The sequence below is a fragment of the Ixodes scapularis genome, unplaced genomic scaffold (assembly GCF_016920785.2).
Source record: "Ixodes scapularis isolate PalLabHiFi unplaced genomic scaffold, ASM1692078v2 ptg000720l_1___fragment_2___debris__unscaffolded, whole genome shotgun sequence".
Taxonomy (NCBI): Eukaryota; Metazoa; Arthropoda; class Arachnida; order Ixodida; family Ixodidae; genus Ixodes; species Ixodes scapularis.
In genome coordinates, this window is record NW_024610027.1 from 1 (window position 1) to 124,999 (window position 124,999).

The following is a 124,999-nucleotide window of genomic DNA, read 5'->3' on the forward strand; positions in this document are numbered from 1 at the left end:
GAAAGAATCAGTATGAATCTGGTATTCAGATACATTGTCATATAGAACCAATACTAGAACTTGTGCATCCTACGAAGCATGCAACTTATATTTTAATCCGCCTTAGTATCGATTGGCTTCAAATACATGAGCCCTTGTTCTGCAGGGGCACACGGATATACCTGTGACCGGGCTATGCTTATCAGTTAGAATAAGTAATATGAACCAAAAGATGTGAATGTTCAGCATTCTAATAATGGGTGTATCTCAAAATGTCCCATTCGCATTTGAACCTTGCACATTTCGTCCTATTCTCCTTTGGTCCTTCTCGTTTGAACCTTCTCATAAGATCCGAATCGTGTTTTTCGCAACTGGGCCCATTCTCATTTTGCCCGTTCGCCCTACGACCGAATGGCATTACTTCGGCATGCTTCTAACGTTGTTATGCCTTCGCGGTTTTGTTGATGAGCCTTACCTTGCTTGGGCCCCCAACATACCATTAGGTATATGTTATGTGTAGAGGTGCGCACTGAGAATCGTACAATGACGCGTCCTTCCCTTCCTCTAAGGAAACGAAAAAAAAGCGATGAACATTTAATTTGGAAACTTTGTTTGAACAGAAATAGCATACATATTAGCAGTGGTTCTCAACCATTGATGTTTCGCGGACCCCTTGTAGAAAGGCGGAGATGATGGAGGAACCCGCTCGGGGTGAGGGGAATAGAAAGGTATAAGCTATCATGATAATGATTTAATAAATGGATATAACTAATTGCTAGTGTGAAGTAGACTTATCTCATTGACACACGCACGAGAGTACTCACCCAAAAATTGGAACGTTTCTTAACGACGTGAAGAAAGACAACTAATATTGTCGTGCTTGACTGATAAGACATGGCTTCGCGGACCCCTAAGATGCCTTCGCGACCCCCATTTGAGAAACACTGCAATATAGAAGTGGTGGCATTGTCCCAGGTCGAGAGACCCCAAAAAACGTGACATTTCGGAATATGATCTGGCTGCGATAAATATTTGGTCTGTTTTATTGTCAGGTAGTAGCTTTTCACGACGATCTCGACGCACTGCTAAAATTTTTGGCAGAGAGAGTATGCCTGTAGCGTGGCACACACACACACGCACGCACAAAATATATCAATGTACTTATTAATATAACCCCCCCCCCCCCCCCCAAAAAAAAAAAAAAACGATTTTCGTATAGAACGAGTCAAGTGCGACGGGTCAAAGCGAGATATTCTTGAGAATGGCTGTTTTGAAAAGGGCCAGGTGAAAAGGGCGAAACGAGAACGGACTCAAATGAGGAGGGTTGAAATGCGAAGGACGAAACGGGAAAGGACCAAATGCGCCAGGTCCAAGAGAGAAGATCTTTTTGAGAATGGTTGTTTTGAGAAGGGCGAAACGAGAACGGGCTCAAATGATAACCTCCCTTTAATAATAACCAGAATATTCTGCTTAAGCACTTCAGGCAAGTTTTTTTGTAATATTGCATTTACTGGTACTGTGAATTCCTTTTTTTAACCGAAGTATCGTTGGGTACAACTTTACTAGACAGGCGAGCTGGTTAATATGACATTCTACAAACCGAGATGGAGGCTTCGAAGACATACGTTTCAATTGAGACGGATGTGTTCGTCCTTCTTTGTAGCCTCCGTCTCGGGTTGTAGAATGTTTTAGCGTTGTGTTCTGACACAAGATCCGAAATGTGTCCAGTTATTACTGAGAACTGATGCCAGTAAGCTGAATCGTTTTTTTTTGTGTGTTTTTTTTTTTTGTGTACAATTACAATTCGTCTTGATGCAAGGATCCGACTTGGAGGCTCATGGTGTGTGCACGGACTGTCCAAAATAAGGGCGTGTCTCGGCTTGAAAGTACACTATAGACGAGGTTTAGAATTTGTCCAGATTGGATTACTAACCGATGGAGAAGTTAAAGAAGGAGCCAGGAACTCCTTAGCTTCTGTTATACATCCTCCTCTAAGAAATCCCACCCATTATTTATGTTATCTTTTTTTTTCAGGCGACTTGTGGCAATGAACCCGCAGGAGGGGTCCCGGCAGTCGTCATGAAAAGTTGCTCTGGTGCATCTGAAGGCGCAGGGAGCCCTCCAAGAGTTCTCGAAGTTCCAAAAGAAGTGGAAAGAAAATTCGGTGCTTGTTTAGATTAATCTTTCTTTTCTATTGTTAATATTACAATTTGTTGTATAGGCCAAGATGGTTCTTTTCGAGATGTAGCATGTCAGCATAATTTTTGGTCAGATTTTTTTAGGAGACTGCTCACTTTGATATTTTTTTTTTATGGCTGAGCTGCCCCCCAGAATATTTGCGGCATGAACTGTGTTCTTTTTTATTGTGTATCTGCTCTAGTCATTTAAAAGAAAAATAAATGTAAATATTTTTGAAGCAGCAAACTGTTCAGTCTTCTTTGCAATGGGTCCGTTGCTATGGGTTGGAACCAAAAGGACCAAGCGTGAACTTAGTTTGATAACGATTTTTTTACAAATGTTTATCTGCCTCTGTCCCCGTCACTACATGTACAATGCTCTATAACTTGACATAGCATGTGAACACTTTCTCATGGCATTCCTGGCTGTTCTATTGAGTATATATGTCACAGATTCATTGTTCTGTTTTCAGGATAGTGCTCACATTAGATACGACAGTTCAAATTTTCCATACATAAAAGTTTGGGGAACATTTGCGCATTGCAGGTAATTTTATGTTGCAAAGACGTGCATCAAGTTGCGCCTGCAAACTGCCAGGACATCCCTGTTTTGCATGTCGCATATCAACTTTTTCAAGGAGGAGCTTGGCATGTGACATACAAAGCCCGGATGTACTCATGAATAGCGGCAGTAACATAAAATGGGGCGAGTACTATCACAAACAAGACTGAACTTTTTCCGTACGTACAAGAAATGTAACCTGTGTCGTTTTGGACGCATTGGAACATGTAATGTACTTCGTAAAAATGGTACATGTTCTGGCATGGCTTGCAACAGAACATGTGCTGCTGTGTGCCACGATGGTACATTTCCTGTAGCATACAGTACTTGTCTTGTGATGATGGTGTATGGAACTTGTTGTGGCTGCCCATACAGCAACAACATGTCCCGTACTAAAGAAGTATGGAACATGTTCTGTAGTCCGGTAATACAGTACATGTTGTGGCAACAAGGTTAGCATGTATGTGTCCCATATTTTGATAGGAGTTTTTCTAACAGTGTACCTCCAGAAGGAGATTGCTTCTCCTTACAACGTGAGTACATCAAACTCTTCTTTTCAGGACTCTGATGAAATTCTGGCTGAAGTGAGTCAAGACTTGTGTGCTGCTAGTACGTCAATAACTCCATCGAAACCACGAACAACCATAAAAAAAGGCGCAAGCGTATTTGAAGAAAAAAGAAGCTCAAGTGGTTCCTTTGATTAGAAGAAAGCTGTCAAGCGTTTATGGCGTGAAAACCGGCGAATTCAGTTGTGAGCACTGGTTTGACGCGTTCCGCGATGCGCTGAAGGCATGCAGTTCCCCCCAGGAACGCAAGCGATTGTACACGCTTCTGCCACCAAGCATCGCGAAAAAAGAAATATTGTGTCTGATGCCGGAAGCGACTGCCTACATGATTAATCAAACAAGAAAACTGAAGCGTATGGGCAACCCCTGGTTCCTACATGGCGGAAAAGGCGAATGCCCAACAGGGGCGGATCCAGAACTCCGTTTTTTTTTTGTTTGGGGGAGGGAGGGCGGAAAATTTGTAAGGATACTATTCTCCCATTCTTTCTTGTGCACCGGCGGGTCAACCCTTGTCAAATTGCCCTACTAGAAGGGGGAAGGGGGGGGTGGTCGACTTCGTTTCGGGGGGGACCCCCCCCCCCCCCCCCCTGTCGCCCCACCCCCCTTGGATACGCCCCGGTGCCGAGGACGTGAGGGTTGCACTTGAGTACTAAGGAAGCGAGGACCGTTCAAAGCCCCAACAAAAAGGGCGGCATCAAAGCCATGATCAACGACAACATGACCAAAGTCGTAAAAAAGGTTTATGACTCGCTCTATTAAAGGGGCACTGACACCCCAAAGGTCGTATTTTTTTTTATTGTCTAAAACGATGCAAATTGCAGTCATAGACAGGCAAAAAAAAAAAAAAAGAAACGCATCGCGAAAAAACATTTTCTTGCGCGCGCGCGCCTTTTTATTTTTGGCGTTTGATTCTCTCGCCTCTTGCCTCCTCGCTTCTTTTGATTCGTGACGTCAAGAATCATGAAATTTAGAAGCTTTGTAGGCGACATTTCTATACCATTTAATAACAGCAATCGTAAAACATGTTTCTTAACGCAATTGCGAACGCACTACGGCCCTTCTTTTTGAAATACCAAAAATCGGAGTCCGTTGTGGTGCCGTCTCCTGGATTTGTATCCTCCCACGGAAAACAGGCGACACCGCTCAAAAACCGGTCCGCCGGCGCTTGCTCCTTTCCTCCTCGCTTTAGGTCGCCATGGAAAGAGCAGGGAGTCGTGAAAGAAAGTGAACTCTCAGGACTCCGCAATATTTGACGTCAACGCACCGGCGCGGATCGCGCGGGAACTTCTAATTTGGCATGTGCAAATTGTTTTTTTACTTCACAAATACTGAATTCTCAAATTTCGAATTTCGAGGGTAATGCCCTGGCATCGTTTTCAATAGTTTCGGATAATAAAAAAAAACAACATATTTTTGATGTGTCAGTGCCCCTTTAAGGAAGCTTACCAGCTGTTTAGGAAGGACCATCCCCATCGAGAACTTGTAATCTCCAAAGTTTATTCCCTATTGCGACAATTTTCAGTTGATTTTAACGCCAATAACAAATGGCTCAAAGAAGACAATTACCGAAGACGACCTCAAGCGCACCTACCTCTGCAGCGCTCCACAGAACGATTGCTTTCTGCGCCGCTGCGAAAAGTGCCCAAAAATGCAGAGCATCTCACTGCTGTCGCTCCATCTCGACGAAGACGAAGAGATCTGTTTCGCGTTATGCGACGCCTGCAAACCCGTCAAAAAGGTTATGGACACTTTGGCCTTCCTGCGGGAACTGGAGTCACGGAGCGAAAAGTATGTGACTAAAGAAGTAATCTTGAGCTTTCCACTTTAAGTGCAAAATTTTTCTATTGAAAATTGGATAAGTCTTATGTCGCCTGCCATGCGGGCGCAAATCGTTGTCATACCATATTTAAAAATAAAAAATAGAGAAGCATATAATATTTTATTTGGTTCTAGCAGAATTTTAACTGTACATACTGTAATTGAACGGATCATATTGGTAATCAAACTGCTGAAATGGAAACAATCAAGGCGTCGCACTTCTCGAGGTACGTTCGAAGCGCGATATTTAGAAGAGCAACAGAGGTTCGCCCAATTTGCGGAAGTGGCCGATTGGCATCTGTCTCAAATCACAACAGCCCAAAATAGAGCTCAATCAATCAACAAACTAGTGTTTACTGCAGATTTAAGGAATTACCACTGGACTACGCGCTGGCATATTTCAATATTAATAATAATAATAATAATAATAAGTCTTCTTGCTGGCCTAGTTCAATAGAAAGCTAAAACACAGTTGCTTGCGCGAGCGCAGACACACACATACACGAGCGCACGCACGCATGCACACGCGCAAACGCACGCACGCAAAAACGCAGAAGCACGTACACACAAGCACGCGGACGCATCCACACGCGCACACGAACCCGGGAGCATGCATGCACACACACGCTCGGAAACGAGTAAGACGAACGAAACGTTGGTTGAGATAGTTTCGGTTTCGATTTTGACACTTTAAAAGAAAACCTGAAGTTTATATAAAACGTAAGATAGACTAAATCCTTGTTAATTTTTACAACATTATTATAGTGACATTAATATTAGTAATATAATATTATTTTGCTTGGTTTCGTTAAAAAAAAATCTTTTGAAGATTGCGGAAGACCATTGCTATCGCAATCAGCTTCCGCTTGGCCGTTTGGCAGTCGTTGGTGTTCCAGAGCTTCGAAAATCGCTTCCTTTATTACGTTTAAGCCGTTTTAGCAGGTATTTTAGATATCTTCCTTACGAATACCCTGTTCAAGAATGCCCAGCGATGACTGAGAGCTGGGAGACGCTGCGTCTTACCAACGCCCGTAAGTTGCGGACGCTGCTGCAAGCGCCGGTGAGTAACTTTCTTTTGTTTCTGCGAAGTTCGCTGCTGTTCTAAACTTTGTCGTGTACCATGTGCTTTTTAAGCTATGTTGATTCTAACAATGCTTCTGGCCGATGTTATTTCGTTATTTGAAAAGATCGTACCTTCCTTAAAACCTATGGCTCGCTCCGCAGAGCGAGACAGAAACCTGCACAGACTGGAACCACCTCCCCGCCTCCATCGCTTCAATCACTGACACCGACCGTTTCAAAAGTGCCGTTTGCAACCATTTTTTGTAATCCCTCTGCTGTGTTTATGTTCATGTTGTATTTTTTTTTTCTTTTTTGCTTCACCACTCCTCTCTGTAATGCTTCGGCCTTGAGAGTAAATAAATGAAATGAAATGAATTCGCGTGCGGCGGAACTGAGCCTGTTCTTGGCGCCGTCCGACGACGTTCGTCCGACGACGCTTTTGCGAAGCGTTCAAGTGCAGTCTGACGGCAGTTTAAGCAATCACAGGTCATGTTAGTTCTGACGGGTGGTCCCAATAGGGGTGTCAAGAGCGTTCCTCCATTTAGGGAGGACTATACTGACCCTTTTTTCTAAGAAAAAAGGGTCAGTATAGAGGAAACTGATTCCGGAGCGGATCTGGGATACGTTTTTAGCTACTTTCCTGCGCTTCGGCACGCCCAGATGTCTCGTTAGCGATAATGCTAGTTACTTACTAGCCCAGTGTTCGTAGTCTCCTGTTCGGCGCTCAATATAAAGCACAAGAAGATGACACCATATAATCATGAAGCCAATATCACTGAAGGAGTGAATCAGATCATAAAACGCATGATGATTGCACTAACGGACACACACAGGGACTGGGACGAGCACATTGTCGAGATGGGCTTTGCCAATAGGACGACCGTGAACAGATCAACTGGATTTACACCAGCATTTTTGAACTTGGGTATCGAGCTACCGTCTCCACTGGAGAACGGATTAGGAATCTGCAGCGGAGAATCGGGACGTTCCCTATCTAAGGATGTGACGCTAGGGAAAGCCTCGATGTCGCCGGGATCGAGCGGGCGGCTCAGTGCGATACAAGTCATCGTCCCCAGGAACGCAACATCGAGGACTATTAATAGTCCTCGACGTTGCGTTGAGTGGCTTAAAGGATTGGAAAAGGCTCGGCACTGACGAAATGATTAGATGATTCTGCTGAAGACAATAGTGTCTGCTGTATCAATGGTTCGCGAATGCTTGGAGTTGCAGATTGCGGTGTAGATGCAAAGTCAGAGGAATCCCAATTTCGACTTTTTTTTTTTTTTTTTGAGAAGCAGGTAAGCATCATACTTGACTGTCGCTTCAGGCAGGTTTAGCTGCCTGAAGCGACCCTGGACTTTCGGATTTCCACAGCAGCAGCAATCACGCTCGGAAAAACAGTTGCAGCGAGTGAACGGCATCGGTGCACAACGAAGTTCAGTGCTTCGATGGGTCTGAACGAACGACACAGAGACAAAGCGAAAATAAAGAAAGAGAGCGAGAAAGAAAGACAGATAAAAAGGGATACGGAGCGGGAGGCAGAGAACGAGATAGCGATAAGAACGAATACAGAGATGGAGAGAGAAAAGTAAACAATAACTATGATGGCAGTAAATCTGGGCTTGTTGACAGGGGTCCATCAAAATCTCAGCGAATCCAGAGCCTGCCATCGTCACGCCCCAAGACTACCCTCTTCCTGTTCTAGCCAGTCATAGTCGGTTTAACTTCAATAGGTTACGGGGCTCACCTACTTCTACTTTTCCCTTTTGGGGGTGAGATACAGTGAGGGTATTTTCTTGCGCACTAAATCACTTGGACAGCGCAATACGATTGTTTCCGCCAAATGTGTAGCAAAAATCAAAGTGGGCGGTGACATCCGCGTCTTCGTACGGTGCAACTGTATAAAGTGCGAATCGCTGCGAACTTAATGCACACGAATAAATCGCTTAGTTACGGTTTACAAAAAAAAGGAATAACGTAATATTGTACGAAGTTGCTTCGATCGTCCAGGTATACTGCTGGACGGTCGGCGTGGATATAGTAATTTTGCATTGACAGGGCGTGCATTATTTAGCCTTAAGATATACTTATCGTTAGTGATACAAACACTAACAATCCTAAACAGTGTCGTTTCAAAATCAATTAATTGTGTTCTACTTGCAATTTAGTATTATATCATATAAATTAAAACCAGCAAAACAAATGCCAAAAAACAATACAGTGTAATCCACTTATAACGATACCAGATATAACGATATATCGCTTATAGCGATCAAATTTTTTAGATTTGATCGCTATTTTTTTAGATTTGATTTGATCCAGATATAACGATAATCGGCTATAACGATTGGATTTTGCGGTTTTCTCAATATCGTTATAAGTGGACTGCTCGTTTCGGACATTTCGTCGAACGCCGTTTCATCGAACGCCGTTTCATCGAAGCCGTTTCATCGAACACCGTTTCATCGAACGCCGTTTCATCGAACACCGTTTCATCGAAGCCGTTTCATCGAACGCCTTTTCATCGAACGCCGTTACAGCCTGTAATATATTTGTATTTATTTTAATTTTTATACACAATGTCAACTAATTCTCCCTTTTTTTAAATCACAGGGTGTAGTGACGAGGTAAGTTCCATCGTGAACATATCCTGCTTCGAGAAGAAAGCCTCCATGAAACAATGACCCCTCTCCATGTCACATGAAACAATTAAAAATAAGACAAAAAACCAACCAACAGAAGGCACGATGTGCTTTCTGGGAAGCGGGAAGTGTTTTATTGTCTGACAGCGTGTACGTGTAACCTTGGGTTATGTGAGGATCCGAAAGGGTTCTGTCTTCTTGGGTGACAAAGTACACCCAGGGCTTTACTATTGTCTGGTGCGGGTTGGCCTTCCTAAGAGAGCGTCCTGAAGATCATTCAGAGGTAAAAGGGTCGGTGATAAAGTTTACAGTGAAGGGGAGGTGGTTCCAGTCCAGATGTAGCCCAAAACCATGTTGGCCGACACTTTGTGCAGCTTTTCTCCTGTGTAGTTTGAAAACTAAAAAAAAAAAAAAAAGCAGAAACGTTTAATCTGAGCAAAAAGCCGATAATCAGAGTATCGTTATATTTTATTTCGTGTGCTCTCCTGGCAGAGTATCGTTATATTATAAGTGTGCTGCCCTGCTTTTCGCGAATAAACCTTCAACTAAGCGTAAGTGTGCAAACGAGCTGGTGTGAATTGCACATTACTGAAACCCCCTGACAGCCGCTAAAAAAAAAAAATAAAAGAAAAAACGACACAGACATTCAAAAGTGTTTTAAGCGTCGGTCCTTTACCTCCAGTGTCATGTTTTCTGTGATGTACATGAGTAAAACTTTTCAGTAAGTCGCATACCCATTTGTTTTTATACCAATGGTTTTTATTTCTAGTAATTTGGCGCCACCCTAAAAATAGTTTCACAAGTCTACCTTAGTCTTAACAAATGTAGGGTAAAACATCTATAAAGCACTGTTATGCCCCAAAACTCGATACAGAGAAATTCGATGAAACGGCCCTTAGCGATTCGATGAAACGGCGTTCGATGAAATGGCGTTCGATGAAATGTCCATTCATTCGATGAAACGGCGTTCGATGAAACGGCGTTCGATGAAATGTCCGCTACCCGTGGACTGCACTGTACTCAACAATTGCATTTCAGAGCAAAAAAAAAAAAAGTGCTGTTACATAAAAGTTATTGATATCGGGTAGCTCAAAGGAAAACAATTGTGAAATTGCATTACTTTCTAAAAGTAATCTAAATTGCAATTAATTACTTTTTGTCATGTAGTTGTTCTAATTGTAATTATCTTATTATTTCGGACAAAGGTATAGTTTTTTTTTAGACCACAGGTCTGGGAAGCTGGAGCTAAAGGCAGCAAACGTTGTAAAATTAAATTACATTTACGAAGTAATTGACCAAAGTGTGCTGCTTGGCAGATTATACAACCTTTCTTCGGCATATATACACGATTTTGAACAGTTGAAATGCCTGTTAGAGGAGCTCAATTACCAGTTTGAGCAGTTAGCTACCAGTTTGAACAGTTCCACCACAATTCGAACCGCTGCTATAAAAAAACAGTTGCCATTCAAAAACAGTCAAAGCAGGTATTGTCAAGTCTTTAATCACAAATGCAATAGACAGATCATGTACTCATTTCTTGGCTGAATCAGTGAAAAGGCAGTGGAGAAGGCTAAACAGTGCTGGTTATCAGGATGAATTCGTAGGGAAGCAGTTATCCGTAAAATTCGCAGACAAATGTAGAGGAGAACCAAGGCAAAGGCCAAAACATAGAACTACTGTAATTCCGTACTATCACAAAATTTCTCACAACTTGAAGGCTTGTGCAAAAAAGTTCGATGTTGATCTGGTTTTTAGTTCCGACCATAAGTTGAGTAAGCTCACGCCCTTCCACAAGAGTGTAAGGGAATGCACAAAAATGCATCGAGAAAAGTCTATTCCGTGTGATAATGGAGTGGTATACGAAATTCCCCTGGAATGTGGTTTTAAGTATGTGGGTCAAACGTCGAGGTGTATAAATGATAGATTGACTGAACACAAAAGAAATGTCAAAAACAACGCGACTGATTCGGAAATAGCGAAACATGTTCAAGAATGTAATAATTGTATACCACGCTGGTCCGAAACAGAAATAATACACAGGGAACTAAACGACATCAAAAGGGTTGTAAAGGAAACAATAAGAATGAAATCAATGGGCAACTGCATTAGTCAAGTGTCGTTACAGCTTAGCAGCAGTGCAAAAACCTTCTTGCGGATTTGAGAGTTTTGTTAAGTGGTTGTTGTTGGTGAAAGGGTGTAAGTGGTTTCCTCCTTTGTGTCTTCGGTTTGGATCAGGTGGTTTGGTATCTTTTGTTGCCGGGTTGTTTCGGGATTGTGGGCCGGGGAGGAGAGGAGGAGGGTGTGCTATGTACGCGAAGGTCGATCGTCTTCCGGGAGAGAGGAGCTAGGTTGTGTTGGTGAGGGGGCTTTGTAGGATTGTCAAGGACGTTTGATTATTGTGGTGGAAAGAGATGAGTTCTTTGTTATCTTTTGGCTTTGGAGGTCGCGAAGGTTCTGTGGTGAAGATTGTGGAGTGTATATAAGAGGGTGACCGAATAAACTTGTCTTTAGCTGTGTTAGAGACGTATCCTCGACTGTTCCTTTTTTCTTCTACTTTGAAACTTCCTCTTTTCCTGCCTCAGTCTCAGGCTAACATCAGAATGGACAATTCGAAGCTCTGCTTCAAATTTGAAGAACAGTTTGATTATCAGTGTAACCAGTTAAGTCACTATTTGAATAGCTTGAATACCAGTAAGACCAGTTCTGCTACCACTTTCACCTGTCTAGCAATCAGTTTAGCCTGGTTGGCAAGTTCAGCTGTCTGTTTCCCAAGTTTGGCTGCCTGTTTTGCAAGTTTTGCTTTCTATTGTTCGGCTTCCTGTTTTGCAAGTTTTGCTTCCTGTTTGGCAAGTTCGGCAGCCTGTTTGGCAAGTTCTGCTTCCTGTTTGGCAAGTTTTGTTTCCTGTTTAGCAAGTTCGGTTGCCTGTTTGACAAGTTTGGCTGCCTGTTTGGCAAGTTAGTCTACCTGTTCGGCAAGTTCGGCTGCCTGTTTGGCAGGTTAAGGTGCCAGTTTGGCTCGTTAATGTTCCAATACGGCCAGTCTGTTTTCCTATATCGCCAGTTTAGTGTTCGACTTCCATTTCCCAGTTCAAATTCGGGTATGCCGGGTTCAAAATCATACTGCTTTTTTCAATAGGGTAGACACGCCGATTTTCCGTTTCAGGAGTAAAAGGAAAGCAACAGGCACCGTAGAACGAACACAGGACAAAACATCTTTGCAATTAGCAGCTGAAGAATTATTCCGCATACGCTGGAGCGGAGGCCTGGGTGAAGAGAGAGGGGAACGTGGTGCGGGAGCCAGAGAAGATGGAAAGGAGAAGGAAATGAACCGAGCGTGCTCAATCTGCACCAGCTAGCCTGCACCCTCACCATTGCTTCATTACGATTGCCGTTTTTTCGGGTGGCCCTGTCCAAAGGTCTCCCTTTCAGCGGACATTGCCAGTATCTCCGTCGCAGGATAGACTGACAAGCTCCGAATTATAAGCGGACGGGTCTTCAAAATCCCCGGATTGTACGACTTCTAAAGAGCACATGTCGGTTCGCGAGCATGCAGTGTGGACGTACTTGGCACTGACACACCATTTATTTCAGTTAAGGCAATTCCTCGCTCGGCCTCGTTTCCTACATTATCGGTGTCTTTTAAACGGCGACATAGCTTTAAGACGAGCGGCTCTCCGCCAAATTACTTTTGCGATCTGCGCAGCCTCCGAGAGTTTTCACTGTCCCTTCAATGGATTTCTGCAACCAGCGTCGTCTTTAGTTTTTGGCAATAGACCTTTTTCCAGTAAGCGTCTGCGCACGCGCACACCCTTTTCCCTTGACTTTGACCGCCTTTTCGCCATTCTTGGGGGGCACTGTTTTCTTGCGACACTAATCTGTTCCTATGGGAGAAGGCGAGTCCGGTTGCCCTCCATTTTTAGTAGGCGGTGAAACCGTCATGAGGCGCTCCTTACTGGAAAAAGGTCCATTATATACGTGTTTGACTGTCGAACAGAGCATTCCTGCCTGTCTACCTCGTATGCCTCTGTGTTTTTTTTTCTTCTTCTTATTGCCTGCCACGTCTGAGGAAGGGCGAATTGCAGAATGAAGACGTCTCCCGACTAGAAATGAGAACGAAAGTCAGAGGTGTTTTTTTATTAGAAGATATTAAAAACGTGGAACTCCAAGATTAAGATATTCAATCTGAACAATGTTTTTTAATTATCAAATAAAAAAATGACTGCCACCTTCTCCGCACTCCCATCTTTGTTCCTAGAGTCCCTAAAAAAACTAAATGTGCAAAAAAAAGAAAAAAAAAAGCTTCATTTGTTTTATATTAGCAGGTCTCAATTTATGGGAAATAATTATTTATCCATCAGATTAGGGGTCATTAAACCGCGGCCCTTGGGCCAGATCCCGCCCGTGGAGGCTTAGCGACCGGCCTGCAGTTGCCCGCGGTCGTTCCAGGGATGCCCGGAGCTCTAATTTGGACATTCGGCGAGAAAGTTGGTGGGATCTCCGACCACTGCGATTGGCCAGCGTCAATGTCAACCGCGGCGCTGACCAATCGCGGCGGTGAATTTCCCGCCGTATAATTTTCCGAACCAAAAGTACTTGAGGGATATTTGCACATTGGCGCCACCAAGTTTCAACTCACGCGAGAAAGAGAAAATAGCGTACATTTACGCAGTTTTTCGCTTACCAACAAAAGGAGAAGGAGGTGAATCTGAAAATTATGCGCCATGTTAGCCGTTCTATAAATTGTGCGCTTCACAGGCGCCTGCTTCCCTGTCGACACATGCTTCGCTCTCAATTCCATTTACGACGGAAAAAAAACAAAAGCAACAGCATGACATCGACGATGAAATATATCAGCAAACACGCACAAAAAAAAAAAAAAAAATGAGGCGTCAAAGAATTGCAATTGATAAAGGAAGGTTCGAGCGCCATTGCAACACACAAGGTTCGAGCGCCATTGCCACACGATGAAGTTAAACGTCCCTGGACGGGCACAATTGGATTCTCTGTTCGATTGTGAATTGAACTAGTTTGACAATTATACCGATTCGACCCCGCTGGAAAGAGGCCAACACAATGAGATTCGAGAGCGTCCTTAGAAGGAGCATTGCTGTGATACGGTGTACACGCGATTACAACAAACTCCAAACGTGCAATTCGAGATCGCTGGTACGCAACACAATCACAAGTGAGGCTGTCAGAAACACTCAACGTCCCGCGAACAACAAGCGATGAAGCGTCGTCGGTGTCGCTCTGCCGCTGTACCGCCGCGCTCGCAGCTTGTTGTATTTTTGTGTTTGTTTTCGTTGTGTTTCCAATGCTGCTTTCCCGCCAAAGTGGGTTAGGGCGCCAGGACCTCGTCAAGGGCAGCTTTTTGTCCTGACGTACTCCCTTTTTGTACCAACCAAAATGGGAAATAGAAATGATATTATTATTATTATTATTATTATTATTATTATACCACTGCGCGATTCCCGCGTTTAGAACTTTCAAACTAACACGGCAACTACTCGTTAAAGGTGACAAAAGGCAAGATTATAGCGTGTTCTCAGGGCATTCACGTGTTTCCTGTCCCTTTTATGGCCCTATAAAGGCTACAACGGACAATACTGTGGGATTTCGTTAGAACTATTTTCTTAGTCGTAGGAAAGATGCTGTCAGTAGGCTTCTTCTTTTTCGTTGTTCCTTCATTTTCTCCCCTCCACGCCGATCTTCGCTGGCCGCCAGTATTTTCGTATGTTTGTTGTTTGTTAAATGTACATTTAAACTGCCGTGTGGAGGGAGTAAATGGTCCCGTGAATTGTTATCGTACACAAATTATCAATGCCTAACATTCCTGAAACTATATTTCACTTGTTGAAAAATTACTTCCAACCAGTGAAACGCGTTGATAAAAATCTCGCGTTTTCGTGTTGTCACCTTTGTGCCTGCTACTCGAGTGGAAATTTTAGCCCACCCCTGCGCTTTACATGTGCATTAAATCGTCTTAAAATGAACTGATTCAGCGGTTTTCGATGACAGTCAGCAAGTTTTTAATTGAAACCATGTTTTTCTGGCTAATTAAAAAGCCAATTACTAAATTGTAGTTTATTAATTACATAACTGGTACGGTTTTTTTTTTGCTATCTCTGACGTCCACTGTGGCAGAGAGTTTGTTCCGTTTCTTTCTTTCTTTTCTTTTTCTTTTTTTTTTACAACCACTTTGGTGGTAGAAAATTTTTCAAAGTCTCCGCTGAAACATCCCGTATACACAAAGTTAAAAGGATACTTCAACGAAACTTTAAATATACAAGTCGTGTCCACAAGTAGGCTGAATAGGATCAACAATATCAGTAAATGACAATCGCACGTTTTTATCTTGATCCTGATGGCTGTAGTTTTCATTAGAAACGGCCCATTCTGGCAAGCGCTCGGAGAGCAGCCAGCGGAGACCCCGTGACATCCGCCGCAATTGTGACGTAGTTTGTCTCGGAGCGAGCAAAGCTGCGGCGAGGCTGAGGTCGAGAGAATGTCCTAGCCGTTTCAGCCGCCGAAGCAGCCGAAGCACGCCAGCGATTGGGCCATTGCGACTTACCCCAAAGCTGCTTTTGTGCGAAGTTCGAGTGACGGGTTAACCTTCTACAATCTTCTAGAGGGACAATATGGACGCCTGCGACACACAAAGGAGAGTCTCGGAAAGAGGAAAATTCCTCCTTCCCCTCTTCTCTCGTGGTGGACGAAGGCGAGACAGTTATCGTCACTGCCTGTGGAGGTTCCTAGACGGGCATTCAAACGAGGCGTTAGCGACATCTACCAGGTGTACTTTGCTAATCATTTCAAATTCCTTTTTGTGTCTTTTTTTACATGACATTGTTCTATCTGATGTGATACTGCTCCCTTGACCATGAATAGACCAAGAATTAAGCTCCGAAATTTGGTTTTAGTATCTCTTTACGTTCCGCGCTTAGTTTCGTGTCGAAACGTTGTTTGCTAATTGTAGCCCCACGTAAGGCGGATCTATTAAGCGGAATTCGGCGTTATTCGAAGATCTCAGATATGACCTTGGAAGGGGTTTTGTGTTTTACATTTTATGAAAAAAAAAAAAAAAAAAAACGATTTTGCGGTCATTTTTAAAATAAGAGGTGCCAATGTCTCCGGAAAGACCGGTACGACATAATACTGTTCTATACAGGTTCATACGGGCCACCCGTATAACCCTACGGGTCACGGCCGCCCCCATACGTATACACGAACTCATCTCTGTGACGTCACGGCGCGGTGGTGGCGCGTCGGTCGCACTTCCGGTCTGGGGCTGTGGGCAGAAGTCCCCATGCCAGACGTGTATTCCTGCGTTGTTTTGAAAGGAACCAGACAAAAACCTGCCCTCTCGTCAAAACGCCGCGACTGGGGCCGTACCAAAAATGTCGAGAAAGGTTTGAAGGTCAGTTTTCACGTGCTCGGTTCGTCCAAGAATATGGATATGTGCCGTGAAAAGAAAAAAGCAGACGCCACCGGACAACGATTGCTTGGGCGGGAAGCACTTTGGGCTGAATTCACGGATACTTGTGGTCATCAGATTTATTTGTTTTGTTCCAACATGAATGCCAGAAAACTCAAGTTGTGCGGACCACCTGTCTACGTTCAGTGCGTCTTCAAGTTCAAACGGCCGCCTGACCGTTCGAATTGTCGTCTGCTCTTTCAAACGTTTCTGCTTGTCGTCTGCTCTCTTAGACGACGCCGGTCCGTAGACCAAATGTTGGCCCGGTACTTGCGATAAGAAGTGAGTGCAGGCCTCAAAAGACTTAAATTTGAAGGTTGGTTAGCAGGCTCGATGTAAACAGAAGATACAAGGAGATGTTGGTCATTGTTACCAGTGACCAACACCGACTTGTTATGCCTAATTCAGTTGGTCCGATTCTGCTTGCGATTTTCAGTATCGTCGTCGACCATCTCAGCTACGGTTCACACTTTTGCAGCCCGAGCGGCGTCGCGACTGAAAATTCCGAGCGAAATCTCATCGTGCGAATCAGGTTTTAGCGTACAATCTGCGGCGTCCACGCGGAATGAATCGCCACATGTCACATTATTCACGCGAAGTTTTGCGGTGTAACGAGCCTCGGTAATTTTGCTGACGCCGCTCAAGATATTAGACATCGCCAGGAAGACGTAGAACCAACAATTCGAACGCGAAAAAGGGCAGGGGGACTCACACCGACGCCGACAACATCGCATTTCAATGGTTTATTTATGGGCCACGGCGAGATTCTTGCCCACACCCCCATCGCGCATGCGCGGCGCCGGTGGCGTCCGCTAGGGGCGCTCCGGGCGCTCCGGTTTGTTTGTAAACATGAGTTGGTGTATAAGGAGTTCAGGTACTGGGTAACGGGTCACCCGGTATTGGACACTGGCCGCTGACATGGGTGTACCGGAGGCTTGTAAATACTGAGATTAGTAACTCGTGTTGGGGCACACGGTTCCAGTATAATGAACAATGCAGCTGCTCCGTTCCGTGAAACCGTAGGTAAAATTTAACGCGTTTTAGCGAATCGTTAAACTCGAGCAACCGTTTAAACGATGATGATGATTTCGTTTGACGGCAGCGCCATCTTGTACTAAACATCTGAAACGTTCTGCAGCGTGAAAATCTGTGGCTCGCGTTTCTCGATACACACTGCTGTAAACAAGACGACCGAGGTAACATTTACGGGTCGGAATTTCTAGAGCTCTGAAGCTAGATAGAATAAAGTGTGTCCGAACGACCACAAAAGTAAGTGATGTGTCTCTATCCCCTATCGTTCACGTCGTTCACGTCGTGCGCCGTAGAACCAAATACTTTTGTCTACTCGCGGTCGCCACGGAGGATCGTTAACCCGGGCCACGAAAATTTAATCACACTGTAGTTTACAGGATTCACGATCGCTTGCCATAACTCTTCGAAATGATTGGGTTCGACTTCTCAGACGAAGCTAAAAGTTGCAGGACGGCAAATCGCCTCCCGCTGTGCTAAGCCTAACATTAAGCTGAGATGACGGAGTCAACCGCCATCTTGCATTTTCCTCGTGAACGGTGTTGGCTGCGTTACGGCGACTACTCCAGCGGCCGGAGTGGGAGAAACGAACGAGAAGCGCATCCCGAAGCCCCCAATAACTGCAGCGTGCATGCGCCTGGCAACCCTATAGGCCTGCGGCAGTTAGCCACCCAACACGGGGGCAGCAGCAGGCCTAGCTGGTGATGCAGCACCCGAGGCTCCGGCACTGTTGCTGGCTCCCGGGAGTGGCGAGGCGGGGCCATCTAAGCAGGCGTAATTCATCGGTGCTTTAGGTGTCTGTGTGTGTGTGTGGGGGGGGGGGGGGGGTAGGGAGGGGAAGGGAGAAAGGTGTGGGAGGGGACTGAAAGCACAAGAGGACTGGTACAGTTCTTGGAAATGTTCGCTGGCAGTCGTGTACAAAGTGGAAAACGTGTTTGAGGGGTCCTGTTCCCCACCACTTTTACAGTGGTGGGTCGTAGTTTCACTATTATGACTTCTTGTGCATTGACCATGGAGGAGGGGGGAGGAATGCCTATGCTGTAGAAATTCAGTGGATTATAAAAACCCACGTAGCCAATCAAGTAACGCCCGGAGTGCAGCGTCACGGCTTCATCGTCTTTCTTTGAGCATGTCCCTCGTGGCTTATCTAAATGGGCGCAGAATGTGCAGCATGACAATGCGCCTTTTAATGCGTGAGCATTAGAAACTCGTTTCGACGAAAACCCGCCGGTGTTTCTCAGTGTCAAGGGGTCAGCGCCACCAATGACATTGCGAGGAGAGAGAAGGTGTCGTGTTTAGAGATTGGATGACATAGCAGGGCGGGGCTACGGGCGCAGCGCGTAGGTGCACCGAGGCGGGAAAAGAGGCTGAAGGTCACGCGCGTGATGGCGTCATCACTTCGGACCAATAGGAGCGTCGCATAGCTGGCGCGGAGCCAGAGAGCGCCAGCTATGCGACGTCGAGCGCACCGGCACCGAGCTTAGGACGCCCGACGCATCCGCCATCTGTCGGCGGCAGATTTAACTAGGCGAGCCCCGTCATAACGTCGTCTGCGAATACCGCGGCAGATAGCCCGAAGCAGGTTTTTCTTTTCTGAAGAAGGCAAGCTGACCCGTTGACATTTTCCCCCGGTGCTTGCACCACGTGGTTGCACCTCTGTAGTGAACCGCAAAGGGATACGTTGAGAAACTGATTTTTCGGTGGCCGTCTATAAAGTGCCTCAGAACCGTTAGTTTACATGCTGCAGAAATTTGCATTCGCGCTACGCGTGTTGCTTAAATACTGCTTTGTCATTTACCCTTGCTTCGTACTTCAATGGCCGCAAGAACAGTTTTATGAACGCGTTGCAGCGGTGGGATCTCTGGCGCGGTGTTCAAGCCAGCGTCCGTCATTTGTCAGAACGGACGTTCCCAGCGGAAGGGGCGCGCGTCCGGTTGCAATGGGAAGGCACCCTTTTTTACAGCGACAGCTGCTATGGGCTCTTCCCACCCCTGGAAATGACGTCCGTGGTTTTTGTAGCTGTAATTGTTGAGGTTGTAGTTGTTAAAGTAAGGTTTAGGGCGCTCCTCGTCGATATTCCCAACTTCTCGAAGAAGATCGCCCGCCGCTCTCGGGATTCGACCCCTTGTCCGCTGGGTCTGATGCGAGCGCGTTACCAGAGAGATACGCCACAACTTTGACAATCAGCTTTATTCTAAGGTATTTGTGGAACGAACACCTGCGTATGTGCCTCGTGTAGCGCCCGCTAGATGGCCACAGTTGCCCCGACTTCGCGATAGAAAGTTCTTAGTCATTCTGAATTAAGCATAAATTTAATCCCGGTCAAGTGTTGAAATTAAAAAAGCTTCGGCTAGCCGCCGCCGGATTAAACGTTTCGGCCTTATTTATCTACCAACTACGACCTAGAAGACGGACGTGCGCATTAAGCCATCGATAGTGGATCACCGACATTGTCGAACTGACTATTTTTTTTTTCGGTTCGGTTCGGATTTGGCTTTCGGTTGAGTTCCAGGGTGCCAAAATAAGGATTCAAACCGGTTCAAATTTGTTTGAACCGCGAAATTGATAATATATCTTCTGTGTTCTTTGGGCTTTATAAACTATATCCGCCATGAAGCGAGTAACCATACTGTATAGTTTTTTTTATATACAGGATGTCACAAAAGAATGTTTACACGGTCTTTTTAACCGCAAAAATAAACTAGGCATCGCCGAACACTGATTCTCCGCCCAAAGGTAGCGCTTAAGGTCACAACCAGATGCCAAAGTTTCAACCCGATCCGATAACTTAATCAAAAGTTATAAGTGCTTTTCTGAAAATTTCAATGGGAAAATGGAGCCCATTTTTGCCCGTTTTCGGTTTCTGGTGCCCCATGTGTTCGAAAACTCCGTCGGCCGCCATTTTTCCATTGAAATATTCACGAAATCGTTTATAACTTTTGATTAAGTTATCAGGTCGGGCTGAAACTTCGCATCTGGTTGTGACCTTTAGCGCTACCTTTGGGCGGAGAATGAGCGTTCGGCGATGCCTAGTTTATATTTGCGGTAAAAAAGACCGGGTACATTTTCTTTTGTGGCACCCTGTTGTTTGTACAATGTACTTTTATTCTCAGATACCACAAAAAAAAATGCGAAATTTATTTCTAGATTAAACAGTAAAATAATATTTACATTAGCATACCAAACGCCGTGTTTATATCCATTTAACTCAACATCCATTTGTTCACCTCACTCAAATATATCTAACCTGAATCGGAAGGCTGTCATAATGTGTGGTAGGTCGCCCAAAACGCCCGTGATAGGCACAACGTTGCGTCGCAGTATTAAAAGTTATATCCTAGTTGTGCTCTTGAACTAATTAATTAATTACGGTGCATAAAATTATAAATTAGCCACCTCGTCGCCATATATATATCGTAAGATATAGTTTACGAAATACGTCTTACAATATATATAATAACGACGCATCTAAGCTAAAATCAGTAATATATTCAAAGTGTCCCAAAATTTTCAGGACAAGCCCTTTCAGTGTACCTTTTTGGAAACACTGGGCCGCAATCCCAACGCTTGTTTTCCTACCCAGAATTATTTACACTAAGCACAATGATGTAAGCGAAGAATCATGCAGAAAAGACTTATCAAAATTGTTCACTCTATTTTTTACGCAGCTTCTTATTCATATCGCAAGAAAAAGGTGCAGTGTGAACCAGCCTTAAGGCTGATTGATACTTCACCTTTTCCATGCGTTTTCTTATGTTACGTGCAAGTCAGCGAAACATTCGTGTCTGGAATGTCGCGTGCCAGGTTTTTTCTTCCAAGTGGTAGCCACACTTAACATGAAGCACATATGTTCCGGTGACTTGTATGTAAGATTTTGTAACATAACGCAACGTAACGTAAGAAAACAGGGCAGTGTGAATGGGGCCTTTAATGCTTTTCATGCCGATTAAACTTTTTTGACCGGTTAATCAGATAAAATTTTCATTAAATTTTTCATTAAAATTTAAAATTTACACCTAAGCATTTCTTCTGAGTTGTGAATGCGAAAGTATGCAAGCCGCTCGTCCGCTCCCTTTTTCGTCTGCTGTGTACTTTTCGTCGCCGGTCGGCGCGTGCGCTTCCCTGGTGACCTTGGACGCTCCGCGCTGAAGACACACAGCGCCATGGGGTGAGCGGTCGTGGGAACGGACCAGCGCAGCGGCCAATGGGAGCTCCGTCGACGCGCGCCAGCCAATGGAACCGAAGAAAACTAGGTGCCATTTTCGTGCTTCTAACTTTTTTTTTTCTTTATTTGTTTTGCGGATATTTTCCGCATGGGGGGCAGAGATAAAGGCACAAGTGCCTGACGGAGCCTCTACCCCCCAACAGTTCAGCCGTGGCAAAAAAGATAAGGGTGTCACATGCTACAACATTGCAACTAAGCAGAAAATACACATGCACTCTGGAAGCCGCAATCACAGGATCGCACAAGCCAAGCAAAGCGCGCACCGTCAACGACAACATAACAAGGCAACAAAGCAGAGTGAAGATTAGAATATACGCAGGCAATCAGTTGAAATAGTAAAACCGCTTGCGTGACACATCACATTATGAACATATTAAAGTTGGACATCAGCAAAGTAATGCATGCTGTACGCAGAAAAAAACGACAAAATAAAATAAAATAAAACAACAACAAAGAAATGTACACTCAAGTAGGTCACTAATATAAAAAATTTGACCAAAAGAAAATAGTGGTCTAAATTCATACACAGAGAGATCACGAATAAGGTAAGTTCAGAAACTAGAAATGGAAAAAGAAAACTTCACAATGAAAATGTAATAGCACCACCAACCAGAAGCGTTCTGCATTTACTTTTGAATTTATAGAAAGTTGTGTTATAGTTTATGTTCAATTCTGTATTGTTAAGAATTTTAATGATTTGAAAAGTTAAAGTTTGTCGGCCGTAATTTGTTCTTATGGTGGGTATTTTTATCTTTGGATCTCGAAGCATATATGCGCTCACGCTGTTTGTTGGGGTGGTGTGCAGTTTGTTCTTATGTATCCATTGTAACAGTTTAAAGTAGTAAACCTGGTCAGCCTTCAGCATATTATATTTTACAAAAAGTGGCTGTGTGCTTAAGTTTCTTTTATCACCTCTATAGTTTTCACATACACGTAGTATTCTCTTTTGTAATATAATTATTTTATTGTAGTTCGTAGCTGTTGTTGTTCCCCAGACCAATATACCGTAACTAATTTTAGAGTAAAATAAGGAATAGTATAACATTTGTTTTAACCAGGTAGGTACTAAGTTTTGAATTTTATATAAGCTGCCGGTAACTCGAGATAATTCAGTTTTAAGTTTATTGACATGAGTATTCCACGATAGGTCCTCGGAAAACCATACACCTAAAAATTTTTGATCTCTTATTTGCTCTAATAAAGTGTCTTCAAACGTAATATTGATAGAGCTGCAATCTCGTTTATTTACTGGTTTAAAAATTACATACTTAGTTTTACTTGTATTTAAACTTAAACAATTGCTTTGTAGCCAGTTTGAGAGGTTCACGAGATAGGCATTTGCAGAAGTTTCTAAACACTCTTTTGTAAAGCCAGAGAAAAATACATTTGTATCGTCTGCATACATTATTAACTGAGGAGAGCCTGGTATATTTGTTATATCATTAATATATACAAGGAACAACAGAGGCCCTAGGATAGAACCCTGAGGAACGCCGTTTTGTATTTTCAATTTATTAGATGATTGATTATTAACATAAACGTATTGACAGCGATTTGTAAGATAGGATTTGATTAGTTTTAATGCGACACCTCGAACTCCGCAAGTTTCAAGCTTTCCTAGTAGAATATTGTGTTGCACAGTGTCAAAAGCTTTTCGTAAGTCTAGGAATAGGCCAAGTGTATACAACTTATTCTCAATATTTCAACAATTTTGTCTTTTATTTCAATCAGTGCTAGTTCCGCAGACTTCCCCTTCTGAAATCCATATTGAGCCTGGGTTATTGTTTTATCCTTCTGAAAAAAACTGGTTAGCCTATCATTAATAACTCTCTCAAAGATCTTCGAAAAAACTGGTAGAACTGAAATTGGTCTATAATTATTTATGGTGGTCACTCCTCCTCCCTTGTACACGGGAATAACTTTGGCTATTTTTAACTCATCGGGAAATTCGCCACACGCAAGTGTGATATTTATTAGATGGGATAATATTGGGCTAACAATCCTCACGGTGTGCTTGATTGGTAAGATTTTTATTTTGTCATCCCCAGCGGCAACATCATTTTCTAAACTATTTATGATTCTATCGATTTCCAACGGCGTCGTTGGAAAAAACATGATTGATTCCAGTTGATTTTTTCCGGGCGCGCATTTCTCCCAATCTGCATTTTCCCCTGTATACCTTCCTATGTTAACGAAGTGCCGATTCATTTCATCTGCTAGTTCTTTCCCGGTGACGTTTACATTATCTATCATGATTTCTTTCACACTAGAATGGGCTTGCTTGCGATTCGTTAAGTTGTTTATCATGTCCCATACTTTCTTATGATCATTGTGAATATGCAGAAATTTATTTTGATGGTAATCACATTTCGCCTTTTTTAGGTCGGAGTTTAGTTTGTTTCTGTATTTTTTTAAATTGTGCCAACATGTGGGGATCACGACACTGAATAAAAGCATGATATATTTTATTTTTTTCTTTTATCCTTTTATATAGGTCGCCCGTTATCCATGGTTTTCTCATTTTTCTACGTCCTGTTTTACTTCGCCGTAAAGGAAAAGCTGCATCATAGCACTGTTTAAATTTAGACAAGAAGCTTTTATAGGCATCTAAAGCGTTATGCTCTTCGTAAATGTCATTCCAGTTTTCTTGCTCTATAAGTGTGCCAAAATGACTTAGCGTTTCTTCATTTATGGTCCGATGCCAAAAGATTTCTGTACAGTTGTTTCTTTCCTTATCTAAAGACGATCCTAAGCAGAAGATAGGCAAATGGTCACTAATATCGTACAAAAGTGCACCTGCCGTAGTCTGACCGTTATCAACGTTCGTAATACAGACGTCAAGAGACGTTGCAGTGTCAGCGGTCACCCTGGTTGGTAGTGTTATTACATTGCTACAGGCATACTGATGAGTGACATCGCGGAATTCTCTCGCATGCAGATCGTCAGAAATTGTATCTATGTTTATATCTCCGAGAATAAAAAATGACGTTGTTACAGTTCCAAGATAACATAGTGCACTATCAAGAAAAGCCATAAATTCAAACATATTGCCGGAAGGCGGTCTGTACAAAACAGCTACTACTACGTTCGATATGTTAACAAATAAACTTTCAACATTTTCGTCTATTCTGGTTAAATCATCAATTATTTGGTACTGGAAGTGGTTTTTCAAATAAAGGGCTATGCCGCCACCTCTCTTTTTTTCTCTGCATAGACTTTCACACGAGTACCCCTGAAGTTGTGGTAGTATGTCTTCTTTTGTCAACCATGTTTCCGTGAGTGCTATAGCATCAAATTCCAAACTTAGAGAGTGTAATAATAGTTCAAGGTCTTCTACTTTATTTTTAACACTCCTCGTTTTAAAATGTATAGTCGAGAACTGTCCCTTGCTGTTTTTATACTTGTTATTGAATGCTTGACAATCATAATAATAACAATCAGGTCGCATATCGTCATCCATTTTCAGTTTCGTATGCACTCCGAACGTGCTACCATTTTTTTTAATTCGTTATTTTGTCGACATCGGACATGTTAGTGATTCGAAGAATGGTTGCGTGCTCGTCCTTTCGCGCAAAGATCTTCCCACCCGCAGACCAGACTGATGACGTCAGCTCGCTCCATGAGATAGTTAATGCTCTCGCGTTAAACTTGAACGCTTTTACGACGCAGGCGTTGACGAGTACACCTGTGTGAAGGCAAACCGTAGAAGGAATTTTGACCTAAAGTAAATTGTAGGCGCGAGATTGTAAGTCCAAAGAAGTGGAGAAGGTATCCAAGTTACTTCAACACCGTGCGAGTGTCCGTTTAGCGCAGCTGAGATTGCTTTGAACCATCAAAGAAGTTCCCTATTGCCGGAGGATGACAACGAGCCTCTGCCTCTGTGGCTGATTTAATAATTTGTGAGTCTGGGTGCCTTTCGACTGTTCTCATCCACACATCAAGATTGATTTAAAATCCGGAATTGTTCTGCGCCGTTTATTTCATATTCAGCAGAGCAAACCATTTATTTTGACTTCGTTTTCTTTAAATATTATGCAGGGAAATGCATGACACCGATTTATCAATTAATTAATCGATTAAAGGGTTGCGATTAGTCGGTCTAAAGTTTTAATCGACGCCCAGCTCTACGTTTTAGACGTTTTAATTTAACGTCCTCTTTTTGACCAATCGTTTGGATTAGTCGCGTGTATTCGTCCATAACAACGCCCCTAGCAACGGTTGTTCATTCATTCAATGTTTTATTCAGACAACATACATCAGACAGTTGTCTAGGGGGCCGTCGCAAAAGGCAACTAAATGCCTGACGAGGCGTCGACCCCCTCCCTTCCCCCCTCCCCCCCCCCCCCCCCCCCCCCCGCACATCACTCAGCGTGGCACACACGCAGGCAGAATAATAAAAACTTGCAAAACGTAAACAACCATATGAAAACCATACGCACAGCAGTGCACACGGGAGAAATGACGTCGCACTCACGTGGTCAAGTAAAGCAGACAGCAACCAGTCAAAACTTGACCTCCGGTAATGAATTCCTAGGGGGAAAAGCGGGTGCATTTCTTCTCTGCGCTTCAGTATAAGAGGCATATTACAAGATATTATAACGTAGTAAATAGCTTGGAACATTTCTCAGCCATGTAAATGAAAATGTTGTTCGGTAAAAGTGTTTTGTTTTTTTGAAATTCATTGAATTAACCACAGTGCTAAAACAGCTTCGTACACGTGCATTTATGTGCACTGTCGGGCACTATTAGCGCGAACATTGCGTCGGCGCTTTTCTGCACGGGGAATTTACGTGCAGAACGAACCCAGGCCATCTGAAGAACCGAGAGACGGCAAGAACTGCGCAGCAAGACTGTATCAGTAACTTCCTGTGCATGTAATGTCATCATAAAATGAAGGCGAAGTATTGTAGTCCAATTAGCAAGCAATAAATAAGTCTTGCTTTACGCTTTCTGTTCATGCATATGTGCGAAGATGCTTGTTCTGCTTCCAACACATCAAACGCACGCTCTAAATCTTTGAAAATTGCTAGAAGCCAGAGCACAGGTGCCCGATAAAAGCTGCCTGACATAGGAAATACTAAAAAGAAACACCTTTTATAGCCCATGCATTTTTTTAGGGGTATTTAACCGTTTGTAAGATTGCACGACGGGGTAACATGCATGTAGTGTCAGGATTAGCATAGCAATTATACAGCGTGTTTCACAAAAAGTGGACAAATTCGAAATTGCGAAAACTACGCGTCGCAATAAAAAAAAAAAAAAAAGGCTGGTGTCATTTTGGTCCTGGGCTAGGGACCCATTTAGAAACATTATGAAAGTTTGGGATAGTGTAGATGGTACTTATTTTTGCGTAATTTTTTAATATTGTGTTTAAGGGCGTGGTTTCGATTAGAAAATTACTCGGCATCATCAAGAAACACTAACTCAACAACGTGCAGAGCGATAGAAGGCACTTCTATCGTTTTGCAATTTGTTGATTCGGTATTTTTCGATGATGCTGAGCAATTTTTCTAATTGAAAGCATGCCCTTAAACATAATATTAAAAAAAGTTAATTACGCAAAAATATCTACCAAATACATAATCCCAAATTTTAATAATTTCCCTAAATAGGCCCGTGGCCCAGGACAAAAACGAAACAAGACTTTTTTTCGTTGCAATGAGTAGTTTGTTTTCGCAACATCAAATTTTCCCACCTTTCGTGAAACACCCTGTATAAGCATCACCGGAATGCTGGCTAATCTCGAACACACTATACATTTGCTTTGATTGTTATTTTGCTAAAAATAATCGGTAATTTTTACACAGCTGGTATTGAAAACAAAGTTTTAGGCCTCAAATATAGCGCAGTTTAAAATCATTTACTGAGGAATAAAAAATCTGTAGCAAAAGCAAATACACTTTTACAATGTTAGCGAATGTACAGGTCCCGTCAAAGTAAAACGGAGCGCCGGATCGGCGACCGAAGTGCATCGCCGCGCTATCTAGCAGCGCCGGCTGGAACTGATAGGCTACATCTGCGCATGCGAGCATGCCTTCCGCTGGGGCCTCCGTTTTCTTCTTCCCACCCACACGTTATCGGTGGTTCGAGCGGCGCAACGATCTTCCTAAAATCGACGCCTGATAGCACAAGGAGCGGTGCTCATCGACAACACTCGCCCTTCTCTCCCACTTGCCTTCAGCGTTATCGCACCGCATGAGCCCGAGCCGAACACCTAGCGGTGTTTATCGGAACTGCGTTTGGCAGCTCGAGACGCCGATAATGCGAGGATCAAACAAGAAAGGCGGAGGCCACCGCGAACGGCACGCGCGCATGCGCAGACGGCACCTATAGCCGGCGCTGCTAGATAGCGCGGCGGTGCAGTTCGGTTGCCGGTCCGGCGCTCCGTTTTACTTTGACGGGACCTGTACATGCTGTTCGGTACGACCAAAATTAACAAAAAGTAACTCATGTTCTTTCCCGGCGAAGAGACAAAATGCACGCTTCTTTTCCCATAAGAATGCACAGGGGCATCGCAGAAGGAGACTGATTGCTCTCTGCTTGAATTTATATCCCGGAAGTCGCATAGACACTAGCTCCAGTTGAACCTCTGAAGTAGAGAACATTAGAATAACTCTATGGCCACAAAAAAGAACAGCATTTGGCCAGAGACAAAGAATCGTAGTGCTCTCGTTCTCCAGGGCTGAAGTGAGAAACTCCAGGGCTGAAATGAGAGGCCGAGATTGGTGTGTATTTAATGAGCGGAATACGGACTTTGCAATAATTTTTTTTAAAGCCCACACCACACACCAGCGCACAGCAGCAGCGCTGCGCGTTTATTATTTTGCGATTACACGGTAGAATCGCGATATTCCGGGGGAGATCGAGATATTTTCGTGATTGTTGTGCTAAGATAACGAAATAAAATGAACACGTTGCACATTCTGGCGATATTAAAATCGGTGCACCGCCTCTTTAAGGAGCGCCGCAGATGCTACGAGCTCTTCGGGGCAACCCAGAAGCGGCAAGGGTGCATCGTCATGACAACAGGGAATTGCAGTAGACCGTTCCCGCAGCCCGCTAAGCACCCGGATAGCGCTCCGTAATCCGCCACAAGACCTTGAACTATGCAGACAAGGCTGGCGGCGCGCATGCGCAGCTGCGGCGTTTTCATCGGGGATAACGTAGCGGAGGAGAAAAACGATCTACTACAACTCCCTATTCATCATCTTTACAGAAGCGTTGGAAGTGTTCGGGAGATTGGAGGTAAGGGGAGAGACAGGAGGGGGAGGGGTTTCTCTCGCCTTGCCCCCGCATTACGCATTGTTTAATCTAAATATCTGAAATGCCTGGGGGACGACCCTCCCATCCCCCCCCCCCTTCCCCATCTTGCTCCCTCCCTACCCCCCCCCCCCCCCTCCCCCCGGCCCGGCCCTATATGTTCCCACGTTGCTGAGTGCGTGTGTGCTCTCATCAGCTAAAGCAATCGGTCACGATGAATGCTTGTTCGTTTTATATGTCTGGGTGTGTATACCACTATGTGGTTTAGCCTTGACTGCACTCCTACGTATGGTGAAATGGAGCATAGCCGGTCGCGAAACCGTCGCCCGATTAAAAGGCCTCCATTGTAGGATCCATCTAAGCTTTCCCCAAGCGCAGTTTGTGTGCCGATTGCTTTGTGCCGTGTTTTCGTAGTAAGATTACACTCTACTGGAACCTGTTGCTGAAGGCCAAGACCTACTAATTTGGTAGATTGACCAACTCGATAAGCAAAGATGAAATTGTGTACGGAATTACAAACGAAACGCTACAGCAAAAGCTGCAACGAGAACAGGTATAAGATTGTGGGATAGTGTTCGCGTTATGGAGGACGAAAAGTCAATAGGGAGTTTTCGTAGACCGCGCTGCCCCCTCCGCTAAGCGTTCCGCAACGAAGAAGTTGCTACTGCGCCTGCGTGCCGATAGCCTTGACTGTGGAGTTCCCGCTATCGTAGCGGGTTGCGGAGGGCCTTGCGCGACGGCGAAAACGATCTACGAAAACTTCCTAACACTTTCGACTCCTTTGCGTAAAGCAAACGGTTCTCTTTATTTGTCTTTCAAAGAGACGGCCGTCCTTGAATGGGACCATCCCCGAGGGGCAGCTTGTTCCCGGAACGGGCCGCTGTCGCCTCCGCCTCGCTGTCTCCTTCCCGGCGACCTTCCAAAGGCGCCGCTCTCGGCTCGGGCTACGTTTCCATGGATGCGACCATGGCGCATCGAATCGAGATGTGACCAGTCACGCGCCCGCGATCCTCCTTTCCCTTCCTCGTCTACCCAATCATAGGCGGTTAATCTCGATTCGATTCGCTACGATCGCATCCATGTAAACTCAGCCTCGCACGCGCTCATGTCGTTCGCTGCTCGGAGCTTACCTGCCGCTTGTCGCCCGCTGGACAGTCGCCGTGTCCGGGTGGTAGCGGATACCACCACAATTTCATATATCATTGTGCGATAAAGCTACGAACGGTTTCATTACATATTTTTCATTAGATAGTTGATCACCGACAGTGTGCTTACTGTCCTTTAAGTAGTCTTGTATTTGTCGTTTTTTTTATAAGTGATGGACTGGGTCTGCCGGACTTCAGATTCGGCAAAGCTGGGCACATGGCGAACTTTCGAAGGAAAGTTCGGCAAAGATTCGTCAAAAATTCGGCAGACGTCTGCGAACGCGCGAGAACGCGACGGGGCCATGGATTGCAAATGGATTCCGTGCGGTCGTGCGGTTGCCATCGTACAGTGTATACTACCAGTGGTTACTGCGAGGTGCGCAGTAGGCGATATGATAACTGTGAGTTTGTCAGCCTTTGTGAGTGGGGTTCTCTTCGATGTTTTCTGCCTCAAGCACAGAAGATCAACCAGGAACTGACGCAGTTCACTGCGCAAGTGACAAATGATGCGCTACAATCTGGATAATGTGCCCTTCATTTTATCTTACCAGTGATGGAACGATGTACTGACATCATTGACTGATAAGTGCCTTAAAGCACTCCTCGCAATAATAGCAATCCTGTTTTGGGGTCACGAGTAGTTCGGGCCAAAACAAATTTATATTGCGTTTTAATTCGCATTTTTTCGCGGTTTTCATCTATCCGCAGAAAACCAAACACGGAACTATCATGCTCGACGTTGCGCATCCGACATTCCTAACTCTTCCCATCTTTCTAAACGTCCGTGTGTGTCCTAACATCACAAACCGGCATAAGTTAAAAACTGAGCGTTTCGAATATGGGACGCACACTTTCATGCAAAGCTGGCGTCAAGTAATTCAAATCAAGAAACATGCCTATGTACAATATTATTGTTATCTTTTCCGGTGAAGGCTCAGCAGCCGTGGCCTACATTTTCGTGCCCCAAACGGTGACTTGCAGAGGAAGTAAGAGCACGGTGTCACTGCCTTTAGTTTAACAATGTACACACTTGCAGGCTTGCGTTGATGAAGCCTCAAAACCGAAACTCGCGTATTGTGACTGCACTCGCTACGCTACTACCCAAACTCGTCGTCACACCACTTCTGCAAAACATGACTGTAAAATGACCAGTAGACATACAAAAATGTCACCAACAATATCGTGTTGTAGAATACCACCTTATCCCTACTGAATAAGTTATATGAGTCTGTCTCAGAACTGATATGAAATTTCTAAAAACTGATATGCGACATATGAAACTGATATGAAATATCCAAAGACTGATATACGACATAGAAAACTGATATGAAATACCCAAAAACTGATATTAGAACTGATATGCTTATATAAGTTCTCATGTGAAAACGTGTCCAATAAACATATCAGAAAAATATTCATAGAATCATTTTCAGTGTAGGACGCGCCGCGCGGGGAAGCAAACACGTGACGTGGAACCGCAGTGGCGCGGCTTGTTTTATTGGCTTTTGAAATAATTACGGCATCAGCGTTTAATATTTACTACGAGATTCATCCCCTGAGCCGTTCAAAATACTCTCAGGGCTATGACATTACTGAAAACAGCTCAACATGCTGGGAATAATATTTATTGCTTAGGTGGTCACCGAAACAATCCGTACCTTCAAAATGACCAGTATAAAATGCGGAAACGCAAAGCTCGGAAGTAGTTATCGGGTGTGCTGTTGTATTCAAGTTTGTTGTGCCGTGTATATGTATGTGCTCAATGAATATGTCCAGCTGATGCTAGTGGTATGCTTAATGTATTTACATGTGTGTATAATAAAGTTGCCCGAAGTAATGGTGGCGTGAGCAAATAAAAATATTTTTGTAGCATATGAATCGGGCGGTACCTAGCGCCGCCTACCCTAGCTGAAACTTATATGCGACATATGAAACTGATATGAAATACCCAATAAGTTCTAATATGAAAAATGTGTCCAATAAACGCATCAAAAATAAATTCATATAATTTTTTCAGTAGGGATTTAGTAATAACTGGTGTCAGTATGCATTTAGAAATAAATCTAAAAATTTTTTTCGTTCGAATAAAAAATGATATATCAACTTTTAAGTCCGGCAGCAATATATTTTTGCCAAATCTTTGCCGGATCTTCAGAAAAATTCGGCAAAACTTTGCCTTTGCGATATCCCAAGATTCAGCGCCGAATTTTTTATCCGACAAAAGTTCGGCCCAATTACTACTTTTTATATTGATCGAGCAACGAATCTTCTAAGCCCCTTCACTTCTGTCGGAACTAGAGAACAGACAGTCAAATAACGGTAATATTGCTAGATTTACTGCATAGATTCGGGGTCCCATTTTTTATACAGACTCTCGCATCATTTGTCTGCAGGTTCTCTACTATTTTAATCACTTCGCCCTCACTCATATAACAAATTGAATCAATTGTTCTTTAATTGAATGTTTTTTCTTGTTTTATTATTTCCTCTGCCCTACACCAAAGGCTTTTCGTCGATTACATACTGCGCGTATTCGGCTGCGAAAAGGCGCTTTTGTTACATGAATCGTAACTTCTAGCTGTATTTCCATTAAAATGTTAACCCTAATGTTTTTGTATATTAAGGGAAGGTTAACTGTTGATATCAAAAACACTATCTAGGTGCCGCAAGCCGCCGCCCGATTTAAGGGGTCTAGCCGTATGTATCCATACGTGTCTCTACTTGGATATGTGGTAGCTCTCCCACGACATACATGTCCCAGATTTAATATTTTGCTCCACGATTCAGTTATGCATGTCGAAGACCACATGTTAGCAGTTGCTCTGCATAGCCCGTGCAGCCCCTCAATACATGGCTCGCATGACGATACATCAAAGACCATGTTGCTGAGCGCGTACCTTCTGCAACACACGTTTCGCACCACCTAAATTCATTTTTAACGAGGAAAGTTATTTGGCTACGTGTTCGGTATTTCGTGAAGCCCAGGTAAAAGCGTGGCCTCGAGGCTCGAGTTTGACACTGATTGGCTGACTGGTGGGAGAGGAGGAGTCCTGCTCGACGCTGATTGGTTCATCTGGCTAGATGGGTAGGCAAGGAGGACCGCGTAGGCGAGAAGGAGCTCTACCATTTGTGCGCACTGAAGGAGAGACGCTCGAGAGTATGGAACGCTTTGGACGATCGCCCCGTTTATCAGCCAAATTAGCGGTAGTGTCGCTTCATTCTAGGAGCAACTATAAAGTGTACACATGGTACGGGTTGAGCTAGCTGACGAAGATGCCCTGAACGTAGGCGCCTGGCGTCTGGAAACTCAAAGTATCGCTAAACGTTTCTGATGTTAGAACGTTTCACGTAGGTGACACAATCGCATGGCCATTTGCTATAAATTTTCGAGGCATGAGAAAGTAGGAATGACGACCAGCACGGCGCCGCAACGTCACGTGCGAACCGTGTACAGGAAAGACTCCAGACGCCGTTATAGGGGCAACTTGCTGCTGGTGAAGGCTTCGTGAAATACACTTGCTCTCCAGTATTCTATGTAATGAAAGGTATTGGCCGTCATACTGCATTAATGAGGATTTTCATCTGAAGCGGAGACACCAGACATCATATTAGGGCAATCCTCCCGTGTTTAAAGGCTCGTTCATACACTTGCGATTGTTTATGACCGAGTGCGGTACGACCTGGTGCGATATCGTACGACAAGATAAGGCACTGGCGCCATCAATCGGTTATCCGTGGAACAATTGCGATTTCCGTTTTTTTTTTTTAATTTTTGTCGCGCATCAATATTTTAATATTGGCTTGAAAATGTCTGGCAATGTCATAAACAACCGATTTTTACAGATCGCATGCACGTCAGATCCCGGGGTTACCTCATAGATGGTGCTAACGTTCCGGTGTGTTCCCTCGTCATTATCTGTTACAAGGTGTCGTAATGCACTCGATCGTAAGCAGTCGCATGTGTGTGAACCAGTCTTAGGTTTAAGTATCAATTAAACAAACGGAAGATTGCGCTCCACTTCTGCCTGCTGCAAGTTAAAGACCTCAGGTCTTGAGTCGTATCACTTTCTCCAGACGACCCCTCTGCATCAAAACATACTTACATGTTTTTTAAGGTACGCTTTCTTCTATTTATGTAAACGCTCATGTTAGGAAATGTCAGCTAGCCTTTTACCACTGCGTGATGCTATTGAAATACACGGTTTGTCAGTCGTTGCTGCTTTCCCCTGACATCCTATCTACAACAAAGTCACCAAACGTTATTTAAAGTAAACTATCCTGCTATATATTTCAAATATCCACATAATAAACATCAAATAGGGCTTCAGTACTGTGTGGTTCACATTCAAGATGCAGCGTCGGTCAGATCGCCGCTTTACTGGGATAAACAACTCCGAATGCCGCCCTACAAACAAGTCTGTTGTACGACACCTGTGGAATTTTTCTCGAGGCTCATCTGGCATAGAACACGACTACCATATTGGTGCACAATAAATTAATCTTGAGTTGAATCTTAGTAGGTGTCAGGAGTGTCAGGCAAGCCTGTTGTAACCGAACATTTGATTTTTATTCCCAATTTCTTTGTTTTTCAGATAAATTTCAGAAACCAGAAAATCACGGAGTAGAGTTACTGAACAGTTCTGCTTGGATTTAGTTTTGCACTAATATACATCAGGCATCAAAAAATTTATTTTGCCATTTCACCCGTGCAAAATCCATAATCGGCATCCCTAATCTTCATCTCCACACTTTCGTAGACGTATTCGTAGGATCTCAGATCGTGTTGTTTGTACCAGGTAATAGCAAAGCCCCTCGTACGAGGTGGAACTTTTCTTACTTTACGCCCATTAAGATTTGATTGCATGCAGCTATAAATTGGGAACCACCAGCCACCACTTATCGGTGATCGGGCGCAAAGGTCCTGGTGATAGTCTCCCCTGGCGATTACAAACCCGCCTCCGTTGTGGTGCTTCAGCGCATCGTAATCTGAACCTGCGGGAAAATAGTGTGGGTGAATTAATGGCGCTGACCACTCTCAGCAATATTTTAAAGATTGTTAAAGCTTAGGTTTTACACAATTTTTTTTAAAGAAAGCTGTGAAAGCTGCACTACTCCGTTTTCTACAGGTGAGTTAAACGGCCAGGGTGACACATAAAGTTGGCTAATTGTCGCGATAAATCGGGCAGTTAAATCATATTTGTTCCTTTTCTTTTTAATTAGTAAAAATATACATTTTATTTCAATCAGTAACTCGCTGAGTGTCATAAAAAGCCACCAAATCAGTAGATTTTATAAATAATTTAAGCGCGTGGGAATCGGTGGGAATCGGTGGGAATCGGTGGGATGCGCTAAAGTTACCACTCGTGCAAACAGGGGCAAGGCTGGGTGGTCCGAAAACCCGGATGAAAAACGTTTACATATGCCATTACTATGTTTCTAATTGGAAACAGGTTTATTTTCATTAAATAAAAGTCAGTCAACACATTTTAGTTCACTTTCACATCGCTATCTGATGATGATGTCAATAAAACGGATTGTTTGATTGATTGATTGATTATCGTAACAGTTTCACATATACTACTGGTATATATCCTTATTCTAGGAAAATGCGAAACAAAATTGCATCGAGAGTTGGAACAGTCTAGCTCTGCGGCCCAAGTTCCGGTGTTCGACAGTGTTTTCACGTGTGCAGATCTTTTCATCTCATCGTGTGCAAGAAGAAAATTAGTGTGTGCTGAAGGATCTCGGGACGCTCTAAATCGAGAATACATAGCGTATAGACCAACTCAAGTCTCTGACGTCACGCCACTGCGGTGGCGCTGCCGTCGGCACTGCGCATGCGCAGACGCTTCCCATCACCCGAATCTGGTTTCTGCGCACGCGCAATGCCCACACCCGGTGCGGGCCAACGCGCGCTTGTGAATAAACAATGTGTTGGTCGACAAAACGGTAAACGACAGCTTTGGACTTTGAATATATTAACTGGTGCCGCTCTTGTACGCTCCCTCGTTTACAGCCCTTAGAGCGAAAATATGAGGTGGCATATAGCGCTTCTGACCTTTGTGCTGTCTTTCTGGAGGCGGAAACTTTTTATCCGTTTCTGAACATACATTGACCATTTTCAATGCATTCCTCCTAAAACCTGGCAGTAATATCCGGCCGCTAAGCTGGTGACTTCGGACAAGCACGGAGCCCACTTCATGCAGCGGGAGAGTCTGTTCCTTTACCCAAACATGAAGGCAGCTGATCCGTGTTCTTAAAGTCAGGGACAAACCGAAACCGTAACCCAAACCGAAAACCGCCTAGATTAGAATTTTTTTGGTAATCGTAACCGTAACTGTAATCGTAATGTCTCAACCGGTGACCGATGTCTCAACCGGCGACCGACCTTCAACATTTTATTTTTCAACAATAATATAGCGGAACATGGACGATGATCCCCCAGATGCCATCGGCATTTGCAGACGGGTCACCGTCTCCACTTTGCTTACTTCCTCCGCGAAAGCAGCTGGAGAAGGGGTGGAGAAGCGATAACGAAAGCGTCGGCGCGCGGAGGAGGCGGCGAGTTCGTGTTCCGGACGGTGCGTCGGCGGAGATGGCGCCGCTGTGGACGGAAGCACCGGCGGCATGCTTCCTTTGCTAGGCTTCATTTCAGCTGAACCTGGCAAACGCTCGATTCTACAGGGCTGGTGGGTCGATAAGAGAGCCGGAACGAGGCACGTGACAGCGCATCACGGAATCAGGATCCGCTGATAAATTTCACAATTGCTGGATCGCGCTTCCCCGTTCCGAAAATGCAGGCACCGGACGGCCATCTTGCATGTACCAAAGTCGTCCTTTTCGAGCGGTGCAGAGCCTGGGCAGCAGCGTGCTAAAGACACCTCTTCTGCTCCTTCGCTGTCATTCACCAAATAAATTGTTTAGAACGTTTTTCCCGTCGCCATTAGCCTACAGCTATTAAGAAGAAATAAAAAAAGGCTCATTGACAACTCATCGGCAAACGCAGAGAGGTGACAAGTCCCTAGGGAGCCCTCGCAATGTGAATTGAACTAAACGAAGTTTCATTAAACGAAAGCCCTGGCTCCTCGTTTCAATATCTCGGGTTGCATTTAAACACGTACTAATAACGGGGCCTCTCTCCCCAACTCTCCTATATTGAGCCCTCGGTTGCACCTTCTCTAGCCCCCCACTGCCCCCCTTTCCTCTTTCCTTTAATCCTGCGTTGTGGCAAGCGTGGTTCATACTAGAGTTATTAAAGTTCAAACCATCGATCCAAACAAAGCCTGTACAGTACTTGTCGTCACACGCTAATGTAAGGTTGTTCTCTCCAGAGTTTATTTTTAACCTCATAAACAGCGTCTTCCAAGAGTTTTAGCAACCACCGACTAACGCAGCGCTGCAGGCGACGCAAGAGGGATGGCGAAAGCACCGGTATTTACCATTAGGGCTCGAGTAACCGCCGATGGTCAGCTCGTAGTACTCCTCCTTGGAACCGACTTGAAAGGTTGTATACTGCACGATAATTTTTTCTTTCGTGTATCTTGTCATTTCGATCCTGAGAACTTGTTTGCCATTTGGATGGGTAGTGAGTGCATGGATATTGTCGTTACCTTTAATAGAAGGAGCGAAATGCGTTTAGGAATAGTGCACACTAGGAATAGAAATGCGTTAGGAATAGAGCACGATAGAATACTTTAAATAACATTGTGGGATTGAAGCGTCCCACAACGAAGAAGCAAGTGAGGTCGTTTTTGGGATGACTGGTTATTACCGGCAGTTCTTTTCGAATTATGCAGAAAAGGCTTTGCTTCTGATCGAGCTGACTAGGAAGAAATAGCCCAAGAAGGTCTGTTGCACTGCACACAAAGATGCTTTCCAGGTGTTAAAGCGAGCACTTTTAGCTGGGTTAATTTTTAAAGGGGTCACGAAACATTACCAGGTTTGAATGTTCATGACTTGGCCCAAGTATACTCGCACAAACCGCCTCGAATTCAGCAGCTTTGTCGCGGTGAAATTGCAAGGACAAAAGGGGACTATTTCTTTCAGTCTCGCCTTCGGAAATCTTACCCGCCTGGCGACAGTCGAGCGCGGCTCATGGGTTGGACACGAGAACTGCGTGAGGACTCGACTTCAGCTCGGAACAATTAATACCTAGGCGGACATTCATGTAGTGGCTCGTGTCCAACAACTACGTTGGTCAGAATAACCGAACTCTAACAATGCCCGGAGCTCAGCGCGCGTTCTCTACTTTGCCAACCCTAGTGCCACTACATGAACTACGCTTCAGAGTAACGATACTTGGCCATATTGTGACTTCAAATCATGGTTGCCAGTTATCAGAAGCTTTATCTGAAATCACAGGAAACGCTTTTTCGTTCTCCACAAATATTTAAACAGTTTTCGGCAAAGCATAGCAATATTACATGAGCTTCCGAACACCTAATCCAATGCTGAGGAGGTCGCACTTTTGAATCACGACGATCGGCAGTTGCGTCTGCTCTGCACAAGCACGAAAATGGTGGCGCCCACAACGATGTCGGGGAACGGAGTGCCGATACTGTAAGCGGAGCTCATTTAGTGACTCTAGCCAACCCCAGCGCATGGCTACGATTAAAGTTGCCGGTATGTTGAATAGGCACCACGCCGCAGCCGCTTGTCCTGGCTCCGAGTTTAGGCCGTGGACGATACTCATATTTCTCGAATATTTTTGGCGGCTGCCATTGCCAAGAAAGAAAAAGTAACGAAAGCTTATGCAGTTAGTAATGTTAGGGAGTGACTCTAAGCAGTATTTAGCGAAAATAGAAAACTCGTGTGATGGCTCCTTTAAAGGACCATTTAATGAATTTTGGGCTGGGATAAAAACATTCAGATTGGAATCTTGCTAAACGCATGTTGTTTAGTGGGCAAAAAATAAAAAGAGCTTAGAAAGCCAAAAGTCTGATTTTCAGTACAAAAAAAAAAAAAAAAAGAAAAGCGGCCTATTTTGTATTTTCTTTCCTTCGAAAGCTTTCCGCCTTTTCACTTTGATACATCCGCAGTACTGAAAGTACGTCAGACTGTCCCAGCTCAAGCATTGTACACGAGCATTGCGTCACTCGGATGTATGCGATCCTCAACAATCAATCCGTCAACGAATATTTGAATTCGCGTTCGTGGCCAATGAGTGCCGTGACGGCACGAATCATCGCTTACGAATTTCAAGTTCCATGGAGGTGCTTACCGAGGACGGTTTAAGCTTGGAGTTAGAGCCACTAAATCAGTTACTGGTATAACGAAAGTTCCACTAGCACACGTAACTGTCATTAAACCAACAATCGCTGGCGCCTCCCAGCTGTCATTGAGCTCAACGAGGTTGTCCGGTGTTAAGCGGGTTTCACATGCAGCGATTCCGCGGCCGAAATCGCTGCCGCTAGCTGCGCGGCGGCACGGATCGCGAGGTTTCATTTCGCACGAGCGTTTTCTGCCGTTGCGATGGCCAATGTTGCTTGTACCAAGCAGATGCGCACAGTCGGTTACAGCGGATTCTAACAACAATTTTGATGGCTTAGTTTTTAGCTTCCCCTTTAATTTCACCGTAATAAAACAAAACAAAAAAGCATTTAACATCCTAAATAAACCTTGGTTTTATCCGTTTATGTTTTTCTACTGTTTTTTTTTTTTTCAAACTTTGTTGTTGCGGAGGATGAAATCTCGAATCATCCTCGGCAGCGTCACGGACGTCACAGGCAGCGCCTTCCACGGATGTGAGGACTCCAACTCATGCATATGGCCGACCCGAACTTTCTTGACGGCGTTGGAGCAGTTGGTATTTCTGAAATGGGGGTATGTGCTCACAATCCTGAGGTCTGTCTACGGAGACTGGAGGAGTACCCCTGGTCCCATTGTTCTTTAATTTTTTGAGCTACGCGTTTCAAAGAACCCGACGCTTCGACACTCTACGGATAAGCAGTTCATTGAACTGGGCGCGATACATTTTGTCCTACTTTGTGTGACGATCTGTGTTGGAAAAGACACGTCAATGTCGCTCAGTTCTTCCACTTCTTTTTCTGTTTTTCTCACTAGTGCTCGCAAAAGCCGCTTCCGAATTGCTCTCTTGCGGCGCTACAGTTGGTAGTCAGTCGAGGAAAGTAAAACAAAGCCGCATAATTCATTGAGAAAACAAATTCCGAGGAAGAAGACAGCAGTCCCCCTCCTCCATAATCTCCTGAACAGTTCCGACGCGACTGCTGAAGCAAAAAACGTCGACCCGCCGGAATAAAGAAACCGCGAACCAGTCGCTTGCGTACTTTCTCTGCTTGTCGTCTGCTTCAAGAACGTGAAAACGCCGCCGTCCTATGCGCCAGCTTTCCCGAAATGTTTCTCCTGCTGTCACGTGATTTCCCATCACTCTGTGAGTGGCCAGCGCGGAAGCTGCCGCTCTGCCGCGGCGAAAAAGTTTCCAACCTGGTGGAACCGTCGTGACGGCAGAAATCGCGCCGCTCTGTAGGGCCAAAATTGCTGCATGGGCCTGGTCGCAGATTTGGAGCGCGAGGATCTGGTAGCACAGAGCATTTCTCGGGGAGTCTGGTGTTCAGAGCACAGCTTTTGCAGCGGCGAGGACCCGAAACAGGGTTTTCAAACCCGACGAGAAACGAAACGGTAGCCCGAGGAACGCGAGAAGCACGAGCGGACATTCCATCGCTCGGGACAAGTGTGTTTCGGCGTCTCGCCGCAGCGGGGCGCCCGTAACATGGCTGTTGTCTGCCGCTCTACCTTTTCACTTTCGGCGGCCGCGTCAACGTCACGTGACGATCTGCCAGGCTTTGTCAGTATAGAGGAGGCTATGACAGAGGATATATCCAAGTGGCCGTACTGATTTTCGAAAAGGGCCTATATTGTTTGTATTGATATTTGGGATGGAATGCTCGTCAAATGAAATTATTTGTCAGCGCTTGTTTTCATTGGCGAGTACCATATCCAATCATAAATCACGTAATTAAGCACTTTAAGGCTACATCACAAGTCGTTTCAGACAGCTAACATTATTTTTATTTATTGGTTTTATCTTACGCCTTAACTAAAATTAAATATTGCCTTTGCTGCTGCTTTCTGTTTAGCGGAAAAAAACGTTTTCTGACTGAACCTATTTCTGTCGGTGAGATATGTATCCTTACCGACAGATCTGACTTGACGGACGTTGCATGTTAACCAATTCGCGTTACGTCACCACATGACGTGGCGCCACGGTGGTACCTGACAACTTGTCACCAGAACCTAGTTTCCGTTCACTGTGTTTGGCGGAATTCTAGGAATTTTTTTTATCAGTTTATGGTTGCCACGTCAAAATGGCACATGCACAGAGGCTAATATTTCGTACTTACCTATCCAATATGATAAACTCTTTAAATTTCGAAATCCATCATCGTAGTCTTTTCGGGATCTCTCAAATTCGGTGCCCTCACCTTCGGTTTTAGATCGACGTTGAATCACCTGGAAGTCGATTGAAGAGTCAGCGCGAATTGAAGCTTGCTTCCGGATTCTTTAATTATGCTTCCCCAGAATGTAATCTTGAGATTAACGCCTCAAAGTGCCCGCTTTTCTCGTATGCGGTTTGGGGAAGCACGCAGACACGCTGAAGCCGTCTGGCAAAAACGGTCTTGGAGTCCAGGGAGCCCATCTTGACGCATGCATACGTTCCCGAGCGCCATAGCGCGAGACAATAAACACCGCTGGTCGAAGCAACTCAAGATTCATGTAAGGACAGAACGAGCGGGTTGGTATAAAATAATTAAACTTGAAGAAGAAAACGAGAAGGCACGTTCTCGTTTTCTTCCTCAAGTTTAATTATCAAGATTCATGATTCGGCCCATGCGCTTCTGACTAAATTCAATTATTCTAAGCGCCTTTGCTTTATTGTATTTTTGTTTCTTTGACTAATTCCGTGCCCGCGGGTGTTCTTATCTCGTTACCCCCCATACACACACCCACACACGCCCTAAAAGAAAAGGCTCGAGGTACACCTTAGCGCTTCTTATGAGTTTTGAATGCGAAAGCACGCACGAAGCTCTTCGCTTCCTTCTTTCGTCTGCGGCGTGCGGCGCGCTGACCATGGGCATGGGACGGTGGAGCCGCTGCCTCGCTAGGGTGCCTGCATGTCTGTCTGTTTCAGGGTGAAGGCATCCATTAGAGAGTTTTAGTAATACGTATAGGAGCAAACGCAGACACCATACGTTAAAGGGGCCCTCCAACAGTATTTGAGCGTCGACTTTTTTTTGCGGTTTCTACACGCTAGTGGTCCCGGAAACCCAGTGGACAACGAAAGAGTTGGAAATATTAGCGCATCATATTTTAATTTGACAACTCGGAAACACCTCCTCCGACGGTGGCGCCGCGAGGTGCCGAATGCGCGCGCATAACGGCGCTCCCTTTCACTATACGTCACATTCTTTGGGTTTCGTGATTGGCGAGAGTCGTCCAAGGAATTTTGAAGCGAAATAAAGTATATCACACGTTAACCGTCATTATTTCTCTAACAAGTCATTTTTATAGAGCTAATAAAGTTGCAAAGTAAAGTTCAAAAAGGGCGAAAACGACGCCTTGTCGCTCATGCCCGCCTCCCAGTAGCGTCCACGCGTACCATCGCGAGCAGACGACAAGTGATCTGTGCAGACAACGTGCATCGTATTTTCACTTGGGCGCCCCCGGTCCCGGTCAACTAAAAGCAGTAAGGAGAGCCAGGGGAATCCTTATTTTCTTTTAGTGCTGTGACATGTGACAGACTTTTCACTGTTCGAGTGAAGTGCGGCGACGGGACCGGTGCACAACGGGACCGCTCACCAGTTTCTCCCCCCTACTCTCCGAGGTGGCTCCGGTGGCGGAGTTGCGGGAGACGAGTGTTCCGCGGCTGTCGAAGCGGATTGAGGCAGAGACGCGGCGCTTGCGTGGAGTGTCCTCGTACGGCGCGACGCCCAGATCCGCACTCAAAATCTGATAAGCCCGGTAAATTCATCGATGATGGCAACCCGATCCCAAAGCTACGATGGTTGCAGCTAGGCCTAATGGCCGGCGAGCCGACCGGGCCGACGGGCTATCAACCAGACTCGCGTCCCATTGGCCAACCGCTTTGCTCCAATCGCTAAACTGTTTCATTTTACGTCATGAAGCGCTATGTTTTGCTTATTTAAAATTGTTTTCTGCAATATTTAATTTGCTAATAACTCGCAAAATATTGCGTATTTCTGTAATATTTTTTTCCTCGGTGTTCCTGCTTTCATGGAGCTCCGTTTCAGCGCGAACTTCAAACCGGTCAAAAAATTGTTGGTGGGCCCCTTTAACGTTAACGTTGCGTCCTCCACACTACGCACGCGCCATACGTACGTACTGCGGCGAGCCTTGCGTACGTACGCTCGCTATCGAGTTTTGCGAACGTACGTAGCGGTCCCCTGCGTGCCGTCTCGTTGCTCTCGTCGCGCACGGGAGAGCGCCAGAGTAGTACAGTTTAAAAAATGGCGGCGGTGAGGCAAAAAAGCGGAAGTGCTACGCGTATTGTACGGGTTCGCTTTACCATTGAAGATGACATCAACCTCGTCAAAGAAGTCAACGCGACGAACCCTTTCGAGCACCCACAAAGATGGGTGTCGATAGCCAAGAACGTTGGCGACGCCGTCGAACCCAAAAAAGTGTTTACCGTGCGGTCGGTACAAAAAAAAAAAAAAAAGACAAAACAGGTTCACAATAGGCACACGGAAACCCGCACTTCCGTAACAAAGCTAGGAGAATCGGGTTTTGGATTGGCTTGACCGAATACCCGCCTTGGATTGTTTGAAGCAGTTTGGAGGAGCACATCTAGATGGCGCTACAAGTCTTTACGTATGCGTTCTTCTTCCGCTGTACTAAAAGTGCGTATTCGACGCGCTCCGTAACGTTCCGTCGACGCAACGTTAACGCTAACGTAGGGGGTTTGCGTTTGCCCCTATACGTATTACTAAAACTCTCTATTGTTGCACTGAATGTGCCAGCGCGTGACGCTCTCGCGCACTCGGTGCATGACTTGGGCGGTAAAATGGCGTCTATGCATTAGCCAAAGCTACGCGCTCGAGCTGAGTGACACCGGATTGCGCGCACTTCAAAAGGCATGAAAAACAATTGAGCGGAAAAATGGCTGAGGTGTCACCACTCACGCAAAGGCGCGCGTGTGTATGAAGGCACTCTATGCCTCGCGGAGACGCAGCGCCATCGGGTGAGCAATCGTTCAAACAGATGCGCAGCGGCCATTGGGAGCCTCGTCGGCGCGCGCCAGCCAACGAAACCGGAGCCGAAAATTCATCAACTTCGCTTCTTTGGGATCGGGGAAACTAGGTGCCGTGTCTAGGCTTTTCGCGTGGTTTCATAGCTGGGAGCTGGCTGCACTTCGAGAAAGGATTTAAGGTACCATTTTCGCGCTTCAAACTGATGACGCCGGCTCGCTCCATGAGACAGTTAATGCTTACGCATACAAAAATGCCCCCCCCCCCCCCCCCCCCGTCCTCCTTTCCTGAGTCCCTCAGAGGCCTCTTACGCCTCTGAAGATTTGGCATGTATACGTATACCGAGTCTTAGGATCGTGTGCAGGCTAGAAATCTCGGACTGTGGAGGTTGGTGCTTCGGTGCTCGCAGGATGTTTTACTGGTCTGTTTTACGACAAGATTTATTTTGCATGTCATTTCCGTTTATGTTGGTCTTCTCTCCGCTTTTCTTAACTTTCCCTTAAGCGGCAATGACACTTCCAAATCCATGTTGTTTTTTTTACCACACGATTTGACAGGACACTTAGACATCACTAGAGCCCTGCGCAGATAGTTGGATCATCTCAATCCAATCTGCATTCGTAGACTTTGTATCCGCATTAGAGCCAGATCAGAAAAATCGGAACCACATCCAACGAGCAATCTTCACATCAATTTTACATTAAAATGTCAAAAGCGGCAGGAGGCTTCTACATTCCTCTGACTTCTATGTTTTGGATTTTCACCGCATGCAGAAAGCTTTTTGATCTTTCCCTGACAAGCAAAAAGATACTTTGTCGTAACGATTAATACCCCAGCATTTTTACTTTTTAAAGGCACATCATTTTTGGCGAGAAAGAATACTCGAAAGCGAGCCTTGATCAACCTCAGTCAACCGCTTCGCACACATATAAACAAGTCTCTGCTTTTGGAGCTGGAGCTGCGGAAAATGAAAACATAAGAGTAACTTTTCACCAATTGTATTTATTTCCTAAGCCGGCTTCGCCCGCAAGTGACTGCGTGAAGAAACGCAGTCACTCAGTCTTCTCGTTTTCGACATTGCGATGTTAAACGGAGACGGCCAAAGCCCGGCTACTTCGCACCCCTCAGAAATAGAGGGTATAATACAGGGCTGGGCGGCATCGCGATACAAATGTATCGCCATAGTATCTTAGAGATACTATCGAGTATCTGTATCTCTGTATCGAGATACATTTGAAAAAAATGCATTTGTATCTCAGTGGTGAAATACATTTACCATGTATGGCTTCTATCGCGATCCTTTCCCAGACTTGGGTATCTCGTTACATCTGTTGCCGTTTCTTGCGATACATTTCAAAGATAAAAACATGTTTGGTGGAAGCTGCTTCAGTATTTATAATATGAACCCGCCCCATTACATGATTCATCCCAGTCAACAACATTAAGGAGAGCTTGTTTAAAGAAGGTTATTACACAATAAGCTCCTCTCACGAAGTCCTCCACTTTTTTTCCAATTTAGTAGAGGGAACTATGTAAAGCAGTTGAGTGTAGAAAAGGTGCTGCTCTGTTGTCCAATATCCCCACATTATGGGTGACTCAGAAGCCTCTAAGACGACAGCTTGATATGCGCCCTCACGGCAAAATAGGGTTTATAATGCCGCGCGCAGGGCTGAGAAAGCAACGCTCGATCACGAACCTCTAGAAAGTTCTCGTTTATTCTTGTTCCAGACGTAACTTCTATCGTTTATCCCTGCTTTTGCTGTTCCAGAAAGTGCGTGTTCATTCTCGCCCCGAGCGCGCTACGCTCGAACCTTCTCCGCCGAATCTTCGAGATAGTGACTCACCTTAGATAAGAGGCCGCCCGCGACCTTGTCGAGTCAGTCTCGCCTCAGCGTTCGATCGTGCTGCTTCACCGCCTTCGACGCCCGCGGCGCTCTGTTATTATCGTTTGTACCCTTTTATTTTTGGCACAAGTTCGCCACATTAAACGTTTATTTATTCCTGTTTATTTCTTGTTTATTGGTCACCAACCGTGACAATATACATTTCGTGCAGACGCCTTTTATCAAGCAAGGCAAAGAGTAGCGTTCAGTAGCTATGTAATTCATAATTATTACACTTTTTTTTGGCGGCATTAATTATAAATAAAGAGTTCGAGGCAAGGGGAAGTGCATAAAATGATACAAAAAAAGGAGCACAAGCATACATTACGATTTGAATTCGCCACGAACTACGCCCTCAACACGTAGCATCGTTCGGGAGCAACTGTATTTCTATGAGACTCTGTATCTATTTTCCGGAATACTTTTTAGCCGTTTTGCAGAAGTATCTCAGGAATAACCCGTTGCATAAAATACAAATGTATATCAGTATCTGCATTTTGGGCCTTAGTATCTGTATCGTGGTCGGAGATAGTGCTCCCGGATTCAGGAATTGGAACAGCCACTTCATGTTTTTACGCCGAAACAAATCCAAATGTCTTTGCAAATAAAAAACAAATAGGCTGCAATACAGGAGCCAATATATTAGAGCACACTTTAACAATAAAGGCGAGATCCCAATCTTGTCCGCAACGCATCCTCTGAGCAATGTATTTCATAGCCGAGACTGCATCATATGTCAAATCAGGAACTGACATAAGATTGAAGTATCAAAACGTGGTGGTGTACTAGATGGAAAGTGTACATCGGGATTTACTACATAAAGTATATAGCAAAAAATGTTCTACACCCCCCCCCCCCCCCCCCCCCCCCCCCAAGGAGTCAGAGAGGCGACCTATCAGTCTTCGAAGTAATGACTTCCAATCTACTGCCTTGATGGCACTGTATCTAACATAACCCCAAATTCGGTTGGGACGGCGTTCAAACTACAAAATAAAATGAACACAAGCTTAATTAAGCACAGCCGATAATAAGAAAAACAAACTGATCATTCGTTGTAACCGTGTTAACCACCTCGTGAGGGGATTTCCATGGTCGCCATTGTAGCTATGGGTTGTAAGGTACTCAGTATTTTTGCTTTGCGATTGCACAGTAATCCAGATAATATTCTAGGGTGAAGGTACATGCCTTGTTTTACTTTTGCTTAGATAAAACGAAATAATAATAGCTCGCTACAGCTCCTTGCGATGTCGAAATCGCTGTACTGCTTCTCATAATAACCTTTTTTTTTAAAAGAAAAAAGACGAACAAAATGTCGCTTTACCTTCGCAGTGAACGTTAATAGGCCAAATAAGGTGGTACGACTTACTGTCCATCCACCGCCATCAGTCTCCATGTCACACAGCACGAGGACGAGATTGTGAGGTTTGATATAATATTCGCTTGTCTTGTTATGTCCAAGTCTCTTTAACTGGGCACAGCTTACTTCTCGGTCGCCAGCTGCAAACAAAGAAGCATGGAGCAAACCTTGCTTATCAATGTTGCAAAAATCGCGACTGTGCAAGAACCGGCCAGAGGAGCGGCCAGCGAATCGCGATGCGCCACAGTAATTGCTAACCCCACTAACGATGTAAAAAAAAAAAAAGAAAAACACGAAAGTGCTGTATTTTCTTGTTTTTCTTTACTTACAAAGATAAAACGAAAACCTAGTCTTGTACTTCGTTTCGCCTTAAAGAGCCACGAACAACCCCAACATGATTACTTTTCTATGGTCTCAAATGCCTCAAAACCTCGAGATAACGCCGTGAAAGATTTTCATTTCGAAAATAATACGCCCAGCGTGCAAAACAGCCGGTTAAATATCCGTGTCCTCCTCGGGCGTTTCTCACTTTCTTAATAACGCAATTAACGAAGGCATTTAAAAAACAAATACACAGACGTTGCGAGTTGAATGCCTGTAACAATTATTAACAACACAATATGTTTACCGACAATTGTAATACTATAAAGACTGGGAGCCAGGAAGTGTTAGTGACGAGGCATCGGCCATATCCTGGCTTTTTGCCTTCTTATTTTCAACATGGCGACGCTCGGCAGCTGTGCTTGAGCTACGTTACTAGATAACATTCAGATGTCGAGTTTCTCAGAACGCGTGGCTCCATTTCGTGGTTCGTCCGCGCGTTGTCGCTCACAACGCTATCAGCCCGCCCTGTGGAAAGACGTGGCGGAATCGGTGTAACGTTGGATACACATTGCCTGCGGTGGAAAGTTATTATATTGCGTTTTAAAGCGATAGGCTTACGAATGACACTTTCAAGAGATTTCGACGTCGTCCGTTGTCGTCGCCGCTACGGAAAAACCCTTCTTTCCGCTCTTGGCGGACAGGGAATTCGGATTTTCCCGGCTTCCCTGACCTCGCCGACATCCCGCCAAGCGACGCGACGAAAGGAGAGTCCTCCACGTAGTCTGCTTGAAAGACTTGTTTTCAAACTCAAACATTACTCGCGTTACTTCCAAGGAAAACTAGCTTCGCTAGTCTTCCGTCGTCACCAAAATGCAAAGGCTGAAAGTTTTTTTATTTACTTTTATTTTTTATGTAGTGCTTTTGGAGAACATATGCACCCCCTATCAAATTATTTTAAATCTTTTAGTTTTCTGTTGATAAGAAAAGATTGGCACTTCCCAAGCATGGACACACTTTATATAAGCACCGTATTCAGCTCAAAACATTAGGGCATTACAACCAAAACTATACTGTATATATTTCCGCGCGCGCAGCTGGCCAAGTAGGCAGCGCGGTCGTGGCCTAACGGTTGTCGTGCTTGCCACCCATGCGAAGAGCCAGGGTTCGATTCCTGGGAGCGGCGCGTCTTTTATTTATTCTTGCAATTTAGTGTTCTAGTAAATTCGAGAATCCTGTTGCTTGTTCGACTTCCGAATGTTCTACGCGCCGAACCTTCTACGCCGATTGTTCGAGGAGCCCACGCGTGTAATAAGGACGTGCCGAGCTGCAAGCTTTCTGACCCCAGCGTTCGTATCTGCTGTTACGCCGACCTCGACGCCTGCGACGCTCTGCTATGGTCTTCTGTTTCCTTTTGATTTTTAGGAAGAAGTTCGCCCCATTAGACTTTTCAGTTTCCCCAGTTATTCTTTGTTTCCTCACCTGTTCATTCGTGACAAGATAGTAAGTGACTATAATGGAAACGAAGTGTTCAGGTGGCACTTGTTTGTATGCTTTTATTTTCCCAACCTGATATAGAATTTTACGTTGAAAATAATTTCCTTTAAAACATAATTAAACCTTTTAAAAGAACCTTGTAGGTTCTTTTGAAACGTTCTGGAAATGAATATCTGAAAAGGAGTCTTTTTTCCAGCACTGGACTATCAAGCTATAATAATTATAGTAATTATACTTTCTGAAGCCAGAAACAACCTTGCAACCTTTTTATTGGAACCTTTGAATACGAAAGAGCCAACAAACTTACATGAAAACAGGGAACATTTGGCCAAAAAACAAGGTCATGTATGCATTACACACATATTAAATAATCAAAACATGTCACGCTGCAGTCATTTCACCAGTCTAAAAGAAAATCTGAAAATTTCTATAACACGAAAAGGGATATGATTTACACCAAGCAAGATACTGAGCCACAAAACCAAATTTTCAACAATAAAAAAAGTATGAGGGAGTACCCAGAAGTAACTGGAATGAATTACAGGAGTACCAGCTTTCGTCTCTGCAGTGCTAGGCGGCACCCTTCCTGAGACAGTTTGCCCACCGGCGTCGTCTGCTAAGGATCACCAGCCTTAAAGCTAGAAAACCACTTCTATACTTGTAGTTTCTTATTAGCACTTTTCTTTGTAAGCTCTCTGAAGCATTGCAAGAGTTTCCGGTGCCGTTTTTCCTAAAAGAAAATAAACTTTTACAGCCGCATTTTGTTCTTCATATCAAAGATTGCAAAATAAAAAAAAAATAATTACGAGGAATGCTTTTGAAGCGCTTGGGAAAATATTTATAGCAGACAATGCCGGTCGGCAAACTCACTAGTAAGGGGTGCTGCTAAGCGCTGCTAGTTGCGGAAGCTGGTACTACAAACCGCCCGATCTTAAGAAATTCATTCCGGCTACTATTGCGTCCACCCTCGTAGGATTCACTGTGACAAAAGCTTTCAATATATTCCGTTTAATAACAAAGGATGGCGACCAGTCAATTCGGTTCAATAAACCTTATGCAAACTTGCTTGGTGGTCTGACAACACTGAGAGCGTGACTATTTTAATGTTGGCAAGCGTCGTCGGTACCGAAGCACGGTGGAGGCATCGGAGAGAGCCGTACGTGCAGTGAGTGATGGCGCAGCAGCTGTGTTTTCCGCCTTCCGACCATGGAATGTGGACGAACAGTTTAAACAACCTATACCGCAACTGTTTGACGAAACTCTCGGAAGTCTGTGCAAGCTGGCGACAACCTCGGCGAAGCAGCGGAGCAAGTCCTACGCCTTTGCTGTGGAAGCTTACACACTGCGGGTTGTCGCCAGCCTGTGCACAGGCCTTCGAGAGTTTCGTCAGACAGTTGCGGTAGGTTGTTTCAACTGTTCGTTCACATTCCGTGGTCGGAAGATGAAAAACACAGCTGCCGCGCCGTAGCACACTGCCCGTTAGGTTGTCTTCAATGCCTCCACCCTGCTTCAGTACCGACAACGCTCGCTAACATTTAAATAGCCACGTTCTCAGTGTTGTCAGACCACCAAGCAATTTATGATGAAATTTATTGAAATTAAGAACTTTTCTTCGGTAATAGACGTTTTCATGATCCCGTAAAGCAATACTGGCGGTCACCATTTCTTGGGCAGGAGGCATGCAATTTCATCAGTGTCCTTGTCCAACTCTGACGCAGCATTCGTTCTCGATGCAAGCGAAGCCGAGTTCTCAAGGTCTCAAGGTCGAGGTCTCAAGAAAAATTATTTTCAAGGTTAGTGGAGCCTTAGCAAATCCTTTTCTTGTGGCTTCCTTAGATATACGGAGAAAATAACTTTGCAAGCAACCAGCCAATGAATAGATTATGAACAAACAAAATCAAGACTAGGCATTCCATTGAAACGAGTAGCCAGATAAAATCACCAATTAGCTGAATGCTCAGGCAGTCGTAATTTGTCAACTCGATAGCCTCCAACAAAAACACTTTTCATTGCATCAGTTGTCGAAGCAAAGGGGAAACACATGCACGATAAAGACAGGCATTGTACGATGGTTCCCACATCAATCGTAGCTGGCGTCCTATTATACTGTGCCACGGCACGTCCCGATGTCGCATCATGGTGAGCTGCCCGACGTAAGCAGAAATGGTAGCTGCATATTTTGGTAATTCCACTACAGTGTCAGTTGTATGCAGTTTGAATGTGGTCATGCTCCGCAAAGTTACAGCAAGCACTGTGAGTTACAAGTAAGATGTTGTGATATCACCATCCCAACTATGAACAAACAGAGCATTGCAAAGGTGACAATGATACCAATAGGCGGTGCTAAAATGTGCCAGTGCACGTGGCCCGTGCCTCGAGTTGCCCTTGGAAGTAAATGGCGGTGAAGCACTGAAATGAGCTTCTTTTGGAAGCGAATGGCGGCGGAGCACCCGTACTTGGCACGTGTCCTGCGCGTTCCCACAACAATGGTTGGCGGTACTTGCAAAAGACGCCTCTATCAAGGGGCTTTACCGCCTCTCGCTCCTGCGCGCCTTCACCGGATATTCCGCGCCGTCGCGTTGCTCTTGATGGGCCGTGACGTGAGACATTCCAACGAAGCTCGGCCCTCCAACTGCCAGGTGGTATTGGGAAATTGTCTTATTCGTTTTAAAATTGCTTTTGTTGTGTTTACGGACGGGTCTGCTGTTCGTGAGCTGCTGTCATTAAAGAGACCACGTCTACACAAAGAATTAGGCGCTGAAAATTTCGCATCCGTAGCATTTAAAAGCTTAAAAAGAAACCACTGCTCTCCCTTTCTTAATGTTTTTTTAACAATAGCTTCAGGGAGACTACAATTATGAGTACATCAGAACACGAAACTTATCTTTCGAAACACACAATCAGTGAACGGGAAATGATATTGAAAATCTTCATATTCGTGGAAAGTAATACCCGTGCCACACGGGCAACTTGAATGGCATTTACGACGAATGACATTTGTGTGATCGGCGAATCAGCTCGCAATCTCTTGCGCGTATAATGAGCCACGCCCGGAGTGTCGCGCGCTGATTGGCCATCCGCTCAAATGTCACTCGTTGTAAATGGCATTCGAGTTGCCCGTGTGGCACGAGTATTAGTCATATCTGAGATAGTTGCAGTCGGAAGAAAATGTCGGCTCAACGGCTGCTGTTGAGGTCACAGGCGTTTATGATGGAAACGTTTTCTTAAAAGAAACACCGAAAGAGAAACGGTTAATTTTCCAGCACTGCGATTCATCGGAAGCACCCGTCGTGAACAGAGGAGATGTCGGCTCCTCCACATACGGGCAGCCGTCGTTGAAGCTTCATCGCGCGTGCTGGTGCGCGCTGGTTCTTCGCCATAGGGTCTCAAGCGAGGAGACCACTGAAGACAGTGGCCGTCTTGTAAACGCCAACTTCTCGGGAGGCCGGAGCTGGGTGGTCAAAAGTCAAATTTGGGGGTTTTACGTGCCAAACCTACCACGGGCATCTGGCACGCGCCAGCGGAGGACTGAGGAATAATTTCGACCGCCTGGGGATCTTTTGACGTGCAACCGAAAGCTCGGTTACACTGCGCCTTCTCCGCAATAAGCCTCCGTCATATTGCGGGCACCTCGGTCGGGATTCGAACCCGCCACCTTGGGATCCGTAGGCCGGCGCTCTCGCCTCGGAGCCACCGAGGCGGCTAGGAGCTGGGTGGTCACCTTGCGCGCTGACGATATTCCACTCACCCCTAAGCTGAGACTGCACTGGAAGCTACGTCCTCGTCGGACCAGTCACACATCTCTCTTTCGCCACGTGATCACGTTCTCGCTCATACCCACGCGCAGAGAACCGGATCAGGAGATGAAAGGGAGTTGGCTGATTGTTCCGGCGGATACGTAGCTCCCACTGCAGTCTCAGCTTAGGGTGAATGGAGTATAGGGCAGCGTGTCTCAATGCAATAAAATTTCGTAATGTCCATAAACGGGTAAAGCAGAGCGGCTGGCCAAAGGGAAAAGATCAGACGGTTTGAAAATTCACGTCTTGCAGGGCAGACGGGTAAACTGAACGATCACTAGCGTTAGAACAGTTTCAAGAAAATGAGGTGTTTATTTAATACCCCGAAAAACTGAAGGAACACAAGTGTTGGAACGCTGCAAGGAACCTCAGAGGCTTATGTACTGTCCTAGAAAACCAATGAAAGCCGTTTGCAACTCCCTGTAACACCGAATTAGAGCGCAGCTCTTGAGGAGGAGGTGGGAAGGGTACTGAAGGGAAGGTATACCCCTCCTTTATCCTCCTCACCTCCTCATCCTGTCTGCTACTCCTCCCTCCGAGCGCCGTCGCTGTCGCCTCACGAGGTCATCGTCATCAGTGACGATGACGATGCCAATGACGTCATCAGTGACGTCATCATCAGTGACGATGGCGATGCCGATGACGTCGCTGATGACGTCATCAGTGACGATGACGATGCCGATGACGTCCCTGATGTTGTCATCACTGACGTTACACGTCTCATAATGCACCGCGCGGTTACGCCGACGCCGACGCCGCTCAAGCCGTAAACGGCCGCCTAAAAGCTGCGCTCTGAAACAGAACAAGCATGAGCGCCAGAACGTCGGAAAAAATCGCAGGGACTCTTTTTCTGCCCTGGAAAGAGTTAAACAGTCGAAAGAACGGCATGGGTCGAGTGGCACGGCCGACGCACCAAGACGTAGTAGCGGCTGACGCACGAAAATGTAGTGGTAGCTGACGCACCGAAATGTAGTGATTTTCTGATAGAAAGGGACAATGTCGGTGGTTCGTCGATCAGGAGGCTACTTTGCGGCAGGAGATATGCAGAAAGAGGCGATAGAGCGGCCTTTTCTAAATGTAGATAGTTGCGTCCGTGACTAGATTGTTGCGTCCGTGAGGACGCAACAATCTAGTAAAATCGAATTACTACACTGCCACTGAACTGGAACCCGCTAATAAATTGGAAAGTTCACGCGCTACGTATACGTACAGCCGGGAGATCGCAACAACGACGGTTGCAGCACATAAATTCAACCAAAGTCCGAGATTGAAGAAAACAGGTCGGGCGACACATTCACATACACTTGAGCATGCTTACCCTGTCGATCCTCGGTCTGAGTGTTGAATGGCTCAATACGATGAGATGTACGACTAGTGATTTTTTTTCATAAGCTGCGCAGTAAAATACGGCAAAAATAACATCCTTACTTCATTTGGGCAAATACCCACGTCAAACCAAGCGCGCGAACGTTCCTTATACTGGTGTTCAGCCAGCTTGTAGCCAGCTCAGCTGTCTCCAATGGCTCTCAAGAAGCAGTGTTGCTGCTCGCTTTGACAAAATGTTTATTCCACCAACATACGCGAATTGCACCACAGATGTGATCTTGGCGGATTTTCAAGTATCCCGAAAGCTGAAGGAGAACATATTTTATCGTCTTTTTGTCTAAGCAACTAATATTATTTTCGACGGCCTGTACGTCAATACCGGATTCGGAAGTGACCTCTCCCCGTCGTAACCTACAGAAAAGTGGTCATTCCACTGCGGTTCAGGGTCGTCACTTTGGCCAAACACTTGACCTTTCAGATAGTCAAAGTCTACAAAACGCCATTTTCACTACCCAGGGCAGTCTTCTTTTCTTAAGTGTACGGCAGCACAAAGTTGAAAGTGAAGAAGGTCGACCGCATTCAAAGGAAGTGTCGCTGTCGCCCAAAGTTTTGTCGAAGCGCGTCCACTATACTTAATTCACCCTTAAGCTAATATTGCAGCCAATGCAGAAAGCATGAGAGCAGGAAATCATGGCGTTGAAAGGATCTTCCGCATGCAGATCGAGTGTTCGCGTTAGAACGACATGCCTCAATAGTCAATACCAGAAGCGCGGGCTAGCTGGTGCTCTAGATGACACCAGAGCTTTGGCTCTGGTCTCATCTGGAGGGTGAACACAACACAATAATGGCCTTGACTCCGACGAAGAAAATGGCCGTAGTAGAAAACAATTCACAGTCCCTAGGATACTGGTACAATCTTTTCGATTCGTCGCCAATATCGGCGCAATAATGTGTACTACTGGGGACGTAAAGCCCGACTGACGCTACAACCAGCAATAGAGCTGCTGATTACACTCTGTTCGTTCTACGTGGTTGAATAAAAAAAGTGGTCTTACGTTTTTGTATATTGCAGGGGTCAAATATCATGTAGGTTTTTAGCGGCGTATATCTTTCGCTTATTTCCGGAACTTGCATAGAGCTGCTTTCCGTAAAGGCGCTCACGGCTGCAACTGGTAAAAGAAGGACCGCTACGAACATGTTGAGATTTTTTTTTCAGCGGTTCAGAGTGTTTCATAAGTCGTAACTAACGCTTTTAGCCAGGTTCCTCACGTCTTATACAGCTTGAGAACGAAACGGGGAAAATAAAAGGCACACTTGTGTCATCTAAAAAGGAACAACAAGAAATCTACTTGAGGAATGCCGATATGATGTACGTTGTGTTAAGACGCAATGGAAAGATTGAGCAGATCACTAACGCCTGCTTCGGTAAAGGCAGCACTCCGGGTGCGCGCCCGTTGTAATTTAAAAACAGGCTTTCTATATTGCCGCCCGCAGGGTCGATAAAGAAACGCTCGGTCACGGACGTCTAGAGGATTCGCGTTCATTCTCGCACCAGACGTAACTTTTCTGCTGCTTTCTTGTTCTCGAAAGTGCCAGTTCATCCTCGTCCCGAGCGCGCGACGCTCAAACTTTCTTTGCCGAACTTTCGACATAGTGACATACGGTAGATAAGCAGCTGCCTGCGACCTTGTCGAGTCAGTCTCGCTAGCGCTCTGGGGCCCTAATCTGGAAAATTGGCGAAAAAGTCGGCGAGAAATCTGACGGCCGTGATTGGCTAACTCCGCTCTTGACCTTGGCGCCTGCCAATCAGAGCCGCTAGATTTCTCGCCTTCTTTTTCGCCAGGTGTCCAGATTAGGGCCTCTGTAGTGCCGCCGAATCGCCGCCCGCTTTTCTGCAGCCTCGACGCTCTTTCGTTACTTATTCTTGTTTGGCACAAGTTTGCCAATTAAACCTTTATTCTTCAGTTCACTGTTCGGCTTCTCGCCACCTTCATTCGTGACATTATCGTGGAAGATGGCTACCGCGCACGCTCAAAACGCGTTCTACAGCCCAGTAGGGAAAGATGGCAGCTCCCAGAAGGTGAGTATTGGAAAGGTCCATAGATCTTTCAAAGTGCTTATCACACGGTCAATGAATGCGGAGTCACCGAGCTGTGGACGCATGCGCACAGCCGAGCTACAGCGCATGCTCAGAAGGCGTACGACAGCCCAGCTGCGTCAGATGGAAGCGCGCAGAAGGCGATATTTGGAAAGGTTTATACGTGACTCCAGCAAAAACGGACGGCACCTATCGGGAAAACACGTAACTGGTCAATATAGTCCTTTCGAGGTTTCTGCTCGTCTCTTGTGGCTTCCGTGATTACATGGTGCCGGTGGTTTGCGCGATAGAACAGTTGTCTCGGTGACTCTGTCGCAACTGTGGTATCAGCTTGTTACTCATGTAGCTCTGAAAGCAACCCGCGAAACCGCGTGAACCAGACATTCCGCGTTTATCAACGTTCATCAGCACCGTGAAAGGAAAGCAGGCAGCCGTTTCATCGCCTTCTCGCAAAAGTCAAGCCTCTGTAATAAGGTCACTTACGCCAACACATCGCCGCCGGTTCAAGACGTGGAGGTTACAAAGCGGGGCAAACCATTTTGAGTCTGATGCTTGCTTGCCAATGCCCCAGCACCGTGCGTTGATCTGGCGTACGGCACGGCCCGACCTGTTTTAGACCGCCATATTTGCCCGATAGTGGAGCCCCCTATAGGTCGCTGAAGTAGCTAGTAGACATCTTTTTCGTGACGAACGCCGTGTTCTTGATGTAGCTGATATGGGGCAAATAGCAGATCACTTAATTTGCCGATTGGAAGTCGCTAGAATTCTTGGGGTTCGTGCCAATAGTTCAACGTTTTTTCTCATGGCAGTATACTTTTTTGTATTGTAGCTGTGATTTAACTATTTTTTTTCCGCCGAACCGAAGTGCGTCATATGGCAATCGTAACACGAAAACTTTTCTCTTTAAGTCCGAATGCAGCCGGCGCAAGGATCAAATGAAGCCATCAAGCCGCGCTAAGGAACATCGTCAAGATAATCGTTGTCGTTTTTTTTGTTTTTTTTTTTCCTTTTTCCCAACGGTTAGATTAAACACGCATAAAATAAAAGCGCAGGGTCGAAGCGTACGAAGCGTGTGCGTAAGAGACTTTTTCCGATATTCAGTCTGGTTACATTGATCACTATCATCATCTGAGGAATTGCATATGGGCCGTCCTACTGGCGGCGTCGACGTTCCTTTGGCCGGCATTGTGTTTCCTGATGTTCAAAGAACCTGAATGTGTCCCGAGTGGTTGAAGCTGGGCCTATACACACCAGACGTTGCCACAATGCGACGCAGATATTGAACACTCGTAAGCGTTCATTTCTAAATCGTCTCCAGTCATTCTATTACCGGCCGATTATTGGCCCTAAATTCCCTTGGTCTAAAAAATATTATCACAGCGTCAATGTGAGTCTTGGGGCTACGTTCCGCTCGCTTATATGTTTGTCACCGTCGAAGTTAAGAGATACATAAAAGCTTTAAGGTAAACACACACACACACACACACAAAAAAAAAAACATCGTTTCTGATAAAAACGAAAGTTATGGTGTCCAGCAATATACGAAAGACCGCAGGCCGACTACCGCCATTAATACGGCAAAAGGTAAACTGTTATTTGAAGCACAAGATGACAGGGAATTTTGAAAGTCCCTATGGCCTCCGTTTAATGCAGTATTTCATTGAATTAAAATGTATTCTGCGGATAGCTTACTTTGAAACGATAGCATAAGTTGGACGCGCCACAAAAGTTGAAAAAATAAAGAAAAAAAGAAGGGGAATGGGGGTCGGGGGTAGTTCGTCAGGACAACCATCTGTCACAGGCAGTCATGTACACGTTACTAAAAAGAAGTAATCGATTACAATTGCTATTACTCTTGGCTAGAAAATATTCGATTAGATCACTTGATTACTCGACAGCAAAAGTAATTGGACATTACTTTAAGAAGTAACCATTAGTTTTCCGATTACTTTATTGTGTGAAGAGTTACAACTTTAGCGCTCATAACAATTAACTACCTCCAACCTCGAAATCTTGCTTGTCGCGAAGACCGCGTAGCGGGAATATGGAATCTTGACGTGTATTTGAACTGGCTTTGTTATTTATTTTGCATCCGCTTTAGACATTCTTCGGTTCTGGTTCTTCTATGGGCTGCGAGTAAGTACCGTAAGCAAGTTTGTTTTTTATTATTATTTCTGTGTGTGTGTGTGCGTGAGGGGGCTAGTTTGAACGAAGGACTTACAAAGCTACATTCTGCTCCCTCAAACTTCGTCCTGAATGGCCTTTGTCACGCACTGGAGCTTCCCTAAGGCTTCCCAGTCCCAACTAAAAAAAAAAGGACATTCCACAGAAAGTATACATACAAAGGGGTTGACCTTGTTTCCTACAGATCCGCAAAAAAAGTTTTCTTTTTTTTTTTTCTGTTCGAAAAAAGTAGCAAATTTAATTTCTGTTATTTCAGGAAAAAAAGGTGCTTGCGGGGGGGGGGGGGGGGGGGGGGGGGGTCTTCTGGGAAACTAGTAACGGTTAGAAGTAATTTTTATTACTTCAAAAAGTAATCAAATTACTCTTGTGATTACTGCCTAATAAAAGTAATCAACTGATTACAAAATTTCTCCAAAAAGTAATCGATTACAAGTAATTTGATTACTTGTAATGCGTACGGTACAAGCCCGGTCATAGGTGAGCCCCGGTGGGTGGAGGGTAATAGCTACACGATCACGGTGATTCAATCGATAGGCGCTAACTTCTACGTATGCACATCGCCGTCGCACTTTCCACCACGCCTTCAGTCTTTGCCTAGAACAGGCCACGTGGTTATACTCATTCGTGAAGCCTATACTCCGTTTCACGATAACTTGACGAACGGTGGAGGCTGCGGCCGCCCCGACCAAATAAGGGCAACGGAGCAAGGCACGTGATGACACTCCAAGGTCGAGGCCACCCGGGCCTCGTTACCGCCTACAATAACTGAGCCCTCCACGACAAAATATAGTTCTAGCCTCCTTTTTCTTTTAACGGCAGTTGAACTCGCGCGATTCCATTTATGACGAGAAGATATAAGGAAGAAAAAATAAATAATCGCAATTTTTTGAGTTTTAATTATATTTAAATTAAAAAAAAAAGGGAAAAAGGGCGTCACATTGGTGTCCGCTCGATTTATTTCGGCTTGTAGTGCCGTGGCCGTTGGCAATGGCAGCCATGTAATCGGCCGTTTCCGCTCAAAACACCGCCCTGTGCCTTGGAATTGGCACCTTTCACAGATTCTCGGCTAAATTTAGCGTATGGTTGTCTCGTGAACTGTTCCCGAAGTGCTCGCTATTCCAGCGGACGGATATGTTGCTGCGGTGAACGTTCATCTGAATTTGGTTGGTTTCGGAGCTGGCGATTCTTGGCTAACAGACGACAGCCAATTCCTCTGAGCTCCGCGCCTCGCATTTGACGTGGTTACAAAAATGCTCCCGTGACGTCGGGTTGCCAAGTTATCGTGAAACAGAGTATAGTACCTGTTCGATGCCGAGGCCCCCGAGTGGCGCAGGTATAGTGCCACTAAATAAGGTACGCTTTAAAGGAACGACACTTACCCACCTTGTGGCTTAAAACCGTGGTTGCCACTTATCTGATGCTTCATCTAAAATCACAGGAAACGGGTCTCCGTCCTCCGCAAAGCCTTATACAGTTCGCGACTGAGCAAAGCAATATTACGCGAGATTTCTAACGCCGAATGTAATGCTGAGGAATTCACACTTCTGAATCGTAGCAATCGGCAGTTGCGTTTGATATGAACAAGCAACAAGATGGCGGCGCCCACAACAATTTTGGGGAGCAGACTGCCGATACTGTAAGCGTAGCTCAATTAGTGGCTATTGGCGCTGGCAGGAGCTAAAACTAAAGCCCCTCTATCCTGGGAAAAGCGGCGTCATTCATTGTTGTAGAAATGCTCGAGGCACGTGCCGCGCGCCACTTCTGGGAAATTCATGGCGTCTGAAATCTAGCTCAGTGCTGAGCTGTGCCGCCATGATCTTCCCGGTTCATTCAGCGGTTGTTTTGGTCGCTCCGGTCAGAACGGACGCGGTCGTAGCTAACGCGCTCGTTGCAGATGTTTGAACCAGCGTTAAGTATTCTGGGCTAACTATGACTCGCCGCCGACGGTCACCAGTGGATTAAGTATGCTGCTGGACTAAATAAAGCCAACTACTATGGCCTGTGAACTATGTATGCTAGCCTAAGTATTACTCAGCGCCGACAGTCCACTTTGCACTAAGTATGCTGGACGAAGCCTCACTTGCCCCGACAGTCGAGTGCTACCGCAGGTGACCTTTGGTGGCAAGTTAAAATTAATCCAGTTGCTTAATGTGTCTTCGTTTGTCTACCAGTTGTGGCCCCAAGCAAAAATGTCAGACAGCTGACTTAATGGCCCGGGCTTCAATTACCGCGGAGCTTCTTGATGAACGTGAAAAAATTGTAAGGGTGCAGGCGAGCTGGTGGAAGTTAACCATAGTTTTGTTTAACCCGAGACTGGGGTATTTCGGAAAAGGGACGAGAAGAAAAGAGGCCACAAGGAGGCGACGTCTCAAACACAGCTAAGGATTTTATTCCATCGTATGCACTTTTATATACACCACGTCCACACACCACCAACCAAGTCGACCAATGACAACATAACACCCGGAATACACTAAGCCAAACATAGGCCCAAAACATTACAAAAGAAAAATCTTTCAGCCAGACAAAAGGACAAGATAAGCCTCCGACTACACAAAGTCAACAAAGAACCGTTAAAAGGTTTTTTCAAACCCGCAAACACACGGAACCAAAGGGAAAGAGGGCATACAAGACCTAATTACACAAAGCCAAGCAACAAACCATTAAACTAGCCGGTACTTAGTCACCGTAAAAAAAAAAAAAAAAAAAAAAAAAAAGAAAAACGGCAACCGGTCATTCTAACCCGCACTACACATTGAAGGAAAGCGGAAGAGGGTAACCATGAACCAAAATACACAAAGGGGAGAATGCAAAAGTTCCAACCTCAACTACACACTTGAAAGAAGTAACAAGGAATACCAGAACAAACAATATGTCCTGCACCTGTACTGCATCTTTGTAGGCAGCGCACAAAGTGCTGGATAGCTAAAAAAAAAAAAAGACAAAAAAAAAAACAAAAAAAAAACGGGGGGTTTACATCTTGAGGAATTTTCTTGAGCTTTCTCCTAGATGCATTGAAGGCTGGCTAATACAATTTCCCATCGACTTAATTCGGACTGTTTCCTTCACTACCCTTTTTATCTCATTTTTCTCTCGATGTATTACCTCCGTTTCCGACCAAAACACCTTACAATTGTTGCACTCAGACACGTGCTTGGCGATCTCCGAGTTCGGTGCCCCGTTTTTTACATCTCTTTTATGCTCGGTCAGTCTGTCATTCACGCACCGCGAAGTTTGCCCCACATATCTAAAACCACATGCTAAGGGTATCTCATAGACTACACCTCCTTTGCAAGCCACTGACCTGTCCTGATGTTGCCTTCTGCATTCCCTTGGAGGTGCAAAGAACGGAGTCATCCTGTTTAATTTGTAATCAGATGAAAACACTACGTCAACTCCAAATCTGTGAGCACTCGCTTTAAGGTTATGCGAAACACTGTGGTAGTACGGGACTACGGCAACCTTTTTACTTCTTTCTCTCGTTGTTCCATTTCTCTCGCCGAAACTTGGGGAGAGCTGCCTCGTGATGAAAACTTTATCATAACCCGCATCCTCTAACCTCACCCACTGCCTTTTGAGGGCTTGGCCTACATAATGAAGACATGACTTCTTTAGAGCGTTTCCGATTATTGATTTGACCACCCCAGCCTTCACAGTCTTTGAATGGCAGCTTCTTCTACTTAAAACTGGCTTTGCCGATTCTTTTCCGTACTCCCAGCACACTCCTTCTTGCACGTGAATACGTAAATCTAAAAACTGCAAAACTCCTCTGTCTGGCCCTTCAACAGTAAAGGTAAGTTCCGGTGCTGAGGCTCTCAGCACCGGAACTTAGAGAGTCTGGTGCGAGCCTCAGCACCGGAACTTACCTTTACTGTTGAAGGGCCAGACAGAGGAGTTTTGCAGTTTTTAGATTTACGTATTCACGTGCAAGAAGGAGTGTGCTGGGAGTACGGAAAAGAATCGGCAAAGCCAGTTTTAAGTAGAAGAAGCTGCCATTCAAAGACTGTGAAGGCTGGGGTGGTCAAATCAATAATCGGAAACGCTCTAAAGAAGTCATGTCTTCATTATGTAGGCCAAGCCCTCAAAAGGCAGTGGGTAAGGTTAGAGGATGCGGGTTATGATAAAGTTTTCATCACGAGGCAGCTCTCCCCAAGTTTCGGCGAGAGAAATGGAACAACGAGAGAAAGAAGTAAAAAGGTTGCCGTAGTCCCGTACTACCACAGTGTTTCGCATAACCTTAAAGCGAGTGCTCACAGATTTGGAGTTGACGTAGTGTTTTCATCTGATTACAAATTAAACAGGATGACTCCGTTCTTTGCACCTCCAAGGGAATGCAGAAGGCAACATCAGGACAGGTCAGTGGCTTGCAAAGGAGGTGTAGTCTATGAGATACCCTTAGCATGTGGTTTTAGATATGTGGGGCAAACTTCGCGGTGCGTGAATGACAGACTGACCGAGCATAAAAGAGATGTAAAAAACGGGGCACCGAACTCGGAGATCGCCAAGCACGTGTCTGAGTGCAACAATTGTAAGGTGTTTTGGTCGGAAACGGAGGTAATACATCGAGAGAAAAATGAGATAAAAAGGGTAGTGAAGGAAACAGTCCGAATTAAGTCGATGGGAAATTGTATTAGCTAGCCTTCAATGCATCTAGGAGAAAGCTCAAGAAAATTCCTCAAGATGTAAACCCCCCGTTTTTTTTGTTTTGTTTTTTTTGTTTTTAGCTATCCAGCACTTTGTGCGCTGCCTACAAAGATGCAGTACAGGTGCAGGACATATTGTTTGTTCTGGTATTCCTTGTTACTTCTTTCAAGTGTGTAGTTGAGGTTGGAACTTTTGCATTCTCCCCTTTGTGTATTTTGGTTCATGGTTACCCTCTTCCGCTTTCCTTCAATGTGTAGTGCGGGTTAAAATGACCGGTTGCCGTTTTTTTTTTTTTTTTTTTGCTTTACGGTGACTAAGTACCGGCTAGTTTAATGGTTTGTTGCTTGGCTTTGTGTAATTAGGTCTTGTATGCCCTCTTTCCCTTTGGTTCCGTGTGTTTGCGGGTTTGAAAAAACCTTTTAACGGTGCTTTGTTGACTTTGTGTAGTCGGAGGCTTATCTTGTCCTTTTGTCTGGCTGAAAGATTTTTCTTTTGTAATGTTTTGGGCCTATGTTTGGCTTAGTGTATTCCGGGTGTTATGTTGTCATTGGTCGACTTGGTTGGTGGTGTGTGGACGTGGTGTGTATAAAAGTGCATACGATGGAATAAAATCCTTAGCTGTGTTTGAGACGTCGCCTCCTTGTGGCCTCTTTTCTTCTCGTCCCTTTTCCGAAATACCCCAGTCTCGGGTTAAACAAAACTATGATTGATGAACGTATCTGTTGTCGGCTGTTTGTTCCTAGTTCTGATTGGGTATAAATTATTATAACTGTAGTTATGACTTCTACATGCGTTAATTCTTATGAATTGATTGCTACGAGGATAACTTTGATGTTTTTCGGTCACAGCCGAGTATTACACTTTTCTATGAAGTACAGCCTATAACCACATTCCGTGTTAAAACCATACGCTCTTTATTCTCATTGGATATTGAGACTCATCAACATTTCCTTTTCAATTCATTTACGGAAGACTCCAAGCGCAGTGCAGTGTACTTACTGTACGGATGGCCAGGATCGCGATACAACGGTTTCGCAACGGTATTGCTGAAACGCATCGTGTAGCTGTACTCCCGTATTGCGATTTCATATCCCGGTATGTTTTATATTATTTTAATAGAACTGCGCTTATACACGTTTCTTTGGCGTCACAATCAATCTTGGATCGATGTGACGCCAAAAGAATTTAAACGTGCGATGGGCGCGAAATAAAAATGCTGCTTTCGTTTTATTTTTAGCAATTTCGAATTTAACTTTGACTTCATTTAGCATACCGAAACATAGGTCAGACATTAAATGTGTGTTTAGGTGGCGATCCAGGCGAGTTGGTTCGTGACTAAATTGATAAAACAGCGCATCAAACATTAAAGACGAGTAGAAGTGGAAGGGACGAGCGCCGACTGCGAACTGAAGGTTTATTGAATAAACGCTCAGTTTATAATGTTTATAAAAAAAAAAACACTTCAAAAGAACAAAATAAAACCATCAAAGCAGCACCCGTAAATGACAAGCGAATGGTAAAAGGAGTATCACAAGAACCTACATTCACTGAAGGCTAAGGAACTCGATTTCCTTCGAGTGCAGATAAACAGACGTCTGGGCTGACGCAGCTATTTGTACCTACTTTGATTATTTCAAAGGCATCGAGAATTTGTGTGCAGTCTTATAATTCCGCCTGGCCATTGATTTGAATAATATTAAAGTTAAGGAAGTTAAGGCGACAATGATAATAAGTCACGCCTAAAAATAAGTGTCCCCCCATTGTTGCTTTCAACGACAAATCATGCTCTCTCGTTCTTTCATTGATACACCTCCCGGTCTGTCCGATAAATATGTTTCGGCAAGACAGTGCGATCTTATAAATTACCCGTACTGCGCATTCCACATATTTGGTCCGATGGTGTATCGCACACCTGCGTTTGTTTGGGCTATTTTCGTTAAGGTGCTGGCTTAATTGTCCCAACTTCCGGGGAGCCGAGGTCACGATCGAAACATCATACCGTTGGGCTATCTCTTGTAGGGTGTGTGAGACCCCGTATATATGCGGAACAACTTGCGGCGTGGTACTTGTCTTATTCTTCTCGGGATTAGATCTACCCTAATGATTCTTCACCAACTTCTCTGCAACACCAAGTAAAGCCGAACTAGGGAAGCCCGTGGTAACATGTCTCTGCGCTTGTCGATTGAAGCTGTCATGTATCACATGAAAAGACGACTTCTCAAGATCTGCAGGGAGACACGACGACGCGATACACCTCCTAACTAGCTTCGAGTGAGCGCAGTGGTAAGGCAATAGTCCCTCTTAGTCCGGAGATTGTAGGACCAACAAATGCGACCTTTTGTGGATTGTGAACGTAGACCTAAAAATTGCAGAAACTGGCCACCTTGGTGCTCATGGGTAAACTTCAGACCGTCACAGTTCTTCTTAAACAAATTCAAAACAACCTGCAGGACATCACCTACAGAAACACAAGCAGTGGTATTCAAAATCACTGAATAGTACCTGAACGTTAATATCCAAAAGGATGGCCTGGTCATACTTGGCTAGGTAAATGTCACAAGGGACAGGGGCAACGCCGGAGCCAATTCAGATACCTTCCTTCTGCACGTAGTAATTCCCTCCAAACAAAACAAAGGTAGACCGCTAATATAAATTTATGATCTCAATAAAATCATCCACCCCTACACCACAAGCATTCTGCAAACCAAACGCTCCGTTTCGTTCAATGCAGTCACGCACAGATATACCATCAAGTCCCCCTGAGGTATCGAGCAAAAAAAGTCATCTATGTCAATACAGAACGCCACTTGTCACTTGGTGAATCCTTGCTGAGGACATCCACAACCGACATTGCATTGCGAGCCAGACAGGGATCATTGAGCTCAAAACTACGCACATATATTACTAGTCGCATCATTGGCAGGTAGAATGATAAGACTGCACGCGAATTGCTTGAGGCCTTTGAAATATTTAAAGCAGGTACAGATAGCTGCGTAAGCCAGGCGTCTGCTCATCTCCACTCAAAGTATACCGGGTTCCTTAACCATGTCGTTTAACACCTGAGGCTGTGGTGCAGAAAAAGAAAACATTTGTAGTTGAAGGAACAGACACAGAAGCGAATGTCCCTCGTTTTAGATGTTCCCTTCAGCGCCTGTTCCTTTGACTAGAATTGCTTTTCTTTTCCGAACTACCGTCTGACGTGTTATACGGCATGATTAGCTATCACCAGCTCGCCTGCGCACTTACAGATTCTCCTCTAAGAGTTCTTTAGTTTTCTGTGACTCTAGGACCTTGTGCTACTCCTTTTCTATGTTAGCTTGTCATTTTGGCGTGCTGCCTTAAGTCTTCTATCTTGTTGTTCTCAAGTGCTTTGTTTTTACAATTTTTGGATGTAGTTGCTGTGGCTGGATTTTATGTGTCTCTCCAAACTTTCAGTTGTTAGTCAGCGCTTGTCCCATCCACATATTCTACTCATCTTTGTGTTTCTTGCGTTGTTTCTTTTTTCAATTTATTAAACGCGCGTCTTGCAATTCGACAACTATGTTGATTTCTGTTTAAACCATGGCTTGATGTGATGAAATCTAAATGTATGTAGAAAATATTTCAAACTTTTTTATATGACTGAAAATGACGAAACCATGGACGTGCAAAATGGTAATATTTTCTTGCGAAGATGCATAGACGCTTGGCAAACACACCGGGTTGCGCCTGCCATTGTTGACCTTCACTTGTCCTAACGAGATGTTGAGTCACTGAAGAAGGCGTTGACGAGGCTCCACAAAGGTCATTGCTAGGGAGAAGGTCGGAGTGGGAACTAAGATAAAAATAACTGGTCCTGCTGTGGTAGCGATGAAGTGAAGTAAATGTTATCAAGGAAAACAAAATGGAAGTTCGTTTATGGCGGCGCCCATGCACAGCTGTCGCAAAGCGTCTATAGACATCCCTGTGGTGATCAGGGGGCTCAAGAGCCACTAAATGAGCTACGCTTAGAGTGTTGGCACTGTGCATGTTGAGGTTCATTGGCCACACGTGTTGTGCATTGTCATAATTAGCTAAATAATAAAATTTCAAATTGAAGTATATATATTCACTATTTTTACAGCGAAGGTGTTTATGCCTAGGGCTCCGTAGATCTTTTGTTATCGTGACCAAAATCTCCACGCTTACAGCACACCCACGCGCCGCATGTGCGGCGTCTGCAGCAGTAACTGTTCTAAAGCAAATACCTAACACGAATGGCATCTTGCACGCGCGTTCGTCAACGCTTTATTTTTGGTTATTTACTTCGAATCTTTTATACGGGGAAAGCGTGCGCGTGCGGCGCGTGGAACACCATTCCCTGCATTGTCCTTGAAGCTTGGGTTGCCGATCTCCATTTTTAAGTTCACTTCTCTTCCCTCGTCGTTTGCGTTCCCTATTTTCAAATTTCCTTCTCCCGTCGTAATGGGGAGGCCGCGTATAGTCCGGACTCCCGAAGAGCAACGCGCCTACGAAGAGCAACGACGGGAACGGCAACGAGAATGTCCGCGGCGGCGACGGGCAGCACTTGTGTGTGTGCGTACCTTTCATTACGGTGACCACAGATCAAGACAATAAATATGTTCGTATCTTTGTTCCAAATTCTGTGTCCCGTCTGTGTCGTGTGCTAAACAGCTTCGCTGGACATCCACATTCACAGAGTGGAATGTCTACAAATTCTCAGGGTTCTTTTTCATGCGTACTCTTATATTACTTTCTATGTTTAAATGCTTTAATGTGACTGATCGTTGATATTGTGCCGGCACTGTTGACAATAGTACCCACATGAGTAATAAAACAATCAACAGCACTTGGTGCTGAATGGGTGATTCTGGTAGGATAATTGATGACGTTAAAAAGAACGCCACTAGTTAAGGTACTTCTCAGTCGCGACGAAATGGAAGAGGTGCTTCAACCTTAAAGGTTGAAGCATGTTAGTTGAAGCATACTGTATGCTTTCTTTTTTTTTTCTTTTAAGTACGTGCCGATGTTTTGTTTTTCTCACATTCGCGTGTATTTGTATTATAATATAGTCACCTTGTACCCTCCTCCCTCATGTAATGCCTTCGGGCGATTTGAGGAAAATAAATGAAATGAAATAAAACGGAGTAGGGTAAAATATAAGCTGCTATTCCAGCCACCAGATGTCACTGTATTTCGGAAAGGGTCTATTGAATAACGTCTCGAGAGTGTGCGGAGCGTTAGACTTAACTTCTATCCCAATACAACACACAAAGAACACATATATATATATATATATATATATATATATATATATATATATATATATATATATATATATATATAACGTTTAACGTTGCTAGGTTATCAATATGCGGCGTCTTATATAGACAAATACAAAGAGGGGAAAATGATGGAAGCATATTGCACAAAAAGACGAGGACAATGACAGGATCGAAACACAGAAGAAAGACAAGCGCTATTGTATATTGTGTATAAGATTGTTTACAGTACTATACATTCTACCCGATATTCTATATAATGGCGTATTGTATATATTGTATAAACGAGCAAGACTCTTTTTGTAAAAAATGATCTTGCAGGTGCGAATATAGTCGAGGAAGAAAACAAATTGAATGGCTGGATAATCATATAAGAAAAGCAACATCAAGAAGCTATAATGAGCTCTTGTGATTCTTCGCGCGGCAAAGCAGCAAAATGCCTTTCCTTCAACATTTGTGTAAACTAGTGTGCACAAAGCCTCATCGCAGCCGTTCGCACAAAACTGATTTGTACAGCCCAAGGGCACAGCAAACTAGAAGCTTCATGGCCGATCGGTGAAGTTTTCTCTGTACCTGGATGATGAAATTTGCATGCGATTGAAAAGCCCATCAACACAAAGAAAGTGACATCCTCTAAAGGGGCACAGTCGGGGACGAGGAGCCAGGGTGGCAGTCGTAGCACCTGACAACCGAAGCACATCTGAAGTCGTGGAAGGTGCCTTTGAGGCAGGAGTGTTTATGTAACGACAAGTGCTCGTCACGCACAGCAAACTTCTGAGAAAGCATTAGGCCCACGAATGGCAGGTACACACCCCACTCGGCTTGTAGCCGAACGGGCGCCATGTTCTCTCGCCCTTCATTGCGTAACCCCAAGGAGTGAAAATATCTACCTCGGTTTGATCTGAGCAAGCGCGACATCATTCCACCGCCTGCCACCGACGCCGGAAGCGGTTGCTATGGTTACGCTGTTCAGCGACGTGGCGCGGCTCAGTTTCTGTTCACGTCTGCCTCCTGCTTAAGCCCTGCAAGCACTTTTTTACAGGTTTTTAATTTGCACCGAACCTGAGCGCACTGGCCGTAGTAACTTAATGAAACTGTTCTTTTCTCGAATTTCGCTCTATTTTAAAAGTTATAGGAAAATTAAAATTACAAAAACAAGCAAAAAATAACCTCCTTCGTGACGTCCTTGGTTGCTTGAGTGGCCGTGAACTAGGGGAGTAGTGAGCTCATCGAGCGCTCACGGCTGCCGCACTCCGTGTCGACGGCGCGAGAGGGCGCCACTAAAGCGTGTTCTGGATAGACTGTATACAGCGGGCAGCCAAAGCGGCTCTCATTGCATTTGCTGCGTGATTAAACACTAATTCGGCATGACACTTCATTGGCCGTTAACGACAGCAAACACGGAGTAAAGATCAGTTCAGAATGGGAACCACTTCGCGCTGCCGTACCGCGAAACGGCCAAAACGCGAGACAAAGCTGCTCGCTGAAGGCCTTCGGAACGCTCGGAGCCGGTCGGATCCTCCTGTCCGTAAACGACCGCAGCGCCGCTGCGTACATCCGGTACCTTTCCGTGTCGGCACCTGATCCCACTATTCCTTTCTAGTATGCGCCGTCTTTTCCACCGCTTGGTGGCGGGTATGTTGACCGGTCATTTCTTGTTTCCGTACTTTATAAACTGCATTTGTTTCTTTTCTGATCTAAAATACTGAACAAAAACTACTTTTATAAATAATTGAAACGGTTCGCGCCACTTATACTTTGTATTTCGACTAAACAGAAGCTTTTAGCGGCTTTGACCAGTAGTAAGCCCAGGACCAAAGACGTCACATTTCGCGCGATTTCGGTACCGCGGGTCGCCCCCGTCGGTGGAGGAGGTTTCCGCGTCGTCCGGTCAAAATATGATGCACTGATATTCAGTCACTCTCTCTGTGCCCGCTGGCTTGCCCGAACCCAAAGAGACGTGGAAACCGCAAAAAAAGTTAGACGCTTAAATATGATTGCAGCGCCCCTTTAAGTGCGACATGCCGTCAACGGTCGCCTGTGGACAATGTTTGCTGGACTAAGTTTAACTCGCCGCCGACGGTCATTTCTAAACTAAGTACGCTGGACTAACAGGCGAATTGGTAAACACTGGCCTACTCGACTTGAGACTCCGCTGGACATGAATGGAGTATGGACGAGACCCTCCACCCGAGAAGCTATTGGGCTTCACAGACGCGAGTCGGCGGTCCCTCGACTCAAAATTTCGCATTACACCCAGCGAGACGCGAAAGACGCGTTGAAAACGAGACCATACGTGCACGTTTTGTTTAAGACACCCTTTCAGCGTAAATAACAAATACAATCGTTGGTGTCATTGGGAAAAAGGTACTTTGCAAGCATTGATTTCGTGTAATTTCAGGTTCTGGCTTTACCAGCGCGACAGTTGTACGTGCTTCAACACAAAAACAGACAAAAGCGTTTTCCAGTCTGGCAACTGCACGCACAGAAGCCCCGCAGGAAATTGTCCGTGTCCTTCTACACGTTCACGCGCGGTCTGTCTGGATTGGAACACAACGTGATATCATCGTTCCGCGTCTTCGATCGGTGCTTAAGGTTCAGGAGTAGTTAGACGCTACCTCGCAGTACGGCACAGTGAGAGACGGAGCGGCTGATGAGGGTACTGCGGAGGGGCGGTTTGTCTTCTCGACTGAGGAGAAGGAGCTGCTGAGTAGTCTAGTCAAGAAGTGCATTGTTGTGCTTGAAAATTGTAAAAACAATGAAAGCTCTAAGAAGGCTAAAACCGAAGCTTGGGACAAACTCTGCTTCCAGCATAACGTCTATCGTATGTCCGTCCACGGGACGCTAAACACCTAAAGAAACTTTGGGATAATGAAAACTCCAGATGGGTGAAGACGTCATGGCACAAAAAGCGGGATGTACACGCCACGGGTGAGTAAACCATTTATATATCTGGTCAAACTAAGGCAGTGTGTGATCAGAGTGGGATGATGACAGCCGGGCTGTACCAGTCTTCTGGACTCGGGAAGCACATTTCTGCCGACGCCGGAAATCGTCTCGAGAAAGCTACCTTGCTACTCAAGCTGATGCGAGTCTTTGAACGCCCAGTGGAGTGCGATGGCCGACTGGGGGTCTTTAAAGTGCATTACGCAGTAGTGATATATGACCGCACGCCAGTTCGATGCCTTAGCCAAATAGAAGCGGGCAGGTAAGGAAAAGACAATTTTCAAGAATACAGTTTGAAGAGGCTATGGTAGTGAACGTGCGTGCACACCATGACCGCTGCCACGAGCCTTTCATCTAAAGTGCTGTGATAGCTTCTTGTGATGTTTTGCAACACGAGATCACGTTTCCTTGTGTCGTTTTTATAAGCAATACAGGTCTCTCGAAGGCCCCGTCCTAGGCACAGTCGTAACACAGGAAGTGGGGTTGTCCGCTTCCTCCCCAGAACCCCAATAATAATTGGGGTTGTGTGGCTATTTATACAGCGTGTAGCTGGTCAGCCATTTCAAAGTTGCGACGAGTCACTCGCTGTAGATGGCAATTTACCCAGTGCAGTACAACCGCTAGCCTCGGGTCTTTAACGTGCACCACGCAGTACACTGTTAGCAAGTCCCGTGTATTTGGCGAATATTTGGGGTGAAAAACACGCCATTTACACAAATTACCATAAATTTACACGATGAGTAACGGATAATTCGTTCAGAAATCATGCGAGGTTGTAAAAAACGTGTTTTGGTTCGGTCATACACGCATAACCGTGTAGCCGACCTCGAAAACACGCATCGCCCCCGGCGACGACCGCGGCATTGCCGGCTATCGAAGCACCGGAATGCTTGGGGACACACTTAGAAAGGACCGTCGAGACAAATGCCGCGGAAAGAAACATGTCTCGAAGACAGATATGCACCAAAAGCAATTGCGCCATGTCGCAGGACGTTGGCGAAACCCACGCTTACCGGGCTCGCCGCCATCTTCTGGTCGATGGCAATGCGGCTTGCTTCATGTCGCCCATGTTTGTATTTAGTTTAGGGCTCCTGATAACAGTTTCTTAGACACCACAAATAAAGTTATGGGTCTAATTATTCGTTCCAAGCAGTTAAAATGGATATAAAAAGCGTGTCCTCGATGTGAACACGTGACATTGCAGTTGGTTTCGTTTTTGCTTCAACCTTCAACTGCAAGCGATCTGGCCACGGCGCAAGCGCAACGCCGATGTACGCTGGAAGCAAGCGCCGGTTGGCTTTCGTTGTTTTTGTTTGACCGGAGAAAATCTGGCAAGTACGCATGGCGTCGCTACTGTTTTGGTTTGACGGGACACGAGAAGCTTCGCATAGAGCTTCGGAGTTTGCGAGCACATAGTGAAGACGTGACCGGAGAAGTGCCCCTGTGATGTTCCTGGAAGACGGAAAGTAGCATTCGTAATCGTCGTGTGTGCTTTGAAAGCGAAGGGAGTCACAGGGTCCACGAGTTCGCAACCACAAGCCAAGGTTCACGACAGCGCGGCGTTGACTTCGGCGATCTCGTTCTGTTTGGTGCAACCCGGCGATGCGAAAAAGAGCTGAAACATTCGTCGTGTGTGGTGCGGTGCTTTGTATTCCGGGTCTGTTTGAACCACGCTTTTAACACGGAGCGCAAATTGTTTGTTGCGTGGTGGAGGTTCAACGGGTACAGTCCCGTCGTCGTCAGCTGATCCGGTCCAGCTGGTCCGGGAGGACGCAACGAGCGTTTTTAAAAGTAAATCTTCCCTCGTTCCGTTTCGAACTGTGGAAGTATCCCGACACATACCGTGAGTAAGAAGCAGCGGGCGTTTTCAACAAAATTACATGGTTTTAATTGAATAATGGACTCCGGATTGTTGTCTTAAATCTGCCGTTTTTTATGCTTCGTGTTGGACTGCGTTTGCATAGCGACGCACACCGCTCGAGTATGATTCGGTCCTGCAACGAGTTTGTTGCGGCAATCATGCGGCGTGAATAAATAAGGGCAAGGTTTCCTACCTGCCCACAGATGCATGTACTGAGACCATTTTTTATGTTGTGAACGTAGTGCTCTTTCTTTATTTTGGAAGACGCGTTGGTGCATTTATTATGGTACAATCACTTGAGAGTTGAGAAATTAGAGAGCGAGCAAGCTTTCTCAACTTTGTCTCTTTCTCTCTGGCACTGCCCTGTTTCAGTTTCAGTAGGCATATCTACTAGCAGGTACAAACTGCTATAAAGCAGGTAAAAAACGGGAGCTTAGGACGGTGCGGACTCCGTGTTTCGCGCTTTTCGCAAGGTGACAGGGTAAATGCTTTTGTGAGATATGCGGAATATGCAAGCGATTTTGTTACGCCCGTCGTTTGCGTCTCTCCAGCAAAACGAATAAGATGATCTACTACAAAGGCGCAATCACAAGCCAAGATTTAAGATAGCAGTCGTTTGCTTCGGTGATCCGTGTAGCTGTATTTTACCCTGCTCTCTGCAACACCGTGTCATGACGAAGAGCTGGAATGGTCACGGTTTGTGCTGGCCTCCCGGTTGACAGAAACCCGCGTCGCCCGCATCGGCACCGAGTGCGCTTGGGCTGTTGATGCTCCAGCCTTTCATCCGCGGCTTGTCGCCAGCTCATCCTGCTGCTCAACGGTGAGGAAGCGGCGAGAGTAACCTCATAAGTGAATGTAAATCCTCGTTTATTCAGTTATCCGGTGTCAAAGTGTGGAAGATGTCCAACGTGTACTGAGGGCGGGAACTACGAGCGTTTTGCCTTGCTTTTATAACCGAAACCAGAACAACGAGATAACTGCCTTGCGTACTCTAAAATGACGGAAGCAATAAGTTTCAACAGGTCGAGTACGTCACCGGGGATGTAGGCGAGACGGTGCACACTGTTTAAACGCTTGCAGTATCCACGAGTGGTACCAGGAAAGCGACGTCAACAGAGAAGGAGCTCGCGATTCAGCATAATACACTGCTACGGGCCCGTGTATCTTCAAAGTTCGGGGTGGTGGCAGTATAAAAAAAAGACGCATCAGCGCCCCACACCAGTGTTCACGAATAACACCGGTCACAAACTCCCAAGCCCCACCGCTCTTCTCGACACCGACACGACATACGACAACAAACTGCATCAAAACGCCCCAAAAGTGAAGGCGTCTGCTCCCGTACTGCAACTGCTGCAACTAGCGGAAGTGAAGTGTTGGGCGGATGTCCGGATGTCCTTCACAAAAATATATAAAAAATGCTTTGCGCAAGGATCATTTTCGTTTATTATTGTATACGTAATGACAAAGTCCCAATAATTTGTTTTTCTATCTGATTCATGCTAGTCGGACTGCTCATAACACTGGTCAAGCAAGAAAATAACAAAAATTTGAACTTTTTCATGACCGGTTTAAGATTTATTGTTAACATATCATTATTTATTGCAACGGACTAGCATTATAGATTTTGCCTCCATACTGTTTAAATGCAAACAGTTCTAACACACGGCTATCCATTGCGCCGTGTTTTGTGTATTCTTCTATAAATCTGTAATGGTCAGTGACCAAGGAGCTCACCCGCACATGTCAAGCTTATATGCGCCGCGGGGAGAAATGGATATCGAGTAGGAAGTGTAGGGCGTTGTGTCGGTTGTTGTGTTTGTGTATATGTCGGTGCCGTGTAGCTGTGTGCTGTGTTGCCTGCGTCGCCTGCGTTGTATGTAGGGTTGCTGTGTGGCCGTGGTCGTTCCCAGTGTTAACAGACTCGTCTTTTTTTTAAAAACAGGCTGCTAGAAATCTCGATAGCTGGCGCAAGTTACCGCCCGATTCTAAATAATTTGCTCAAGTTATTTATCCATGTGAGTTCGGCATTCGTTTTTTTTCTTTTTTTTTGTCTAGCGGCTCGTTGAAGCTATTGACGCCGCCGACCGCCGACAACACACGTACGTACCTTTGCAAGTAGCTACGTCCGCCGCTTGGAGACTTTACTGTGTATAAAAGACATCGAACGAGAACTAACGCGCCCTGTGTGCTTTCAATTCGGCTGAAAGGCGCGCGGCTCGCTGGGCTCGCCTCTCGCCTGTTCTCGGCCGCTGGCCGCCATGCTTCATAAGGAACACGCTCGAAACGGTTTTGCGGAAGGCAGACACGGTGTAGCGTGTTAAGTTTACACAGCAACTCATGTGTAGACGAAAAACACAAATGGCCTCGTGTAAAACGAACACGTTTCGACGTGTCCGCTATGGGACAAACGGTTTACACGTCTGGGCGTGTTATTTTTGCTAACAGTGTAGTGATACACGACCGCACGACGGTACGATGCTAGCGTGGAGCGCTCTTAAGAGCCCAATTGTTAATATTGACACCTAGGTAGCGAGAAGTCGGTTTATCTTAAAATGATGTAGGGGGCCTCCTCTGTTAACGGGGAATGTAGTGGGTGCAGTACGACTACGGCAAAGACAGCACCTCTCACTTTTATTACCAGCACAATCACGAGACAAAGTATTGTCAGCTAATCTCTTAGTTTACGAGGGAATGTTTTTGGTCCTTAATTCGTTTGCAAAGTGAAAACGTTCAGATTAAGGTTATCTCGCCTATTATTAGCCCACAAAATGTCACCACGAATAGTAATCAGGAATAAAAACAGGGCGAAAAAAACGAAGGGCGAGTCAAAGAAACTGGAAAGACAAGCGCGAGCTGGTGAAGCTTTTGTGCATTGAAATGCGTATCAAAATCTTCATTTTGTTTGCTTGTGGTTTTCTTTGAACTTTGGTCTACTCTTTCGACGCGAATTAGAAGGAAATAATATTAATGAAATGACTTCCCTGTTATGAATACACGGGTGCATCTTTTGTATTTATAACACGGAACCCAGTGCGAAGAAAAAAAAAAAGTTAATCGTAACAAAACAAAAAAATGCGTTTAACACGCGTAGTGTTCGACGAGCGAAAACTTCGTCTTCCATTCCTAGATAATCTCGCGTGACGTGCATCGAGGCGTCACACCACAGACGGTGAGGGCGTCACATATTTCTCGCAAGATGTATTGCGGCGTCTGGTGAATACGCCCTGTTTAACGTCATCCTGTCTCAAAGAAGTTTGAACCTTCCCTTCTAGAATATATTTTATTAACGCCTCGCTTTATTTGTTTCTCTTGTTTCATATTCGTTCTGGTATTATCTAAAGCTTTTCCCGGCATAAAAGGTGGTGACGGCGACACGTGTGATGTACCCACAGGCAAGCAGGCGCCCTTGAATTCGACGATTTATTGAACGGGCTACATGGCGCAAACCTTTACGCTTCACCTTCTTCTTCTCTTGTTGGTGAGTGCAAAACTTGGTAAATAATGCACATCCGGTAGTGAGAAAACTGCTTATGCCGTCGTTCGGAGAGAATGTTTTTTTTTAACTCTCTTCTTATGATGAATTCCCCTCGCAGATCTCGAGCGCTCCAAAAGCGCTCCATTTGGCGCGCGCATATTGCGCTCGCAGATCTGACTCGAGCTGGTCATCTTCCCCTCGTAGATCTCTGGCAGCGCCCGCTCCACGGAGCGCCTCAAACTCCGCCATACTTGCTCTGCGGGACTTCACAGACCTTTCCGGAAGTTGTCAGAGCGCCTACGTCATTTCCTTGCGCGGCGAGGTTGGCGAGGTCGGCGGGCCGGTTGGGCCACGGTCGGGTCGTCGAGTTGGATCTGTTCGGGTGTGTCGGTTGTTTACGTGGGATAGTGAACGCTCAAACGCTTCTACCTCGCGTAGATCAGGGACACAAAGCTGGGACTGTGGAGCGTGGTAAACCGCAGGCACTGACATCTGTGATCGTGAGAGGAAGAACGAGAAAAAAATTACAAAAAAAACGACAGAAAAGCCGGTGCAGACGCAAGGTTAGGCCTGTTCAATCTGCAGCCAATGATTTTTCACCATTTTCCACGGCATTCCGCCAGCGTTTTCCCGTGAAATAAAGCAAGAAGAGATTAGGCAACGACCGTGCAAGTGATGGTTTGTTACTTCTCTGTTTATTAAAGTCGTGCCAGATATCTGAACTCCACCGCTGGCAATCGCTGTCCGTGCCCCGCCGCTTCGACGCGGCCGAAAGGTATGTGACGGGGCCGAACGCGGACGTCTTCGTTATTTGCGACATGAGCGCCGCGGTACGTATAATTTCGCCCGGCCTGTGTCGCATGTTATTTCTGCGTCAGAAAGATCAGTTGGTGGGCTTGTCAAGTTCAAGCAGCGGCCATTTTGAACGGCGGAAGGGGAAGCGGGGGGGGGGGGGGGGGGGGGGGGGGGCGGGGCGGGGTGGGGCAGGTTAGGTTGTTCCAAAAATGCGAGTTTATTTTCTTCTCGACGATTCGGAGCGGGTCCCACGGAACGGAATTTCGCCTCCCTCGCGGATTTTGGAAACCGCTCCGGATCTACGAGTGGAATTCACCATCAGTTGAGAGATTATTCGGCTTGACAATATTTATAAATGTGTACAATTTATCATTATATTAGACATTCGGTACATACATTGCATCACATTATACATCTGTACAATTCATCATTGACCATATTTATACATATTTACAATTCATCATTATACATCTGTACATTCATCTGTACAATACCATTTTATCATAATCAGAAGCGGTGCCGTATGCCTTCGTGGTATAGGCGAATTGCCGTTCTGCGGCGCCGAGGATCTCCCGAGTACAAATAAATATTGAATATCAAATCAAATATCAAATATATAATAAGCTAACAGTTCTGAATGATTTATTTTCGTGAAAGCAAGACGCTTTGGGGGGGTAATCATGAACGAAATGCCGCCACAGATATAACAGAAACTTCATACTTGTCCGAAGCTCCCGGTAGCAAAGCTTGCCGCCTGCCGCGCACAACCGATGGTAAACACAGACATGGTCATAGCTGCCTACTTCATAATTCAACTATCTTTAAAGGGGTCATGGAAGGATATCGGGTTGGAATGTTCGTGACTTTGCAGAGGCGTTCTGGTTCTAATCTGGGTCAAGTATGCTCTCACAGACCGCCACTGATTAGGAAACTTTTCCGTCGCGGTAAACTTGCGAGGATAAAAGGGGTCCAATTTTTTCCGTCTTGCCTCCACAAAGCTTGAGGATGTAATTGTGGGATCGAAACCACCCGCTCGACATCACTGGAGCGCGGCTCGTGGATTGAACGCGAGAACTGCGTGAGCGCTCGACTTCGGCTCATCACAATCAATGCTTTGTCGGACACTCGGGTGTATTTGCTCGTGTCCAGCCATTGCGGTAAAGACAATAGCTGAACTCTATACTTGGTCTCACCTTATCATGAACCGGCTTTATTAGATTAGCTCAGTTTTGAAACTACTCACAGACGCTGCTTGCACGAGCAGTACCCCCCCCCCCCCCCCCTTTTCACTCACCACGACTCGCCTCCCGATAAGTCGGATAATTACCTATATTTTAATTAACCTTTAGAGAAAATAAACGTGTGGTTTCCATTAGAAACCTTCTCAACGCCATCGAAAACCACGATATCAGTCTATTATAGAACGACGTTAAGCATGTGGAAAACGCGGGGGTGCACCAAAGTTACCACTTGGACAGTAAGCACAAAGCTGTCGGAGGAAAAACACGAATGATAATGTAATCATCCTCGTTCCTTACTGCTAGGTTTGCGCCTGCTGCACGGGTGGCAACTTTGGTGACACCCCGCGCTTCCCCACGTGCTTAACGTGGTTCTAAAATTAACTGATTTAGTGGTTGTCAATAATACTCTACAGTTTACTACTAAAACAGTATGCTTAGTTACACTATACTTAAAAGGTTGACTAAAAGTTTCGTTAATTATCCTTCTAATCTCAAAAATTAGCAGCATAAATCCTGTCCCCCTAGCGATATAACTCATCTGCACAAAGTACGCTTGTCTGTTTTTTACAGATTTTTTTTTGTAATAAATTTGTACAGACTAAAATCATACCTTATGGATATTGAGCGAATATAAATGCTTGCCCGAAATTGTTTCATAGAGCAACGTTAAAATTTTTATGTATATTATTCCATCTAAAAGCATGCAGCGTTAAGCCTTAGAACAGTGCGTTAAAAATCGCACGCCCATAGGAACACACAATTATGACGATGTTGTTCAACTCCCTTCTTGAACTGTTAAAGTAATAGGCTTAGAGAATATGCTGTCCTGAGAATTAAAAGCAAGTGATGTCCCCGATGGGCGTTCAAAGTCTCACCGCAGTGTGCTTTCTTTTCAATACAGGTTACTATCGAACCAAGTAAGTACACACTATTCAGACACCCCCTTTACAAATGCGTGAGCATTCGTTGATCTCACGAATATGTTCTTAAAGCTACCAGTTAATTGCGAGGTCATCTGATATGAGCTTTCGCGAAAGAGAGGAACCCCTTCTGCGAATTCTTTTATGGTTATTTTTTATATGCTGGGCGTTTTCCGACACGATCGAACAACCATGTCCCGGTGACCAATTTTAATTTTGATGAAAAAATATATTTTGCGGGCTCCATGCCCAGAAGAATAAAACCAATCTTGTTCTGGAACAAAACATTTTGTCTTGGCGAAAAACATTTGCAAGCACCCTCTCAGTCACGTGCGTGTTTTGTATATCTCGCGATGGTTGGTATTTCGGGCGGCTTCCCCCTAAAAAAACAGTTCTGGCTACGGGTCTAGAAATACTTACTGACACATTAGGCATAGGAAGGACTAACAAAAAGTAATAATCACAAGGTATTAATGTTCCTTTGAAAATAACAAAAATCGCAAATACGGCATATTGCGGAATAATGCTCTGTATTAAAATTTGTTTTCTCCGTACCTTGTGGTCGGTTTACCTTGCTGCATACCCGACTCGGAGAATTAACTCGGAGCCAACTGTTTCAACAACAAGAAACTACATTTAATTGGTCACGGACAAGACGATTAACATTGTTACCGGCGGCACCTGAGTCCAGGCAGCGACTCCCTGTGCGCCGCCTCTGATGCGCCTTATCAAGGCGGCGCACGCGATGCGCGCGTGCAGTCTGACCCCGGTTTAAGTTGCCGAAATAACGACTTTTTGCCATTTCCGCGTTGCATCGCGCGTGTCAATGCAGGAGCTGTAGGCGCGACGCTACAATCCCCACAACACTACTCGTAGGACGATGTCTCAAATCGACAACCGTATTTTCGGAAAAAAAAAAAAAAAAAAGGTCGAGATAGAACGAGGCCGTCGAGGTGCGTGACGTCAAGATATCTCGTTTCCTCCTCTCTTCGCTTGGCCCCCTCAAGGCGGCGAAGCGGAGAAGACGCGAGGCTGTTCCCTCTCCTTATAAAAAAAAAAAAAACAAGACTTAAACACAACTGTCAAAGATGCCTCCTTTAAAAAAAAAAAAAAAAAAATTCGGTCATTCGTTCGAGATATTGTTGTATGAGTGAGGCTTTGATGTTTGTAGCATCCCGTTGCATGCTTTTGCAGCCGTGTTTTGTGCAATCCAGATTTCGGTTCAGCATCCCTTCAAGGAGGCACGCACAATTGAATAACCGCACAACGGCTCAGTAGAATCGCGACGCATATTCTTTATCGTTGTAATGTTGGTGAACCTACTGTTTATTATGCTCCCTTTCACATTAGGTCTGAACGCAGTCGACGTTACAATCGGATGGAGCCAATCAAGCAGCGGCAGAAGTGCCTCGTCATGGCGATCGTCGCATTTGCGCGTTTGCAATCCCCGAATAAACCAATCACGCGCAGTAAATTCGCCCCCATCGCTCACTTTGTTTTACGCGTGATTGGTTTGGCCGGTGATTGGCTAGCCAGAAACGAGCCAGCTTAATATTGGTGGTTAGAATGCCGCGTGCCAAGTTCCTCCCTGAACGCATGGTCCTGCGGCATTCTAAGCACGGAGTCTCGCGGTGACTCGCCTTGGAGTCTGTAAGCAGATTGTCTTTTGTATGATGCATAACCAGTGCGACTCCTGCTTTAGAGGTCATATACTGCCGCAATGAACAAAAGCTTGATGTACAGTCGCAAGCGAGCGCGCGTTCTTTTTTTTTTTTTTCGAGGGGCACTTGATTGGTGGCTTGCGATAAAACTAGCGATGACGACAGGGCGATTCCATGCAGAGTAAACGGGGGAAGCCGCTCACTTCGAGGGAACCGCTGTTATCATCTGCGTGCGCCTGCGGGTGAGCGTAAGTCGATTGAAAAGGGAGATGATTCTGCAGAAGTCAAGATCGCCGAGCACGAATGAGACGGCTGCTCGGAAAGAGAGAAGGAAACACGTCGCATTTTAAGCAGCCATCTCATTCGTGCTCGGCGATCTTGACTTCTGCAGAATCATCTCCCTTTTCAATCGAACTACGCTCACCCGCAGGCGCACGCAGATGATAACAGCGGTTCCCTCGAATTGAGCGGCTTCCCCCGTTTACTCTGCATGGAATCGCACTAACTTATCGCAAGCCTCCAGTCAAGCGCCCCTCGGAAAAAAATTCGCGCTCGCGTGGAGCTATTCACTCCCACGGCGACTGTACAATAGCGTTTTGCTCGTTCATTAACGCTACCTTACTAGTACATTGCTACAGTTTTGTGAATATATTTGCATATAAGGAGGTTTTTAGTGCGTGTGTGTAATCTAAACGTCCGTTTAGCCGACGCGGGTTCAGCTTCACACGCGCTGCCATAGTCACCAAGAATCTGAGAAGAGTAGGGAGGAGTTTCAGCTGTCATGCAGCCAGCACGAGCTCGCTACCTTCGATGGTGCTTCGGCGGCTCGTGAGCCTCGTCCGGACACACGCAGCTTAAGCATGGCGGAAGTCAACGAGCACGTGCTGGAGCTCGAGCATCTGAGAGTGACGCCCTACTGTGCCCACCTTGTGAATTTCTATAGACGATTCCAGGCAAGGCGACTGGCCGCCGCCTAGTGTCTTACTTTTCTATTAAGAAGTATATGTGTGTGTGTGTGTGTGTGTGTGTGTGTTATTTACAAAAGAGCTTGCATCGTCTTGAAGCATTTTTGCACAGGGTGGGTTATACAAGGATTCGCAACACATCACTAGAACTTAGTTTCTCATTCTCTCTCGCTATCTCTCTCTCGATATATATATATATATATATATATATATATAATCGAAATTGTCTAGATGAATGAAGCGTACTTAATTGAATTAATCCGTCTTACGGAACCGCCGAAAGTCAAAACATCTGGCGGAGCCACGATTGGAAATCTGGGCATCCCACTGTCCCCTCGGGTGTGCTAACAACTGGATTACTCCTCCTGGACTTTCTGGCGTTTTCTATTTGTCTTTTTAATGCACAGGAAACGAAATGTACCCAATTAGATGTGTTCTGGAAGCACACGCCGCTACATGGAACGCGGTACAACGTTTGCTGGTACGTAATACGTGCTCTTCTTTTTTTTTTTTTCGGTGTTGTGAATTTTTTGGCGGTTTCGTAAAACTTTGATTTATTCGATCAAGTACGGTGCGTTCATCTGCACATTTTCGGTTATTTCCATGTATAGGACATGGCACTTAGAATATCAGTCAGTCTAGGACATGGCAAAGAACAGAATTGCAGGATGGAAGTTAAATTACCTTGGATTAAGATGTAATAGAAGGAAAACGTTATGTCTAATATCCCTGTGTAGTCGCTGATTGTAGTCGATCTGTAAAATAATAATAATAATCGGTCGCACCAGTCGGTCTCATGTTTAGAGATTTGTGTTTGTCTTTTGTCCCTTTTGATCCCATTCTCAAAAGATTATTGTCGTCATTCTTGTTCAGCACGCTTGCACCTTTGCAGTAATTGCATTATCATCATAACCTTAAAATGCAAGGCCTTACTCCTGTTGGAATCAGGCTGGTGGTAGCTGATAAAGCCCGTTTGCTCTACTAACATTTAACTCGTGATTAGCTCAGTTAGTAGAGCGTTCCACTGTAAATGGACAGGTCCCGGGTTCGATACTAGTACCAGGCGGATTGTTGCGGTCGCGCACCAGTCACCTATAGCTGTGTTTGGAGATTTGTGTTTATCCTTTGTCCCTCTTGTTCCCCTTCTCCAGGGATTATTTTCGTCGTCCTTGTCCAGCTCGCTTGCACCTTTGCATTTATTGCATTATAAGCGTAAATTATATTTTGAAATTCAAACCTTGCACGCATTTAGCATCCTTACAACGTTTCTGCTATAAAAGTCTAATTATGCAAAACATTTCGTTTTAGGCAGCGGCAGCCTGTTTGATCTCGAAGATGCGGTTTACTCATTCCTCGTCACAAATTGTTCTAACAGTGAAAGACTAGTAACTTTCGATATCACTGGAGATAACAAGACCCGAGGCCTCAAGGCCGGCGAAACCATGGACACGTACGTTATGCTATATTTTTCTTCCGAATAAGAAACGATAATTCGTTAATTATTAGAAACATTGGGGTAAAGAAATCTAACGGATCACTCTCAATTGCTTTTTATTACCAAAAAAAAAAACTGCTTTGAACAATTTCTATATATGTGGCTTTCAGTGTCCTTCGCGGTGACTGTTTGTGCAGTCTCTTTTGCTAATTTACAGAATGCCCAAGGCAATATGCATAAGCCACTAAACCCTGCAAGGAATCATTTGCGCTAGTGCGCTAATTATGCCAAAGCGAAAATCTTGTCATTTCACTAAAGCGAAGTAATGTGAAAAGCCCTCACTACTGGGGATGTTGTTAGTCTAAGAAATCAAAAAGATGTAGAAATACGGGAAAAAACAATAAGTACCTTCAGACAAATAACGCTCGTTTCTTCAACGTACCGGTTAAATTGTCTTTATTTCGCTATCAAATGTTACATTCATTAATATCGTCTGAATCTTTACGCACACAACACTATTTAATCACTATGTAGTGGCTATTATTTGTGATTACTTCTAAGCAAAACGTATACCCTTTAAATGTGACACGATTGCATTTAAGTACTAGTTAAAATACACTGTCGGCCTACCTGAGCAACCCTTGTAGCCTGTTCAAGTATGCTCACAAGAAGGCACCATGGCAACTGACAACACTGAGCGTAAGCAGTCCGTAGCATTTCATTAACGCGCTGCAGCCAATGAGATTTCAGCATTAGCCAATAAGAACGCCGACGGACGAATGACGAATCAAGAATCGTGAACATAAGCCGCACCCTGTGTTTCTCAAGCTGTAACTGAACATAGTGCATCACTTCGAGCTCTAAAGTAAAATCCTCGGTTGGTAATCAGTTGAAGATCATGAGTGAAATCCCCATCGGGCTCTAAAACCCATTTGACCACTGTGGCGATAAAATCGGAAGCCTTATTGTTAATGATCCTATATTAAACGCACGCTTGGCGTCATAGGTGCCGACTACGGCGGGGAAGGGGGGGGGGGGGGGGGGGAAGCCCCTCTTTTCCCTTTTCAGATATTTCGGACTGTTAAAGAAAACAATACGGGGAAAGAGGGCGTGGTCGAGCTTATTTTAATCTGAAATTATTTATGCATATGTTTAGCTACTGTCGCTCTTCACTGCATAAAAGATCGCGTAGATGGTCATCCTCGACAACTCGTTGTCAGAAGGCACTACTTGTCACATGCTTAGTGGTTCGGAAGTTCACAGCTATGTCTTTTCGACCAAAATGACTGTGCCATTGATACAAAAATAAAAATAAAAATAAACATAACAATAAATGCGGGGATAAAAAGCTGGAGACAAAACAAAAATTATCAAGAACCCGCCGGAAATGTTCGATTCTTGCATATTCAGAGGCTCAGAACTTCGAAACAAGTTTTTCCTACCAAAATGGGTACAAACTAAAAGAAACACGTCCCAAAAACGTGAAGCGAAAAAACAAATGTTTATTTTTTAATGATGTATTAGATATATTTTCCCATGAGTTAATTTATTCCTGAACATGAAAAAACAATAAATAGATTATTTTGCATTCTGCAGATGGCAATAATATGTACTGTCTGTAGTGTTAATTTAATTGCGATACATCAAACAACTTAGACGAAAAAAATACCAAGTTTAGGGCATAATTATCCGTAGATACATGTTTAGACATTTCTTCGAAAATTATTTTGAATAACAATAATCACATCTTAAGACGACACTTACCTAGGCTATACATATATCATTCTTTAAAAGTTTAACATCTCTACCATAAATAGCTTCGGCTATAGCGCGCTTCAAATATGGCACAGACGACAATCGTCAAAAAACCGTCGTCCTTCCTCGCCGCTTAGGGAATTTATTTCTTTAAAACTAAGCATGCCAGAACATTGAAATAAACGTCATTGTCTTTCGTAAGGAACGCAGCACCGCATGTAAAAATTCGAGAAAAAAAAATTACGAATGTACCTCACTACTTGAATTCAAATGAAACCGTCCGCCGGTCTTTCGAAGTTCGACGAACGTCGAACTTTTACCCTAAAAGGTCGAAGTTTGTCGAACCTTTGACATGTCAGGATTCGAAAATTCGAAACTTCTCGATTTCTCTTGAAAAATAAGTTCGAAAGTACGAAAATTATCGAATATCTTAGCGTAGGAAATTCGAAAGTTCTAAAAGCTTCGATTTTTAGTGCACAAAGTTCGAAAGTTCGAAAATCATCGATTTTTTTTTCTCTGTCAAGTTCGAAAGCTCGACAAGCATCGAATTTTGCAGCGTAATAAGTTCGAAAAGGTTCGAATTCTTTAGCGTCGTAAGTTCGACGGTTCGAAAAGCGTCGAACTTCTTAGTTTAACAAGTTCGAAAATTCGACTTCCTTCGAATTTTACAATATAGAAAGTTCGAAAATTCGAAATTTTTTGAACCGCTTGATTCGATAGTCGAAACTTAGGTTCAAAAAAAGTTCGCGGCATCGCTACCTACAAGTCATATTGGGGGTTAAAAGCGCTAAAAACGACGGACGAGTAGGAGAGACACACACCACAGAGCGCTTGGTGTGCTATGATCTGTGGTGTGTGTCTCTCCTACTCGTCCGTCGTTTTTAGCGCTTTTAACCCCTAAACATGTTCAAACAACTAGCCCAAATCCACACCCTTCATATTGGGGGATCGATGGCTGAGTGGACTAACGCACACCAGCTCGGAGCACCTGGAGCGCAAGTTCGCGCTGCACAACCCAGGGATCCTGAGCTCAATCCCCACACCCCTGCCCGTTTCGATCTGGATGAGCATCGTACCGGCGTCGTTCCTGTATCACTACTGCGGGGTGCTCGTTAAAAGACCCCGGCATAGCGGTTACTGGCTAAATTTCTGATCTACAGCTGAAAGGCAAGTCGCCCATTGGTGCTGACCAACTTCCGGGTGTATAAACATACATACAACACAAATACAAGTCCTCTTTTTTAAATCGCCGGCTGCATGACTGTGCTTTCTTTAGGATGCACATCGTGAGAATATACTTAGGTGCGCCATTTTGTACCACGGCATGTGCTTCGTAATGCGTGTTGTTTTCTGTTAGTTAAAACAAACATTTATTGATACACTTTTTCTTTCTACCTCGACAGCTTGTTAGAGGTCCCTCCGGGGCTTTGAAGCTCGACATGGTATAGTTGGAAGGCTTTCATCGTCAAAATCGCAAAACGCTCAAAATAAAAAAAAAAAAAAGCTCCTGAGAATTCGTTTTGGTTTTTTCACAAGTGAATCCCGGATTCGCTGACAGTGAAGTGTACGCACCAGCAGAGAGCCGCGCCAGTTGCTTCAAAGCACGCCGCGTAATAAACCGCGCGAGCTGATAAGAGCTGCAGATATCAGTCTCGCGCAGTTCCCGCTAGATGCCCGAACTTGCGGAGAGCTATAGCTTCACGCCACCCTAGTCTCACGTCACATCATTTAGACTTTAAATGATGTGGCGTGAGATTCCGGTGGCGGTAAGTATTTTATACATACAGAAAACCTCTAAAGTTTAGAAAGTTTCTGTATGTACGAAATAAATGAGTGGGTCATTTTCCGAGCAAGCATTGGGCATTATTTCTACACGAAAAGAGCAAGGTATACAATAATATTGCTTCAACCAGGTTTTAGAGCTTTTGCTGTGACTGCACTGTAAATTAAAAAAAAAACATTCAATTTTTAGTTGTTTTTCCTTTAGACTGCATTATCCTTCGAGGATCTTATGCACTGTATTTCTCACCATAGACTAGAGCTCAAGAAGAAAACAAGGAAAAAAAAAAAAAGAAAAACTCCGAGGGCACCTAAGAACTTCTCACGAGTTCTGAACGCGAAAACACGAATGTCTAATCGAATGCCACTAAATGCTCCCCCACACCCCTCTTGGCCCTCGTGGCCTCTGGCGAGCGCGCGCCACCGTGTTAAGTGGGGCCGCAGCGCCATGGGGTGGCGTTCCTTGAAACTAAGGCGCGGCGGGGGAGTTTATCTTCCGTTTCGTTGCTACAGGCTACATACAGGCTTCGCTCCATCGGACAGGAGAGGTTAGGCGTCGCTTGGCGCGCCGTCAAAAGCTGATAACGCCAGTTCCCTCCATGAGACGGTCAGTGTTTTCGCAAAAAAGGTCGGAATTCCGAGTACTTTGTTGCGCAAGAAGTCACCATAAAAAGGAAGGTTTCAGCTTTATTTAGACGTTAATTCTTTCACCATTTTTTTTTGCTGTTATTGTTTTGTTCTGCCGTTTTTGTGTTGTCACTAAACGAAATATAACAATATTGGTTGAAATATTAACGAGTATTGTTTACTATACTTCGTTTCAGCTTAGGTCCGAGCGCGGCCGATGCCAAGAGCCGAACGACCAATCAAACAGCGAAAGAGGCACAACGTCATGGCGTGCTGTCTGCAGTTGATAGGACCAGCCGGTAATCGCCGTCTCTCTGTGCGCGCTCCTCAGCCGGCTAGTCTTATCAAGCGCAGAGAGCACGCCATGACGCTGCGCTTTTTACGTTGTTTGCTTGGCCCTTCGGCTCGTAACATCGGCCGCGCTCGGACCGAAGCTGAAACGAAGTATACCACTTTTGATTTACATTTGAGACTCAATCCATTGCATCATGGACAACATCAAAGTCGATGATAAGAGATAGGTCTCATTACTTATTCGCGTTGACCGCGCAACAGTGATCCGCCTTGACGGGTAACCATGGGCATGCGATTAAACTCATTGCGTTGCGGTGCATTGTCACTATTCTTCGATGCAGGCACCCACCTGTGAAGATTAAAGTCGGCCCGGTGAGGTACGGCAAGGCCCAAGTTCAGTCCCTACAGCTGTCTGCTGTGTATGTCCAGATTTTTCACAACAACCAAAGTGGCGTGGTGGGTAATGCTTACATATCAGAGGAAGTAGAGCACAAAGACGAATACACGTGGACTGTCACCAAGGGAGTAGAGTTCACTACTACAGTCAAGTTCAGTGTAAACATTCCACTGGTATATCAATTCAGCTCAGAACTTTCGACATCCTTGAAGACAACTTCTGGATCAACCACGGTCGAAACACGAACTACGCGACAATCGATTACACAAGATGTGATAATACCTCCTGGAACCACCATTGAAGCAAAGTGGTATGTCAACGAAGCGCGAGTGGTGCGTACAATTTGATATCTTTTTTTGTGAATTACCAGTTTAAACCTTATAGTGCGAACGCACTTTATCTATAGCTACGCCGCTTGTTAGACACCTTTCTGTTGAGTGATCTACATAAAACATGCACTAAGGTAATTTTTATGCTAATTCAAGGGTGCAAGCAAGCTGGTTAAGAACTGTCGATTTCAATCCTGGAGGGTGTGAAAATAGGAAAAAAAAAACACGAATTTTTAATTACAGCGGAGGTTTATTTACCAAATTACAGCCTTAAGTAGACAACCAAGATTTTAAAAAATTCGAACAGTCTAAAAGAAGGCACAGACGACAACGTCGATGTCACGCGTACCTCACTAGAACACACGTATCTAAAGGGGGTACCCACCAGACCCCCAGCGAATACTCTGCAACTGGAAGCTGTTAGATTCCACCTTTATACGTATAAGAACAACTTAGGACATAGTCAAGGTAAAAAAACGTTGTCTCCCTTGCCTTCTTTCTTTTTTAGGGGGGGGGGGGTGGAGGGGCGGGGAAGGGGGGTTGTTATTGTTGTGGGTCTATATATGGTTCTGTTAGGTAGTTAGTTGGTTGACCTCTTTCATGTTGTGGCTTAGCGGTAATTTGGTTGTTCACCTTGAGTTAGTTGGTCTTATACGTATCAGATGAAATCTACCATCACCTAGTTGCGGAGTTTGGGTTTAGGGGATAAAGCGTACCCTTTTCAGATGCGTGTATCCTCGTAAGGTCAGCGTGACGTCAACGTTGTCATTCTTGGCCTGTTCGAGATCTTTATCTTGGTTCTTCATTAAGGTTGTGTTTTGTCAAATAAACCTCAGCTGTGTATGAAGATTCGCGTTGTCCTATCCTCCTGTTTCCCCATTCTCCAAGCTTAAAAAAAGATGTCATATATCTTTTTTTTTTATAAACCCAATCGAGAAAATAGCTGAATAATTACTGACGTTTCAAAACATCATGAAGCATAAACGTTTCAAAGTTTGTGGGTATTTTAGGTAAAAAAAAAAAAGGAGCATGTCGATACACACATCCGTAACAGCGATAGCTGCGGAAACTCACGGCGGGGTTTTTCGGCCTCGGTGTCGCGTTGAGGCACCGTGGGGTGAAGATCGTCATGATGGCGAAGCGCCTTGGCTTCGTTCTTTCAAGCATCCAACTCACCGTTCTCCCGGCGACGAACGGCGAAACGCGTCAGCGTCGCCGAGCAGCGCGTCATTTAGCGTCTCAAAACAAGAACGACGCAAACAAGTGGCGATGCCAAGACGCGCGCGTCTGCACCTTTGCGCCGCACTATCGTCAAGCTTCAGCGCGTTTTCTGCTTGGGGCAGCTCAAGAATTCACTAACGATGACGTAATGCGCATGCCTGTCTTCTAGGTGGATGGATGGATACTGCTGAAGCCTTTTAGTTGAGCGGAGGCCTGCACTACCCAGCCGAAGCTTTTAATTTCAACAAACAGCTCGAATTAAATTTGAAATTATATAATGATGTTGAGGAATTTTCTATGGGGACGCCACAGAAACTGTGGCCATCTGGCGGGCGTTAGACGAATCTCATACTCCCGACCTCTGCTAGAAACCGCGCCACTGTGCGGTTTCTAGCAGAAGCGTTTTGCATAGATATTATATATGTGGCACCCGATCTGTTTCTGATCAATATGAGCTTGGTTAAGCACAGCTCTATACAAAACGTTAAAAGTTGCAGTTTGTGCTAACTTTGTTTACACAAGGCCCGTAAATTGAGAACAGCAATGCCTTCCACGCGTTGGCGACAACAGCCGGTGATCTCCTTAATACCAGTTCATCTGCTCGATCCGCCAGCGAGAGAAGAGCGACCTGATAATAAGAGTAAAAAATGCCTACCATGTAAATTTTATTAGACACTGAAACAGGTAAATGTCGTCCCCTAGTGAATTCCGGAATGTCAGAAACACCGATCCTTCGAGTAGGCATATTCCAGCGCAGTTGAACAAAGAATATGGTGGTGTGTGGCCGTCGTTGTCACCTACAGCTGAGGGGAACACGATTGAATCCAGGATCCGAGGATCTCATGTGTGTCGAATAACTTGAGAACAGATACATAACGACGCTGGACGCATGTTGGTTTTCGAATATCAGGGTGCCAAACCTTTACTCCGAAGCGAGATCGAGAAATACCTCGATAGCATGTTTAAATACCTAGTAAGTGCGCCTGAACTTTTAAAATGCCTACCAACCTAATTTGGCCTCACGGCTGCTAGCATGTTCGAATAAAATTAAACTAAAATCTCGGCCGCAGGAGGCCGCAGAGGCTACCAAGATGCTGCGGGCGCATAGAAGGGGTCGGAGCGGACACCCCTTCACTCTGCGACGCAACGCCGTCACTGCCCGTTGGTGGCGCGGCCAACCAGCTGCCAACAGAGCCGTATATGTAGAGAGTTTGGTCAATGGGAGGCGCGGGCAGAGCCAGGGCGTGCGGCAGACTCGGAAAGAGGGCTTGGCATGCTCTCTTGACCAACCACAAGCCGAAAAGAATCCCCTAGCGGTGGTAGCGAGAAACAGTTCTGAGCCGATCGATCATCGAAGTCTCTGTTCATATATGGTTTTAATAAGTGCGTAAGAGTGAAGTGTAGTAACTCTTTGTAGTTGAAAATAGGGTTCACGTGTTGTTTTATCATGATCATGCAGAAAGATGTAAGAAACGAATGCGCCGCTCAACTCTGTTTTGCGCGGACAGAGTGTGACCGCTCTGACGGCAGATTCCTGGCGCTCGGCGTTTGGCGTAAGGATTATGTCGATCTTTCCGCTAGTCGCACTCTTCCACCATCATTTTAGATGAGTGTGATTGAAACATCACGTGTACCATATTTTCAGCCATCGAGAGTTACTCCAATGCAGTTATCAGGTTTGTTTCTCGCGACCACCGCCAGGGTATTATTTCCGGCTTCTGGTTGGTCACATTCGAATTTCTGAAGACGCCCTGGAACACGCCCAGCCCGCTTTCGGCCAATGGCGCCTCCTCATTTGTCTCCTATACTTCCCAACGAATGGCCAAACTCTCTACATATACGGCTCTGCTGCCAAGGCTGACTAGCGCGCTCCCTTGAGGAATCGCGCCCTCAAACAACTTCAATTCTCCCCGAGAAGGGAACTCGGAAAGCTGCTCTTCGCCCCTCAGACGTTTCAGCTCACGGCAGTGAGGGCTGCCCTCTACCCGCTTTTTAATACCCGGATTAGTGAGAAACGTATTTTTTTAACCATTTTTTGCGTATTAAAATTTTAACCCTATAGAGTGTGCTAGTGGATAGTGTCGATACCTCCGATAAGAGTACCCTATACTCCGACGACGTTTTTGCGCATGCGTTGTATTGTCATCGGGTATCGTCACTGGAGATATCGGAACGATTTACTGAAAGTCTCTAATATCACATTTGAAGCTCTACATGCCATTTGTAAATAACCCAACGATCCATATAATTCAACAAATCTGGATTACATTTTTCCCCTAATTTACATTCGGTTTAAGATCTCACAAAACTGGTGGTCCCATCGCCTGGATTGCGCTTCTTAAACTGGTGAGTCAATTAAAACTCGGATCACACCATAATAATTTTCTACTTTTTTTTTTAGGTTGTGCCATGGGAGGCAGACATCTATTTGGAGGGAACCGTTGCAGCATTATTTGAAACACCTAACAGAGCTTTAACATGGAAGTACTTCAATGTGACCGATATTAAACATAAATATTTACAAAGAAACGGAACGTCCGTCCTATTCCGGGCATCGGGACTGTTCCAAGCAAACGTAGCTCAGAGTTACCACCTTTCCACTACCCAGAAAGAATTAACGCACCGCACAGCGAGATTGGCCAAATATATTTTCGAGCAAGAGAGTTAGTGAATCATGACCAAACGAATTGAAAGGGTTTTTGGAATAAATAAAGACTGAAGAGAACAGTTTGAATCTTTACTTTTTTGCGAGTGACCACTAAGAATTTTCAAACATTGCTTTTTCCCCGCAAACGGTATTTCGTTTGTATAGGGGAGTTAAATTTCTCAAGCAGATAAGCTAAAATATAGTTTGATTACATGGTAAGTTCTCGCTATATTTCCCCGCAAATGAAAAAAAAAAGTACTTAGAATCTAAACATATATAATGACAATAAAAAGATATGCGAAATTTAATATTAGTTTTCGTTTTTTATAGAGCGAGAACAACAACGTTGATTGATTGCTCCCAAGGTAATCTCGTGGCTGATCTTGGGTGGAAAACCAAAACCGGAATATACTGACCTATAATAGTTTAGAGATTAAATGAGTATTAGAGGTTAAGAAGAAATTTCTATAGATAATTGTGAATTTTACAAAATGTTAATGTCGCCTTATCCTTACTCTTGCAATCTGGTATGTGTTTGCTTTAAGTGCATGTATGAAAGGTTTTCATGGGTTCTTTTCTGGCTATGGAATTGCGAATGCGAAGGTAATACGACTCTTCCCAAAATACTTTATAATTGTATTCACAGAGTTAAATCCAGAATATACAAAGGAATAAAACGAACAATGCTTTTACGATGAAACAAGATATAGCTTCTGAAATAAGGTTTAATAAGGAAATGACAGAGACCGTTTATAGAACATCCCAATGTTTACAAACAAGTTCGCGTTTGCCCACAGCCAGTGTGGCCATTGCGCGTACGGCAGAAACGAAATTCACACCAAGTGAATTGTCTGCGCATGTGCCGCACCGACAACACCGACACAGCAGCGGCGCAACTTAAATTAGTGTAGAGGCTGTTTCGCGTTACGTCCGAAGCTACGATCACGACCACGTTCACCTGCAACGACTTGGAAGCGAAGTTAAAATCATCAACACCGTTGCCCCTAGAGACGACGCAGGCCGAAAGCATGTCCTTGGGCATAACTCGGCAGGGTGACACTCCAAAGACTATTATAGTTTGTTGCAGGTTAAGAATCGCAAAAAACTCATCCCGGCAAATCCTTCAACTTGCATCAGGACGCTGTGTAGCACAACTGCAAAGCTGTCAGGTTGAACTTTCAAGTCTTCAAGATATGCTGTGCAGACACGTATGGCAATGAACAGTTGGCGGAGTTGCGTGACCTTCTTTAAGCTGGTGATTCTCGGGAGACTGAGAAGGTGGTCGATCTGTTCGGCAATCAAGTTATCTCGTCTTCCGAAACGGTCATGCGGCGGACGCACCGCCAGTAAGTGTTGTACACGTTCCTCGAAAAAAGGAACGAAAGCTCGTTCCTCGTTCCTTTTGATATTTCGAACGCGTTCCCGTTACTAGTTCCATATCGAAAAAAGGAACTCGCTCTCGTTACAGTTAAAAAAATGGAACGTATCGTTACATATACGTTACATTTGTATTTTGCTGATTACCATATTGAGTTGGATCGAACCAAGTTTTATATTTTTATCTATGCCATCAAATGCCAACGTAAGAATTTGAATGCCGTGATGGAAAGACACCTGGAGAAGAAATCAAGCGGAAGCAGAGATTTATCTCATGATATATACAATATTCACCATTAAAAATCTAAACTTTTAACCATATTCATGTTTGTGGTGGGTTATGCAGGCGAGCCAAATGCACGGTTGCTTTGCGCGAGCGTTTTACAACAACCTCGTACATTTCAATCTAACAAAGTCCCTTGTTCCAACTTAACAACAGTTGCTTATCGATGTTGCTGTCTGCAAGACGAGCGAGTGAAGAAGAGGGTAGGTCTTTTGGGAGGTCAGTCTTGAAAACTAAAAGTCCTTCTTCGTGAAGGTTGGATTCGTTGTTCAGTTTGAAGGAGAAGTTTGAGGAAGGGGAGAAGGAATAACGATAAATTTTTGTGTATTTCTTAAGTGACCAATGTTCGGGATAGAAGAGTGCGTTCAATGTCTAGTAACCTGCTCTTTTGTTGTAACTGTGGTTCTCTTTGAGCAAGTTCAGTGGCGGCTGTAGTCGGCCTCAGATTTCTGCGTCTATGAGGATTTGTGGAAGCAAAGGAAGTAGCTGAGTTTAAAACGTCCCTCTTTGTGCCTTTTCTTTTTACTAAAGGTTTAGGTTTTGTTCTTTCGACTGCAGCCTCTGGCACTAAAAATATAATTAATGTCTACTAGCTTTCATGTACCCAACCGTTACCAAGTGAGAACCACACAAAATAAACCCTAATATAAGTAACCAAAACGTTAACGAGATTCTGCTCTTCGTAAAGACATTGTTTTTATACTTTTAAAATTTCCCTCTTAGAAACAAATTAAAAATTACCCCAGTAGCGAAAAAAAGGAACGCCGTTCTTTTTTCCGTTACAGTAAAAATGTAAAAAGTTCCCGTTCCAGTTCCTCCGATGCCAAATGGAACGGCTGCGTTCCTTCGTTCCTCCTAAACAGAACGCGTTCCAGGAACGCCGTTCCGTACAACACTGCCGCCAGTGCGTCATTCTATTCGGAGAGGCGAATGTCTTCGGCCGCTCGCCTTGCGTTGTCAGTGAGTTATGTGATAAAGTACTTGAATTGAGGCTCCCCGAAAAGGTTATCTGGAGCTTTGGAACTGCGACTGTCCGCTGGCTCCGGATCAGAGGGTCCCTGCTCCTAGGAGCAGGGACCCTCTGATCCCTGCTCCTAGGAGGCAGTGACCACACTGCCAATGGAAGCGGGCCGCCGGACTGTAGAGTGGTCATCATGGTCAGCACGCGCGAGTTGATGGTCAGAAGTTGGACTCTGGAGTCCAGGGCGTGTTAAACGCGTGTGATGCCTCGGTTGAGTGATAAGCGGTAGTTTTCGGCCTTGCTGAGTTTGTCGTCGAGCTCTTCATCTGTTGAGGCCAGATTGTCTCGGTCTAGGTCGACCAGCCCAGTTTGCTTTTCGATCAGGTAGTCCAGTTGTATTCGCAAATCAAGCTCTGTCGAGTCCGCCTACTCAAACAGAGCGTCAATCTGGGCGAGCGTCCGGGTCACGGCGGTGTGGACAACGCCACGAGTCTTTCGCAAGCGTTCCATTGTCTCTCGATTGGTTTTGGCATCAAAATATAAAGGAAAGAGAACCCGAGTCGTGTCCACTCGGATGGCCATTTATCGAAACACCGCCCCTGTGGAGTGCCCACTCTCTGGCGCCCCCGACTCCCCCCGCTTCTTCCCCTTCATTTCTGAACAAACACGTCTAGAACGAGCAGGAGCTATATATTATTGAATATTTAAAGCGCGATCATGGAGAATGCAAATAAAGCACAAGTCTTGGACGACGTGTCTGTTTACTCTCGAATTTCCCCCAAAAACGTTATTTTGCTGTCGATTTTGTCGAACCCGACGTTCGAGAACATCACTTGCTTAGGTTTATTTAAGCACTAGTTAAAACGTTGATCTTGGCTGCGGCAAAATAGCGATGCTACACTGCGGGTGCCGAGTAACGCAACATCGCCGACGTCAACTCGATTTCGCTTTCTCATTGCTATTGCTGTAACGAAAAGCAAAATCTTATTTATTGCGATGGAACTCAAAAGCTAGTCTGCCAAACGTCATGTCTTACGAAAGCGACGTCGGAATGCAGTCTTTGCGCTAGCATTGAGAAAATCGTCGCTTGTCGGTGAGACATCCGGCATCTGTGTTCTGCAGGGGTCAAAGCTAGCTCTAACCGATCTGAGCCCTTCGCAACGCCTGGAAAATATTATACTGGCTGCCGTTTATATTACGAGAACCCGGAGCTTTCTAACGATTGAAGCTAACGCCAGTAACGGCGTAAAAACGTGTTCAAACATGCAACCCAGGCAAAAAATATCGCTAACATATATCGGCGTATTGCGTGAGCTCCGCACATTGTTGCTGGACCTCCAAGTAGTTCGCGCATCATCTATTTTGTGGGATTGTGACCTACGCTTTATCGGTCAGCAATCATCGCAAAGCCTTTAAAAGAGGCACCCGATATCGTGATATCTGAAAATAAAAGCGGTGACATCGCCAGAGTACTGGCGACAAGCGGGATAATCGCTATAAGTAAGAATGTGAACGATATATATGACCGATGAGCACAAGGGTGCAAGCTTGCAAACCAGTGCACAGACGACACACCTCCTGTATAGGACATAAGAAATGCCCGGCTGTCGTTCTCGCAATTTTCATCACCTCCAAGTAGAGCTCTAAGAAAGAGAAATCTTTCGCGGAACTATGTACGCGTGCCCGACTTCCAGGTATGTACGTTTGAAAGAATAATTCTGCTAGGCATGCCAAATGTGCAGGTCCTCAGATAGGCGGTATCGGTCCGACCCCAGCTGCCGATATTAAAGATGTTTACGACCCGCAGATTTCAGATGCGTCAGGCTTAAAGTATAGAGCAAGAATCAAGAGCTCACCGCAACACCTCCGAGAAAAGAAGACCCGAGTGCTTGCCTGCGTCACTAAATACGGCCACTGTAGGGAAGATATTGGACGCGAGTGCAGAGTCAGCGTTCGGCTGTAACTCGTGCCCAATCAGGGAGAACGCGACTCCTAGCCTAACGCTGACGCCGTAGTCGTGTCCAATCTCTGGCCTGCGGTGGCCTTTGTTAGTGACGCAGGAAAGCACTGAGGCTTCCTTGAAGTGAATGTAAGGGCGCGAACGAACGGGTTTAGATTGAACATAACGTAGAGACCGATATTGCAGTCTCGGGGTTTATGTCATGCTTGGGCTTTCTTATCTATACTCCGTTTCATCTTATGTTGTACCGCAGACAAGGCTAGAAGCGCGAGCTCATAGCGTTGGGAGCTGCTCTTAACGCACGAGAGCTTGTGCCGCCGAGATGTGCCCTAGAGCAAGGAGCTCGCGCTTGTAGCCTTTCCTGTGGTACATCATAAGGTGAAACAGAGTATAGGAGGCACGGGAGGAGCCACGCGCGATTCTTCAAGCTCCAACTTCGTCAGGATCCCACCCTCTTGGCCAACGTCATCCCCATGCTGACGAATGACGCCTTACCAGCATATTATGCAACGAGACGTAAACACAATACATGCCTGTTGTGTTGAGTGCTCCAGCTCCTGTTTGATACCCACTAAAAGACCCTTTTCAAAAGTCCGTGTCAACGCCTGTCCGCCATTGCTTGTTCACATACTCCAAGCTTGTATTGGACACAAGTCCAGTGCGAGCGTTCGGCGTGAACACATCTTAGGTCGTATTTAAAACGAGCGCTGCATCTGTCTGTGGTGAGGACTCGAATCTAATCACGTCCTTCGCGTACAAGCAATGGTGGCCGCCAATGTTGCTTGATGGACTTAGGAAAATAGTCTGTTGCATTACTCATCTTCGCATGCCCCACTATTTTAATTAGTTACTCCTACTAATATTTTAAAAAAAGATTTAATTGTTATTTATCAATATTTTTTTTTGTCTCTAGTAAATGTCATTTGGTTGATTTCACACTGCGCGCAACTGGTTGCGAAAAGGCTCTTCAGTCCCATGGATCGCCACTTTTAACAGAGTTGGTATTAAAAGGTAAAGCTTAAAATGTTGTATATTAGGTACAGGTTAATTGATATTACTAAAAGTTATCAAAATCCTGCGGACAAAGTCTGTGTACACAAAATGTGTTTCCGTGGCATTCTTTTAGAATTGTAGCGGACATTTTGTTCGGTTATTCTCATAAGAACTAAGGAAGAGGAGAAGATGACAGCGCCCTGGGACATCGAAGCACTGAGTTCTGGTCGAAATTATTAGTGGGCAAGGCTAGCTGACTTGGTCTCAACTCACTGTTCGAACGCTTCTTTGGCGTTAGCACTCTATCGCTGGCCCTTTGGTGCAGTCGTAGAGTGTCAGGCTCATAATCATGGAATCGTGGGCTTAATTCCCGCCAAGTTAACTCAGAATTTTTTTTTATCAGATACTCTTTGTTTAAATGTTACGCCTATTTGTACGCATTGTCCTCCAAAGTACGTGTTGAGCATATTGTAGCAATTTGCGAGGCGTTCTGTTGCATTAGCCTCGGGGATCCCAAATCTTGTGTTTAGATTAATCTAGAGGCTAGGCAATATAAATAACGTGGAGAACGAAAGGCCTATTTTTGGGCTTGGCGATATGTCTAAAGGCTTCTTTGTGATCGAGCCTATCCTAACAAACGTACTTTCTTCTGATTTTCTTTTTTTTTTAAAAATGGTGTTTTTTGGTCACCGTACATGTATGCCGAAGATAAGACGTTCCAAAGGGCCTGCGTTAACGCGAAACCGCGCGCACCGCGGAAGGTGTTGCTATTAGTTATCTTTGGCGAACAATAGACTTTATGGATGCTTTACAGACGAGCCGCATCACAGCCGCCATTACTCACTTTCTCTTGTCATACATTTATACTGAGCCACCGAAGGGGGGGGGGGGGGGCAGTGAGCCCTCCACAAAGGCCTGTGCTGGGGAGAAGGAGACAGTAGAATCAGTAGAATCTAAAATGGCGATAACGCGTCCTGCTACGGTAATGTTGAAGTAAAGTAAACAGAAATACGGAATACAAAAACTAAACGTCGGTTCTGGCGGCCCTCAAGCACAGCTGCTGGAAAGCGTTTATATACCCCCGGAGTTTCACTTTTCTGGCGCTAATTGCAATTTTGAAATAGGGAAATTGGAGGGCCGGACCTTACGTCAAAGAATTTTTACTCTTTTCAGATTTAAACTGAAAATATGTGAGCTTACCATCCAATTAAGAAGCTCTGTTATGTACCTTCGGTTCGAAATCTGAATCCGCCAAAATGCCGCGGAAGCGGACGTTCCAAAATTAAACCGAATGGAAGAAAGCAGACAACGTTTGCCCTTAACCATATCAATTTGATTCTTCTACACCTCAACAGCTCGCAAGCACTGTACGTGCTCCTGCTAAATAATTCAAAAAAAAAATCATGTGCATTGATTCGTTTTGTGTACATTTTTTTTTTTTTTTGAAACCAAAACCTGTCCATTAGAATCATATCTGGGGAAAATAGCGCGACAGTCAAAGGGTTGAAATCTCCTGTGATTCTCCCACTTATGTCCTTGGAAAATAAAAATGTAACGAATAACATTAGATTTCATGTTTGTGACTGTGGGCAATCGCCGGAGACATAGAAAGCTGTTTATACTCCGTTTCCCTCTAAGTCCGAGCGCATTCGACGCTACAGTCCTATGGAGCCAATCAAGAAGCGCCAAAAGTGCTTCGTCACAGCGTTCGTTGTCGTTGTAGGTATGCTATCACCTATTGAACCAACCACGCACAGTAAATGCGCTGTTCTCCTGGATTTCATTAATGCGTGATTGGTTTACACGGTGATACCGAAAGTACAAGCACGACGAACGCCGTGGCGATACACTTTTGGGCGCTGCTGATTGGTTCATCGACTCCTCTGCCGTCGGCTATGCAGTAGAAGTTGAGGGAGAGGAGGAGATAAAAGAGAGCGGGGATGCCAGAACGCCTACCTCTGATTGGAATGATTGGTGGGTAGTTGTAAAGCTATACTTCGGTTTATCTTAAGACCAGACGCAGCCGACCTCACGAGCAAATGGAACCAATCAGGCAGCTCGAAAAGCGCACCATTTCGGTCTTTCGCATGTTTTTGCACAGTTCCCATTATCGCTGAAACCAAGTATAAACAGAAAAGGTCAAAATCTTGCGCTTTGCCTTCGACAAGCTTGTGCGTTGGCGTACATGGAACGCACCTTAGTCAGAGGTATCCTGTTATTTACCTAATAAATTTACTTTGCATTTTTATGTCGCCCTCCTCTTCGCCCTCATGTGGAGCAGCTCAAGATGTTCATATAATGACGTACTTTAGCATAACGAGACTTGAAGGTTCCTGCCTTCAACAGTTGAGCGCACAAAACTTTGCTACCGTCTCTTTTTAGGCTATACAACTAGTACCGAAATTCTTGGATCTAACTTAGTAGCTGCGTTTTATGGCAGATTTGCATTACTTCCAAGGCTACCTCAGATTTCTTGAGCGTCCGTGGGCGTCGGCCGTAGCCTAGCGACGTGCAAGGTGAGAGATTTGGCCCAGCTGGACCAGCTGCTAAACTACCGCGCAATTTCGCGTCATCGCAAAAAAACATGGGAAAGAAAGTGCGACGAAGCGACGTTTCAAAAAGATGCGGCGGCCCGTGACAGGAAAACGAATATTGTACTTGTACATAAGCTGTGTTTCTAGTAGAATTCAATTCGCCTGTGACGGTTTCATCAATAGGTTGATTCACAACTCTCTTTTTTGCTTATATTGCTAGGGAGAAGATGACGAAGCAGAGGCGAAAGTGCGAACTGAGTGCACATTCAGCTGATGGTCAACGATCTTTCGCTGCAACCCTTCTCATAATTCTTGATTAGATCACCTTTTTAACACTCTTACGGGTCGTGGAGGTTAATACACTTCCCAACATTTTCCAACGACCCTCGGTATTCCTCCTCGGTATCCTCGGTATAACCTTCCAAACTCTACGATATCAGCTGCAGCAACAACTCCGTCACACACAGACTCACGAGGAATCATCTTATGACGTTGGGGACGAATATAGTTTCGCTACCCCGCTTCGCAAGTCCGGCAATCATGGGAAACTGCTTCAGAACTACTTTTTCCCGTTTCGCCTTCTCCGCCATCTCTCTTCTACAATTTACGAAGTACCACCAGTCGCACCTCGTTGAGGTCGCCACATGAAGTCACGTGATTATTTTTATGTCTGACGTAAAAAATTCTTTTAACAGACCCCACGAGTGAGCATGCCGAGGCAAGTGGATCGGCCCTTTAACCCCCCCCCCCCCCCTTCCCAAAGAAGTGTGAAAAAAACAGCGAAGCGGAGGCGATTGGGCGAATTTCGTGCGCCTTTAACTGGCGGACCATGATCTCGCAGCTCCAAGCCCCCATTATTCCTCATTAAATAATATTTTTAACACTCTCATAATATTTTGATAAAAGCGAGGTAGTATATTCCAAAGAGCTGTGAAACACCTTCACACATTTGACTAGTAAGTATATCCGAAACGTAACTTCCGAAGCGTAGAGGTTTCTTTAGGCGGTTCTTCATTCCGGAGGTGATTACATATACGGATGAAGAATGCGCCATCGGCAACTTGAAAAGGAGTCTCCCATTGATTTTGTTTCTTGGTTATGCGGCGCCGTCCTAAGACGTCTTAGACAATAAAAAAAATATGGATTCTAGAAGTGTCAGTGGCCTCTTCAAGCAGCCACTCAGTACACATAACTTTTCTAGCTTTATGACGCAACTGCAGCAAACGCTAGATCGTGATGGGGATTTACCGTCATGCCATTTCACTACTCTCAAAAACAAAAAAGCGGAATAGCCATACATTTTTTGTCAATTATGTTGTCTCATTTTCTGGAAGCCACGAGCATGACAATCCTTCATTTCGAGGAGACGACTCCCGCTGTGCCAGTACCGATGGAAGCGCCGCACTGCAGCTTTCACAAAACAAGAATAAATCATTTCCGATGGAACTGGCGCCACCTTCTGGAAAACTGGGTTCAAGGATAAAGGCCCATTCACACGGGCACCAAAACCAGAGCTCCCTGTAGTTCAGCCAGGTTTGCAGTAGTTTGCAGGAGAGAGAAATATTCCCTATTGTTTGCAGGAGAGAGAAATATTTATTTACAAATCTACATGCGTATACAAACACGTAGGAGTCGTGGCACACGGGCCCCGCAGAGACTCTTTACATCTTAGGTATCTAAAAAAAAAATGTGCTTGGACGCATGTTCACCCAAAATAATTAAACTGGTGTGCCCACCGTTTCATGAACTCATCTCCCAGTGTCCACTGTTCATTCTCGAGGAAGTCCACGTTCCTTTCTCGCAGTTTTTACCATCGCGAAAAGGGCCCTGGGGCGCCGGTGCTGTCCAACTGGCCTCTTGCGATACTGTCTTAACACCGGTCGTCCTCAAGTTGCCAAAAGCATTGTAAAACGGTTACGCGTGTGGCGTACGTCGCTGCACGGTAAAAGGGACGCTGAAAGCCCGCGATAACTTCAGAACACAAAAAGGTACGCGCAACAACACAGGAGACAAGAACATGCGCATTTGTTTCCGATGCTCACCCTTGCACGATTTACTCGAATACAGTAATCGCTTACAGTTGCGATTGCTCTGGATTCAGATGTATTCAATTCGATAACTTGGATACTTTAGAAAAATAATTCGCTTTAAATGAAGAAGTACCCTAATTTTCGCGATTTCTTCGAAAGTTCAAAAACCACGGATATTTCCGCCGGATTGAAGACAAGCCTTTCCCACTGTATATTGTTGGATTATAAGCACCGAACTATAAACTACTTTTCTTCTTAATCCGCGAATTCGATAAAAAGTTATCCTGTCGGAGACCTAGTTCGAAGGTTCCTTGGAAGAAATCTTGTAAAAACAAATGGCACCATTAGGAAGGGAAGGAGAGAGTAGCAACGGTTACAAGTACAACTAGTACTTCCAAAAGTAATAAGATGGCACAAGTAATTACCTCCTGATGCTCTGCCCATATTCCGCCACGCAAGCCTTGGAAATCTTCATTTTTAGGTCTCGTTGAACTTCTTTTTTTTTTTTTAGAGCGGTTTCAATGTGAATTAAATTTCCTCTCTCCTAGCATTAGCCATCGTAAATGGTGACTTCCTCGGTTCGTCAATTGCGGACGCATACTTCTGCGGTCAGTCCACTACTTCCATTCGCTTCAGACCTTTGGCATACGTGCCAAAGTTTCAGTCGCAAGTTGAAAATCGATGTACACGAACAGAAGACACGTGAACGACAGAAATTTGAAATGATGTAGTTAGGATTGCACAGAACGAAAAAATGAAAGACGTTTACGATTCCGTGTAATGCCGAATTAGAGCGCAGCACTTGAGGAGGAGAAGGGGAGGGTACGGAGAGGAGGGTATCCTCCTCCTCCTCCGTACCTTCTCCTCCTCCCCCTCCTCCTCCCCCTCATCCTCCCTTCTCCTCCCCCCCCCCCCTCTCCCTCCTCTCGCCGAGAGATGGCGCCACAGGTATAACCTTTGCGCAGTACCGCGTTTTTAGCAGGCGGTTAAGCGCTTCTTTTTGCCGATGTGCTTACTTTTAACGTTTACTAGTGCCGCGGCACTCGTAGACGTTAAAATAAGTATTTGTAAGCTGTTGAGGTGCGACATTAGCAGATGTGATAAATAAACAGACGTTCCGAAACAACTTGCGCTTACACTCGTCTTTATCCGACGTATGCGTAGAACAGGAGTCCGTGCACTGATTTAGCAGACGCTTCCGCAGAACTTGTGCAGACTTCCTTCTCTTCAAGCGACTTTAACGTTTGTCTGTCCATTCTGTTTGTTCAACATTCTTAAATTGAGAATGCAGTGTGAATCAGGCAGTGGCGTGTTTATCGAAAGTGGGAACCCTCAAGTGTCAAAGCCCGAGACGAAGGACCGCAAACGCTGCCGAAACACACGCCGCTGGGAACGAAACGTGAGCAGAAAGAAGCGAAATGAGGTAAATGATGCATGAATATAGAAGACAGCGATTTGATATAAAATGCTTTGTTTTATTGTTCTAGGGATGTTAATACACGAGCGTCGCCGGAAAGTCTATTCACTCTACAAAAGTTCGAGGTGATGACATCGTGTTGCAAAAAGAAGTGTAATTTGAAAGTGCCCTGCGAAAAGCAGAGAAACCAGTTTGATACGTTATAAAAGCTCGAAAATTTCCGCAAGCAAACCACTCAATTTCAAGATAGAATAAATAATTATAATTCTGAAAATTAGACGAACAAGCGCAGATCAAGATAAGAGATGCAGGTGGATTTACCGAGACACCTCTGATCAAATAAAGCACGATAGACTCAGCAAACAGTTCTTTTTGGGCTTTACGGTATCCCGAATGGAATAGTGCAGAAAGTGCAAGGTAAACTACTGGAAGGTCGTGCGCTCAATGATGGCAAAGGAAAACACGAGTTGCAGACAATGAAAGTATCTGAAGACGTAAAAGACCTGATAATCGCTTTTTGCAAGAGCCTCCCACACAAACGATCTCGCTACAGCCGTCGCGATTCCGATTTGTTCTACTTCGAAAACCCTGAGCTCAATCTGGCAGGATTATACTCACTTGTTGGTAATTATTTCCAGAGCGCCACCGGAGAACAGCTTTGTCTTGCGCGCTCTACGTTCTGTGACTATTTTACTCACAAGGTTCCTTTCACGTTTCGCCCGACTCGTAGTGATGTACATCATCTCTGCTTTTAGCGTCAGATCCAAGGAAGTGGCGGTTCAATGGAGTACGAGATCCACAGGAAGACGGTAGAGGAACACAAAGAACTGAAGCGCCCTGTAAACGATGATGAAACTGCCCTGGTTCTCGAGTTCGACTATGGCCCCAAATCCCCCATTTCCAAAACTACCGGTAGTGGATCAGTTTTACTCCCGCCGGCTTTCGTTGTTCCTCTGCAACGTTTATGTGCATGAAACTGACACTTCAATTATCTTTGTCTACATGAAAGGCGTGGTCGAAAAGAAAGCCAGCAGCGTTTGTGCCTTTTTGAAGTATGCAATCGAGCCCTGCTTCGGCAAGCACAAACACAAGGAACTCGTTGTGCTTTTTGACACTTGCGGTGGTCAACATCGCAATTACACAGTTTTTAGATCGCAGCTCTTTACCGCCCATTTCCGGCTTGAGCGGCGTTGCCGTCGCCGTCCGCGTATCGCACATTGCGTTATGGGACGGTTCCAATATTGACGTCACACGCGACGTCACGTGTGACGTCCTGAGGGTCGCGAGGGTCACGAGTGACGTCACGAAGGTCACTAGGGTCACGAGTGCCTTCACGAGGGTCACTAGGGCCACAAGTGACGTTAGGAGGGCCACTAGTGACGTCATGAGTGAAGTCACGAGGGAGGGGGAGGAGGAGGGGAAAACGGGTTGTCTCTATCACGCTACTCTGCAGACTACCCGAAATGCGATGAGATTTCGAAGTTTCTTCTGTGAAGGTTATGCTCGGCTGATTAAATTGACACGAACCTCTCGTTCCTTCACACAGCCCTCGGTTTTAGCGGAACGAGCCTACTTGGCTTATCTGTCCCTCGCTAAGCGCTGTCCCTTGTTTTCAGGCGTCTCAGTGTAATGTGTGCAACAAAATTTGGCGATTGACCGTACGACGGCTGGACATTCTCTTCCTAAAATTGTGTAGTTGCGTTCCGTCGAGGAAAACAGCCTGCTGGCATAGGTTATGGCGTGCTCTTGATTGTGTTGATATTGCGCAAGGACGGCAGGGAATGCCGTGGCCACTGGCGTCCGCGCGAATATCTGTAGATGCTGAGTCGTCAAAATGGTCGAGGATGGGACGTAACGCAAGTTCAGCCTTCAAGTGTGGGAAAGATATTCATTGTGCGAGATAAAAAAAAAAAACTCTTTGCTTTGTTTGCTTTTTATTGAAGAGCAGAGTGAGCGGTTGAGCGATCTGGGTCCAATTGTCCAATGAAGCGTCCAAAATATTAACAGAGGCACTGGATACTTGCCAAAAGCTCTTCTTTACGAAATGCGTTCTCTGTTGAAATCGATATGTAATCCCTGCACAATTGCAGACACAAGCCAGAGCTAGTATCCGATGGCGCCGCGGCTTCACGAGCCCTCGAACACCAGGAGTCGGAACCACCCGCTGGCGCCTCTTTCACGCTCCGCGGTGCCCGTCAGTGAACGCAATGTTATCGTATTTGTTAACTACCTCTCCACACGCCTTGCAGTCGGTTGTATGACTGAGTGCCTAGCTCACAATCTTCAGGTCGCGGGTTTGATACCCTGGGGGGACATTCGGGGTTTTCTTCTGCGTTCTCAATTTACGCACTTACTAGTCTCTCGCGTTTGCGAATTCATTTCGTGTGACTGAGCAGAATCTTCTCGGAGAAATCGCCGAAAGAAATGTTAAAAAAAAAACGTTAAAATTTAAAATATCCGCTTTCATTTAATCACATTGAACGAAAGCGGCTGCTTCGGTTGACTAAGTCAATCGCCTTTTTCTCTACACTGAAACTTGCGTAATCTTAAGAGCACAAAAAAAAAAAAAAAGTCGAATAACTCTCGGCTCACGATTCATTGAACCGGGGCAGATTTCAAGTGAGGTGAACGGAAATACGAAACTCTCCCTACGGCGCATTTGCTGTTACCTAAGAGTGCGCGGTTGGGTCGCAGGGCGATATTAAAACTTAGTGTCACATCTTCATAGTCGACGTTGTCTCGATACTCTATAAATATATTGTAGGTGCACCGATTGGCGTTCCATTGGCGCATCGGGGTTTCTGCCTTGGGTGTCCAACTTTGACCGGACTCAGTACAACCATGACTGTCCAAACAATGATGTGTGGCCTCATTCTGTTTACTGCGGCTTTCGTAAGTCGAATCGACTACTTTTATGCTGAATTCATAAGGGCGCTTGAATTTCACCGTGAAGCGGATCCGCTCGTCTTCATCGTCAAATGTGCGTGAATTTGTACTGCTTTTTTAAGCAACCGCGTTCGCAACCGCTTTGCGAACACGGTTCAGCCGCCAGTGTTAGTACGGCGTTAAAGCAGCATATAAACCTAATCGCAGTAATTCATAGTAAGCACTTCGTGCGCGAAACGTGCTAAAAAAATTGTACTCGGTTGGATCGGTTGCGCGCGGATGATATGGAGTGTCAGTGGAGTAGCCTAGTAATATCTTCGAATTCTTCAAAATTAACGTTACCAGACGTCCCGTTATGGCCGGAACAGTCCTGTTTTTGAAGTCCGCTTTTTGCCGTCCCGTCTTTTCCCAATAAAGAATCATGTTTCATTTTCGCAGGAGTGCATAGTTTCGAAATCGGCACCATGCAAGTTGAAGCAAACCGAAACTCGCTTTGAAACCAAATGAATGCATGCAACTGAATTGTGAGTGTGACTGTTCCCTAGGCCATAGGGCTAGGGAACAGTCACAGTCAGTCATTTTGAAATAAGAGCGGTCATTTCATTAAATTGTTTCGCTCAATCTCAAGAAAATAAATGGTTATTTGCACTTGTTATTCCCAGCATTTCCTTTTTCTTTTTTTTTTTTTTCAAACCTATCACAGTGCAATTCCCCGGCCCGGATTGCTGATTTGATCTGATCGTGCAGAATTCTATGACGGGGCGTGGCGTAGTGGACGACAGTGTTCTACTCCAGCGCGCGTTGGCTTTGCCGACGCCGAAGTATAAACAGCCCAGGTCCATTCGTAACGCCGATCATGGTCGGGGCCTGAAGTTACGAGGATGCAAGGGGCTTTAGGCGACGATGCGATCATGCGAACACGTCCTCGGCGTGGCAGCCATGAGCGAAACCCGCAACCATTTGGACAGCCGCCTCGCTCAAAACCTCCAATCATCTAGTTTCCCCAACTGCGTCATCGACCAAAATATTTTTTGCTTCTTCTTGTAGTTGTAATTCGCTCATAACTCCCAAAATAGTTCGAATTTACAGAAAGGCATTTCTCCTCCATATTCCTACGTTCAATGAGGTCCGTTTCTGCGTAAACATCAAGCCAGTTCAAAATCATTGGAGGGCCACTTCAACATCTAAAGGAATTTGATAAAAAAAATTACTGAAGGCATGCAAACTTTATTTAAAACAAGAAGCCATCTACGCTTTGTAAGTTTGTTATTAGAATACAAAACCTATATTTGGATATGCCACATATATGCGAATTATTAATATCATAAACATTAAATTACTGTCATATCCTTAAAATGGTATATATAATATTCAGTTCTTAATGTAAAATGAAAACTCTAACCCCAAGAAATAAAACGAAGCCTGACGTTTCAAGGCCAGTTCGGCGCCTTGTTCACGGGTGACTGTTTTCGTCCTTGTCGTCTTTTTGCCAATTGCCCGGTGTTGTTGGCTCCTTTAAAGCCGCCGTTGTTTCTGCACGTGTTTGATGGTTCGTAGCGCCTCGCGTGACGCACCGCAAACCGGACACCTAGGCGCTTGGAAGTGTGCGAGCTGACCGGTTAACGTTATTTTCGGTGTTCTGAATGTACCAGGACTCTAATAAAAGGCGTCTTGGCCAGTTTCTTTCCGTGGCCAGAATAGAACAGTTGAATCCGATTGTATGGCCCTCTTTCAGGACGTGTTCTGCCAGCGCGCAACCCTGCACGCTATTCTTTTTGACGTCATACTGATGCTGGCGTAGACGTCGGGCTCCGTATTATTTTTTGGTTAGAGTTTTTCTTTTATAATAATTGTCATTCCTAACACCACCGAAGTGTTTACGTTTAAATATTCAGTTGCCACAAAAATATGTATGTTTATCAATTTCAGGCTTCGAAAGTTGAAGGTGAGTCAAGGCCTCTTTTCATTTTTCGTTTGCATAATATTCCAACGAGATAATGTTTATAACTAAATTAAACTTTTATATTTGCTTTTAATAAGTGGCACAAATCTACTTAGTGATGCAACTTCGACTATTTCAGTCAAGAAGTATCATGAAAAATTTTACAGTAGAGTAACAGACAGCCTAAGAAAACACTAGGCGTGACCGATTATCTTCAAGCTTCTTGATTCGTGTTTTGTCGTCCAACGCTCTTGTATTCTTGTGCCGCAACCTCATTGGCCTCTGGGCAATAACAGCACACCCAGAACTTGCTACGCCTTAGGTTTCTTAAGATGTCAGTGAGGTTTAGCTTGACAGCTTCATCGTGCCCTACGGAGTGTTATATGTGAACACCCACACGAAGTGGCAGAACTCTCGCAGCACCCTGCTGGTGTTTGCAAGGAGCTTGGAAGTTCTTTGACAAATTTTCGAATCCAAAGCAAGATAGTTTTTCTTCGGAAAGTTTTTTTTTTTTTAATCAAGGTTAATTGTGAAGTTCTGTAAACATGTTAGGATTTAGGCGGCCGTACCGTTATGTTACGCAGCCCTTTTGGATGCAAAACGTGATGTTAAACGGGCTTGCTTATATTTTATGCTTTGTTCCAGCATCGGTGAGAGAACAGTCAAAGCATACGTGATACCATAGCCTGCTCTATACACACAAAGCCTGGCAGTTCGATGACGGAGTCATAGAATGCCCGGTCGCAGATTTGGAGCGCGCGAGGATCTGGTAGCACAATGCGTTTCTCGGGGAGTCTGGTATCCGGCGCACAGCTTTTGCAGCGGCGAGGACCCGAAACATGTTTTTCAAACACAACGAGAAAAGAAGCGGTAGCCCGAGAAACGCGAGAAGCACGAGTGGACATTCCGTCGCTCGGGACAAGTGTGTTCCGGCGTCTCGCCGCAGCGGGGCGCCCGTTACGTGAATCTTGTCTGCCGCTCTCCCTTTTTCACTTTCGGCGGCCGCGTCTCGTGACGATCTGCCAGGCTTTGCCAGTAGAGACGAGGCTATGGTGATAGGCATGACCACACGAGTAAGGAAAAGCGCATCGTCACGGCATATCCACCACGCTTCATTGGTTTAGCGGGGAGTGACATACGCAGAGAAGAAAGACGAACGCCCTGACGTTGCGTTTTAGGTCCTTCATTTGACTCTGTCTGGTAGCACTCGCATCTGCGGCTATGCGCAGTGCATTATTCGAAAATATTCACAAAACCCTGCGCGAAAAAGAAAAAAAATAAAAGGGCAGAGCTATGTGCTGACAACTGAAGTTTATTCAGAAAAGGAAATAGATACGCACACATCACTTCTAATACAAATGAGCGTTACACAATCGTAAGGCCATTGTCAACCTAAGGAACGCAGGACGTGTCGAGTGCAGAACATGTCAACATCGCTTCGCAACCAATGAAATTGCGACGTTTTACTGATAACAGCTCCAAAAGACGAATCACGACGCCTTAAACATAATAGAACACGTCTTACATTTCTTAACCTGTCGCTGACTATAGTATTTATTTATTTATTTATTTCCATACCTTAAGGACCCCTTGCGGGGTATTACATAAGGGGTGGGCATGGTGGTCGTGTAATATATATTAAACAAATGCAAGTAAATAATACAGAATAAACAGTGTAACAAATAGACACTCAAATAAGGACTTGCAAATTATACAATACAAATAAAAATTAAACAGTAAACGCACAAAAAAATAATGAAAGGTTAAAAAAAAATGCTAGATAAATGCTAGAAAAATTCGAAATATGATAGTGGTGTTTAGTTAGACTGGTATACTGATGATAGCAATACTGGCTGTATGGACAACGTAAACATATGCACAAGTTAGAAAAATGAGAGGAGAGCGGTTTTAAATTTCAATGGGTCAGCAAGTAAAGTGATTTCACGCGGAAGATCGTTCCAGTCGTTACCAGTTTTGACAAAAAATGAATTCATGAAAGTAGTTGTTTTAAATTTTGCAGGTATAACTTGGTGAGGATGGTAATTGCGGAGATGGCGTTTAGCAGCTACTTGAATGTATGACTCACACTTAGTAGCGTCATTAAATAGTTTATGAAAGAGCAGAAGACGGGTTATTTTGCGGCGTATGCTGAGATCTTGTAAGTTATCTTGTTTCTTCAACGCTGTGACACTAGTGTTATACGAATAATTTGAATGAATGAACCTGACTGCGCGATTTTGAATTGCCTCGACGTCGGAAGAGAGATATCACTGATGAGGGTCCCACACAGATGAAGCAAATTCTAGTTTAGGGCGAACAAGTGTTTTAAAGGCGAGACGTTTGAGGTGATGTGGGGCTGACTTAAAGTTACGCTTGAGGAAACCTAAAGAGCGGTTAGTACATTTAATTAGATGCTCAATGTGAGTTGCCCATGAGAGGTTTGGGGTGAGATATACACCAAGGTACTTATACGATCTGCAGGATGTTAGGGCGAAACTATTTAAGCGATACACAAATGACATTGGGTTAGTGCGGCGGTGGAAAGAAAGGAGCATGCATTTATCAGCGTTGAGTGACATTTGCTAGTCTGTGCACCACTTTTCGATGGTTATTAGGTCGTTCTGCAAGATAATATTATCGGCGGGAGAAATAATGCTACGATATATTACGCAATCATCGGCAAAAAGACGAATATTAGAAGCTACTGATATTGGAAGGTCATTAATATATATTAAAAACAAAAGAGGACCTAAAACAGACCCCTGAGGTACTCCAGATGTGACGGGAGAGGGATAAGAAGAGTGGTTGTTAGCGAGTACAAACTGGGTTCTACCGGTAAGGAGACAGTTAATCCAAGAAAGGCCGTTAGCATCTAAGTTAAGCTGGGAAAGTTTAAGCATCAGTCGGTTATGGGGGACCCTATCGAAGGCCTTGGAAAAATCCAGAAAAACTGCGTCAGCTTGTATGTTATTGTCAAGATTACACTGTAGATTATGAATGAAAGCGGAAAGTTGCGACTCGCATGAAAACCCTTTGCGATGGTATAATGACATTATTATTTAATTCTCATTTCCGAGCTCGAGACCTTGCTAACAAAACCAACACCGGGGAAAAAATGACGAAAAATATCAAAATGTATTTTAAAGAATGTCATCTCGTTTTTTTAGCGGAACTACAGAAGGTTGGCTTACGCAAGGGGATTGCTTTGTTTTTATATAATATGCGTCAACTAGCTGTCTTGATGATGGGTTTCTGTTTTAAATATAGATCCGTGTCGCTTGCTCATGCCATTTATCTACCTTTGTCCTAGTTTTTATTCGGATTGCTTTTACCATGAACGGTCAGCAACCGGCCCAACATTACTTTCTGGTATGAATGATGAATTTAATTTATTTCCATTTTTCCTTCTTTCCTGGATAAAGGTATTCTATATTAGGAAACATTTGTGAGTTTTATGAATAAGAACACTTCGGCCTGCTTAAATGCTTTGATTCTCTCTACTGCAGAGGACACAGCGAAGGTCTTCACTCTCGAGGAAGCAATGAAGAAGTTTGTTGTATTGTTTGAAAAAGTCTACGGTGTCGGTGTGTCGTGGACTGATATGAAGTCGGAGCATCAAGAAATGAAAAGACTCTTCGCTACTAAAAAGTAACTAAAACTCAGCCTTAACTCTCACGGAATTGGAAGTACTATCGGGGAAAAATGAAATGCGAACAGAGGAGCGCGTGGCTCGCGGTACAGGCTGCGCCGCCTGGAAGTGAACCTAGGGGCGAGGGTGCGTGGCCTACTTCGATGTGTTCACGCCCCTCGATTGGCGCTCGCCCAGCTTCGGCAGTGCGCCTCTCAGTGCGCTGAAAGCCGTCACCGCTATCTTTGCCTGCTCGGCGAGTGCGGCGAGCTTCTTTGCTCCGCTCGCGCTGAGCCAGCAAAGATAGCGGCGATAGCTTTCAGCGCACTAAGAGGCGCACTGCTGCAGCTTGGGGAGCGCAGAGGGAGGGGCGTGAACACGTCGGAGTAGGCCACGCACCCTCGCTCCTAGGCTCACTTCCAGGCGGCGCAGCCTGTACCGCGAGCCACGCGCTCCTCTGTTCGCATTTCATTTTTCCCCGATAGTACATTACTGCATTTTTCTTCTACGTTAAGTCTTTTTTTAGAACTCGTTTTTGCAACACGGTGTTATCCATTTAGCGTAAGAACAGGTCGTATTGCTCCTATTTGATATTCACATTCGGGGATTCGGCCGCAAAATCCAGGCATACGATTTTGTACCTTACTGGAGGTACAGAACACGCTGTGTTGCTACAGACCGCTGAAAAACGAGATTAAGCACTTGCCGATTAGAAAATTATTCCGTGCTGATATTCCCACGGTGAAACGCACCCCAGTTTGCTCTTGCCCAACACTGTATTGCTAGTGAGAGTGATACCTGCACGTTCATTGATCAACGGTTTATTAATTCGTTCCTTAGTTTGAAAACTTATACAGTTTCTGAGAAAGTGAAAATAGCAAGCCTGTCTCTTCCGAATATCCGGCTTCAGTACGGGCTTCGGGCCTTCCACCGTGCTTTGGCTGTGTGCGCCTGCTCGAGGTGCACGAAATGCCGAAGAATAGTTGAGGGTAGAAAGCTCGCACAGGAAGCGGGACAACTGAATCTCCTCCCTACCTTAGGTAGCACAGTTCTTTAGCACAGTTCTTTGGTCCGAAATTTTGTTTTTGTCCCGACCACTTAGGCCTTAAAGCCCTAAAGAAAAGGTAGAGCCAAAGTGACCTTCTTTGGCCGGAGTCTGTGTTTCTTGACATCAATTCTCCAAACAAGTGCACGAGTGAAGACCCGTTGACACACTTGAACGGAGTACGACCGAGAGAGACGAGACCTGTTGAAACCTCTTAAAATTGCTTAGGACGAGGGGACACACTGGCATACTGGCGCCGTCTATGCGGTGACCCTGGAACCGCATTTCACAAGAGCCAAGGTTTTGCGGAATTTCCGAGGTCAAATGTGCGTAATACCTATGAGAAAGGATCGTTTATGACGTTGACAAGTTTTTCGAGCCAAGAAAGAAAGGATAATGCGCGAGAGAAATAGAAAACATGCCGGGCCGCCCAGTTTTTACTGCTACCCAATAGATGGCGCCAGTGTGTCCTCTCGTCGTAAGATATTACAAGGTTACAAGGCACCCGGTTCCAAGAGGTCGCAAGTGTGAACGGGCCTTTAGATTTCATTGTCGGTAGTTCGGCTGTCATCTGGCATCTTTGGCCCTACATCGACAACAAGTAGCAGGGGCTTAACTTCTGGTGTTTCGTTTTAGAGCGCAGCTCCTAGGCGCCCGTTTCCGGCTTGAGCGTCGTCGCCGTCGTCGTCGGCGTCTGCGTAACCCCCCACGTTGCATTATGGGAATAATGCAAGCGGGCGTAACCGCGCTTTGCATTATGGGAAAATTTCCTTGCTAAGTGGGAGGGAAGCAGGAGACGAAGAGGGCAGGGTACGGAGAAGAAGGGGGCATACCCTCCCCCCGTACCTTCCCCTTATCCTCCTCAAGAGCTGCTCTCTAATTCGGCATTACAGAGAATTGTAAACGTCTTTCATTTTTTTTGTGTGTGGAACTTTGGGCCTAGAATGCCATATCAGTGCCAGATTTTGGCTTCACTGCTGGTTCTTCGGTTTATATGTGGCGACCTTTGGTTCAAATCTGGCACTTGGGCCGGAGTTATGTGGCGAGCCAGAAAAAAGCGATATAAAATCCAAAGAAAAAAAAAAGAAAGACGTTTACAACATCCTGTAAAGCCGAATTAGAGCGCAGCTCTTGAGGAGGAGGGGGGGAGGGTACGGAGAGGAGGGTATGCACCTCCTCCTCCTCCGTACCCTCTCCTCCTCCCCTCCTCCTCCTCTATTCCAGCTTCTCTCCTCCCCTCCCCTTCTTCCCTCCTCTCTTCCTCCCCTCCTCAATGTTCCTCCTCCCTCCTCCCTCCACCTCCCCCTCCCTCCATCCTCCCTCGTGACGTCACTCGTGAAGACGCCGTGAAGATCGTGACCTTCGCGTGACCTTCACTGTGAGGACCGTGACCTTCCTTGTGACCTTTACGAGTCACCTTCGTGACGTCACTCGCGACCCTCATGACGTAACACGTGACGTCACGTGTGACGTTATTATCGGAAACGTCCCATAATGCATCGCGCGGTTACGCCGACGGCGACGGCGACGTCGCTGAAGCCGGAAGCGGACGCCTAAGAGCTGCGCTCTAAAATGGTCTCGCGTTAACATCGCCTTTGACCAAAGCCGTACAAGGCCCAAGCGAGGCCCCTGAGATTGCCAAGCTTGTGCCAAATTTGGCGTTTTCTGACCTGCTACAGGATGTCGTTTTTACCTTATGAATGACTAGAATTGGATCATTTTAGTCGTGCCTTTTCTTTCAAAGATTTCAGGTAAAAGTCGAAAGGGGCCCTATAAAGATTGGTGAGGCAAAAACAAGCAGCAGTACCCGCACTCTTCTGTACGCCAATCTCTATGACAATCAAGCGGATGCAAGTCAAACGTATACCGTCACACATTCTACTATTCGCAAAGAAAAATCATCTTACACGGTGAAACAAGGATTCAGCCTTGGCTTTGAGGTGTCGGGAGGTGTGACATTCAAAGAAACACTCGGGCTGAGTGGCAGCGTCGGACTTAAGTACGACAAAGAAACTGCCAAAACAGACTCTGAGACGAAACTCAAGACGTTCACCGTCGCCACAGGTGTCAGCGTTCCTCCTAATAGGACTGTTCAAGTGGAATGGTACGCCACAACCACTAAGAAGGTACGTATTTCGCTATTTGCCTTCATAGTAACAGTGTCCCCTATATATTGTCGGAGAGAGTAGAAATTCATGTCTGACTTTGCATTATATTTTTCTTTTGTCGTGGCCACTTTGTTTTGCTTTTCTTATATAGTAGTATGGTGCCATGGAGTGCGTCTCCGACCGGTTTGTTTAGCGTCCTATGCTGCCCATACATCAAAAGTGGTACCGAAGTGGTAACAAATGACGTGGAGAAATGTATCATGAGGTGAACGGGCGTCCGATGGGAAGCCCGGTTATTAATGCGAATGCATTAACATAGAACATAGAACATAGCTTTATTGATAGAACAATCATTTTTCAATATACAATAGCGAGCCGGAATAAGCCTCAAGGGCTTGTGTACCTGGCTCGGCAGGTGACGACATCATATAGATTAGATAAAGAAGAACATTAATTGAAAAGCAATTTACACTCTCGTTCTCGTTCTACTGAAACCTCAGTGCGCCTTAACACAAACCAAAAAGATATACACACCCAACAAACACCTTGGACACACTGCAACCGCAATGTTAAAAGAAAAAAAGAAAAAAAAGAAAAGAAGAAAAAGAACGGGGGGAAAAAAACAAAAAAAAACATTGCACTTTGAAATTTGACTTTATACCTCTAAGTTGCGTAATGCATTCCTAAGTTTTTTTCGGGACGTTATAAGGAGCATTGATTTTGGTAGGCGGTTAAATACATGCGGCACATAATACTCTCTCACACGCTCACCATAGCGAGTTCGAATACGCGGTACCTCAAAACGAAGAGATGGCCTCAATGGCCGCTGTTGAACATACGGGGCTTTGAAATTGGAGCTCCAGAAATGACGCAACACGACGGTTTCCCTAAAAAGCCCTTCAAAAGACGACATGTGAAGTTCCTGAAATATCTCTGCACTTGAAACGTCTGGCATGTCAAACGCGACACTTTTCAAAATACTTTTCAATAACGAATTAACTCTTGCGCGCCAGAACAACGAACATCCCATAGAAAGTGTTATGCCGTACCGTAAATAACTATATCCCAAAGCCTGTGCTGTCATTTTCCTAACAGAGAAAGGCAGAAACATTTTAATATTGTATAGTAAGCATGAAACACTTCTTGACTTTTTGCACAAATACGTGAGGTGTGTACACCAAGATAAATCGCTATCGAAGTATATTCCAAGGTATTTTACAGATTTGACACATTGAATAATTTCACAATCACAAGATATGCAGCGGGAAGTATGTAGCGCTACAGGAAGTGGGAGTTCAACCCGTTTAAGTGGATTTTTAAAACAAACCAGTTTTGTCTTTGACGCATTCACCTTAATCAGGTTCGAAGTAAACCAATCCATTGTGCAAGTAATATCATTTTGAAGATGTTGATTGGCGATAAGGTAATCTGCATGACATGACACTAACACCGTGTCGTCCGCGTACTGAAATACTTTACATTGTCAAACAGCACTAGGGAGATCATTTATATATAAATTAAAAAGTAAAGGAGACAACACTGAACCTTGTGGCACTCCAGCTGTTAAAAAAGTTCTACTACTCTTTTTATTTTTAAAAACCACAACCTGGGAACGTCCTGAAACGTAATCTTCGAGGAGTGAAAAAAAACTGTCTCATGGAGCGAGCTGACGTCATCAGTTTGAAGCGCGAAAACGGAACCTAGTTTCCCTCGGTTCCATTGGCTGGCGTGCTTCGACGGAGCCCCCATTGGCCGCTGCGCTCGTCGGTTTCCACGACCGGTCAACCTATGGCGCTGCGTGTCCATCAGCGCGGCGTTAACACGGAGCGCCTAAGGTCACCAGGGGAGCACACGCTATGACGGGAGACGAAAGATACGCAGCAGACGAAAAAGGGGCGGACGAGCGGCTTGCATGCTTTCGCATTCACAACTCATAAGGAATGCTATAGGTGTACCTCGATCTTTTTGTCAGTGTTGCCAATCTTGTTATGGAGCATATTGAAGAGAAAGTGCGAAAAAAAAAGTTGCATTTTCTGTCAAATTTTACCGCTGACACGTGAATGACACCTTCGTCATTTTAGATAGAGCTGGTGCTAACTATTTTCACCGAAAGTTAAGCAGTGTTCACCCCGCGATACAGTATACTTGCGAGGCAGAACAGCATGGGCATTTGCCCTTTCTATATGTATGCGTAGTGAGGAAAGGCGAACCGAACCACAGGACTGAAAGGAGTGTATACCGCAAGCCATGTAAAACAGTTAATTTTTTTTTTTCATTTTTTGTCCCATCACACAGGGCAACACGAGAAATCTGTAATGCGATCGTTTGCAGTCAGACCAGACATTTTGCCACCTAACGTTCTTTATGGCGAAAATGAGATGGCTGATTTACAGGAAGCTTTGAAGAATCGTCACTACCCAAAGAGGTTTGTTGACGAGGTCAACAACCAAATGAAACAAAAGCGAGTTTTAGAATAACGTACGCAATTTCAGCGCGCGCTACCGCTAAATTTAGCGCTCTAGTTAGCGCACGCTACGCAACAGAGTTTTAGAATAGCGTTTCTCTGCCACGAAGCAAAATCCCAAACATCTGGCGCTTGCAACGCCACCAAGATACAGTCACAATTTTTATTTCACACACGAAATGCCGTAACTTGAGACAGAGTAACATTTCAGATTTGCTTAAACATGAGAATGCGACGCGGGCGGTCGACTGGTCGTGCCCGCTTGCGTCACCTCGGCAAGAGAGGTCTCGCGTGTACTGACTTCCGCACGTACCGTGCCTTAGCCGATAAATTTTCTCGTGTCGCAAGCATCAAGTTGCCGGTGATCGTTTCCAAACCAAGTGCATTGTCGTCCCGTATTGAAAATTGCAGTCGTCGGCAGCGAGCATGCTGCCGACGTGGCGCTCACGAAGCCGCCAAAGCTGCTTCAGATATGGTCTTGGGAGCCGCCATTTCTTAACTGTGCTCGCCTTGGCTTAGCCAACTCCTTACCACGGATCCACCTTGGAGAAGCGCAAAGACGTTTTGCGTGTGTACGCAATTTGCGCAAAAAGAGCGTACGATAAAATAGGACACGCAAAGCGCAAAACGTGGTTATCGTTCGGCGTATGCGCAGTGGCGACGACGCTATTTTTTCCATACGCAAAGCTTTAACGTGCGCTATTCTAAAACTCCCTGAAATTTGCAACCGTATGAAAGAGAAAGAGAGAAGATAATAATGTGCATCCCCTTTGTCAAAGGAGTTTCCGAACCTCTGAGCCGCGCTTCGAGGCACCTTGGCATTCGAACTGTTTACAAAAAAACATACAAATTTATTGGGAATTCCGCTTCCAAACCAAAGGACCCAACCCCGCGAACGTCCAGGGAGGCGTTATCTAAAAGATTCTATGCAGTGATCGCCGGCGTCCTACATTGGTGAAACCGGACGGAGGAGAAAGACCAGACTAAAAGAACAAGCATGAATTCACGTACACATCCCACGCGACGCGACTGAAGACAAAACTTGTGGACCCTGCGTGGACAATAGGTCATACTTTTGACTCTGTGGCCGCCAAGACATTAGCGATTGAGGATAGATGGGGGCCCCGAAAACTGCTATAAGTGTTCATACCTGTAGTCCATACCTGTAGCTATGGACTAAAGCCTAATGCTACAGGCCGGCGTGTCCAATAACCAGCCTGTCAGAAATTACGGGGCATATTTGCTCCGTCGTACGTATTAGTATACGCCAAGACGCGTCATGCGGAGGAAAGTTTTTGCTGCATATAGAGCTTTCGCGGCGGCGCCGTCTGCTTTCCACTACTGAAAACTACTGAATGAATTAAATACCGCCTGGCAGCGATATGGCGAACAGAACCCGGGATCAGAACAATGTCCCTTAAGAAACGAAGATGAGTAGTATCGAGTGATCGACACGGGAGCATATGTATGGACCGCGTGCGGAAGGGAGGTACCGGTCCAGATATGTTTTCGACACAGAGATTGGATTGGATTGTTACGGCTAAGGTGAAACGACTTTATGTCAATGTTACCTGCGCGCTCTGAAACTTCTGCAAGCAGTTGATTTATTTACGAAATGTGGCATGAAACTTTATGAAGCTACATGTACACATCGCGACACTGTTAGCGTGAACACGACATCGGCGCATTTTTGCATTTTACTTCTAAATAATGTTAGCGAGCACGAAATTTTATCGCTGACATTATAGAACTAAATGAGCTCTTTCCGTCGAAACGATAACTTGGATGACATCACATGGTTTCAAAGAGAAAAACTGGAAAAGCCGGCGATCACTTGTTCGCGCTAACAGTGTCGCGCTCTGTACCTTTACGTCACGAATATAAAATAGCGTACTATAACACCAGGGAAGCATTGGCGTAAGATTAGTGCTCTTCGTGCTCGGCGTATCAGAATTTCTTTCGCGCACTCTTTCGCAATGCAGATGCCAGCTTTTCTGAGGCAGTGCATGTCCACCAGCCTTCGGGCCCTAGTCCATCATAGGGTAAGACGGAGTATAGAATCGTGGTTCGTCCACAGGGACAATTCCGTGTGCGACAAAACCGCGGCCCTATCCAGGAAGCGTATACGAACATTCCTGATAAATAGCGCTGACGTAGGTTAAACCTTGCATATGCTTTGTAACTATACTGAAGATGCCTCCCACGAATCTCAGAAATAAGCTCACCGACCAAAAGCTCAACGGACAGAGCTCACCGAACAGAAGCTTACCGGATAAAAGGTCACCTATTTTTTTTCACAGACCAAGACATCAGCTCGCCAGACGAAACTTTCATGTTGGTCTTAATTAACACGCGCGCGGACAACATAGGTGCATGCGTCCGACAATAAAATGCAACGCTAAATTTAATGTGACACGCACACACTTTGTTGACTAGAGTAGGAACGAGTTTATTTATTGGTTGTTTAATAGCGAAGGCAGTTCCCTACTGCCTCCAGCAGTCTTGGTAGATCTCGGTGTACCTTGAACCCCTCGTAAACAAATTCCAGACGGTTCCGGCATACATTGAGTCATCCAAGCTTGGTCTTATCAGCTCCGCCCAGTTTCGATGACATTAATATTGGTCCCAAATCGTCGCTTTTTTGCCTGTCCACACCGAACATTGGATGGGGTACCAGTTCTAAAATTGGTACAATGTTCATCGCATCCGCACTCCACACTTTAGCCCAACCAGTATTTTGCCCGGGTAGCAAAAAAAGGGGGAAAAAAAACAAACAAACAACAGGAGGTGAGTTTTTGTCCAAGTTTTTGAAAAGCTTTTGTAGGCTTTTGTCGGATGAGCTTATGTCCGGTGAGATTTTGTCCGTGAGCTTTGGCCGGTGAGTGCCTCCCGCATGGGAGGGGAAACGGCTAATGAAATTGTTTTGGAGCGCAGCTCTTAGCGCCAGTTTCCGAGTTGAGAGGAGTCGTCGTCGGCGGGAGTTTTCGTAGATCATTTTTGCCGTCCCGCACAGTCAAGGCCATCGGCGCGCAGGCTCAATAGCGGCTTCTTCGTTGCGGAGGGCTCAATGGAGGGGGAAACACGATCTACGAAAACTCCCTATTATGAACAATTTTTACCTTGAAATTTAGTGGGGAAATTTTTTCGCTAATTTTAGCGGTGAATTTCCCCGCTCTATTTAGCAGGAAACGATTCCCGCTATAGTTAGCATTGAAATTGACTTCAGGTGACCTCAACACCAATTAAGCTTCCCCGCTAACCTTAGCAGGAAAAGTAGGGAGTTTTCGTAGATCATTTTCGCCGTCCCGCTATGCCCTCCGCAACACGCTACGCTACCCGGAACTCTACAGTGAAGGCCATCGGCGCGCAGGCGCGTTAGCGGATTGTTCGTTGCGGAAAGCTTAGCGGAGGGAAAAACGCGGTCTACGAAAACTTCCTAGTTTAGTTAAATTTCCCCGCTATATTTGGCAGAAACATTCTCCCAGTAAACTTAGCGGGGAAGTTTGACGCTAAAGTTCGCAGGAAAATTTCCCCGGTAAATTTAGCAGAAATATTAGCGAGTTTTAGTTGACAGTGTTTCCAATCCGCTAAACCCCTCCGCTACCCGGAACTCTACGGCCAAGGCCATCGGCGCGCAGGCGCAGTGGCGGTTACTTCGTAGCGGAGGGCTAGCGGAGGGGGAAACACGGTCTACTAAAACTCCCTATTACCCCGCTAAACTTCGCGGTAAAATTTCTCTGCTGAATTTCGTGGGAAACGTTTTCCGCTAAATTTAGGCTGGACATTTTTCCGCTAAATTTACCGGGGAAATTGAATTGGCGTTGCGCTCACGAGACGTTAATTTCCCCACTAATTATACCGGTAGGCGTTCCGGTAATTTTAGCGGGTAGATTTTTTATAAATTTCCCTCTAAGTTTGGCGGGAATATTTTTGCTATATTTCCCGCTAAATTTAGCGGGAAGAGTTTCCCTAAATTTACTGATATATTTAGCGCGAACATTTTCCTATTAAATTTAGCGGAGAAATTTTCGCCGAATTTAGCGGAAAAAGGCGAAGAGGAGGGTAGGGGGAGGAGGGGCGTGCCTTCCCCTCCTCCTCCTCAAGAGCTGCGCTCTAATTCGGTGTTACGAAGAATTGTAAACATCTTTAATTTTTTTACGTAGTGTCAAGTCGGTGCTCTTGTTTTAATTTATGGAGAGACTGACGAATGGCGACTACCTCTGATAAAATGCAAGATTGAAATGATCCGGCTTTTTATTCCCACGCGATCGTCTTTCTCTAACAGTGACTATCGACACAAATTATTCTTAGAAAGTGGGTAAGGTATAGATTATCATGTCTTGAACACAGAAAACAAATGTAACAATATTATCACTGCGTGTGTTGCTATGCCACTGCATATTTTAACTATGACTGAAAAACCTCCAGTAGACATTCTAAAAATCAACAAACACTCCTTTCGCATTAATGTCATAGCGTGTACGGGTAGGAAAAAGGTCATGCGTTTTTAATGATTCAGACATCTCTCAATGGCGCATCAAATAGCTTATCGAAGCCTTATTGACTCTTCGAATGCTGCTCTGTCTTTTCAGGATTTCATTTGGACCTGCAATGTGACCATCAGTGGTTACTTTGCTATGGGGCTCAAAACGCCGTTGGAAAACACCTACGTTCTCATCATTCCAGCGTATTACCTAGCTTTTGCCAACAAGGAACTTCAAATAGTAGGCCCCAGGCACGCACGCTTCGAGGCTTCTGGTGTATTCACAGCAATCACCGTCCCGGAATCCGACATCTACACAACTGACGTGACGGACACTTTGAAGGACAAAATAACGATGATTTCTGGAAGGTCTCACATTGTTGGGTAAACTTTAGAAGCAGGCGGGCGCTTTTGACATATTAAAGCGGCGGTCCAACGTCCGCAACGAGAGTACTGGTGGCGTCTGTGCTCAGCATCGCGATACAAATAAGTCGAGGCGACTGTCAAGATTTTTGTTTTGCATTCAAAAGCTTTTTTTTTTTTGTGTGTGTGTGTGCGCAGATTGCAGTATGTATCTTTCAAAACTTAGCTCGCAGTAAAGAAAACATAAAGTGCTAGTTCGATATTATTAAAGACATGCTCCCACGCAATCTTCGTTTCTGGATTTGTTATACAAACCAGTGGCATTGAAACGTTCAGGTTTTTTGGTGACGTCCTTTCTTTCGAATTGTTGTATGTATATCTTGCCATATTTATTTGAAAATTTTTTAATGAGAATTCAAAGTGCTGTAACTCATGTTTAACATGGTGACTCAGCAACAAAGTTTTAATAGAGATTCCCGGTGGAACTAAAAGCTCAACAAAAAATAATATAAAAAGTGAAACGCATGCCGCTTCTTCGTAAAAAGTATGTTAGTACAATAAAGGTTTAAGAATGTCTATGGCTACGATATTTGCAATGTTGTTCTATTTTTTCAGACAGCTGTCGACCAGTTAGTTTTCCTTTTGTCTTGACTGTATGCTAGAGTAACTAGGTTGGCTTTGTAAGGAACATTTTTACTGGTATTTAAACCTTTTTAAATATGTTGACATAATCCAATATTATTGTTAAGCTTAACTCTGAACATGGAAAACGCGTTCCCGAGAGAAACAGAGTTGTGAAGAAAGGTGTATTGTTATGAGAGCTGTAACAGTTGTTGGGCTGGCAGCTTAGAGCGATGGGTACGCCCTCCTTACCCTTGTACTTATACTCGAGTTTTTGCGTCAACTCGTCGCTTCGCTCCCACGGGCTGGTCTTGTTGCATCCTTGCTAGTGTTCCTAGATTTCAGAGAGTTTCCAACTGCTGTATAAGGGTCACGTGGGGTATGGGCCGCGTTTACAATACGAGGTGCGAGGAGATGTCGGAAGCGTTAATCGTCTGCAAACTTCTCCGCCTTTTCACATGCTTTCGTCCTCGCCACGCTACAACGCAGCGCATGCGCATTAGGAACCAATCTGAGCAGGAGGCGTTAGCCATTAAATTGCAAACGATCTCCATGACTCGACTTGCTCTCTCGCTTAAGCCTAGGCTCTCCTCATCCTTGCTCGTCACGAGGTGTCCAAAGTGAAGAAAGGATGGCCGAGTCGTAAGCGCTTCTAAGGCAGCCTCGATCATAAAGGGGTTGAAAGCACCAGAGCCGCTCTTCTTTATAGGCAGCACTGTTGCAAACTGTAAACCTTTTGAAGGCCGAGTGAAAATATCTGCGTAACAGCAACGGAACCAGCCACCAAATGAGAGGACGGACAGAAGATTACGATGCTGTTGCTGTAGCACGTCGCCGGAGATCAGATCTTTGGAGTTCACGCGTATTTCAACCTGAATGAAGAGGAAACATAGCCCGCCGTCCTAGGGAATTTTCAAAAATATTGCTTTCCCGAGAAGAAGGAAAGTTTTGACCGTTCCGTATTCGGGATGCGGGAGCAAGCATGAGAGTAAGCCGCTTGAGCAATGGCCCTTTTCCAAGTAGA

General features: G+C 45.1%; 2 protein-coding genes and 1 pseudogene across 2 annotated transcripts; 2 read left to right on the plus strand and 1 right to left on the minus strand.

Moving 5' to 3' along the window:
* Positions 1-34,626: 34,626 nt before the first annotated feature.
* On the minus strand, positions 34,627-55,579 carry LOC120841899 (annotated as a pseudogene).
* Positions 55,580-76,775: 21,196 nt separating this feature from the next.
* Positions 76,776-92,903, plus strand: LOC120841900. Its single transcript, XM_040212902.1, has 5 exons — positions 76,776-76,817; positions 79,752-79,767; positions 83,705-83,846; positions 88,628-89,015; positions 92,635-92,903. Exons 1-5 carry the CDS (start codon positions 76,776-76,778, stop codon positions 92,899-92,901), a joined length of 855 nt encoding a protein of 284 aa, XP_040068836.1. The 3' UTR covers positions 92,902-92,903.
* Positions 92,904-107,276: 14,373 nt separating this feature from the next.
* Positions 107,277-123,379, plus strand: LOC120841901. The gene is made up of 5 exons (XM_040212903.1): positions 107,277-107,327; positions 109,251-109,266; positions 112,770-112,911; positions 115,681-116,062; positions 123,101-123,379. The coding sequence occupies exons 1-5, from the start codon at positions 107,277-107,279 to the stop codon at positions 123,377-123,379; spliced, it is 870 nt and encodes a 289-aa protein (XP_040068837.1).
* Positions 123,380-124,999: the final 1,620 nt, after the last annotated feature.

Coding starts and splice junctions, on each gene's coding strand:
- LOC120841900 (XM_040212902.1), top strand. CDS start 76,776: ATGGCGCAAACCTTTACGCTTCACCTTCTTCTTCTCTTGTTG. Junction 83,847..88,627: donor GCCGGCGAAACCATGGACAC/GTACGTTATGCT, acceptor TCTTCGATGCAG/GCACCCACCTGTGAAGATTA. Junction 89,016..92,634: donor ATGTCAACGAAGCGCGAGTG/GTGCGTACAATT, acceptor TTTTTTTTTTAG/GTTGTGCCATGGGAGGCAGA.
- LOC120841901 (XM_040212903.1), top strand. CDS start 107,277: ATGACTGTCCAAACAATGATGTGTGGCCTCATTCTGTTTACTGCGGCT. Junction 112,912..115,680: donor AGACTCTTCGCTACTAAAAA/GTAACTAAAACT, acceptor TTTCTTTCAAAG/ATTTCAGGTAAAAGTCGAAA. Junction 116,063..123,100: donor ACGCCACAACCACTAAGAAG/GTACGTATTTCG, acceptor CTGTCTTTTCAG/GATTTCATTTGGACCTGCAA.